Source organism: Phodopus roborovskii, unplaced genomic scaffold (assembly GCF_943737965.1).
Source record: "Phodopus roborovskii unplaced genomic scaffold, PHOROB, whole genome shotgun sequence".
NCBI lineage: Eukaryota > Metazoa > Chordata > Mammalia > Rodentia > Cricetidae > Phodopus > Phodopus roborovskii.
Window position 1 is genome coordinate 7,172,690 of NW_026126546.1, and position 141,511 is coordinate 7,314,200.

General features: G+C 51.4%; 3 protein-coding genes across 4 annotated transcripts; 2 read left to right on the forward strand and 1 right to left on the reverse strand.

The window, feature by feature from the left end:
• Positions 1-5,394: 5,394 nt before the first annotated feature.
• Acox3 (acyl-CoA oxidase 3, pristanoyl) lies at positions 5,395-34,236 on the reverse strand. Its single transcript, XM_051200206.1, has 18 exons — positions 34,124-34,236; positions 29,243-29,398; positions 28,810-29,043; positions 28,389-28,463; positions 27,895-27,984; positions 26,871-27,014; positions 24,548-24,636; positions 20,662-20,758; positions 18,706-18,888; positions 17,164-17,286; positions 15,732-15,852; positions 13,853-13,975; positions 13,091-13,204; positions 11,510-11,625; positions 10,121-10,295; positions 9,472-9,539; positions 8,727-8,813; positions 5,395-6,290 (listed from the first exon to the last, which is right to left on the reverse strand). Exons 2-18 carry the CDS (start codon positions 29,384-29,386, stop codon positions 6,171-6,173), a joined length of 2,103 nt encoding a protein of 700 aa, XP_051056163.1. The 5' UTR covers positions 29,387-29,398; positions 34,124-34,236; the 3' UTR covers positions 5,395-6,170.
• Positions 34,237-40,315: 6,079 nt separating this feature from the next.
• Positions 40,316-64,096, forward strand: Trmt44 (tRNA methyltransferase 44 homolog). Of its 2 annotated transcripts, none has more exons than XM_051200261.1 (11): positions 40,316-40,837; positions 42,894-43,008; positions 44,190-44,409; positions 46,144-46,212; positions 47,210-47,317; positions 48,040-48,111; positions 50,056-50,162; positions 55,604-55,787; positions 56,683-57,100; positions 58,936-59,052; positions 63,378-64,096. In XM_051200261.1, exons 1-11 carry the CDS (start codon positions 40,339-40,341, stop codon positions 63,605-63,607), a joined length of 2,139 nt encoding a protein of 712 aa, XP_051056218.1. In that variant the 5' UTR covers positions 40,316-40,338; the 3' UTR covers positions 63,608-64,096. The 2 variants fall into 2 exon arrangements, with proteins under 2 accessions (XP_051056218.1, XP_051056219.1); XM_051200262.1 differs by having other exon boundaries at positions 44,190-44,403.
• Positions 64,097-89,482: 25,386 nt separating this feature from the next.
• On the forward strand, positions 89,483-108,886 carry Cpz (carboxypeptidase Z). The gene is made up of 11 exons (XM_051200340.1): positions 89,483-89,734; positions 93,015-93,047; positions 94,750-95,124; positions 96,143-96,355; positions 98,704-98,900; positions 99,497-99,658; positions 100,222-100,380; positions 102,662-102,797; positions 104,128-104,267; positions 107,240-107,339; positions 108,424-108,886. The coding sequence occupies exons 1-11, from the start codon at positions 89,647-89,649 to the stop codon at positions 108,768-108,770; spliced, it is 1,950 nt and encodes a 649-aa protein (XP_051056297.1). The 5' UTR covers positions 89,483-89,646; the 3' UTR covers positions 108,771-108,886.
• The last annotated feature ends 32,625 nt before the right edge of the window (positions 108,887-141,511 follow it).

Consider the following 141,511-nt stretch of genomic DNA (forward strand, 5'->3'; position numbering starts at 1 on the left):
GCTCGCCCTGTCGCAGACTTTCTCCCAAGATTCAGGTCTGGAAGCCAGAACCGCCCAAGGATGTGGAAAGAACGGGCATTCCTCTGGCCCAAGATCAGTCCAGTGGTCCTTAGATCTTCCCTGTGTCCCAGATTGTGTTGGGGATGTTGACATAAACTGTCTCAATCAGTTCTTACAAGCCAGTGGGCAGGCCTTGGAAGCTTTAATATAGAGGAAGTTAAGTGTAGAAAGGATAACATGCCCATAGCAAGGTACCACACTTGGGTTTGGACCTGGGCCTCCTGTGCAAGCCACCTGCTCACTTCTCTGTAGCTATCTCTCTCGGGGGCCAAAAGGAAGGATGCTTACCTGGCCAGTGTGCTGTCATCAGAGAATCAGCTAAGTTTTAAATTTTGAATAAACATTAGGGCTTTTTGCTAACTGAATTCAAAGTTCTGCCGAGTAAAGTGGCCAGGGAGGAGGTGGTGAGCGGGGCTCATTCTGGGATTTTGTTTTCATACCCTGAAGCACCCAGCTTTGTAAGTCTATCCATGGTCTCCTCCTGCAAAGCAAACAGCTCACTGGTCCCTGCTTGACTGTGTTAAAACACCCTTGTGAGCCCCATCAGAAGGACAAACATACTCCACTCCAAGCCCAGCACCAGTGGCTCAGGACCAAGCCACCCAGGAAGGAGGGCCACCTTCAGTGTCACAAGCCCAAGCCTAGACAGAGGGGCCATCTCATGCTTCGACTTCCTTCATGCATGCCTGCCTTTCCTGCTGACCTTCCCTTGAGCACCGTACTGGAAACTGCTGTGAGAATCATGTGGCAAACTGACTCACTTTCCCGGCAGTTGCTAGGGTGAGGGCGAGGGGCGGTGGAGGGGGTGGTGATCTTCTCAGTCTTTGCCCTTGCCTGGGAACAGGACAGCTGAGCATTCCTGGGAAGCCACGGGGGACTCTGGGTGGGTTCTCCCACAGAGCCGTCCTGACCTCTTGGATTGAAGATCTAAGCCTTAAGCCTGAGGGGAATGCCCTGATGCAAGTTTCCATGACAGCAAGTGGCTGCAATGAAGGATCAGGACAAAGCAGAGACTGCCCCAGGGTCACTGGGTAGCTAGGGTGACTGAGAATAAGAATACATCTATCCCCAAGGAGCAGGGGCACCTCTGTGGGTGCCTGTGCGGACTCACCTTCTGAGCAGCTAGGTGCTGGTAGCCAGAAGGTAGTTGCCGAGGAGCTGGGTCCAGTGAGACACAGCACTCACAAGCAGGCAGAGAAGTTTTCCTACTCCCTGAAGGCAGTGAGCATAAGGGCACTGCTACCCAAGGCTCAGTAAGGCAGCCAGGGGAGATGGGTTCTCTCTCGGACATGACCACCTTGGATTACACAGGGGCTCTGAGGATGCTCGGCTCTGGCACCATGTAGCTTACTGAGTTTCAGAGTTGCAGAATGATATCTGGTGGAAGGACTACACAGCCTGGGGACTCTAGATTATCTCATCTCAGGACACTATTCTGTCTGCCTTTCACCTGAGACCTACGGGCAAAGGCAGACAGCTAAGCCAGTGAGGTCTTCCAGGAGCTACTGCTCGGAGCCTCGGCCTGCACCTGTCCTGCTCTCCCTGCTCTGGAACGCTCCCCAGCTAGTCTAGGTCTTTGCTCTCTGACCTCCCACAGACTGGCTCAAGTCTTGGGTTCGTAGAGGCCACACAGCTGAGGAGACAAGGAGCTCCTCAGAAGAATCGAGGCCACTTCCGTCCCCGCATTGGAGTTGGTCTTTAAGGATACCCAGAAGCCCTGGCTTCACCCTTACCTCTGAGACAGTCACCAGTGTCCCTTGAAATTGTTATCTTGTTTCTTACCATGTCACAGGAACCTACCAAATGGTGAAGCAAGAAGATGTTTCAGTATCTAATCCTAGATACTGAAGTTAGTCTATATACATGCCCCTCGCAAAGGCCAAAGAGCGTTCCAATGTCATGGGGTAACAGTGAAATTCCTGAACATAGCACAGAGAAACAGAAAGAGACATGGCTCCACAGTTTAAAGCCCTGGACATGGGCTTGGTTCTCAGTACCAGTATGGCAGCTCACAAGTAACTGCAATTTTAGTTTCTGGGCATCTGACACCCTCTTTTGACTTCTGTGGGCACCATATAGGCCTGTGGCACACAAATATGTATGCAGGCAAAACTCCCACATACATAAAATAAAAATAAATAAGATAGCCTAAAGAAATAGCCTTGGATGAAAAGACAACCCTCCTCTAAAGATAAGATTTTCTCCTGGTGTAGGCCTGACAGCTAAACAGAACCTCCAAATAAATTCCAAAGAACCCTTTGGATATGTGGGCTGGAGAAGTCAAGTTCAGTTGCCCAAGAGATTTCTGAAAAAGATGACAGTTGAGCATTTCCTTGCTGCACTGAAAACAGAAAGTTGAGAACCAGAATCTAGAAGCAAGAAATGCTAATATCGAGGCAGGCAGATCTCTGAGTTCCAGGCCAGCCAGGTCTACAGTGAGTTCCAGGCCAGCCAGCCAGGGATACACAGAGAAACTCTATCTAAAAAATAAAAACAACAAAACAACATCAGCAACAAAAAACAAACGAACAACAAAAGAGAAAGGGCTGCTAGTGTGAATGGGGCAACACAGAAGCACACAAACAAAAGAGTCTCACCTTCAACAGACGGAGAATCAGGCCAGTGCACAAGTCAACAAGCTAGCCAGCTGAGTCTATCTTGATCCCCACCTCACACCACGCCCCTGTCAATAAATCCCGAAATGTAACCGAAGGGAAATTAATGCAAATGCAAATGATCCTGGCCCGAGGTGAATTCCTAAGTGTGATTTCAAGCCTGGAGCACACATGCTTCTTGGGCTTTAAAGTTAGAAATAGTTCTGATTTTTTAAAGCTAAAGCTACTTTAAGTCCAAATGAGAAGGCTAATACATTACAAGGCAAATGACTAATAAAAGGAAAATAACTTACAGAGGATATCCAAGGCTTTCTACTTTCAATATGTAAGAATGTTTTACAGATAGCCAGGTGTGGTGGTTCATGCCTTTGATCTCAGCATTTGGGCAGAGGCAGGCAGATCTCTCAGTTTGAAGCCAGCCTGTTCTATGTAGCAAGTTCCAAAATAGCCAGGGCTATGCAGATAGCCCCTTTCTGGAAACAAACCAAACTAAAACAAACAAACAAACAAACACTTTACAGATACAACACTTGAGTTTAACTACTCCATGAGGCAAAAAACAAAACTGGGAGGGTAGGGGGATCGCTCAGTGGGAAAAGGGCTGGCCACACAAGCATGAGGATCTGGGTTCAGATCCCCAGAGCCCACATCAAGCTGTGTGTGGTAGTGTGTGTCTACAGTCACAGTGCCTCTACAGCAATGTGGCAGGGAGAGACATTTATTTACCTGCTGGTAACAGTGGAAAGCCAGGACTGACTCCAAAGGTCATCCTCTGACCTATACATGCTTACTGGGGCACGTATATACCTGCATTCTCTCCCTCCCATTCTCTCTCTCTCTCTCTCTCTCACACACACACACACACATGCATGCACGCAGCATGCACACGCACATGCACGCATGCACCCTTGCACACATGCATGTACCCATGCACACATGCACCTAAACATTTTTAAAAGGACAGGTGCCACCACAGGACAGCAAGAACAAATGAGGATGGGTTGTGAGATGAGACAGGACATATAGGTGACCCACTCAGGCAATATCAAAGGCAATTGGATGGTACCTCAGCTGCTATGAAATGCTTCCACCCTGAGGACATGGTTTCCTGCCTTCCTGGGAAGCAGCTGGGGAGGAGACTGACCAAGTGCATCTCTTTCCAGCCTCGGATTTATGTGCTGTCACAGATCTGCTGATGTTTGTGCTTACACAATGCGTGCAACAATGTGCCTCTCCATAAGTGAGACTGATGCACAGCTGGTAGGCTCAGCTGGCCACTGCCCTGCCTGTCTTTACTCTTCTATGGCAACTTGATACCCAAAGTCCTACGGCAGAGGGTACAGAGTGAGTCCTAGCAAGCCCCTTTTGATAGCTAGCCAGAGTAAGCCACATGCATGACGTACAGGTATGTATGTGCCACATTGAGATCAGAGTGCAATCATCTAGACTTGTCTCTCAGGAAGAGGCTGAGAACTTTGGAGGTCCATGAGGTTTGATGGGGGAAACAGCCATACCATCATTTCAAGTGGGAAAAGATGCCCCCTCCCCCATCCCTCCCCCCATGTGAAGAAAAGCATCCAATAGAATGCAGGCTAACACTGGTTGATGCAAAGCCAGGTGATGATGGAGATCCTTGGGAGAGGCAAGATGACCACACAACACAGGTCACTCCCACTGCGCAAACTTGTGGGTGGAGGCAACTTGGCAGGAGCCAAAAAACACAGTGAACAGGCTGTATGCCTTGTGACCAAAGTAAATGAGTAAAAGGTGTGAGGTCGCCAGAAACACTTTTCCTCTTTGAACTCTGCTATTGCCCAACAGCACCCATACACAGCAGGAGAAAGCAGGGCTTCAATTTCAAACTTTATTGCAATTATTCAGGTTTTTACTGCTGTTTACAAATGTTTCATTTTTAAGGGCCCTTTACAAGTGTGTCTTAATAACATGGCCCCGGCCCATAGGCCTGTCTCACATGCCACCAGCCTCACCCTCAGGACTGAGGAGTGAAGTGCATGCACACAGAGACTTGGGATATAGACTTCATCCCTGAACGTCATGTGATGCCTGCAAGCTAATAGCACAGCCATCAAATATGGTGTCCAGAGAGCTAGTCTCTGTGCCAGGGACAAAAACATACCCAATGGATGGATATGAAAATACACACACACACTTTTTTTAAAAAACCATCAAGACTGCTTTGTGACCACACATAAGCTCTTGAGTCCGTGAGCATGCAATGGAGCATGGCCAACCCACCAGTGGCCACTCTTAAAGGAAACTGACTCCCCCTCCCTCGGAAGCTACGGCTGCTGATAATTTTTCTATCACTTCAAATCTATTGGCACTGGCCATCGAAGGAAGACTGCCTGATCCTGGGAACCATGTGACTTATCTTAATGCAACACTCTAGTGACTGTGGCCATTTCTGTGATCTGCTGGTCAGTCTCCAATCAGACAGGATAGTAAATCAAGCCCCCACACAAAAATATGGTCAGGTGAGCAGGTGGCTGAGGCGACCACTGTGTGGCAGGACTAAGATGTCAGACTTAGTCATCACTGTTGGGGAAAGCCGCAGATCCGGGTGGAGGGGATCATCTGTGAACACACGGCCCCCATGTTCCACAAGGACTTCAGCTGGCGGTCCCCAGAGCCAACCCATGCCATTGGGCTGGGGTGGGACTCTAGGAGGGGTCTGAGTCACGATGGGGGCACGGCTTGCGGGCTCAGCAAGCACCTGGGGCTCAGAACACCCCTCAGGAAGGCTAAGGGTATAGATCCTCCCTACAGCTGAAGGGACGGCAGCATGCCCCATACCTCTCAGAAGCACACGTGTGAATTCGCTCAGGGACACTTGGTGGGGACAGATGGCACTGAGCATTTCTCCTGTTTTAGAAATAAAAGGACTGAAACCACTGCCAACCAGTCACTGACAAGGTGGGGACGTCGTGGTGAGTAGGCTACATGTCCCCACACCACACACTTCCTCAGCGGAAACTCCTGGTGCCACCAAAAGAAATAATAAGACATTTTCCCCAAGAAAATCTTGCAGTTCTGTCATTCCGATGGTCCATGGTACAGAGCCATAAATGGCAAGTAAAACCAAGGTATGGCCATACCACAAGAAGGGTTAAAGGATCAGAAGGCAGAATAGAGAAGAAAGCTTTGCAAAAACCTCCTATGGACCCCAAAGTTCACCTAAGCAGAAGCCTTCATTGTGAGCCCTGACTTTACCTTCCTATCTGTATTCCCAAGAGAGAATGGATAAAATTCTTTGTTAAAACCCCAAGGCCCTCGGGGAGACACACTGTGCAAACTCCCTGACCCTGTATGTGAAACATGATTTCCCCCCACTGGAGGATGGGTACAGCAGGCTGACTAGGGACAAGGGAACTATATGGTGTGTGTGGTTTTCGGCATGGATATCTTGGTGTCTCCTGGGTCCAGGCCTCTGGATCAGATGCTTCTGCTGTGGCCCACCTCTCCCACCACGTCTATCTAGAGCTGGGACTTCAGCCTGTTGGCCACAGGTTTGTTGGCAGTGAACTCAGGCCACCAGGTGGCACGCTCTAGCACACCGTTCTGCTGCAGGATGGCTGTCCACAGGTTTTTATAGAGCTGCAGGTAGAAGCAGAGGCCGTAATTAGCAGAGGGTAAGTGTGAGAGAGTGATCGCCTCTGGTTTGTGAGGACAGGAAATCCTTCATATCTCTTTGGGGGGGGGGAGATGTTAAGATGTATGTTTGATTTATATAAGCCTTTTATTTGTTAGTAGGAAGTAATTAGGAAAATTTAATTATGAAGTGCCATAAAAAGCCTTTCTGATGGGAAGCATCCTCCTGTGAAATGTTCCCTTCCTGGGAACTCTCTGTCGGCAGTGGCCACCCCTACATCCTCATAGGCTCCTTGCCCCACCCCTTCCCTCACCTCCCACATTTGCCAGGATATGTTCTGTCTTCTCTGAGACCTGCCCCCAGCTAGCCTACAGCTCAGGATGCACAATCCAGGAGACCGGGACAGTCCAATGACCCACTAGAGTCTTAGCCACAGTTCCTCAGTGGAAAACAGGGAGAGTGGATGCTGTCTGGGGGGAAGTTACAGACTGGGGGGATCCTACACAAGCTGCAGACATGGACACCTTGGGCAGTGTCAGCTAGGGCAGAGCGGGTAGCTTAGAGGGACCCAGGGCACACAGCTGGCTCTCGCCCTGTAGACCTGGCCTGCTCCCCATGGAGTGTAAACTTGGCCACATTTCACAGTGCTGCCCTCAATGCTGTCTCCCATCCTCAGCTGAGTTTGCACATCAGAAGCTGTGTCTACCTATGAGAGCTGGGCCAGAGCACCACTTACTTACGCTGGGGAGTGTGCAGTTAGTCACTCTGCCAGGCAGTGCCTGGGGGCCATAGACTGAGCTGCAGCACTCCGACCAGAAGTCCCTTTCCATCCAGGGACAGCGCCTCTCCACCTCCAGCTCCTGATCATGGGGCGCGTGCTGCAGTTCCTTCTTTAGGTGACAGGCCCCTCCCTGCACGTAGTGTCCTAGCGTGCAGGTCCTTCTTACAAATGCCTGAGAGGCCTGTGTGCCTGGGGGATTCAAGTGAGGCAAGCCCCACCCCTCAGTGCTCTGTCCATCAACTCTAACACCAGGGCCCAGATCTCTGCCCACGACTGGCTGTGCGTGGACCATCTGGCAGGCTTCTTTGCACACTGGGCTCTTATAAAAACGATGTGATAACACGGCGGGCCGTTGGCCCTGCCTGCACATGCTCCTGATGCATCTGGGAACTCTTTGCTCAGCCCTGGCTCACATCTGCTCCCTGGATGCCCATCCCAATGCACAAGCAGCCTGAGTGTGCCATCTCGGGGTTCAGAGGCACTGGATCCAAAGGTGCTTGGAGACAGTGGGCTCCATTCCCTCACTTTTGTTCTCCATCTCACAGAAGGCCACCATGGTCCGGGGATGAGCTGGGTCCCATCCCACAGCTCACAACCGTCAGACCTCAAGCACATGGCTGGAAGACCTTGAGATGTCATGCTGCCAGAGTAATGGAGGCATAGTCCTGGGGGTAGCAAGGTACTGTGGAAATGTCGGCTACGGGTATCTCCCTACAGGAGCATCACCTTGTGATAGGGCGTCATACAGGAAGTTACTTCTGAGCTAGCAGGGCCACCCGGCAGAGGAATGGGTGTTTGTGTGAGGGAGACAAAGACGTGAGGGGCTCAAGCCAGGCTGAGTGGACGCAAGGGTACGCCAGACGGTGGTGTGGCATATGCAAGGACCTTGTGGTGGGAACCAGCCCAACACACTAGCACAGAGGGCCGGATTGGGGCTGGGGTTGGAGGGCCAGAGCAGCACAGTATAACATGACAGGAGCAAGAGAGGTAGGCATGGCAGGGCAGGAGGGTGCAGCAGGGGCAGGAGAGCTCAGCTGCACCTTGGGTGCCCGGTTGCTGTCTCGTGGGACAAGGGACATGGTGCCTAACTGCTTCTGAAGAAACCATTCTAGAATTTAGCAACAAGTGGGGTAAGGAAGTGAAGTGAGGGGTGTGGGGCTGTACAGGTAGGCACAGAGGGGCAGTGGCCCCTCATTTGGGATGGCCAAGGGGTAATCAACTGTGGTTGAAGGGCAGGCTAGGGGAGAACCTGAAGATGTTCAAGGCTTTAAAGCGGAGAAATCAGATGGAGTCACATCTGACCTGGGGGGCCAGGGCCAGGGTGGCTAATGGTGTCTGTGACTGAGCTGCCAGGGCCCAAGTGGAAAGCAGGCGGGGAGGGGCAAGGAGGCTGACGCCCCAGTCCTCACAGAGGAACTGTATGCCACCCCAGGGCTGCAGTGCAACTTTCTTGTCCCACAGGGTGAAGGGCCATCAGGAATGGGTATGCAAGACTACAGAGGTGGAGGGGCAAAGGGCTGTGATACCACCTGGTTCTTCTCGTCCCCAGAAAGTCCCTCATGTGAGACAATTTCCAGGAAGGCACTCAAGACTGCTCACTGTCTTAGGACCCGCACAGACTCCAGTCAAACCTCCATGGCCCGAGGGGTCACCCCCTTACCTCACCATCAGCTCTGCCAATTGGAGAGCCCAGGACAAAGTCAGAAGGGGCTATCACATCCACCAGGGCCACCGCATCATCTTTCAGCTGTTGGGAAACAAAGTCCGTCCACTTGGCAACGCCCTCCAATCTCCAGGGCAACCGCGGAGTAACAGAGCCACTCAGCTGGTTGCTAACAGAGCCCTGGAAACCTGAGCAGGCGCACAGTGCTGGGAGGCCTCACGGGTCTGGGTTAGAGACTCCCTGGGTGTGTGTTTGCATATTTCTACCATGTCGCCATTCACTCGGGATGGCCGGCCAGCGTTTGCTATTGCAGCAAGGCTGGAAGCTGGCAGAGGTGATAGTGCAGGTGACTGTTAGCGTGTCCCCTGAGGCTCATCCCCAGTCTGGCAACTGCTGTTCTAAAGCAGGAGAGGAAGTCCAGAAGCCACAAGAGCAAGAAGTGATCCTGCGCTCCTGTGAAAGCTTGCAGCTGAGGCGGTGGCTCCCAGATCCCTGCTTCCTCACACAGACTAATATTAAACCCAAGAGCAATCTGCTGTGGAGACGCCCAAGGATTTTCTTGAAATGAAAACAATCTTCTTCTTCTTTTTTTTTTCTTCAAATAACTCCTGCCAAGCACACTGAAGTTTAAGTTAACATTTGGGTGGGGTGGTGGCAGAGTGCAAGCAGATAGCCTTGGGGGTAACGGTGAGGGCTGCCCAGTGTGGACCGAGAGGATCCCGACAAAGGCGACATGACTCACCTGCATACACAGTGCCAAGATGGCATCCTCCATGGCTCTTCCTGCTGGTTCACCAGAAATGTAGCCACCTGCAAACACAATCTTGTCACATACCCCTCAGGCCTGTGGCTACAAACCATAAGAAGTAGCTTTCCCACTCAGCTTTATTGGGCTGAGGTGTTGGTATCTCAGCAATGGCTGGCCTACTGTGTCACAGAAGAAATGTGCTGGCTCCGGGCCAGTTATGAGGTTCCTTGTCCCTGGGCATGTGTCAGTTCTGGCTAAGAAGCTGTGAGGGAGAGCAGGCCCCGAGGCTTGGGGCTGGGTGCAGTCCTACCATAGGAGGGACACAGAGTACACAAGTAGGCAGGTGTCAGCATCAGACTGCACAGGTGCCCAGATGCACTGCAGGTGGATGTGAGGAGCTGGCAGCCAAGAGGGGTTACGGGGTTGTGGTGTGGGGGGGCACATAGGCCTCTGAAGCCACCACCAGACAGAGTAGGAGACCCGGTCCACGGGTGTCACTTCAAGCCCACAGAAGCCTTCCTGTAGAACCTCAACAGTGATCTGTGTAGCTGGGAATGTACTGGAAGCAGGAAGGACTCTGTGATGACTAAAGAGAAAGGCACCTGGTCACTATTCTCAGCTGAGGTCTAAGTTGCAGCCTCACCTTGGTAGAGCAGGGCCATATGCTGGCTCAGGGACCACAGGCCGTAGAGTGTGCTGAGCCGCCTAAGCACAGCCTGCAGAGATGGAGGCACGCTGGGGCTGTGTGTGTGTACATGGAATCGTTGTGCCACAGTGAGCTCCAAGAAGACCAGAGCCAGGGGCCGGCAGTAATACACCTGCAAATACAACAAAGGCCTAGTGTGTGCTGGAGGTAGCCAGTCACCACGGCTGCACAACTCCTCTCATATGAGGAGGGACTACAGGGGACTGTAGACTGCATCCGTGTTCAAACATTCATTCTAGGTCAGTACTGTGAGGCTAAGCAGCACTGGGACACACACGCACACACACAAACGCATGCACACACGCACACATACACGCACACATACACACACGTGCACACACATGTGCATGCACACACACGTATGCACACATGTGTGCGTGCACACACACATAAACACGCGCGCACACATGTACACATGCGCGCGCACACACACAAACGCGTGTGCGGATCTCAGAGTGAAGCTAAGCCCTGTGAAGGGAACACTATAACATTTACACACTCCAAGACAGCCCACTGTCACTTGGCCCCACGCCCAACTCTCAAGAGAACCGAGGCCAAACAGGCTGTCACTACAGCACTGTGACACCAACAATAGGTCCAGGGCACAGGACCTGTCCTCCTGTGTCTAGGGTGGTAGAGGAACACAGGTTCTACTGGACAGGGCTAATGCTGCACTGTTCTCCAGGGCTTCTGAAATGCATGCACACACTCACACACACTCACTCACACACACCCACTACCCTGTTTCTATACTGCGTGTGAGACTAGCCCTGTGGGATCCCCTCTCCGGCCACAGACTGACTGCCTCCTTAGGTAGGCTAGCTAATAAAGACCCCTTGGGTGACCTTCTCTGGTAACCGTACCGGTGCATGATGGCTGCCGGCACATCTTTCCCTGCTCCTAATGCTCTGCCTCACCAGAACTTTAAAATCCACAGAGGATTTAAATCCAAACTGTGCAGCCAAGCACGGGCTGCTTCTGGAGTGGGGGTGGGGGATACCAAGCCAGGTGGCCAGGGAGTAGGGGGTACTGTGGTCTTTCCCGGCTGAAGATGGTGGCTGAGAATGACTGGACGGAGGGGTGAGAAGGGCTGAGGGGTGGGCCATGGAGGCGTTGCGTCACTGACAGCCCTTACGGTGGGTCCAAGTTCTTACAGCCCACACTCCTCCTCTCTAGCTGTTGCTGTTCATCTCTCCCACAGGCAGCAAGGCTGGGTATTAATACTTTACAGGGTGGAAGGGTAGGGCCTGCAGCTGCCAGGATGTCGACTTCTCATAATACACACCAGGGCAAGCAGAGCGGATGCAAACTGTAAAACAAACCTACCTGGCTGTTGTTTCTTGCTTCGAAGTCACTGCCGCTGGACTTTTTCTCTTGACAGCGTTTCTGATGACTCCTTTGGAGCAGGTAGCAGACAAGCCAGCGGTATGCCGCCAGGAGAGCTTTGTGGGGGACACAGGAAGCAACTGAGGGCACCTGCTACCATGCCAGGCAGCCTGGGCATACATGCAGCCATGCATACCCGGGTGGTCCTCATGAGGACAGTAGAGGATGGGCAGTTTTGCAGACAGAGGAACCCGGTCACTGAGGGTAGCTGCCCCCAGGTGGAGTTGACAGGTTGGTTGTGACTGACAGCAGTCCCACACTGTCATTGCAGCTTTGAGGCTGCAGATCACAGGGCCACTCAGTCAGCTAAGACGCAGTGACTGCTCCTTCAGAGGCACTGAGGTGCCCAGTTGCTACGGATGGCCAGGAGCTGAGAGGGTGGGCACCTCTATGCCCATCCTTAACCTCACTGGCCATCTAGGAGGCTATAGGTTGGCACTTGTCCTGCCAAGGCCTCAGACTGGCATGCTGCTCTCTACAAACTCCCACTGGCAAAGCCAGTTACAGAGGAAAGGGCCAGGGTTGGTTGCTGGGACCTGGCCAGGAAAATGGCAGAGAGGCAGAAAGGGGCCTGACTTCCCACACTACTCAGGACACAGGGCACGGGTGAGTGAAGACACACAGCCTCGAATGGGAAATAGGTTCTGACCGGCTTCATGGTGGAGTCCATGCTCTCCACACCCCACATCCTGCGTAAAAAGGCTCAGCGCCTGATCCAAAGGACCTGCGGGTTTCAGGGACCAAGGAGCAAGAGGACTTCTGCTAGGTAGCTGGTCATGGCTCAGAGCCACTGGCGAGGGAATAGGGTTCTGGCCACGTCAGGTTGGACCTATTTCCTCTGGTGTCGAGGAGCCTGTTCTCAGGAAAATGATGCCATAGAGTATCTGGCTGTGAGAGCCTCACAGCTCAACTGAAAAGCCCATTAAAAAGGCAAATCCTCACCTCCAAGAACAATGTACAGAGACAAAGGATATCCTGTGACAACAGAGGCAGAGAGAGGGTGGAGTGTCACAGCCACAAACCAAGAGTGTCTGGAGCCCTCAGGATCAGAGAGAGGCAAGGAAGGACAACTTGATTTTGGAAGTCTACTTTTACACTGTGAGACTGTGTGTGGATGTCTGCTCCTCTCAGTACCCTGTTATGCCCAGGACAGGATCCAGGGCTGCCTGGCGGTCATTTTTGATCCTTAAATATCATCCTTAGCATGCCAAAATTTGCATCCACTTCTGGAGGCCACAGCCAAGGCTGGGGCGATGCCCACCCATTCTTACTTCACGTGGCTCACTGTTCCCCAGCGCCTCCCAAAGGATCAAGTCACGGGCAGCAGGAAGGTGGGCACCGCAAAGACCTTTCCGAGATTTATGGACAGCAACAAAACCAAGGAAATACTGCAAGGCAGAAACGCACCTGCCCCTGTCAATGGCCACCCCAGTGTAAGTGCTACCATCCTTCCCTGGGGCCAGGCTCATTCCTGGGGCAATGACAGGAAAAGCAGGGCAATGGAGGAGAGAATGCCAGTACCTGCTGAGTCCAGCCAGTCAGCTTTGCTGGAGCCCATAAACTTCTGGCCCAAGATTCCAGGATAGGCTTCCAGAAAGTCCACTGTCTTGAGAGGGCTTGTGAAGGCAGCTCCATCTAGGACACACACTTCCGTGTCTCAGGAGAAAGACAAGGAGTCCCTACTCACAGAGCCTAGCCTGCTAGCTCATCATCTCTGGCTAGGCTCCTCTACTCTGCCTGCACCTAGGAACTCCTCTGTTGCCAGCTAAAGATCATCCATCTTTCTTTAGCTTTTTATTTTTGAGATAGTGTCCGTCCGTCCTTCCTTCCTTCCATCCCTCCCTCCCTCTCTCTCTCCAACCCCTCTTCTTTCTCCCTCCCTCCCTCTCTCCCTCCATCCCTCCCTCTCTCCCTCTCTCCCCTCCCTCCCTTCCTTTCTTTTTGTTGTTATTTTGGTTTTTTGGAGACAAGGTTTCTCTGTGTAGCCTTGGGTATCCTGGAACTTGTTCTGTAGTTCTATAGACCAGGCTGGCTTTGAACTCAGAGATCCACCTGCCTCTGCCTCCTGAGTGCTGGGATTAAATGCATGTGCCACCACCACCCGGTGAGACAGTGGTTTGCCTCTAACTTGAGATGCTCCCTCCTTGGCCCCCTGAGAACTCAGATTATGGGACTGTGCCACCATGCCTGGCTTGAGGACATACATTGATACAAGCATGGGATCCCCAGAGCCTGAGAGATTCCTGTGCCCTGCTGAGCGCGGCCTCCCACAGAGGTACCTACCTTGGAGCCGGTGCTCCAGGAGGCTGAGCAGGTGGCTGCTGGTCTGCTGTAGCAGGACGTTGTTGTCACCCTCATAGGTGCAGTTTGGATCACTGTCATTTCTGAGGTCACCAAGCCGATTTACTGCAAAAAAAAAAAAAAAAAATGCCACAGCATTACTCAAGGTGCCCTGAGAAGTGCCCCTCCCACAGACCCACCCATCCAGAGGCAGGAAGTGCTTGCCTCCCTGCCCCTTGGCCCACATCTGCTGGCTGTGTCCCAGCCGTTCCCCATCCTTAGGGACGAAAAAGTCGCCCCCCAGGATGGCATAAGAACAGTCAGCACAGGGTTGGTGGCAGTGAGGACCCAGAACTGTCACCTTCCTGCCTGTTGGTATTACCTGAAGAATCGCCTAGCAGAGCTTCCCCAGAGTGTGGGGACCACTCCAGAGGCAGGACACGGGCTACTCTGAAGCCTTAAAAAGCCTATTTCTAACCAGAGATTCTAACCATCTCCTGCGATGTGAACATCTGGGGCCCGCGTGCACTTCATGAGATGCCCTTTGCCCAGGGCCTGCCTGAGGCAAGCCATCCAGAACCAGCCTCTCAGCCCTTTCTCCAACATCCCCGTTGAGGCAGATGGAGAAGCCAGCCCAGCCTCCATGCTATAGCTAACCCACTGGGTAAAGGCCTGGGGTAGGCCTCCTGTGGGATCAGACAGCTGACATGTAACCTTGATATGGCTCTTTACATTTGACTTTGGCCCCTGCATCCTGACTGGTGAGTAATGAGCTGTGAGTCAGTCATGGTCGTGTCTGTAGTACTTCGACATGCAACTTCCTTATTCTATTTAAAACCAGACCAAAGATAAACTCTATGTGTTTGGGGGAGTTATAACAACAAATAAAAGCCCTACCAAGAACACTGCAGAAAGAACAAAAACAGGCAAAGGAATAACTCAGACATGGCCACCGCAAGCTAGTGCTAGTAAGAGACAGTGTGTGGGGAGTGGAGGCCACACCACAGCATGCCGAGTGGCAGGAGCATCAAATCCAGGCTGCTGCGGGAGCATCCACGGCGTCACAGCAGCCTTGATCATCTCTCTGGCCACTGAAGGGCTGGCAGTTCTGTGCTGTCCGCAGCAGCAGTGGCTGGCTTTGAGCAGCCAGCTATTGTTAGTCGCTTCTGATTCGTGGAGGTCAAAGTAAGCATTCTAAATTAATGGGAGGGAAGAATTACCTATCTACTTCTCTACTATGGTATAGTTACTACTGTATACTAACTATAGTGCTATAGGCCAGGTCCTCTAGTAAGTTATATGCACTGACTCCTTGGAAGAACCAACATGCTGTGTGCATAATTCCACCATCTTCTACTAGGAAAGCTGAGGCATAGTGAGGGTAACCTGTCCAGTTACCATGGAGACCACGGCAACCTGGGCCAGCTGGTTGTTCACCGCAGTCATGTACTAGCTGCTTGTGTGATTGGATGCTCGGCATCAGTAAGGCTTGTCTTGTCCAGGTTTCAGAACTACCAAGTCATTGGCCAAACGTCACACTGAAGTAACCTGCTAATTCCGCTCAGCTGCGTGCTGGGATCACACATACTTCACATTTCCTCAGTATCCCGACTTTTGACCAGGAAGCATGAAGCATCAGAAAGTGGCATCTGGGTGGGACAGGGGTTGGTGAACTTTCCCTGTGGTAGGCCAGAGGGTAAATATTTCAGGACTGTCGTGAGGACTCAGTACTGCCACGTCAGTGTGGAAACAGCCAGAGAAAATGTGTGCCTGAGTGGGTATGGCTGTATCCCAGTAAAATCTGCGCTCTGTGGAACCCTGACCTCGCAACCAATAGGAGGACTGAGGATGGAAAACTGCCCCCAAACTATCCCAAACTTACTGGCCAGATAGCCGTGTCCCCCACATGCTTCGCGGCACTCCTGGATCCCCCGTTGAGCTGTCCACGAGGCTAGGGGCTTGCCAGCCGATGCCAGTGCATGGATCTCACGTCCAAGCTCTGCCTGTGGGAGAGAGCCCAGTGAGAAGAGGTGAAGACAGACTCTGGCCATGCATGTCAGGCCCCAGCTTCAGCACTGGTGAAAAGGAAACCTGGCTATAATGAAAAGGGGTTAGGAAGCTCTTGAGGACAGAGATGAGATGGATGGTACTCCACGGCATAGGTTCATAGCATGAAAATAAATGCATCGCAACTCTATATGGAAAATACATCTCAAGGGCAGCATATCCTTTACAGACTGCTGGAGAATGCCTATTAGACGTGGCTCCTGCTAAGTTCGTGGATGTGTAGGGAACATGACCATCTGCAGAGAAGGCCACAAGATTAGCACAACGCTGGAGCCAGCGCAGCCTTCCGTTAGAGGGAGGTCTAGGACCATAGCCATGCAGATGTTTGGTTATGGCTTGGCAGAATGGGCACTCCAAGGCATTCTTCCTGAAGCTCATATCTGTTTCGTACACATCTCCCTTTCTGATTCATTAAATGCAATGCTTGCTACACAAAGTGATCCCTTTAACCAACAGTGTCCATCTCAACTAAGGAGAGTTTCAGTTACCACTGTGCCTGGCTTGGTTCAACCACAGGGTTTCAGATAGAAAAAACCTGGAGATCAGTGTCAGCAGGCAGGTTACAGACTCACTAGGTTTGGAAAGCATGTTTGGCACCTTTGTGTCAGCAGCACCCATGAGTAGTGGCCTGTTCCTACCCAGGGAACCATGCCAGCATGTGCAATACTCAAACCTCAGTCCAGATCGGTGTCAGTGCAGCTCATCTGACAGGCTCTTTAGGACAGAGTATGTACCGCGGTCTGCAGGACCTCTAATAATCAGCCTCTAGACCCATGTCTTTTGATTGACATCTGATTTCCACTGAGGGGGCAACACGAGGAGGGCCAAGCATCAACGCCATAGGCTACCAACAGAGCAGCCAGCAATGGACTCTGCTGTGCAGAACAGCAGAACAGCCCAGTGGGGCTACATGCTCACTTCTGACCCAAATCCTGGGCTGTCATCTCAGAGAGAGTGGATTCAGACCTCTGTGCAGTGGTTCACGAAAAGACAAGAGCTGAGACATCCTCTGAGTGTGGCAACGCGAGTGTGAAAACCACTGTGCTCTAAAGGAGCTGTGAGCTCTGCTCCGCCAGCACATCCCTAAGAAACGGGGTGATGCACGTAGTCCAAACTGCAAGTCCCTGGTGGGGCAGCTGAAGGAATTCACACAGGCTCTGTTCCCACAGCCAGCTGCTTCCGTTTGGCCACAGTGCTGAAACGGGGCTGCTCAACCTCGGCAACGGTAAAGCAGGCAGATGCCTCACCTGCCTGGCACTGTGGTCTCCCTTGATCAGGCCACTCTGTAGCTCTATCAGGTCCAAGAAGATTGTCTTAGAGAAGTGGTCCAAGGCATAGGCAGCTGCCAGGTATGGAAGTAGGCGCCATTGCTGAGGGAAACAAGACACATGACAGGTACTCAGGGGGCTGGCCCAGTCAGCCAGTCTACCACTGACCCTGGGCCTGGGGCCAGCTTTCTTGGGAATGAAGGAAGCCCACTGCTGGTGCCAATTCAGCTCAAGACAGGCACCAATTTTTTATGCTTATTTTATGCGTGTGCATGTTTTGCCCGCAAGCACTACATATATGCACTTCATGTGCATCTGGTACCCAGGGTCAGAAGAAGGTATCAGATTCCCCAGGAGCTGGAGCTACAGATGGTTGTGAGCCACCATGTGGGTGCTGAGAATCAAACCCAGGTCCTTTGGAAGAGCAGCCAGGGCTTTACACCACCAAGCTTTCTCTTCGGCCCCGGCATCATCCTTCGTGAACCCATGAAAGGCCATCAATCACCCTGGGGCCAGGGGGACTCACATACCAGCACTTGACACACACAGCATACACCCACTGCTGGATGGACAAATGGATGAGGAGATGAATGGATTGGAGGGGATGGGTGGGGCCTGACAGGGGCCCAATGGATGTTCCAAGTGTGCAAAGTGTCGGACACTATGTCAGTTGTTTCCACTGCCAACCCATAAGCCTTTTGTGACCCCGTGAAGTGGCAGCATCAAGGAGGACCTGGGTTAGAGCTCTTTCACCACTGGGCTTGTAGAATAGTCAATATGCCACTGGCCTTCCCTGGACACCAGAACAGTCAATATGCCGTTGCCATGGGAACAAGGATGTGGGCCACCCAGGCATGGTGGGGCATTTTTTTTTAAATATTCACTTCTTAAACAGCTCGTTGCCAACATAAGAGGAAAATGAAGAGAAAGGTCAATCCTGTCTCATTTCCTTATGACTGTCACTCAAATACCTACTTAATGTAGCACTCGGCACAAGACCTAAGCCAGATTTAGCAGCCCGCTCACCTACCTGACCCTTATCCCCATAGAGTGGTGTCGTGACTGCCCCTCTGGCTACGAAAGAGGTGGCTGCGATGTGCCCCTTTCCACCCATGGCCTCTGTGCTTTGCTCCATCGCTGCCTCTGATGATGCAAGGCTGGGTACCATCTCTATTGCTTTAAATGCCAGAGCACTTATTTAAAGGGCTGTGCTCAGCTGCTGCTTCCAGAATGACTTCCTCGGGGCCATTTCTTACAGATGGGGCAGGTGAGTCAAAAAGACTGTAGCTTGACCCAAAGCAGGGTGATCTCATCTGCACACTCAGCAGGCTCGCCCCTGCCTCCTGGTGCCTGGCTCTCCTCCGCCATGTGCCTCCTTTTGAACACACATTTGCCTTTTTAATTAAAAGCCACCCCAAGGCCCTGGTGCCTGGCAGGTGTGACTTGGCCCATTGTCCTACTCTCAGGGCATTCCCTGAAAAGTCTCAGCAACTCCCTCCCAGGAGCCAAGAAGAGCGGTACCTGCAGCGGATATTCAAGGACAGGAATTTCTTCCTCGTCTGTGGGTCCAAACTGACACCGCGTGGCTGAGAATCGGAGCGCTATGGACACTGCCAGCTTCAGGCTGACCACAGAGAAGCCGATGATGGAGATGCGTCCTGCGGACAGGCTGCCCAAGGATGCTCCCAAACGCTGCCGGACATCCTGGGGAAGAAAAGCAGGGTCACATGTCAGGCCAGCTGTTACGCAGCCTCAGAGAATGCCCCAAAGACAAAGGTGTGCCCTGGATGTATTGTGAGGAGAGGGCTCCCAGCTGCCCAAGGAGGGAGTTCTGAGTAGAGAAGCTCCTTCTCTTTGGTGGCCTGTGAACTGTCCACCCGAGGGCACTGCCTTTTCCTGGGTGGGCACCAGAATGAAGGGTGGTCCAGCACGGGGCTCACATCCACCTGGCCCCCTGCTGGCACGTGGCTCCTTGGACCCCAGCTGCCAAGCTCCCGTGTGCTCAGTGTTCCGGTCTTACTGTCAATGCCACTGTTCTTTACTATGTTTGGCACAAGCTGTGCTCAGGCCCCTCAGTGGCATTGTGGACAGCCTGGTGTCCTCGCTCCCTGTGCCCTACTGCTGCCCTGGGTTATGTGTTTGTTTGGGTCCTTCTTCCAAATTACTGTAGTATATATATGACAGTCTCCCAGACAGAGAACGTTTGTCACACTCTCAGGTAGAGAACACAGTTCTGTTGATGTTAAAAAAAAATGTGTATATTTCACGGGCGATGGTGTCATGTGCCTAGCGCTTGGCAGGCAGAGGCAGACAGGTAACGGTGGTGGTTATTCACTGGTCTCTGGCAGCATGATTTCTGAACCTTCTCTGTAATGGTCCTATTTCCCCGTGTGTCAGTCAATAGCTTTTCCTTGGTTTTCCTCTTTAGAACAACACAGATCGGCAGTGTTTCTTTCTCTAGCTGGGAACACTGGTCTGTCACTTCTCTGAACCCTGCCTGCTGTGCTAAGCAGGACACTCACCTAGCCAGGGCCTTCCGCTGCGTTCTTTCTCCCAAGTCTTTCACATCGCGGTAAACTTTACTCGGTTGTTTTCATATTATTCTGTGTCTTATGTGGCTTCTTGGCTCCCAGGACTAATTTCTCCCAGGTAACTTTGCTGCATTCATCCTTGCTTTCCCACCAGGCAAAAGGTGGAGGCTGTCTGAGGAGTGTCCTCCCTGGGAGTGTCCTTCTGGGACATCCCCTCCTGGAGCTCTGCTCTCAGAGTCAGCCACCTGCCAGTGTACTCACCACTCCCCAGAGCTGTGGGCCGCCCCGCCCGCGGTTCATCTCCACCCATAGTCTGAGCACTCTCAGTTAGCACCACAGCTGGTTACTCCATCTGTACACAGCTTTTCAAGAGACCCTCCTGGGGTGCTATTAGTGAAAACGGCTCCCATAGGCCCATATGTTTGAATGCTGTCAGTGGAACTGTTTGGGAAGGATGGCCTTGTTAGAAGAGGTATGTCACTGAAGGGGCAGGCTTTGGGTTTTCAAACACACCATTCCCGGTATGTCTGTCTCTGCCTTGTGAATCAGGATGTAAGCTCTCAGGAGTCCCTGCTGCCATGCCTCTGCTCTGCCTCCACAGACTTGATCGAACCTTTTGAGACTACATGTTCCAAATTAAGCCCTCATTTAAAAGCTGCCTTGGGCACAGTGTCTTATCACAGCAATAGTAACCGAGACAGCGAGATGCTCTGGGAGAGCAGCCCCTTATCCAAGGAGACATAGATACCTAACCAGAAAATGCTGCCAGATCTAGGCCACCCCTGCCCACAAAAACTGTGGCTAACTTCCTTCTCTGCTGATAGCACCAAACCCAACCGAGGCTGGAGTGTAGTACCTAGGGCCAGCTGCTCCTGGGGTAATCTCCAACACAGGAACAGACACCTGCGAAGTTCTGTCCACAGATACCCACAGTCCTTAGAGGTACCTTAAAAGGAGTGATGTAAGTGCCCTCAGAAGTGACATTCCCAGTCCGGTCCAGGAGGTTCTGGCGAGGAATTCGAACTTTGTGAAACATGGCGAATCTGTGCAGGAGAAAAGGTGGGCATCATGCAAGTCCTACAAGAGCCCGCCACATGGTTCCTGGACTTTCTTCCTCTCCCCAAGAGCAGCTGAAGGTAACATCATCTCCAAAGAAAAGAGGCATGTGTGATGGGGCCATGTGTGGACCATCATGGTCCAGCTCTTTATTCCCCAGGATGGAAGTGCTCCCATGTTACTAGCAAAGAGAAGCTCCACACCCGAAGAGCCTGCAGTCCAGTCTACTGCTTGCGAACAATGATCTGCTTCCCCCAAGCAGCTGGGAAAAGAGTCCAACAGGTGTTGCTAGGGATACTGGGCCCTGAAAATCCAAGGCATTTTGCAATGGTTTAAAGAAAAAGCTTGTACAAAGTTACAAATCTACATCAACTGAAAAATAAAACACACTCAGAAATCTCAGTGGTTCCTATGGTGGTGTGTCTGGTGGCTAAGATGCTATGCATACGCAGAGGACCTCATCAGTCACCAGCTACCATCTGTGATGATGGTAGGGCAGCCTGCTGCTCCTCACCCACATCTGACCTCTTCCAGTCCCTGGTTGGAGGCAGCCTCACTCCAGCTGAGTTGCCCTCATTAAACAGCAGGCAAAAGCAAAGTATTTCAAAAAGCACACATCCTATTCAAGACTACCATGCTGCAATTCTCCCACCTTGCCAAGCTCTCTGCTGACCTGCCTCTTCCCCGAGAACCCTGGGTCTCCCTCCGAGTGAAGCAAGCTGCCATCTCCTCCAGGAAGTCCACAAGATTGCCACCCTTTCTGCAAGGATCACAAGGCACACCCCTCTCCAGGACACCAGTGGGTGTCCTGTTCAGTGCTATCACTTGGTTGTCCCCATTGCCCGGTGAGCTACTTTCCCATCAGCAGATTCTTGGAGCTGCCCTGTTTTTCTTGCAAGTCTACAGTACCTGGTGAGAAGGAACAGAGGTGTTGGGACAGGAGGGACTCCTCCAAGGTGAAGGAGTCATCTACCCGAAACCACGTCCCGGGAAGACACAGCAGCCCTACCCAGTGCCCACATGACTACGCTAAGAAGAAGCCTGGGGTGGCAGACTTTAACACAGTACACCCAGCTAACACAGCACACTGTGTCTGGCAGCCACCTGGCCTACATCCAGCCTGCAGGCCACACACAATGCCCCATTTTTAAGGAAACACAGCCTCAGTGCCAAGCTGAGGTGCTCCAGCTGTTTACTTGAAGGCCAAGGAATGCTTTTCAAGTACAATGTTGTTAATGGGAAGCACTTTTTAAGGAGTGGAAAATCTTCACCCTTTTTGCCACAGAGGTAGAGTGAGTCTGAACACACTAGTTCTTGTCAAGTTTCCACTCCAGTTTAAGAGAGCAAATTTCACGAATGCTCTTTAAACAGTCAGATGGGTCATGGTGTGTGTGTGTGTGTGTGTGTGTGTGTGTGTGAGAGAGAGAGAGAGAGAGAGAGAGAGAGAGAGAGAGACTCGGGGTATGAGGAGGTTCAAGTAGGTGTGTGTATGGGGTACATAAATGCAGGGCTGAGGAGGCTTAGGTGTGTGTGTGTGTGTGTGTGTGTGTGTGTGTGTGTGTGTGTAAGTAAATAACAGGACGGTGACATGGGGTATCTGTATGTCATAAGACGTGGTATGGGGGAAGATGGAGGAGGGGGGCTAGGGATATGTGGACGACACAGGGCAGTGACGCAGTGAATGTGTGTAACATGGGACACATGGTATGAGTGTGGCAGGCATGTTGGAAGGGTGTAGAGTGTGCGTATCACATACTTCCACCCTGGGTGTCCTGCTGCAAATTCCAGCAACTTCCCTCTCTGGAGGCCCCCTCCAGAGCCACCAGTGCAGCCCCACCTGGGGCACACCCTCATCCCGAGGCCCTTCTCAGCCTCTTCAGGGAGGACTTCTCAGCCCCAAAGGCCTGGCCTCGTCATGAAAAGTACAGTGGGCACCTTGCAGGTTTGGCTCAGTGTCTCTGGAAAGATCCTTGTCTTTAGAATGTTTGACTGAACGTGCTTCACGCAGCTGACTCTGCTCTCGATTCCCAGATACTCCTGACAGTCTGGGGGAAATCTCATGGAAGGACAAAAGGTAACTTAGAGATGGACCCCTGTTTAAAAGCAGCATTAACTTATAGTGCTGCTCTTTGAGTTGAGGCCTAACACCAGCGAGCATCCACTCTGTTCTGGAGCTCTAGCGTCCTCTGCTGGTGGCCTGTGGTCACTGCAGGCAGGAAGCTTGGTTTATTAGTTTCTTCCAAGGACCCTGTCTGTGGCCAAGCACGACAGAGAGGGCATGACAGGCCACTGGACTGGCCTTCGCTTTGCTGGAACAGCTGCTCAGGTGACTCTCAGCCAAGCCTTTGTCACAACTATATTCTGAGGCTCCCGTAAACATCTCATTTGGTGCCTGTGAGATGTATCTTAGGAGACTACCCATTCTCTAAAAACGGGGGCTGCTGTGAAGGGGCCAAGTACAAGCTCTCTGTTATGTTCCAAAGTTACTCTAACTGCTCTAGTCTGTAGACCGGGAAGAGCAGCAGACAGAGGCACTGGCTACATGTTACAATCACCACCAGCACAAGCCAAGGTTAGTCGGGCTGCACACAGAGCCCTCAACAGAGGGAGTGACAGCTCTGTGACTGCTGAGCCCTGATCTTTCTCCTTAAGCTTGGTGCTTCTGGCCCCCCCCCCCCAATACTGTCTGCAGTCTCAGGAGGCCGAGGCCTTCCCTGGCCCTGCCCCAGCCTTCTGGTGACAGGTAGACAGGGGAGCATCCATGAGAGCCCTGGGAAGCACCTGGCCCAGGTCAGGATTCTCTTTGGAGGTGGCTAGTCTCAGTAGCCAGCCATAGCAGCTGCTTGGGGTGACTCTGGGAGCCCAAATACACAGAGGTAGGCAAACAGCGCAGGACACAATACTTGGGGGTACCCTAGTCTTCCAGAGTCATGGGTTACCTTGTGGGCAGAGAGGGGTCTAAGTGCATTGGGCCAGGAATCCTGGAGCTGGGTGGAGCCTGTATATACTGACCAGGGGAAGGCAACCTAGACTGCTCAGCAGGTCCCTTGAGGGCTAGGCAAAGAAGCTGGACTAGGAATGGTAGGGATGAATGAGCCCTACCCTGATGGATGCCACTCAGCTGCTGCCAACTTGGGTCTCAAAGACAGACGCTCAGAGTCATAGAGAACCCTCAGGAGCTGGCTTCACCACCTGGCACACTATAAACCTCAAGCCATCCAGCTGCCCTACTGACCACAGGCACTTGGTCAGTAGTTAGGGAAGGTCCTTCCAGGCTCAGTCCAGACCCTGGCATTCACTCCCATCTGAGTGCTCTATTTCCGAGCAGCCCTAGGATGGGAGTCAAAAGCACCTCGCTAACCATCATATGCCCAGCACTTGGCCAGTTACTGCCTCAGAGACTTGAAGTAAATATTCATGGCAGACTCCACAGTGCACAGTTAAGGCAAACCACCAAGACACCTCACAGAGGAAGGAAGGTCCTATGTAGTTGGTCACCCCCTCCCCAGCCCTGAGAGCTTGCGAGCTTGGAGAGTCACACTCTGAGAAGCTGACCCACAGGGTGCTAGGACAAGGCAGACCTCTGGGAATTAACTAAGACTATGAGCAGCCACGGCTGCTACTCAGAGAAGTGCAGGTTGGTGCCTACCGTAGGCCCTGAGAAGCCTACACTCCTGAGTGAGTGTGGTGCTGGCAGCCATCTCCAGCCTGTGGCTTAGAACGATCCTGGAGCCCTGGGGAGGCAGTGCGTGTCTGATGAGGCCAGCGGCACTCACCCGTTATCCAGGCCATTCTGCCCCAGTTTCTTCCCCATGTCACCGACCATCACCCCTGGCATGGGGAGCAGGGTCTTCGGATCCCGAATCTGTACAAAGCCATGAGGAATAATGGCCAGTTAGTCTTTTAGAAGACAAGGCTGCATGTCCAGACAAGCTGACCACTGACAGGGGTGACTGAAGAGCTCTGGATGGTGCTGGGTCCCTTGGAGTGATATGTCCAGGTCCGGGGATGGGCCTCTGCAGCTGCAATAAGGCAGAGACCTCGACACCTGGATTCCTAGATGGGACCTAAATCTGTGGTAAGTGTTCTTACAAAGGGAACAGATCCATAGGAAGGCAGTGTGGCGACGAGTCAGAAGTTGGTGCGACTGTGAAGAAAGCCAGAAGCTGGGGAAGGGAAGAGAGCTTCCTGAGCCATCAAGGAGTCCAGGGATTCCTGAATCCAGCTCTAGAGCCCAGTGGCTCTCCTGGCTTAGTCCTGGCTGTGATGTGTGTCACTACACCAGCCACAGGGTGGGCTGGGGACCCATAGTGTTTAGCGGATGTAGAGGGATCCTGTTCGTGCCTCAGACAGAAGACCTGCAGTGGGATTCCAGTATAATGACAAAATGTCTATGAACATATGTGCTGTGGAGAGGAAACCAGGACAGGCTATGACAATCCCATCTCCCCAGCGGTGTCCACTAAACATTCCTTTCAGGAAAGCAGACACGACTCGCTATAGACTCCTGACCTAGGGGCTCCGTGAAAAAGACAGATTTCATTACACACGAAGCAGGATTGCCAACCATAAAGCAGAGGCCCCCAGCACCTCCCTTCCCCGCAGAGGGATGGGGGCAATGTCTAGAGATGATGTTGTTCTAGATGACAGACATTGGCGGCCCCCAGAAAACACAGCTCTGGGAAGGGGACGTCCTGCTCTAAAGACATTTTGGAGGTGGAGAACATAGTCCAGGGCAGGGTATGGGCTTAGCATGTGGGAGACCTTGGGTCCAAACTCCAGAGCCAGGGGAAGAAAATAGGGGGAGAGGGAGGGAGGGTTGGTTGATTCTAGGCATTTAGAACTTAGCTATTTGTACAAGTCACTAGCTTTTTATTTTGTGGATCTGATTTTATTTAATAAGGAAGTGTTCTGGCCCTCAGAGGTAAATGGTCTGCGCTTCAGCCCATGGTGCTGTGGGGACGTGGGGCATGGCGAAAGGAAATCAGGCCATTGGGAGTGTGTCCTTTAAGAGGCTACTGAGACTCTTGGCCACTTCCTGTCTCTTCTCATTTTGTCCCCAGACACAGCTTACTCAGCCACATACTCCTGCCAGGATAGCTGGGCTCCCACAGGCCCATAGTAGCACCAGTGTGCCAGGAGACCATGGGCTGGTACTTCAAAGACTGGGCCAGGGTCATCCTTCCCTCCTCTGAAGTTATTGTGCTAGGGAATTTTGTTATAGCAGCAGAAAGCTAACATAGGAGGAGCAACTAGACACGCAAAAATAGTTGGCGGTTACCAAATAATCAAAAATGCCATGAGTGGGGGCTGGAGGGATGGCTCGCTCAACAGTTCTTGTAGAGCACAGGTTTGGCTCCCAGCACCCACATCAGGCAGCTCACAACCAACTGTAATTCCAGTTCCAGGGCATCTGATGCCCTCTTCCACAGGGACTGCATGGACAGCACCCCCCCCACACACACACACATTAAAAAAAAAAAAAATAAGCCTTTAAAAAATACATGACTACTGCCAGTTTCCAGTTTCTTCTGCAAAGAATTCCAAAGTGAAAATCAAAAATAGCTCAGGCCATGCTTAACTCACAAATATTAATTGTGCAAATTCACCTTCCATTTCCCATAATATGTACAAGACTGTCAACCCTGCAGGGAAGCATGGGCTGTGCCCGCTATACAGGCGCTCTGCTGGAGGGGATGGTGTGCTGTCTGTCACTAAGGTACCCCAGTACAGGCGCTCTGCTGGAGGGGAGGCTGAGGTATCGCTGAGCTTCTCTTACAGGAGTTGTTGGTTTTGACTTTTGAGACAGAATCTACTACAGAGGCCAAGATTTTCCTCAAAAGCCACAATCCTGCCTCAGCCTCCTGAGTGCGGGGCTTACAGATGTGTGCTATGGCGACAGGCCCTCTGGGTACTTTTAGCATCATTCACAGAGACTCCAGCAGCACTGCAGCCCTGTGGTCTGAGTGTGAGGCATGCTGCAGGAAGCCGAGTGCCAGCACAGTGTCTTCCCCAGCGGTGAACATCTGTGCTTGACAACACCGTGCCTGTGGCTGCAGGGGACTGTCTACCTGGGGGCCAGTCCCACCCACGTCTTACCTGCACCAGGAAGGAGTGCAGCCCACGGCACTCGCCATCGGGCATGTGGAGCTGAGCAAACACCACCGCGTGCGTTGCTGTCTTGCCCATGTTGCCCACCCAAAATTTGGCAGCCTCGAAATCCGGGGAGTGTATGATGAACTCCTGTGAAGGGAGATGCCAGGGCCAAGGAATCAGAAAGACCAACAGGAAAACCTTGGTGAAGAAGCAGGCAAGAAAGTATGGGGGCTTATGTGCTAGCAGGTGCGACAGCCTGCGTGGTGGTCCCTCCCCACTTGTCCTTGCCCTCTGCAGGGCTGCACATGGTATACAGCAGCTCAGGCCAGAGTTCACAGTCAGCCGTGTGGATGAATGGACCGTAAGCAAGTGCCAAAGCCTGAGCTTCATTTTCTGCACACGGACCAGGTAATGGGGAGGATGGGACTCCCAAAGCATATAAAGGAAGGAGGCGGCTGGGCACAAGCCTTAGACAAGTAGAGAAAGGGGCCTCCACACCCCGTCCAGCACCGACCATCCCTGACATCTGAGACCCATGTCTCTCCCACCCTGCACACTAGGAGCTTCTAGAGAACCAGCCGCCCGTCCCCACAGGGTCTCCCTGAAGAAGGCAGTGTCCAGGCAGAACAATGCCTAGCAATGCCCTAACAGTGGTCAGCGACATGGGTGTCACAAGGGGAAACGTGGCAAGGAGCAGAGATCTAGGCAGCGATGGGCAGAGCAGGCCTCTCAGCCGCCAAAAGGTCCATGGACATGTAAGCAAGGCAGGCCCCAGGACTGAGGTTGGGAAGAACTACCCTCCCTTGGAACACTTCATGTAGCATGAGGACCTGATCCTCTATGTGTCCCCATGCCCATCTGCTCAGCATGGAAGGCAAAGGCTTCATGCCTCAGCACAAGGCATGCTCTCAGAGGCATCTGACAGTGACCTCCAATGACTGTGTGTGAGGGGACAGCACTCTTGATTAGTTATTGTTCATTTACATTTCATGTGTTCCACCCAGGGTCTGGGGAATCCAGAACCTACCTGGGTGGCAGGATCGTAGTGAGCTGTTGTTCGCATGGCCTTGGTGTTACTCCCGTGACTCAGTTCGGTCAGAGCAAAACATCCAAAAATCTACACGTCAAAGTACAAAGTGACGCCAGGGTTACGATGTGTTCCTGTGTGTATTCCTGCAGTGACCATTCCACCATGAACCCCGCAGGACTAACGCCAGGAGCCCAGGCACACCTCTCCCTGCCCATGTAACCAGACTACGGCATGACTGAGTCATCCTACTGCACTGGGTACCACGCTCACCTACAGGCTGCAAAGACTTTTACAGTCAGAGGAGGCCATGGGGGCATTCAGTCAGACAGGAAAGCAAAGTCTACAGCCAAACTTGGTGGGCAAGCAAAGTGACAGCCTGCCAGCATGTAGAAAAGCAGGGCCTGGTCTCCCCAGGCTTCTCCTGTGACCTGCCTGTCCACGGCTAAGTATGGCAATGGTACTGGTCTCACAGCTCACCATGGACGACTCACCTCCAAGCTGTAGATCTTTTCAAGGTACTTGAGACGCTGCTCAGAACCAGAATTGAAAATTGCGGATCCAAAAACCTGAAATGTAACACAGATGGGGGGTGTGCGTGTGTATGTGCGTGCGTGTGCGTGTGCATGTGCGTGCGTGTGCATGTGCATGTGTGCTGCCACTCCTAGCTCAGGGCAGGCACACCTCACACCTACCCTGCATACTCTTCACCTCACCTCTTCCTACCGGATTGCACTACATTTTGAATACCTATATTTTATCCAAGAACCCATGGGTGCAAAAAATTTGCACTCAAAGCTGAAAATCTGGCCTTGTCACTTAACCTTAAATCCCGAATATTTTAGGAGCCATGTGGTTGTGGTTTGCACCTAATGTGTGTGGACATGGGCTCCCTGCTCTCTGCCTCACACTCACCAACATGTGGAGGCCACATTTGTAAGCCAGGGACCAGTCGTACATGCCCAGGCAGTGAATCAACGCTGGGATCCTCAGGGGTTCCTTCAACAGTTCTTCCACGCGGAAGAACCCATACTCAAAGACCCGCTTGCAGCGAAGGAAGTTCAGCTCTCGTTGCTTCTCTAGAGGCAGATCGGTCCCATATGAGCGGGCGAAGAGAGGGTCATTCTCCAAAGTCTCGAAGATGGTTTTCTGTAAACACAGGGCGCAGGGTGCCAACTTGAAGGCCAAAGGCGGAGTTTCCTGGGACCCATCTTGGGGTGAGAGGAAACAGACTCACGCTGTCCCAAGAGCTACCCATCTCTATTAGGGCCAGGAAAGCCACTGGGCTTTGGAATTTCAAAGTCACTTCTGTCAGGGAGTAAAGACACAGACCCCACGCGGACCTCACCTTGAAGTGGAGCATATCCTCACCATCCCAGAAGAGCAGCAGCTCCTTGGAGCTGAAGGAAGCTCTTGCTCGGTAGGCAGTAAGTGGGCCCTTGGGGATGTCTGGCCATGAAGCACTGTCTTTTCCTTCTGGGGTAGATGCCATGGTAGCGTTAACCTGCACAGAGAAGCAAACCTGCTGCGTGACACCACTGTGGACAGCCACACCATGTTAGAACAAGAGCAAAGCCAGTGTCCCCCAAGCAACAGCAGCAGAGGCAGCAAAGCATGAGCACGGAGGCACGGATGTCCAAAGAAGGATGAGGCAGCACTCCCCTCGAGGATGGCATTTCCCTCCTGGACTGCACTCCTGAACAGGCAGTGAGGACACAAGGCAGAGTGTGCCATCTGCGGAAGGAGCCAGAAGGGGGGCCAAGGTAAACAGGCGGTGACAAACCAGGTAGCTGTGAACAGTGCAGCTTGAGGGCACTGTGGTCTTTCGGGTATCAGGAAGTTCAGGTCCCTTATGGCTCACTAGGCCCAGAGCCAGGGAGCTTCCCCTCTGCAGTCTTGCTGCTAACAACACGTGATGCCCCGGCTCTCCAGCCACGGAACACAGAAGCTGTGACTACTGTTGGTCTGTACTCAACACTCAGACATCCCGTTCACTATACAGGTAGATGCTTTTCACTAAAGGACTGTTCTGGCATTCTCTGAATAAACGGGGTCCTCTTCCAGCGATCTGATTCATCGTAGCATGGAGGCAACAAGAATCTGAGAGCCAAATCCAGGCAAGGAGACCCAAACACCTTTGGGATCCTTTGAGGTAACTGTTCAAAATAAACGGGGTCCTCTTCCAGCGATCTGATTCATCGTAGCATGGAGGCAACAAGAATCTGAGAGCCAAATCCAGGCAAGGAGACCCAAACACCTTTGGGATCCTTTGAGGTAACTGTTCAAGTGGTCTAGGGCTGGACTCCAGTGTGGGGTCGCAGTGCAGGTAATGTTTTCCTATGTGACAGGGGAAGCAGGGGCATAGCATGGCTGAGCACCTGCCCTCACTCACAGACCAAGTCCTACAAGACCTTCCCCAAGTCTGGGCCAAGAAAGTTGTCCCCATGGAAACACGAGCCACCAGATCCAAGGCCAGGTGGAAGAAATACAAAGACAAGAGCAAGGGCCCAAAGGACAGGCAAGGGAGGACAACAGAATAAGATCCAGGAACAAAAACTATGTCGTTGCAAGGGCTGACAGGACGGGCAAACTTCCACCATCTGCTCCCAGGAAAGAGAAAGCTCAGGTTTGATCGGGGACATCAAAACCCATCACAAACTAGAGGTACGTAGGAATATCTAAGTGGGAGTTAGCTCACAGAGGCAGTAAGCAGAAACAGGTCACGAAGAAAACTACACTATCTACGCATGCAACAGTGGAAAAGGACACAAGGTAAAAAAGGGAATGTTAAGGTTAAAACAGTGGAGCCAAGGCTGGAGAAATGGCCCAGTGCTCAAAAGCACTTACTGTTCTTGCAGAGTACATGGGTTTGCTTTCCAGCACCTACATACTGGCTTACAAATGTCTCCAGTTCCAGGGCATCTAACACTTCTCTGACCTCCTTGGGCTCCTGCACACGTGTGGTTCTTAGACATATATGCAGGCACATGTGTGTACACAAAATTAAATATTAAAACAAACAGACAGTGAAGCTTGCAATATAAGGACAGGGACATGATGTCTCCTACTGGGTACAAGACAGCTACGTGACTGGTAAGAGGCATGAAGGCTCTGAGGAACAAGGCCAAGTTTCCTTGCGGCTAGTTTCCGCAAGACTTCTCCCTGTTAGGGGAACATGTGCTGGGCATTGCTGCTTGCTACATATTCTTGCTTCTAACACACTGCTTCTAGTGCAGACAATTATAACTGACTACACTTCAAGTAAGGACGGCTTCTAACAACCCTGCCCCAGTTTAGGGAAGATACTCAAGACCATCCTGTAGATCAGCATTTCTCCGTGGGCCGTGACCCCATAGGTATTTGCATTATGATTCATAGCAGTAATAGTGAGATTACAGTTATGAAGGAGCAATGAAAATCATTTTATGGTTGCAGGGTCACCATAGATAGCATGAGGAACTGTATTAAAGGGTCACAGCCATAGGAAGATCTGAGGACCACTGCTGTAGACAGATAGCCAAGATTCTGGCAGCTCTGATGAGAGAGATTAATTTAATTAATAGCACTTGGAACACCTCCAGAACCCAAATGAGCAACTTGAGCTAGCCAGCCTTCTGGCAACACCAGCCACTAATAGCTAGCAGCTAAGGTCGGCAACAAAGTCATCATCAGAGATAAGCAATGGGGGCTGTGGCCACCTAACTGTGTGCACAGCAGATGGACAGCCACTGGCGAGTCTAGTTCGACAAATCCAGTCTACATAAGTAGTCTTGAAGTAATATTTTGTTTATGGTCTAACAAATAAAGCTTGCCTGAAAATCAGAGAAGGAAAGCGGCCAGCCACTAGAGAGTTCTCACCTCCACCAATGACCAGAACAAAGGGGGGGTGGTGATCCTGTCCTCAGAATGCATCTCTCTTGTCTCCTCCTGCCTTACATTCCTCTCTCCACCCAGCCATATCCCTCCTGTCTCCAACTCCTTAGTTCTGGAACTAAAGGGGTGTCACCAAGACCCAGCAATACCACTCTTGGGCATATGTCCAAATGACTGCACACTCACACCACACGGACATTTGCACAATTATGCTCATAGCAGCATTATTTGTAAGAGCCAGAACCTGGAGACAACCTAGATGCCCCTCAGCTGAAGAAAGGATAAAGAAGATGTGGTCCATTCACACAATGGAGTACTACTCAGCAGTAAAAAACAATGACATCTTGACATTTGTAGGCAAATGGACAGAACTAGAAAAAAAAAAAAAAAAAAGTCCTGAGCGAGGTAACCCAGACCCAGAGTAACAAATATACTATGTACTCACTCACAGGTGGATATTAGACATAAAGGAAAGGATAATTAGCATACTGTCCACAACCCCAGAGAATCTAGGCAACAAAGAGGACCCTAAGAGAGACATCCATGGATCTCCCTATGAAGGGAAAAAGACGCCGTCTCCGGAGTAAATGGGGAGTGTGGAGGATATGGGAGGGGGGAGGAGGGAAGGAAAGTGGGGGAAATGCACAGCTCAATAAAAACAAGGTAAAAAAAATTTAAGGATTAATTTAACAAATGTATATTCAAAAGTCCAAATAAAATATAAATGACCATGACGCAGCCAGAGAACATTTTGTCAGCCAGTCCTCCCCTACCATGTGTGTAGATCAAACTCCCATCAGCCTTGAGGGCCAGCATTTTTGCCTACTAAGCCATCTTGCACCCTCACCCCTTAAATTTTTTTAAAATTCTGTTTTATGCATTTATTCATTTTATTCATTCCTCTGTGTCAGCCTTGGTTACCTAGTGAGTCCCTTGCACACATTGCCACAATAATTCAGGGAGAGGAAGCAGTTTTTTTCTTTTTTTCAACAACTATGGACAGTTAGTTCCACGTGAAAGGACAAGGCTCTCACAGACGCAAAAATTAGCTTCGCATGGCACATATCTACATGCACACAAACTAGACCCTATCAAATTCTTAGAGGATGATGGAGAAGCCAATCTCATGTGATGGCTAACCCTGAGGGCCAGCTTGCCTGCATCTACAATCAACTAAAACACAAGCCTTTGGTCATTCCTGCTAGGGGTATTCTTGTTCAGATTCTCTGAAGCAGGAAAACCCCTTCTGGTGGCACCTCCCAGACAGGGGGACACGGGAGGGAACTTTCCTTTTCGCCTGCTTGCTCTCGCTCTCACTGGCAAGTTCATCTATCCTGTTGCTGAGGCATTCCTTCCCTGGTATTAGAGCCAGCTTCTTCAGGGTTCCAACAAAGACTAAAGACCAGGAGGCCCCCAGGAACCTCCCAGGACTACAACCCCAAACTGGGACTTTTGAGCTATCCAGCCTTGTGGACAGAGCAGCTACTGGATTTTTTGGTGAGACAGCCATTGTTATATTATCCAGGCCATATCCTGTAACCCAATCTAATAAATTATATGTATATAGTTTACATATATATGAGAATATATATCGAAAGGACTAGAGTTAGCACAGGACACACTAAGACCAAGTTCTCAGCACAAAGGAGATTTGTTTGTCCCAGAGGGACAAAGACAGGGATAGGAGACAAAGGGGAGAGGATAAAGAGGGCAAGGGGGAGGGGGTAAAGGGGGCAAGGGGGAGGGGAAAGGGGTATTTGCCTCAGAGGGACAAAGGACATCTCTGGTTAGAGAGGAGACAGATGTGGCCCATAAGCAAATGGCAGTTTATAAAAGGAAAAGGGGAAACCCTGTGTTAGGTTGAGGTGTTTAATTTTAATTGGACAGGTTAACTAGCATAGTAAAAGACAGCCTTTTGTTGCTGGGCTTCGATACTTTGAGAGCTGAACCTTGGTGGTCAGCCTCAGGAGGATGAAGTAGCTAAATAAGGAAATAGACCTTGGTGGCCGGCTTTAGGAGTGTGAAACAATTTTTTTAGCAACGGGGAGAAGTATAAAAGGTAAAAACCTGTGAGCATCATGTTTGCCATGCTTGGGCCTGCAAAAGTCCTTCCATCAGTTATTTTCCTTTAGCGAACCCTAATACAGGCCATCATAGGCAACAAGAGAAAGTGGGTTTCATCTTAACTAAAAACATCTGTGCTCTAGATCCTAGGTCCTCACCAACCCCCAAAGGCCCCATGCCACCTGAGGTCACCAACATAGCTACACTATGGTACAGCTGTCACAAACACAGAGCCGCAGAGCCAGGTTGCCCTGGCTCCAACCCCAAGAGTTTACCAGTACAGTGGCCTTACCAAGTTGCTTTGCCACCCTGTTTCTCGGGAGCAAGGATGTGGGCACACAGGGCAATGTCTGCCTAGAAGGTTCCTGGGACACAAATCAGGCCCCTTGTTATGTTCTGACGTTTCCTCCAGTCTTTCTCTCTATTTAAAATAAAACATGAGGCCTTAGTTTTGGTGAAGTCCTCTATGTACAGCCCCAACAAACACTAACACACTGCACTATGAGACTAACTTTCAGGCCACCTGGGAGATTCCAGTCCTCCTGGCCTTCTGGGCAGATTTCCTCTCTGCCTCAGTCTCCAACAAAGTAGCTGAGTTTCCACCTTCAATCTGTCCCTTGTCTCGATCCCTCTAGTTTCCACTTTAAAAATCTAGTTTCATGCTGGGCATAATGGACTAGCCTACTGTCCTGGTTACTGCCGAGACTAATGAGCCAGGAGGACAGAGTTCAAGGTCAGCCTGGGCAACTGAGACCATTAGGGAGAATTAAGGTCCTTGGGTGTAGATCAATGGTAGCCAGCCTGCTTCCTAAGAATTCGCTATATTCAGAGTTCAGCGCACACGAGAAGTATGAATAGGATCCCACCTAGACCCGCTGGGGAGCAGCCCGTAAACACTACAAACAAATTCGATCAGCAGCTAACTTTGCTCAAATTCTGCCTTAAGATAACTCCCTGCGGAGAGGCAGCCTCTAAAAACTGCGGCCAGCTCTTTCTCTCACTACAGAGCATGACCTCGGGGCAGAGTGCAAACTCCAGCAGACCCCTGTCCTGTCTTGAACCTCCCGGGCCCCGCAAGTCCTCACTGCTCGGATCCAGTTCGGGGTCGGCGGGACTAGTCACCCTGGCGTCCTGCGCACAATGTTGATCAAGACTGTTCTGGTGTCTGAGGATGGGGCAGGCTGGCGAAACCTGTTTGACACCCACCCATCCTGGCGTGTGACGTCATCCCTCCGAGACGCTCTCCCCACCTACTGCCCCAAGTATCGGCTGGCTGCTTATGTCATCATTCCGTGCCAATCAGTAACCAGGGGAATACAGAAGCTTCCGAAGGCTCAGCTCAGACGCGGTTCTGGGTTGGGAGTTACAGGATTTCGTGCCGGTCGCCCTCGGCCCAGGTCACAGCTGTCCCGTTTTGATCCAGGCCTCTCGAGGCTCTGGGGGCACTTTCGGGGAGAGTGGGACCGCGGCTCCTTTAAGATGCACTTTACCCAAAATTGCTCCTAGTTTCCGAGAGGGGCTTACCTGAACAGGAACTCCTAGAACAGTGCTCCTGAAAGAGGTCCTCCAACCGCCAGGAGCATTCCCTGATACATTTGTGCCTGCACATATTACACAGTAACAACAACAATAGTGGCTGTGGCAGTGGAGTTGGATGGCTGGGCGGAGGAAACAGAGCTGTTGACTATCAGTTCTGTGGGAGAGAGGTGTCATTGCAGTAGGTAAGAATATAGAGAAAACTTACAAAGCATATTCAGTCTCCCCTCCCCTGTGTGCACCTCCTGCTCCCCCCATCCCCAATTTTCCAATTCTCCGACTCTGCCCAGCCCTTCTTCTCAGGGCTCGCTCAGCATGTTTAGATGCCATCATTTCAGTCTTTCTGTGATGATTGGGTTAAAGACTTGCCCAATCCAGTGCAATGGTGAAGTTTTCTTACAACCCTGGCACCAGGCGAACTGAGGTAGAGGATCACGAGTTTCAAGCCAGGCTGGCTGACAAAACAACATCCTTCAAGTAAATAAGTCAGTCTGTCATTCTCAGCTCTGACCTGGTTTACCTGTTCTCAATCTCCTCCCACCTCTATTGTCCCCTCCTGGTCTTAGGACACTGCCTAGCCTGTGTGTGACAGAATTGGTCACCTCTGTGTTGAACCCAGGGGACATTGAGACTTCAGAATGGTGGTAAGAGAAAGGACTGAACTGTGACTTCCTCCGGCTCAGACCGCGCTAAGGTCATCGGAAGGGTCTCATATTGCAGGAAAGAAAGGGTTTTGCCCTTGCCTCTTTACCTATTTCCTGATAAGACTACCAAAGGCTGCAGGTAGGATGGCTCTTTGGGTGGCCCAGCTGAGAGCAACCTGGCAGTGCCTGAAGGAACCCCACCAGCTGACCCCACCCCTGCTCCCTGGCTCCGAACTTTGCCTCCACCACATTCCACTGCCCTGTCATGCCATCCCCCACTTTTAGTCACTTGTTCTGCTGGCTGTCACTGGTACTCTTGAGTGTTTGCACAGTGTTTGTTTGTTGTTGGGAGTGGTGTTTGAGACAGTGTCATGTAGCCCGGACTGGCACCAAATTTGCCATGTATCTCGGGATGGCCTTGAACTCCTGATCCTTCTGTGGTGAGGATACAGGTATGTGCCAACACACTTGACTGCACATTGTTTTTGGTTTTTTTGGGTTTTTCCAGACAGGGTTTCTCTGTGTAGCTTTGTAGACCAGGCTGGCCTCAAACTCACAAAGATCCGCCTGTCTCTGCCTCCAAGTGCTGGGATTAAAGGCAGGCGCTGCCGCCCGCCGCCGCCGCCACCCCCCCCCCCACCTGGCCTTGACTGTACATTGCTAAAGTTTACTCCCGCACTCTGGTCCCTTGTCTCTCCCCGTACCTTCCCTATCACCACCACACCCCCATAAGTCCAAGACTCACAGGAAAGTGACGGGGAAACAGTCATCACAACGCTCAGCATAGAACATGGGTGGTGACAGCTCTGCCAGGACCATCCACACCAGGCCCCTTCTAGCTGTAAACTCATCTGAAAAGGGTGCTGTGTTGTAAGATGAACACACACATGTTGAGGTGTGTCATTGTGAATGTTCCCAGTGTGAACCAATGGAGGGAGGAATCCCACTGGAAACCTACCCATTCAAGCCCGTGGTTGTTGACCTGAAAAGAAAAGCAGGCTCATGCTCTCAGGAGTTAAAAGAACTTCCGTGGGATTAGGAGAGCATTGCACCCCAGCCATGCATGGTGTGATTGATCACAGCGTACCTAATGATGTAGGGACCAAAGGGACATTCTCACAAACCATCTGTAACCAGGGCTTGCTGCAGGCCTTGGCATTAGCTCACTGGTGAAGACGTACATATGTGTTTGTGCAGGCTGTCTGCCTGGATTGCTGCAATCTCAGGCAATCTTCTGAAGAGGAAGAGCCTTCCATTGCTGTAGGCTGGTGTTCTGGGAAGGGTTCTTGTGTGTAAGCTGAGTTTTCCCATCCCAGTGGCCACTTCCAAATAACCAACACATAGTCTTACATTAATTGTAAATGCTCAGCCAATAGCTAGAGTTACTACTAACTAGCTCTTACATTTTAAATTAACCCATGTCCCTTATTTACCCTCTGCCATGTCGGGTATCTTTATTAGCATGGGCATCTCCTCCTCCCTGTGTTTGCCTGCGACTGTTCTCATCCCGCCCTTCCTTATCCCATCGTTCTGTTTGGCTTTCCCGCCTAACTATATCCTGTTCAGCTATGGCCAGTCAGCTTACTTATTAAACCAGCCACGGTGACATCTGTTCACACAGTGTGAAGAAATACTTCATAGCAGTTGTGGGAAACTATCCCACTGGACACAGTGTCTGTTTACACTGCCCTGCGTACTCTCATCAACAGCACCACCCTTTGCTTTACTGTGAGGCATATATTATACAGTCTCTGCCCCATTTCCACTGACTTGAGCATCCACCAGTTTTGGTCGGTTTAATTTGTTTTGGTAGAGGTGGTAGGACATTCAGGCCCTAGTAGCATATCCTGTTGGGCTACTATATGCCTCAAAAACAGACAAACAAAACCACCAAATAACAAATAACCCCTTTATATTTTAATAGCAGCTACAATGAGGAGTAATGGCCAAGTCCCAAACCAGTGACACCTTCCTGGTAAACATTCATTCCCTTCGGAAAACTTTGCCCTTTACTTTTGGCAATAACAACAAATATGGGCATGAACTTGTGTTCCCCCTGTGAAAGCTGGGGTGACCTGGGAAAGCATTTTGTTGGGTTCTGGCCCCTTTATTTGGACAGTCGGGTATTCCAGAGTCCAGATTTTGGGAAAAGTCACAGATCATTTCTCTTTAAATTACTTGTCACTGAATGTTCTCTCGTGGCAACTTTTAGGTTAGAGGAGCCACACTGAGTCACTAGCGGCTCTCTCTCTCTCTCTCTCTCTCTCTCTCTCTCTCTCTCTCTCTGTCTCTGTCTCTCTGCCTCTCTCTCTCTCTCTCTCTCTCTCTCTCTCTCTCTCTCACACACACACACACACACACACACACACACCTTACTTTCCACGACCAATGGATACTGACTTGATGGTCAGCCCCCTGAATAGGTTGGTTTTGCCATTCATCAGGCTGAGGGGCCCTTTTATCTATCTGTATAGAGAACGTGAGGAGGCAAAAGGAAAGTTCTTCAAGGACTATTAGGTTTTGATGACTTTTGTATCCCTTGGCTTATGCTAACATTGAGTTCATGGCAGCACACAGCATGAACAGCAACAAGCTGTGCCCTCTAGTGTTGTATCTGTGTAGGCCTGGGACCCTGAGTCCTACAGTGTTATAGCTCTTACATATATGTCTAGAGTGTCCGAATTCCACAGCCTTTCATAGCACTAGTGTCACAGCTCCTGGGTGTAGGGTGTCTGAGACCCTTGGCTCTCAAGTCCTAACAGCTCTCTGGAATTCTTCACGGGGCCTATAGCTTTTCTCTGTTCTTTACAGCCTTCCATCCTTTAGCCTCCACGCTGCACACTCTATCCCCGATGTTCTACTCTCTGGCTTGGCTGCCCTCTGACTTCTCAGCTGCCTCTTTTGCTTATGGCTGCTGTCACGGTTGCTGCCACCGCAGTGTTTTCTCGTGCTGTCCTCATTGATGATGGTTAGCAGCTGCTACCGCCATCAGTTCCCTGCTACCACCCACTGCCAGCTCCTGCCACCCTTCTGTTGCTGCTCCCATGGCCCCTCCAGCCCACTCCTGCAGCTCCCCTGCTGCTGTCGCTGCTGCTGCTGCTGCTGCTGCACCGTCGCACTCAGGGGCTGCACTTTGCTTCAGCAGCAAGCACTTGTAATTGTTGTGTAGCTGCTCCAAAGTGCCTGCGGGTCAGCCTGGCTCCCCGGGAGTCACAGTGGAGCCCGGGAACAGCACCAAGGGGAAACTTGCCTACATGGATGTTGCCAGCAGCTCGGGAGGTGAGGATGAGGGGTGAGAGCTTAGCTCTTTGGAACACAGGACAAAGGCATGATGCCGAACGTGCTGAAACAAAAACACAGCTCTCATCTTAAAGGGAATAAGAGATAGCTTAGTCTGGAGTGCAAAATGAGTAGCTATGGTTTAAATACCATGTTCCAACATGGTAAGTTTCATGATGTTTTTATAATAACAGAATCCATTAAATGTTGTTAAGATACCCTTGTGGGTACCATCAGGTAGGTGAGTTAGAGAACTGTGGGGAAATTGATGACATTCTTATCCTTCATGTCCGAGGAAGGTAATAGTTTGTATTCCAAAGGGATTTAACGAATCTTTGTTGGGGACCTCAGGTAGCCAAATTATAGCAAAGTAGGGGCATCTTTGCTGTAGGTTTCTTATGTTTTCAGATGACAGCCTTAGCTTTGGGGTTGGCAGAAGCTAACATATTTCTGCCGAGCTAACATATTTCAGAGGTTTTACTTTTAGTCATAACATTTTGGATCAGACACAGACATAGGCAGTGCATGGCTATGAAAGGTCCAAATAATCACTCTAGGTAATGCTTTGGATCTGCATTCCAACTCTAAACTATCGCGAAGTTCTAGTCAACCAGCTTTGTAGAACACTCTACGTGTGTGTCTCTCTGCCAGGATTATCAGTTACACGTTATTTGCTAAAGTAACAACGCTTCTCTTCGTGTTATTAGCTTTGCCCAGGGAGAGACAGAATCTCCGGGGCCAGATTTCATTTGGGGGGCGAAGGATGGACGTACTGCTCGTAGGAAACTATTATTCCAGCGCAGGAAAGCAAGTCAGAGAGCAAGAAAAGAAGAGGACCAGTGCCGCATATTAACCGAGCGGGATCACTGGAGATTCTATCCACGGAGGACCACGCTCCACTCCGCTCCGCTCTCGTCACTGAGCCCCACCCGCGCCTCACTGGAGGGCACCGCCCACTCTACAAAGCGAAGGGCGGGCTTCCGGTTCTAGCTCCGTGACGTCACCGCGCTGCCGGGACACGTCATCCCTGCGCGCCGAGCCTGCAGACATGGTGGAGCTGGGCAGAGTGTCGTTGGGCGACCCCGGTGCTCTCCTACCCACGGGATTCTGGGCCGCCGTGGCCGTGTGGCTGGAGAGGCCGCAGGTAGCCAACAAGCGGCTATGTGGCGCCCGCACGGAGGCCCGCGGGAGCGCTTCCCTGCCCCGCGCCCACACTGAGAAAGGACCGCAGCGGGGACAGGGACCCGGGCTGGAGGGGCTTGACGCAGGGGAACCCGGACGAGCTTCTCCCGACACAGAGCCAGAGTTAGGACCTAGGGCAGGCCGTGAAGGCGACGCCCCCGCGGCTGGCCTGGACTCTCTGTGGGACCGAGTCTCCCAAAGCCTCGTCCACGACAATCCGGAAATGCTGGCCTTCCTCTCTGGCCCCGCGTTGGGTTCTCAGCCAGAAGCCCCGCAGAAGCTCGACCTGATTCTCAGAACCGTCATCCCGAAAGCGAGCCCCCACTGTCCGCTTACGGAGCCGAAGAAAGAACTGGTGGTGCAAGGTGGGAACGTAGTGTGCAGAACGCGGATTGGTTGAAAAGCGTTTGCTTTTTGAGACATGGTCACATACAGCCTGGGATTTGCTATGTAGACTAGGCCTGCCTTAAACTCACAGAGATCTGCCTGCGTCTGCCTCCCAAGTGCTTGGGTTAAAGACGTGTGCCAACGTGTCCGGTCTGGAGGGTGTCCACAAGGGACAGTTTTGCTCTCCAGGAGTTTGTCACTGTCAGACTGCTTGTAGATAGTTTAGCCTTCTACTTATTACTGTTGTGTATGTGTGCTCTCCTTGGCCTGCATGTGGAGGCCAGAGGACAACTTTGTGAGTCACTCCTCTCTTTCCACAATTATGTGGGTTCCTAGGACTGAACCCAGGTTTTCAGGCTTGTGCAGCAAACACCTGTACCTGCTGAGCCATCTCACCCGCTCTGTTGCAGGCATTTTTGATCACATGCAGGGATAATGGAGCCTGGGATAATGCTGGGCATCCTGCAGAGAAGTAGTCAGCTCCATAATCGATGTGTCCAGTCCCAAATGACAGGGGTGCCCAGGCTGCACAGCGCCAATCTGGACCCGCAGCAAAATGATTCTAGATCACAAAGTTGCTGTGCATTCTGAACGAGATGGTTCACATTCAGAGCATCAACCTGCTTACTTCTCATCTCTCCTGTCATGGTGGAGCTGCTTTTCTGCCAGCTGTGAGGCCCCTTGTGGTCTGCAGCCTGGTCCCGGTGCCCTACGAATTCTCTGGAGTCCTCACCATTCACCTGTTCTTTACACAGCCACACACACGCCTGAGGCCTTTGCAGAGGTTCCAGTGTCTGAACTCTGTTCCAGGGACCCCATCAATTACTCTGCTCAGAAACAATATTCCCGGGGAGGACTTTTGGCCGCCCTCAGTGTGTAGCACCCCAGAGTGTCTGTTTCCTGACCCTCAGCCTGCTGTAATTCTTTCTGTCCGGCAGGCTCCCCAGCTCCCGCTTCGTTTCAGCAGATCCCTCTAATAATTTGCATTCTTTGATATATTTTCATCCCCCATTTTGATTTGCTGGCTTTTGCTTTTTTTTTTTTTTTTTTTTTTTTTTTTTTTTTTGTAAATCTCAAAGGTAGGCACCATTGATTTTTGAGGAAGGCACTGCATACCCTCAGGCCTTGGTTTCCACATAGATGTATATAATGCAAGTGACTGTAGTTTACAGACATGTTGTTCTGCTTGTGTTTTAGTGGAAGAGTTGTACATTGTCCTTTCATGTGGGAGGGCCATGGAGCAACGCTTGCTGTCCAGAAGCAGCCTGGAGTGGTTGAGCGATGCTCTGTGCCACTTAGTCAGAAGGTCAAGATTTGTGTGGCAGACACTCAGAGCTGGGCCCTCCTTCACTGACCCATGTGGGGAGGCCATTCCTCCAGGCTCACTCTTCCTTGGCTGCTGAGGGTGGTTGTCATGAGCCTTGAACTTTCTTCATTTTTCCTTTTTTTCATTAAATGTGTTTGGTGTGTGTTTGAGCATGAGCAAATGCATGTGTGTGTCCCACACCACCCTTGTAGAGGTCAAATGACAACTTACAAGAGTCCCTTCCTTCCATTATGTGAGTCCCAATGGTAGAATTCAGGTCTTCAGGCTTGGCAGCAAATGCCTTCCTTACCTTCTGAACCATCTTTGGTCCTGGCCTTTTTCATTTATCCTTCCTGACCTCCTTTTTTTTTTTTTTTTTTAATTTTTAAAAATTTTTTATTTTATTAATTTTTTTGTCTTTTGGTTTTACAAGACAGGGTTTCTCTGTGTAACAGCCTGGATGTCCTAGAAATCACTTTGTAGACCAGGCTGGCCTCAAATTCACAGAGATCCACCTGCCTTTGCCTCCCAAGTGCTGGGATTAAAGGAGTGTACCACCACCACCACTTGTATTTTCTAAGTGCTGACTGTAATAGTACAAACTACAGAGCTCTGGGCAGCCACTGATGGTTGGAAAGTGTCCTCCTTATATTCATTGCTGCTCAGTTTTATTTCCAAGGGAGCTGTTTAGAGCAGCTGTGACCTGCTGCCTTTGCCTTTTCCCTCAGATGTCGCCAATGGGAGTGTTACCTTTTTACCCTTGGAAGAAGATGATGAGGGGAATTTGGATGTTAAGATGAGCAATGTGTATCAGCTGCAGCTCCATCACAGTGAAGGGGAATGGTAAGAGTTGGATACCACTCTGTTGCACTGCTGTGTGATGTCCTATCCCTGGGCAGCTGGAAGGTTCTTGGGTGCAGAAGAGCCAAGACCTTGTGTTGGTGGGATGTTCTCATTTGTATACTATAGTCACCACTCTACTGGTTTCCTGGTACAGGTCCTAGATTGGGGGTTGCAAGGTAGCTGGAGTCCCCAGTCCACATGGCCTTCATGGTCTGCAGCAACTAGTTGGGATATTCTGCTAATCCGCCCAAAATGCAAAGGAAGTCACCTTCAGGAGGTTTCAAGGCCAGTGAGATGACGCCACTCCCAAAGGTGCCTGCTTCAACCAACTCATGTTGGAAGGGAGAGCCAACATGTTCTGTGGGTTGTCCTCTGTCTTCTGCACACATGTGCACATGCAAACCACACACGCGCGCACACACACACACACACACACACACACACACAGAGAGAGAGAGAGAGAGATGCACGCGCGTATATAATTTTTAAAGGTCTCAGAGGTTTTAGTTTGTGCTCATTCCCCTCTTTATTTTTGGACCTGTAGTGAGGAGCTGGGAGCGGGTGCTTTAGTCAGGCACTCAGGGCAACCAGGAAGCTGACAGCAAGAAGGAGCCATGGGCACACTTTACTCTTCAGTAGTGGACCCCCAGCCCCCTACTGCCTCCAACAAAACCCCATCCTCTAAAGCTCCCACCACTCCCAGTAACCCATAAGCTGAGTCCATCGATGAGTTAGCCATTTGATGAGGTTGGCCGGCCTTCTCATGGTCCAGTCACCTCCCAAAGGCCCCACCTCTGAACTTGGGGACCAAGCCTTCAACATAGGAGGGCCTTTCACATCCAGACCAAGTTCATAGGAACTCTAATCCCATCGCCATGCTGCTGTTTATATAGCTTGGTCCAGAGGAGTGGGTGGCATATCCCGTCATTGTTTAGAGCCCTGCTTGTTATGGAGTGCAGGCTTGTCATTCAGTGGTGGGACACTTGCCCATTGTGTGCCTCAGCAGGCCCTGGGTTTGACTGCAGCAGTGCACACATGCACATGCAACACTCATGCGCACATGCACACCGAGAGAGAGAGAGGATGTTTTAGTTACTGCTCTCTTCTGGGAAATAAACATGTAACTTAAGAATAAGAATTGAAGCCAGCTTTTCTCACTAGTATTTCTCTTATTTTTGAAGGTTCATATCTGTTTTAATTTTCTGTCCAGAGAGGTGGCATTCCGATGGCATTGTCTATCCCAAACCTTCCTGGCTTGGAGAGGAACTGCTGGCCAAGCTGGCCAGGTGGGCCGTGGAGAACAGGAAGAGTGAATTTAAAAGCACGCTTTCCCTGGTGTCAATCCTGCGCTACAGCAAGATGTACCAGGAGCTCAAAGAGAAATACAGAGACATGGTAAAGGTAATGCTAGCGGAGCGTCAGAGGTCCCCTCATTTAGCAAGTGCCATGGTCAGTGCCTGCCAGGGAGACTCTTCCCTGTGGCTTCCTATCAAGGTCAGGTACCACACTGGAAACCCACTGTGGGCGCAGACAGTGTAAACCAAGTGGATGTTTCAGTACATTTTTAAACCCAGAAGGGGCAAACTTTTAAATATTTCTCAGGAACTCAAAGGGGAAATTTTAATCTAAAAATATCAAGCATTGAGTTACTATATTATAAAGTTTACGTTTGTTTAAATTTTAGTTTTGTTTTTTGAGACAGGGTCACTCTGTATCCCAGGTTAGTCTGAAACTCATGGTCCTGCTGCCTTATCCTCCCAAGTGCTGGGGTAACAAGCATATGGCACCATGTGGGCCTGGCTTGGTTTTTTGTTTTTTTTTTTTTTTTTTTTTTAATTATTTTAAATTTTTACAAATTATTTATTTGTGTGTCTGTCTGTGTGGGGATATATACACAGGCATGCAGTTGCCCACAGAGACATAATAGGGTGTCAGGTTCCCTGGAGCTCGAGTCACATGCAGTGGTGGTGAGCTGCCTGACTTGGGCACTAAGAACCAAACTCTGGTTCTTTGCAAGAGCAGTGAGCTCTCCTAACCATTGAGCTATCTCTACAGCCCTGGCCTCATTAACTGAAAGGTATTTCTAAGACAAGTGCTCCAGAAAAAAACAAAACAAAACAAAAACATGCTTCATGACAACATGACCTTGAGTTAGTCCTTGTGCTTACAAGGCAAAGTAGTCAAAACCATAGGCTTGGAGCCACAGTGATTCTTTACAGAGATGTGGTTCGGGTCTGTCTACACAGCTGGGCTCCCTTCTCCTGAAGACCCTGGCCAGGGGTGGGGTGGGGCTTTTGTCCTCCTGTTGACTCTCCATACCTTTAAGAAGGTGCTATTTTTCAGATTTTAAATTGTTGCCAGGACATGGTTATCCATTATGTCACTCACCGGACCTGTCGGTTCAGTACATGGTTGACTGTCAAGGTGCCTTGATTGTCCTGCCGGTCAGTCAGAGCCTGGCTGGCCCAGTGCAGCTGACGCAGTCTCCCGAGTCCCAGTCTGTGTCTGTCTGCACCACTCCCATTGTGTCTTTGTACGAGTGCAGGCATGTATCTGGGTGGTGATGCGTGCACCTATGCATGTGCATGCAGAGTCCAAGGAGAAGGTCATGTGACCTGCTCCATCACTAGGGTTTACACTGAACTTGGAGCTAGGCTGGCAGTCGGCAAGCCCCACTGATCCTCCTATTTCCAGTGTCCCAGGGCTGTGGCTATAGGGGTGTACATGGCCATACATGGCTTTTTATGAGGGTGCTGAGGATTTGAACTCTTACCCTCACTCAAGGGAAGCACTTTCCTGCCGAGCTTCCTCCCTAGCCCTGTCTTCCTCCTTCGTTTCATTAGTATTGTCTTTGTCCAGGTAGGCTGACTTTTTTTCTGTGTCAAACATCTTACATAAACTATATTGTTGTTGCTCTGGATCACTTTGTGTGATCACTTTCTGTCCTATACACACAGTGTAGTAACCGTGTTCTTGTATAAAGCACTAAATTGTAAGAAACAAACTGAGTTTGTGCCTTTGAAATGAAATGGTATGTTTACCATATAGTTATTTTGGTTTGACTTAGGCTGTTTAGAGATACTGTTGTTCAAGGTAATTTCACAGCTATTTACATATTCTCTGGAAACATTTTAGGTTTGGCCTGAAGTAACAGATCCTGAGAAGTTTGTGTATGAAGACGTGGCCATCGCTACATACCTGCTGGTAAGAACACTAGCAGTGTTCATACTCATATGGGATGTGTGGAGCTTACCTCTAGCAGATACTATGAGCTGGAGGTGGAGTCAGGACCTGAGGTTTGCCCTGCTATGAAATGATTTTACATCCTGCATAGAACGTGTGAATCAGGAAGGTGGGGCGCAAGAGGGCAGACGGGCAGGAGCCAGTGAGGCACAGTTGTCACTGCAGAGGCACCAACAATCCAGTCCATCCAACTGGGCTGGTCCTCTCTCCCCTAGTCTGTCCTTAACTTGCTGACTAGCCAGCTCAGTTGGACACTTCTTTAACTCAATATTCTAGATTTTCTTATGTATAAAGTGTTTAACCTAGAGCTTCCCAGTTTCCCTTTAGGTTGTAGTTCTTTAGTTTAAACAGGATTATTTTGGTTGTTAAGGCATGCAGACATTAAAGGATGAGGAGGAAGTGTGGAGAAACATCATCTTGGCATGCTGGTGCCTAGAGATGACCATGGGATGTTGATGCCATTTTTCTGGTGCTGGGGTGGAACCCAGGGCCTCATGTGCTGGGCTCACTCTTCCATGGGTACCTGAATTAATGCTGCATCAGGGGAGAAGACTGGGGTGGGGTTGAGTGGGGTGGGGTTGAGGGTCCCAGGATCCTCAGGCCAAAGACCCATCTGTTCTGCTCATTGTGTCACCTGCTGGAGCCCTGGGGCCTTGGGAGGAGTTTCTCCATCCTTCCCATCCCCCAGTGGCATTAGTGCTTGGGTCCTTTCTTTGTTTATAATACTTGTACTGGAATCCAGGGCCTCACACATGCCAGGCAAGGGCTCTTCCATTGAGCCACTCATCACCAACTCCTATTCTAAAATCTTGAGTCAGGATCCCACCAGGTTTCCCAGGCAACCTTGAGCTTGCAGTCTTCCTGCCTCATCTTCCCGAGTCACAGGTGTGTGCCTTTGCTCCACTAGGTTTGTTGTGGAACAGCATGTGAGTTGTCTTTACTTTGTCTCTTTCCTCAGATCCTATGGGAAGAGGAGAGGGCCGAGAGGGGAGTCACCACCAAGCAGTCCTTCGTGGACTTGGGCTGTGGAAATGGCCTCCTGGTCCACATCTTGAGCAACGAGGGGGTGAGCATGGCTCTACTGTCTTTTTTTTTTTTTTTAAGGTTCCTCTAGGTTGGGCAAAGGGTTTCCCATGTTTCTTGTTTTTAATTTTTTGAGGCAAGCTTTCACTGTGTAACTTGACTAGTCTAGAGCTAACTTACTGTGTTGTCCAGGTTAGCCTGAAACTCAGAGAAACACCTATCTCTGACTCCAGAGTATGCAACCACACCCAGCTGTAACAACATTTCTTGAAGCTACAGCCTGGACTCAGAGTCAGCCTGGCTCAAAGTGGTGCCCACAGCTTCAAGCTGGCGCTTTCCCGGGTGTTTATAAAGGAGGCATTTGTAGTAGTGCCCCTGTGAAGACCTGGATGCCAGATGTAGAGGTGACAGGAAGGTTCTGGAGCCCTCTACCCTAATGGGGGAATGAGTATTGCAGCCAGGGTGCAGGGACCTTGGTGCAGCTGATCACAACTCGCCTTCCCCTGTGTGTTCTCTGGTCACTGCCTTGGGATGCAGGCTGTGTGGTCCCTTGTGAAGATGTACGGTGATCACTGCTAGGTTCTCCCTAGCCATGCAGGTGTGTAGTCTTGCCAAGGGTTGAGAGCTGTGCCTCCCACAGATGCTAGGCACGTCCTGTGTGGCAGTGGCAGTGCCTGCAGATTTGTTTTTTTTTTTTTTTTTTTTTTTTCTGACTTACTGCAGTTGCTCAAATTTGACCCATGATTTTAAAAACACTCGTTTCAGCATCCAGGCAGAGGGATTGATGTCCGAAGAAGAAAGATCTGGGACATGTATGGACCCCAAACTCAGCTGGAGGTACTGTTCCCCCTCCACCCCAATGCAGCCTCTGTAGCTCTCTGAAGATTTTTCTCCTAGGGCCAGCTGTTGGCAGGAGTGCCTGTGGGTTCGGTCAGCTCCCACTGTAAGTGTTCACTTTAGTTGGAGTGCTCTGCCATAAGAAGGAGAGAGATAAGGGATGTTTTCAGCTCTGCACAGCTCTAGTTACAGTGACCTTGTCTGGAGGTCTCCTTCCCTGAGCTGCGTGTGCACGTGCGTTGCTCCGTGCTGTCTGCAGGGTGGAGATGTCTTTCTCCTCTCTCAAGGCCTGCTGCAAGGAGCCTGTTCAGACACCCTCTCTGAGTGATGACATGCAGCAGTTAAACCTCTCTGGAAATAATCTCATAGACCCAGAAGTTTGTTTCCTAGTGACTCTAAACCCTGTCAAGTTGGCAATCAAGATTAACCATCTCAACATGATGAGCACCAAGTATTTATTCACTAGCAGCTACCACTGTGCCTGCCTGTCTGCCCCCACTGTTCCAGACACTGCCCATGGCTGCTGCAATCATGTCTGGCCCACTGCTCCAGATACTGCCCACAGCTGTCACCTGACTGCCTGCCCCCTCCCTGCTCCAGACACTGTCCACAGCTGCTGCTGTAACTGTCTTCCCCCACTGCCCACAGCTGCCACAGTGGCTGTCTGCCACTGCTGCCCAGACACTGCCCACAGATGTTACTGCTTCATCTGCAGCAAAAAGTGCAACTTTAGAGACTGTTGCATTGTCTATCAGCTTGTCTCTGTTTCAGTAATGGGGAATGTCCTTCTGTGTGCTCTGAATATATGCTTCTCTTATTGGTTGATGACTAAAGCTGTTTCGGCCAATGGCCTGGCAGGATTTAGCCAGGTGGGAAGTCCAAGCAGGGATAGAGAAAGGTAATAGGCAGAGTCAAGAAGATGCCATGTAGCTGCCAAGGAAGCAAGAGGCTGGGTCATCATCAGTAAACCAAGATAACATGGAAATAGACAGAGTAATAGAAATGGGTTAATAATTAAGAGAGAGCTAGCCAGTAAGAAGCGTGAGCTACCAGCCAAACTGTGTGTTTATTTGGGACTAAACAGCTACAGGACTGGTAGGACAGAAATTATTAACAAGATACAATGACAAAGGCTTGTGGGCAGGGAGCTCACTCCCATTCTCTCAACTCATTCTTCTGTATTTATGGTTGCTTTCCCACGGATTCTTATCACTTGTAGATTCACATTATAGGAAATTTTGCCTAGCAAGAAGGCTAGCTTTTGTTGATTCTGACACTTGGGAGGTAGAGGCAGGAGGATCAGCTATATAGTGAGTTCAAGGCCAACCTGGGTTGCATGAGACCCTGACCTTAAAAATAGGAAAGAAAATAGAGAAATGTTTTTAGGACTAGGCATGGTGACATATGCCTTTAATCTCAGTTCTTGGGAGGCAGAGGCAGGCAGACTCTGAGTTCTAGGGCAGATAGTACTAAACAGTGAGACCTTTCATCCAAAAAGAAAGAGAAATGCTTTTAGTGTCTTGAGTGTGAGGACTGTTGATAAGTTGGCAGGTTCATAGCGAGTCATGCAGGTGGATATGAGTCCATAGATCCTCATGCTGGTGCCTAAGGCTCTGAATTGTGTGTGAGACTGACAGTTGCCAGGTGTAATTTAGCAGATGTCAGCTTCTCTGTACCCTTGGGTCATAACCCTCTACTTGGAATGAACTTCAAACTGCCCCGCTGGTTGAAGGAAGGGCTGGTTGGTGGTGTGAGGAGTATTGCGGTTTAATAAGGGTCTGGATAAACAATTAGGCCGAACAGGTGTTTATTCAGGGAGAAATAACTCACAACATAGACAGGTGAACACCACCAGGTTCCTGGTCCCAAGGATGCCACCGGAAGTCATGGCTCAGAGCTTCTGGTGCATGTACTGACTGGTTCATCTTGTGTGTCATTCTTAAGGAAGGTTCCATCATCCCGAGTGACAAGACCCTGTTCCCTGGTGTTGATTGGCTGATTGGTAACCATTCTGATGAGCTCACTCCCTGGATCCCTGTCATTGCAGCCAGGTGAGTAGGAAAGGCAGGCAGCTGTTTCTTCCTGTGCACCTGATGTCCACAATGGCAGCCCCTAGCCACTGTGGTATTTGACATGGTAACTCAGGGTATTGAGATGACAGTAGCATAGATATATTGAGTTAATTTAAATCCACCTGCTTTTCTTTTGAAATTGTGGCTATTAGAAAACCTAAGTCACACATGTGGTTCCTCTCATATTCTGTCAGCCAACACTGATCCCAATTATATTATCTTGGGTATTTCTTTTTTTTTTTAATTTTTATTTTGTATTGAGCTATACATTTTTCTCCGCTCCCCTTCTCTCCTTCCCTCTCCCCTTCCACTCTGCCTCCCATCCCCTATCCTCCCAATTTACTCAATAGGGTTTTGTCTTTTTCCCCTTCCTAGGCAGATGCATGGATGTCTCTCTTAGGGTCCTCTGTTTCTCAGCCTGTTTATCACCTGTATATAGGAGGACTACTGATTTTTTGGTTGTTATTGTTGTTAATCATGTATCCTGCTACATTACTGAAGGTATTCATCAGTTGTAGGAGTTCCCTGGTAGAATTTTTGGAGTCACTTAAGTAAACTATCATATCACCAGCAAATAGTGGAAGTTTGACTTCTTTTCCAGTTTGTATCCCCTTGGTCTCCTTTTGTTGCCTTACTGTTCAAACTAGAACTTTGAGTACAATATTGCATAGATATGGACAGAGTGGACAGCCTTGTCTTGTTCCTGATTCCAGTGGGATTGCTTTGAATTTCTCTCCATTTAGTTTGACGTTGACTGTTGGCTTGCTGTATATTGCCTTTATTATGTTTAAGTAAATTCCTTGTATCCCTGATCTCTCCAAGACCTTTATCATGAAGGGGTGTTGAATTTTGTTGAAGGCATTTTCAGCATCTAGTGAGATGATCATGTGGGTTTTTTTCTTTCAGTTTGTTTATATGGTGGATTACATTGACAGATTTTCATATGTTGAACCATCCCTGCATCTCTAGGATGAAGCCTACTTGGTCATGGTGGATGATTTTTTTTTTAATGTGTTCTTGGATTCAGTTTGCCAGTGTTTTATTGGGTATTTTTGCATCAATGTTCATGAGGGAAATTGGTCTGTAATTCTTTTCCTTAGTTGTGTCTTTGTGTGGTTTGGGTATCAGGGTAACTGTAGCCTCATAAAATGAGTTTGGCAATGTTCCTTCTGTTTCTATTGTGTGGAACACTTTGAGTTGTATTTATATTAGCTCTTCTGTGAAATTTTTGTAGAATTCTGAGCTAAAACTATCTGGGCCAGGGCTTTTTGTTGTTGTTGTTAGAACTATTTCTATTTCCATGGGGGTTATAGGTCTATTTAATTTGTTTATCTGGTCTTGATTTACTTTGGGTATGTGGTACATACCCAGAAAATTGTCCAGTTCCTTTAAATTTTCCAATGTTGTAGAGTACTGGTTTTTGAAAAATGATCTGATGATTCTCTGGATTTCTTCAGAAAAATCATTTCTGATTTTGTTACTGTGGATATTCTCTCTGTGTCTTTTGGTTAGTTTGGATAAAGGTTTGTCTATCATATTGATTTTCTCTAAGAATCAACTCTTGTCTCATTGATTCTTTGTATTGTTTTCTGTCTTTCTATTTTATTGATTTCAGCCCTAAATTTGATTATTTCCATCTGTCTACTCCTCCTGGGTGAGTTTGCTTCTTTTTGTTCTAGAGCTTTCAGCTCTGTTAATTCACTAGTGTGGGATTTCTCCAGCTTCTTCATGTAGGCATTTAGTGCTGTGAACTTTCTTCTTATCACTGCTTTCATTGTGTTCCATAGGTTTGGGTATGTTGTGTGGTTATTTTTATTGAATTTTAGGAAGTCTTTAATTTCTTTCTTGATTTCTTCCTTGGCACAGTGGTGATTCAGTTGAATATTGTTCAATTTTCATGAGTTTATGGGCTTTCTGCAGTTAGTGTTACTGTTGAATTCTAACTTTAAGCCAGTTTTGATAAGATAGAGGGGGTTATTTCAATTTTTTTTTCTTTGTATCTGTTGAGGTTTGCTTTGTTACCAAGTATGTGGTCAGTTTTTAGAAGGTTTCATGTGGTGCTGAGAAGAAGGTATATTCTTTTGTGTTCTGGTGGAATGTTCTATAGATGTTTGTTAGGCCCATTTGAGTTATAACATCTGTTAGTTCTTTTATTTCTCTGTTTAGCTTCTGTCTGGCAGACCTGTCCAGTGTGAACGTTGAGTGCTGAAGTCTCCCATTGTTAGTGTGTGGGGCTTCATGTCTGATTAAGGCTTTAGTAGTGTTTCTTTTACAAAAGAGGGTGCCCTTGTATTTAGGGTATAGATGTTCAGGATTTAAACTGCATCTTGATGGATTTTTCCTGTGACAAATATGAAATGGCCTCCGTCATCTCTTTTGACTAATTCTAGCTTTGTTAGATATTAGAATAGCTCCACACACTTGTTTCTTAGGTCCATTTCCTTGGAAAATCTTTGTCCAACCCTTTACTCTGAGGTAATGTCTGTCTTAGTAGTTGATGTGTGCTTCTTTTATTCCAGCAGAAGGATAGATTCTGTTTTCGTATTCAGTATGTTAGCCTGTGACTTTTTAAAGGTGAATTGAGTCCATTAATATTTAGGGATAATAATGACCAGTGATTGCTAGTTCTTATTTTTGTTTTTGTTGTTAGTGGTTGCATTGTATGTGTGTTTCTCTTCTTAGGGATTTGCTGGTGTGGGATTGATTACCTATTGCTTGTGTTTTTGTGGGTGTAGCTAACTTCCTTCGGTTGGAGTTTTTCCTCTAGTATTGCCGGGCTGGGTTTGTGTATTGTTTAAATCTGGTTTTGTCGTGGAATATCTTGTTTTCTCTGTGTGTGGTGATTGAAAGCTTTGCTGAATATAGTAGTCTGGACTGGCATCCATGCCCTCATAGTGTCTGCATAACAAACGCCTGACCAGGACCTTCTGCCTTTCATTGTTTCCACTGAGGAGTCATGTGTAATTCTTCCAGGTCTGCCTTTATATGTTTCTTGGTCTTTTTCCGTTACAGCTCTTAATAGTCTTTCTTTATTCTGTATGCTTAGTTTTTTGGTTATTATGTGGTGAGGGGACTTGTTTTTGTTTTTGTCCAGTCCATTTGGTGTTCTGTAAGCTTCTTGTACTTTCATAGGTATGTCCTATAGGTTGGGAAGGTTTTCTTCTATTATTTTGTTGAATGTATTTTCTACGCCTTTGAGCTGAACTTCTTTTTTCTATCGCTATAATTCACAGGTTCTGTCTTTTCATGGTGTGCCAGGTTTCCTGGATATTTTGTGTTAAGAATTTGTTGTAGTTAACATTTTCTTTGACTGATGAATCTATTTCCTCTATCGTATCTTCAAGGCCTGAGATTCTCTTCCATCTCTTGTTTTCTGTTTATGCTTGCATCTTTAGTTCCTGATTGTTTACCTAGATTTTCCATTTCCAGAGTTCCCAGTTTATGTTTTCTCTGTTGCCTCTATTTTAGCTTTCAAGTCTTGAACCGTTTCCTTTACCTGTTCTATTGCTTGTTTTCTTTAAGGGATTTGTTGATCTCCTCCAATTTTTTTGTTTGTCTTTTCCTCCATTTCTTTAAGAGAATTTTTCATTTCCTCTTTGAGGGCCTCAATCATCTTCACAAAGTTATTTTTAATGTTGCTTTCTTCTGCTTCATCTGTGTTGGGATGTTCTGGTCTTGCTGTTGTGGCACCGCTGGTTCTGGTATTGTTCTTTGTGTTAAGTATAATCTTGTTGACTGTCCATCTCTTCCTCCAATCGGTACAGGTAAGGCCTGTGTTTCCGGGGGTCCCTTTTCCTCCAGTTGTTGGGGGGCTGTGGTTCAGTTGAGCGCTCCTTCAGATGGAGGCAGGGCTGAGCCTGGTGCTCGCTCCCACTTCTCAGATGGTCGCTCCTCTCCCTGCAGGCAGACCCACCTTTCCGGAGGTCACTCCTCCAGGTATCAGTGGCGCCACTGGTCACTCTTGTGGGTGTGGTGTGGGCTGAGGATGAGGGTCCTGTTCTGGTGGTCGGATAGTTTCTGGAGGCTGCTGCTGTCACCATGGCACAGCTTTTGCTGTCTCTCCCGGCACAGGCTGGGCCCCATGGCACGCGCATTGGTATCGGCTCCATCACTGGAATTTCTATCCCATGTTGAAAGATGTGTACTTGGGGAGTAGATTCTGATTTTAGAGGGTGTGGTTTCAAGGGGAAAATCTTTCCTTAGGTCCTTTGCAGCAGTCTGCACCTTTAGGCAGCACTTTGAGGGGTCTGAGATACTACCTGTGCCTTCAGCCCCATCTCCCTTAGTCTTCTGTGAGGGCCTCTCCTGTATGTGTTCCTAGCTCCAAGTTAAGACTGAACTTACTTTGCTATGCTTGTCTTGGTTTCTGATTCCTACCTGAAGTTCTAGGTCCAGAAAGCTGATGTCACAGTGGGCCAGAGTAACTGCACAGGAAAATTATTTTTTATTATTTCAATTTCTATTTTATTGACAGATATAATGTGCTACATGGTTTTTAGACATCCATGGGAAACAATCCCATTGTGGTGATTATACCTGTAATCCCAATACATGAAGGTAGAGACAAGAAGTCAGGAATAAATAATGTATTTGAGTGCATTTGCCTCTGGGCCACATGAAAACCTGTGGCCTCAAAAAAGTAAACAAGAGGACCCATTGCTTTAGCTGTCAGGATATTCAGGAGCAGCTTAGGTACTCAGCCTTGGGCTGCTTGTGCATGTTGTGGTGCACCTGCCTATCTGGGTCTCTGCTGGGCTCCTCGGGTCTTCCTGGGTCTCTGCTGGGCTCTTCAGGTCTTCCTGGGTCTCTGCTGGGCTCCTCAGGTCTCCCTGGGTCTCTGCTGGGCTCCTCAGGTCTTCCTGGGTCTCTGCTGAGCTCCTCAGGTCTTCCTGGGTCTCTGCTGGGTCCCTTGGGTCTTCCTGGGTCTCTGCTGGGCTCCTCAGGTCTTCCTGGGTCTCTGCTGAGCTCCTCAGGTCTTCCTGGATCTCTGCTGGGCCCCTCGGGTCTTCCTGGGTCTCTGCTGGGCTCCTCAGGTCTTCCTGGGTCTCTGCTGGGCCCCTCGGGTCTTCCTGGGTCTCTGCTGGGCTCCTCGGGTCTTCCTGGGTCTCTGCTGGGCCCCTCGGGTCTTCCTGGGTCTCTGCTGGGCTCCTCGGGTCTTCCTGGGTCTCTGCTGGGCTCCTCGGGTCTTCCTGGGTCTCTGCTGGGCTCCTCGGGTCTTCCTGGGTCTCTGCTGGGCTCCTCGGGTCTTCCTGGGTCTCTGCTGGGCTCCTCGGGTCTTCCTGGGTCTCTGCTGGGCTCCTCGGGTCTTCCTGGGTCTCTGCTGGGCTCCTCGGGTCTTCCTGGGTCTCTGCTGGGCTCCTCGGGTCTTCCTGGGTCTCTGCTGGGCTCCTGAGGATTTCCTGGTTCTCTTCCTCCTCCAGGTCTTCCTATACCTGCCGGTTCTTCGTCCTTCCCTGCTGTTTCTTTGACTTTTTGGGGCGATACTGTAGGCGGCAGAGCAAGAAGACACAGTACCGGGAGTACCTGGACTTCGTGCTGGAGGTGGGGCTTTCCTGTGGCTTCCACATGCAGGAGGACTGCCTCAGGATTCCCTCTACCAAGCGGGTATGTGCCAGGGCAGGCGCAGGGCCAGGGAGTGTGCTCTGCTTGGGGCTCCTTCGAGAAGCTTCCTTCAGAGCTCAGCTTCAGACTACCACCTTTCTTCCAAATGGCAGTATGTTGGCAAGTCTTGCTCCTCTGGGTTGGCAAAAAAGGTTTAATCTGGAGTGTCATTGACCTGCATTTTGCATCTGCCATTCCATGCAGTCTCTGACCCAGTGTTACAGCTGGGTGGTATGAGGTGTCCAGTAAGTGCCAGACAAGCCACCCAGCTGGTGGGGACCAAACACATCTGATGCAGCTCTGCTCCAACCCCAGAGCACATGACAGGGCTGGGTGACCCAATGGAATTCCATTGACGGCCTCTGCTGGTGTGCACTGTGGAGTTGATGGTCAGAGGGAAAGTGTTCAGGGAGTTCCATAGATGCATTGGGCACCACATTGTTCCGAGTGTCCTGCTAGCAGGGTTACACACAGCCTCGTTCTCTCACAGATCCCCAGGAACTTGTAGAGGTAAACCGTGTCACCCTTGGGGCAAAGGCAGGCCTACCTTAGTAAAGACCATCCAGAGTGGAGCATTTAGACCCTCGGCTGACTTGCTCATTCCATAGATCTGCACCCACATTCCTCACTAGCTTTTATGTTAGCTTTTTAAATTTTTAAACCATTTCTGTTAGTATCTGTTTAAAATAAAAAGGATTTCAGGTCTTAGGGTAGACCTCAGAGGGGAATGTTTCCCAGCATGCACAAGGCCTTGGATTCTATCCTGAGTACAACCAAAAGGCTCAAGTAAGGATTTCTTTCTTCTTATGACAGGTTTCTAAAACTTTGGTGTGAATTGTTCTTTAGCACAGGAGTGCTCCATGAAGAATGTTGCAATACAATGTCTCTTCAAACCCAGGTCTGCCTTATTGGGAAATCCAGAACATATCTACCTTCTGCAGAGGTGTGGATGGATGAGCAGAGGACACGGTACATCCACAGCAGACAGAGTCACCCCCAGAGCCTGCCTGGTGAGGAAGATGCACCTACTACACCCCAGGCTGCTGATGACCACAATAGTCACGGGACCTTCGATGCTGGGGCTGAGTGCATGCCTGACAGCCTGGCTGCTGAAGGCAGAGCAGCCCCAGGCACAGGGCTCTGGATATCTGGGTTCTGCCCTAGAGAAAAGGCCGAGCGTGTGAGGAATTGTGCTGCCCTTCCTCGAGACTTCATTGACCAAGTGGTTTTACAAGTGGCAAATTTGTTGTTAGATGGAAAGAAGTTAAATACAAGGCGTTCTGAGGATGGGAGTCTGAAGACCTGGAATGAAGGAGGTGGGTCCCATCCTCCAGGGAAGGCTCGCTGGCCAGCATGGACTGTGGGTCTTTGGAGCTCAGCATACCCAGAGGCTGGGAGTTGCTGTTCACGGGAGGAAGGTGGAAGCCAGGGCTGCTGGTGTTTGATCCTTAGAAATGATACAACCAGAGAACAGGTCGCTGAGTGTCAAATGCCCCACTTCTTGAATGCAACTTCAATCCCTAAATACAAGACTGTGCCATGGAAGAGACAGTTGCATCTGATTGCTCATTAGCTGGAACCTACACATTAGAGAGAAACAGGCAAAGTAGGATTGTTCTTACATGCAAAGTTGAGGCTATCAAAGCTTTCTGCTGCACCCCTTTCCTTCCACCTGTGACCACCAGAGGGCACTATGGGGCTATCTGCTGACTAGAACTAGGGTTGCAGAAGCTGTAAATATTAGTTCTTACCCTGCACAGGAGCAAGTGACCCCCAGCATAGCTTAGAGCAGTGGCAACACTCTTATCTTCCATGCCACATCCTCATCTGTCACTTTGTGGTCCAGCTTTCTTCCCTTTACCCTCACGTCTCCCACATGTGACATGGCAGGACTTTCTTGTATGTTCCCCTTCAGAACTAAGCAATCCTGGCAGGCCCTCCGGGACACTGGCAAGAGTGGCCTTGGCTCGGGTGGCCTTGTAACTTGAAGACCCATCCCTGTGGTTTGGGGCTAACATCGCTGTTTAGATGCTAATATGGGGCCTTTGCAGAGGGAGGTAAGCAAGGTTTCCCAGCAAAGCTGGGAGGACACAGGGCAGCTCTGGGATGGTGCTCTGGGTGTGAAGGTTCCTGAGTGTGCTGTGCAGCAGGACCCTGATTTAACCAAGGAAGTGACGGGAACTGGGCTGTCGGGGCTGTGTCTGGGATGGAAGCTGTGAGCCAGCTGGACCCTCCCTCAGACCTCGGTCCAGAGACAGCTCTGGGGCCTGGGTCTCATCCTGGTGGAGCACCAGGGTACCATACCTTCGCTGACGGTGTCCAGATGCCTGGGCTTGTTGGAGGCTCCCAAGGTGGCCCTGGGTGAGAAGTGTCTCTGTGAGGAAGGCATGGTCCTAGACCTCTGAGCCCACAGACAGCCTCTCTCCACTCATGCCTGATGGAGGCCCAGCATCTTCCTCAGGAGGTCATTGCTGGACCCTTGGAAGGAGGCCCTCTGTCTGGGTCAGGTAGTGTTGTTATTGCCTGACTGATGAGGCCATGGAGACTGGGCTGTCTTTAGCCTCCAGCTCTACTGGGAGACACAGGTGAGCTGCGAGGTGCAGGGAGCTGATTCTTGGCGAAAGCCCCAGGGAGACCCATTGCCATCTTAGCTGGAATAGGCTTCATTGTCACTGGGTGTCTGAGAGAGTGTTTTTAAGTATGAACGAGGTCTTGAGCAGCACTGTAAATGGGAGAGGCCTCACTGTGATATCTGTGATCTGTGTCAGACCTCCCCCTTCAGCCCACCTGGCCCACAGTGCCTGCAAAGCTCCAGTGGCAGCTGTCGGCCCCGCCTCCTCAGCTCTGGGCTGCATCTCATTTGAATGGTACCAAGAATGTGGGGGCTGGGCCACCCTCCCAGTTGCTGGTAGACTTCCGTGATGCTCAGACTGAACAGTGGAAGCATGTGGTCCTGCCTGCTGGCACACTGTCACTGGCTGGGGTGACCACTGCCCCCATGTCCTACAGTTAGAAGGTGTGGGTTCATTAAAGTGTATGCGCAGGATCCTGCAGCTGAAGCACACAGGATTGGGTTTGACTTTGGGACCTGACGCCTGTGCTGGCTACAGGCTTGTAATCTGCGCTGTTTGTGACACCTGCTTTTCCACAGGGAGCCTTTCCCTGGCAGAAGTGGCTGCGGAACTGAAGCCAGAGACCCTGCAGCGGCTGAAGCGGGAGTGTGGAGGCCTCCAGACCCTGCTCAGGAATAGCCATCAGGTGTTCGAAGGTAAAAATCTAAGAGGTCACCATACACTGTCCCTCCTGCTTGTCCCCAGCAGTTCCTCCCTGTGCACTCTGTAGAACCCTGCTTTCTGCCCCAGTGGCTGTGATACTGGGGCTACCTAGATGTTCAGAAGAACCAAGTGGACAGTGTGGCGGCCCTGTGCCCACCCAGGCTACCAGCAGCTTGTATCTTAGAGTAAGGCCATAGCTGTCCTTCTGTGTAGGCACGCTTCAGACTCGGCTCCGGCTGGCTCCCTGTGCCTCGGTCCAGGTGGCTCCTGAGGATGCGCTCCTGAGCCTCCGTTGCTTCCGTGTTGCCTGTTCCTCACTCAGGGCTGGTGGTCAGCTGCTGGCTGTGTCTTGTGTCACCACAAGAAGCCAGAGCATGTGGCACTGTAGAGCCCATCAGGCAGGCTGGGGACAGACAGGTGGGGACATGAGCCTTCTCCTTGTCTTTGCTTTGACGCCTCTACCGTACGGTCCTGGCACAGAGACTCGGGACTCTTGAGTGGCCATCCTGGTAGACTGAGGCCAGGCTCTGCCCCAGCACTGGATCCCATAGCTCCAGAGATAAAAGGGGCCATTCTCCATGGATCATGGCTCCGTCCCCCATCCCTGCCCTGCGGGAATGTTCAGTCTAAGGACGTGGAGTGGAGTTTGATGGGGTTCACCCAGAGGCATGAGGTGTAGTCAGTCTTACACACTGAGCACAAGGCGGGAAGAGTCCTGTGACCAACCCTCCCCATGGGCCACTCCTGCTTCCTAGAATGTGTGTCTCCCTTTAAAGTACACTCCACACCTTAGTTAGGGTTACCACTGCTGTGTTAAACACCGTGACCAAAAAAACCTGGGGAGTAAAGCCAATGTCAGAACTCAAACCAGGCAGGAGGTAGCAGTTGATGCAGAGGCTGTGGGTGATCGCTGCTTACTGGCTTGCTCTCAATGGCTTGCTCAGCCTGTTCTCTTATATGGAATCCAGGACCACCAGCCCTGGGGCGGCACCACCCACAATGGACTGGACCCTCCCCATCAATCACGAGTTAGAAAGTGCCCTGCAGGCTTGCCTGCAGCCCAGTCTTCTGGAGGCCTTTTCTCAGTTGCTTGTGTCAGGTTGACATAAAACTAGCTAGCACACCCTGCCTGGAGTGCAGTCACTCAAGGCACTTCCTTGTACAGCATTAAACACAACAGGTATTGTCTTTTCTTGCTTGCCAGTGTGCCTTCAGCACAGGTAACCTCTTGGGCTCAGTTATTAGAAAGGCTTTTCTTAGGGGGTGGTGCTGTTGTTGGGACCAGGAGGAGAGGAGTCTGGGAAGTGAAGAGGACCAGGAGGAGAGGAGTCTGGGAAGTGAAGAGGACCAGGAGGAGAGGAGTCTGGGAAGTGAGGAGGATCAGGAGGAGAGGAGTATGGGGAGTGAGGAGGATCAGGAGGAGAGGAGTCTGGGAGGACCAGAAGGGGAGGAGTCTGGGAAGTGAGGAGGACCAGAAAAGGAGTCTGGGAAGTGAGGAGGACCAGGAGGAGAGGAATCTGGGAAGTGAGGAGGACCAGAAGGGGAGAAGTCTGGGAAGTGAGGAGGACCAGAAGGGGAGAAGTCTGGGAAGTGAGGGGACCCAGGAGAGTGTTAGTCAGTGGAATGGTGTCTGTGAGGGTCAGGGTTGGGTAGCAAGCTGCTATTGCAGTGGCCAGAGGACTATGGTTTCTATGCTAGCATAGAGGGTTGATTCCCAAGTGGCCTGGGAAGAAGCAGCCTGACTTCTAGCTCTGCTTCTGGGGCCTGTGGCACTCAGAAGCTGGTACTCAGACTGCAGCATTGAGTTCAGGGGGTCTAGGTGATGGCATGAGCTGCCTCAGTTCACCGCCACCAGAGGCCAAGAGGCCAGCACTGTGCTCCTCATCCTAACTGTGGGACTTGAGGCAGGTTGGGGTCCATGAAGGGCCACAGACGGATGGTGATGGGAAAGGGGGCTTTGATGGGGACACAGGTGTTGGAAACAGTTGTTCCCACCCCAGCCCACAAATCTTAAACATAAGGATTAGAGGGTCCCTTGTTCCTCCTTGACAGACATATGCTGTCCCATGTATGTTAACACACACACACACATGTGCGCGCGCTACAACATGGGTATCAGGTGCTCCTGAATAATGTATTTGAACATGTGTGTGTACACATGGGAATATGGATGTCAAGTGCTCTCCCATGCGAGGTCATGGCTGTGTAGTTCTACACACCTGCCCTTGGGTGGTCCAGTTGTCCTTGTGAAGTGGAATATGGTTCTCTACAGCTAACTGGCCTTCACTTGGGTGAGTTTTGTTCATGGGTGCAGGAATGGCCTGACATAGTCCCCTAGAGGTGTTGCTGAAACCAAGAGCCCCACGCACAGATGTCCATCAGATGAGCTGCCCTTGCCTGGAATCTGTGCTTCTTACACAACTTTAGTCAGTTAAAATGCTACAGCCTGAGGAGCCTCTCTGTCTCCCACATGTTTTCTTTGATTTCATGAGGACTGTCACTCCTGTCCAGTGTAAATATGTGTGCATGGGGCTAACTGCTTCTCTGTGCAGTTCTCTTTGGGGGGCAGTGAGTTTTGGAATCGTTTCTGAGTAGAAGACTTGGGGATCCAGAGCCACGTGAGCCTTTTCTTTGCAGTCATGCAGAAAGTATGTGCTGAAGCTGGGCTTATCTCTGGATGGGGTTTTGTTTTGTTTTGTTTTAAGCTGATGTGACTCTAGGTCATCTGGAGGAGCGTGTGCTCGAGGAAGCCAGCTTTCCGATGGCTGAGGTTAGCTCACGTGAACACTATGTGTCCATGCCACGTCAGACTGACTCCGCCTCGGCTCCGCCCCTTCCCAGGGCCTGCATGCTTGTCTCTTCCTGTGTGCTGGTGAAGTAGCTTCCCCATCTAGGGGACTTGGACAGAGCTCAGAGGAGTTGGTGACTTACACCCAGGCCAGGTGAGCCCCTGGCACGGCTGCTCCTGAAGACAGGGAGGGCATACATACCCCCAGTGCTCTTCCTGTTCCCTGGGTGTCAGAGGCTGCTGGTCCAGCACCAGATGAGTGGAGAGATCTCTGTTTCTCTGCAGTCCCACAAGCCCCCCAGCAGAAGGCAGGAGTTAGGGGACTGGGAATACAGCAGATTTGTTACTATGATTCCATTTCAAATTAGTAGCACATTTCCCAGAGGAGAGCTGTTGGTGGTCCGACTTGAATGGCTGGCATGTGCCCTTGGAGGGCTGTCCCTCTGGCTCCTGATGCTGTCTTTCCGAAGGTTATGGCTGTGGGGCAGATGGGGAGCTGATATAAGCTGGGCCCAGTGGCATGCTGTGCATACTAGATGCCTAACTACTGCCCTCTCCGGGCTCCTTGTGTTTTTAGGGCTCCCTTTTGGTCTTTATACCCATGACTGGGCAGCAACCAAAAGTGTGGCTAGGCATGCTGTTCGCTCATAGCCAGCTTGGGAGGTTCTCCTGCTGACCTGTGTCCATAGAGAAGGCCTAAGCCAGCGTCGAGGGCAGGCTTCATGTCCACTGTGGCTTGGCCTCAGATTGTTTAAAATGTCAAAACTTCCAACAGGGACAGAGATGGGCTCCTGGGCATTTATATATAGTCAGGTGTCCTCTAGCTTCTGGAAGAGGCCCTGAGGCCCTTCTGAGCACAGTTCAGAGAGTTCTGGGTCCGCAGTGACTTAAGTTGTGTCCTGTGCTACACCGAGTGTCCTGAAGTGACCTTAACCTGGACTTTAGTTCAGGGAAGCCAACCTCAGCCCAAGGGAGAGGGTTGCATGTGGTGTCACTTGACCCCGGGGGCTTCAAGCCATCCCTGAAGATGAAACCCTCACCGTGTCCTCGGTGCCATCGGGTCCTCTCAGGACTCACTGCTCAGGGTTCCAAGGGAAATATTTACTCCCGGGCTGCTGGTGGCAGCAGCCCGGCTCTCTGGGGCCATACCACAGGGGATCCCAGAGCCGACAGGAAGCTGCATTCACTCACACACTCGGTTCAGTTCAGTTCTGGAAGTTAGTGAGCCAGACTCCTTCAATGAGGCTCTTTTCTTCCTCTTGCCATGCTGGCTGCAGGTAGTTTGACAGTACTGGGGAGGCCAGAAAGTTTGGTTGCTCTGGCTGAGTTTCACATAGAGCTGTTGGCTCCTCAAAATGAAGCGGCAGAGGGCAGCGGGCCACCCTGGCCATTTCCTGATTATCATACAGATCCTGTGCAGCAGGACCCATGGCTGGAGCTCCTCACCTTGACCCTGTCAGGACTCCCCGCAAGGTGGGGCTTTCCAGTCTCTACACTAATGACATTCCTACCTTTTGTCCCTAACCTCAGTTCTGAATGGGCGAGTTCACATCCGTGACTGGCGGCGAGAGCTGCAGAAGGAAAAGCCTCCAGAAGCCAAGCGGAGCCTGTCTGCAGAGGTGTTCAAGACGCGCCTCTGCTGGTTCTTCGCTCACCACCCCGATGGCTGTGTGCTGCCTGCTGCCCGTTGCCCCTTTGCCCATGGGCCTGAGGAGCTGCGCCGGTCCCAGGCTCCAAAGAAACAGAGGCAGGCTCCCTGAGTCACTTCCTCAGGGCTTCCCAGCTGGTGGCTGTCCTGCCTGTCTCCCCTGTCCTGATGATGCCTGTTGGGGCTAAATTGGCGTCAGTGTGACCTGTCAGTGTGCACAGGCACTGTCAATCTCTGGCACACATCTCCAGGCTGCGGAGCCTGCTCAGCCCCTCCCGGACTGCCCTGACGTCAGAGCCATCATGTCAGCTTCTCATTTCCAGGGTTCTGCTGCGTACCCCAGGTTCCCTCTACCTGGGAGCTGGCTGCAGGGTGATCACAGGCTCCTGTAAGCAGAGACACAAGGCTTCCCATGAGGCCATCGTCGGTCCTAGAGAGAGCGGCTTCTAGAGTCACACCCCGCCACCATGTGTTCCGAGGCATGACTCAGAGGGAGCAACACCTCGGCCTCCCCCTTCTCTTTGGAACCCTATCTCCAGAAGTGCTGGACAGGTTTTCCTTTCAGAAAACAAGGGTTTCCATTTAAATTTATTCTTGGCCTCACTGCATCTCTGCTGAGTGTCCTGGGGACCAGCCTCTGAAACTTGATGTGGTAGAAGAATCCTGGTGTTATCTGAGGGAAGAGAATGAAGCCTGTTTATTCTGAGAGCTGAGGGCTCTGCAGCATCCTGGGGCAGGCGTCTTGGTCCCAGCTGATGAGGACCCACAGAGCTTACTCCTTCCTCTTTCTTTGCCAGTTTGGCAGCCACACTCCCAGGGCAGTGATGGTGATCTACACTCGGGCAATATCGCCACTGCTTTCTCAGATGGACTAGGCTGTGTGTCCTCAGGGACCCAGGGCTCACTCAAAGCAGGGCGGTCTCATTGACCCTGCCTGTAATTGCAAGGAGGGACCCTCAGATGATTTGTTGTCTTTGGATGTGCAGCAAATGGCAGTGAACTTGGGGACTTAGAGCAAGCAGTGCAGCAGGGACAAACAGCCTTGGTGGCCCTTCATGCTCAACTCACATCTCTCCTGGCTGCAGCCAAGTAATGGCCCAGGACTGAGGTCTCAGCAGAGCCTGGACCAGGGAAGGAAGGATCTGTGTCACATCACACGAAGGATGACCTGAGAGGCAGGCCACAGGCCCTGTCCACGTTCAGAACAGGCTGGGCACCAATGAGTAAAGATCTCAGCCCTGTGTCTGTCAACCACAACCCATGTCCACGCTGTTCCACATCTTCCCAAGCGCCATCACCAGCTGGTGACCAAGTGTCAAACACAAGCCTTGGGGGACTGCACATTTACATTAACAGCCTTGACTCCACCTCATTCCCAACTGGGTGAATCAGGTCCCTCCAAAGCTCACATGTCATAACTTCAAATACAGCCTGGTTTGGAAATGATGGGTTATGTGGGGTTAGGGTGGGTCCTAACAGTGTATTCCTCTCTAGGGACACGGGGGGGGGGGGGGGGGATTATACACAATAGTGAGTGATGGCCACAAGCCGGGAGCCCTAACTACTCCCCCCCCCCCCAGCTGGAGGAGGTGAGAGGGCACCCTTGGACCTGGCCTCAGAGATCACTTGGGGTCAGATGCTGGCTTTGAGCTGGCACAGGTGGGGGACTAAGGTACCGAGGACTATGGTCTTGTGGTCCATCTGCCCAGCATGAACAAGCATGGCCTCGGAGACCTCCAGTGCGGGAATATCCACTGTAAAGGCCTCAGATGGCCAGCAGAGTGTCAGTGGACCCAGGTCTTAGGCACAGGCTCCTTGGTGCTGAAAGGGAGGTGGGGAACAGACCTACCTTTGCCATTCCATACTCAATCCTGAGCCAGCTAGATGACCTAACAGATAGTGTCATTGCTGTTACCCTTCCATCTGATGAGAAGTTGGAGACACAGAGCTGGTCAATCATTTGCTCAAGGCTACACAGTAACCTATGTCACCAGAGCTGGAGCCCTTGCCTGCCTAGCCCATGCGCTCTGACACTCCAGTGAAGCAGGACCTGCCTGAGACTCATACGTGCAGGGGTTGTGAAGCCTCTGTGAGCAACCCCAACACTGCTGCAGGCACTGGGTGCAGACACGGCTTCAGAGCAGGCTTCAACCAGAGGCTCCTCAGGACATTCTAGTTTCGATTAGCCAGTATCCTGGCCAGGACTTGGGTCAGCTAAAACCAAAGTGCAAGCCAGGGCTGTTCCCCACACACTATGGTCAGGACCCCGCACTACTCAATGCCGACTGACCCAACTTAGCTTCCGTTCTGGGCTCTGAGGATCCCAGGGTCCTTATGTGGCCAGTCCCTTTGACTCCTTTGGCCAGGGCCAGGAACACAGCAGTTCTGTCAAAGTGCTGAGTGTGCACTTCTTCTATGTGGTCAGAGGCCAGGGCAGGAGAGGGCTGCAGCCTGGTTCTCAGCCTCTCCAACAGGAAGGCTCCAGTGGGCCCACGGCTGCAGACCTCAAGCCAATTTTTGGATGAGTGAAGCAGTTGGAGCTGCAAACGGAGAAGCTGCTTCTAGCCTGCTTGGGTGGGGCCCGCCGCCTACTGGCTCAGCCCCTTAGAGAACTCCCCTGCAGAGGGCAGCTGGGAGGAACAGGACAGCTCACTGGACTGGGACAGCTTCCACATCATGGCAACCAGTCAAGGAGTCAGCCTGTGGCCTGTAGGCCCATGACATACCAGCTTCTTGTCTGGCCTGTAAGACCAGCAGTCACCCACCTACCCTGGAGATACCTCCAGCACTGAGCCTGCCAGGAGCCAGAGGCTGTGCCTTCCCATGTGTGAGGGTGGCTTCTACCGTGCACTATGACCTTTCTACCAACCTGAGACAGAAGCGGTCCTTGACCACCAGCCGGCAGCATCTCCAGCGGGAAGTGAACGAGGAAGGACATTTCTTCTAGCTGCTTGGCACTCCAGAAATCCCAAGCCATATGGCAGTGATTTGTTCTGCCGTGGACCACTCCAGAGCAAACAAGGCGAAGCCCAAGAAGGAGTGTCAGAGGAGGAGGTCCAGAGGCAGAGAGCCACCCAGAGCCTCCCACTGAGTTCTGAAGCCCTCTCCTACTCCATATTTTGCCCCCTCCTTTTCTTTCTGCTCTTCCCTCCTTCCTCCCCTCCCTCCCTCTCTTCCCGCCTACTTGAAGTTGAAAGAGCACTGGAATGGACCTACTCAGGCCCATGTTCTCTGGGAAGCTGGGATCAGGTCTGTGTCCGTGGCGGCGCTGCCTTGACCCTGTCCTCTTAGTTGGATGAGCTGCAGCTCCAGACAGGACATGGAAGCATGTCTGTCTGTCAGGGAGCTCTAAGGATGTGAGCTGGGATTGCCAGCCTGGGTCCCCCACTCCCAGGGCTGGGGAGCCTGAGGCTGTGCCCCAGGGTGAAATGCATCTCCAGCTACAAGGAAGGGGGACAGGCTGGTTGTCACTCTAAATTGTCTGAGACCTCACTACTGGAGTATTCCTGCTTCCTGTGGGGTCCTAAGTATTACTAATTGTGCTGGTTAGTTTTATATCAACCGGACACAAGCAAAAGCTACTGAAAAGAGAGAACTCAATTGAGAAAACGCCTCCTTAGGATGGGGCTGTAAAACATTTTTCTGATTAGTGATTGATAGGGGGAGGGCCTAGCTTTGTGGGTGGTGATATTCGTGGGCTGGTGTTCCTGGGTTCTACAAGAAAGGTTTAGCAAGCCAGCAAACAGCATCCCTCTGTGGCCTCTGCCTCAGTTCCTGACTCCAGCCCTGTTTGAGTTCCTGCCTTGATTTCCCTCAGTGATGAACTATACCTGGAAGTGTAAATTGAAATAAACCCTTTCCTTCCCAAGTTGCCTTGGTGATAGTGTTTCATCACAGCAATAGAAACCCTAACTGAAGGGGAAAGGGACAAGATCTGAGCAAATTGGGAGCATGGGGGGAGTGGAGAGGGAGGTAGGGAGAGAGGAAGGGAGAGCATGAAGAATCAGGAAGATCAAGTTGGGGGGAAGAATGGAGAAGGAGATCAAGAAAAGAGATACCTTAATAGAGGGAGCCGTTATAGGTTTAAAGAGAAATCTGGCACTAGGGAAAATCTCCAGGATGATCCCAACTAAGAATCTAAGCAATAGTGGAGAGGCTACCTTAAATGCCCTTCCCCTATGCCACCATAGAGCCTTCATCCAGTAGCTGATGGAAGCAAAGCAGAATAAGAGATTCACAGCTAAGCACTGAGCCCAACTCCTGGAATCCAGTTGTAGAGAGGGAGGAGTGATGAGCAAAGAGTTCAAGACTATGCTGGAGAAACCCACAGAGACAGCTGACATACGCAAGTGAAAATTCAAGGACCCCAGTCTGACAGCTGGGGAACCAGCATAGGACCAACCCAGACCCCCCTGAATGTGGGTGTCAGTTGGGAGACCTGTGCAGTCTATGGGGCCTCTGGCAGTAGAATTAGTGTTTGGGAGCCCGTTCCCTATGGAGGGATGCTCTCTCAGCCTAGATACATGGGGGATGGCCTAGGTCCTGCCACAAATGATGTGTCAGACTTTGATGATTCCTCATGGGAAGTTTTCTTGAGAGTTAGCACATAAAAGTTGAGTTCTAGAAGCAGCCAACGGCCTGTTGTAGCTCACACTGGCAGGCGGACTTGGTATTGTGCGAGTCACCCGGGTGGTAATTTTGAAGGCATGGAGAGCAGCTGAGGCTTGGCACTGTGTGGCAGGGTTGGAGTCCCTGAAGAGAGCTCAGGACAGGCTATTGGTGAAAGTGCAGCCCAGCTGCAGTAGTTTGGGAGTTCCCAGTACCATAGAATGGCCATCAAGAGCAGCCGTGGGGGAGGAGTGGAGCCAGCTGGAGCCTGGAGGACGAGTTGTGTGTGTTGGCAAAGAGCAGAACCAGAAAAAATGACCCTTGAAGCCCTTAGAGGAATCCAGAAGATCTTGAGTGAATCCCAGGTATTGGGCATTGTGGCTGAAGAGCTGAGTGACAGAGGGATGGGACAGGATGGGAGAGCTGCTCTTGGGTGAATGTGCTGAGTGAGCTCAGGGGAATCCAGACCCCTTTGGGCTGAGAGCTGTCAGCCTGTCACTGTGACTGGCTGCCCTTCAGCTCCTCTTGGCAAAGAGGCTGTGGCCAGGGACTTGGACCAGCACCCACAGTGGAAGGCAGAATGGGAGTCCCTAAGCCACCCCATACTCTATTCCTGTGCCAGGACTGGACCTAGGAAGGACCCAAAGGAGCCTCAGAAAGCTAATGGCTACAGTATCAAAACTTTCCTGATGTGGCTCTAAGTCACACCCTGGGGTCCTATGCTGAGCCTGCCCAGTGTGATAGGCAGGTGGGTCCAAGGACACCAGGGCAGCCTTGCAGGAAGGTCTCTGCAGCCTGTGCCAAGTCTTCTACTTCCGGGCTCAGGGCTGCTGTAGTTAAGTCTGAGAAGGTATAGAATTCTCTTCTGTCTCACCAAAACCTTGTGCCTCTTGCAGGGGAGGAAACCTGGGCTTACTTCCCACTGTGAACAGGAAGCTCTGGAAGGAAGAGAGGTAGCCATGATAGGAGTCTGGTGTCCTTGCCAGCCCCAGGATGCTCCTATAGAAACCATCCTCACTCCATCTTGTGGCTACTCTGGTTAGCAAACACTGAATGTCCATGGCAGGCTGAGCCCAGGGAGTGGCCAGAATAATGAGGAAAGTTGGCAAGGCCATTACATGAGCCATGATTGCTCATGAGCCCTTCCCACAGGCCCAGAACACTGTAAGAGGCCCCTTAACATGTGCAATGAACTTTGATATATGTGCTGTTGCCTGTGATGCTGTTATGGACAAGGAAGGTGAATAGAGAAGTTAATGGTGAACTGAATTCCTCACACTGAACATTCTGTGACATTGAGTGACTCATTAGAACTCCTGTGGCTGTCAAAACTTGGAATGAGCAAGTCCAGGGCTGTATCTTAGGCAATCACTAGTCCATTTAATAGTCATCCATCGCCCACCTCTTCGCTGTGTGTGACTGTAAGGCAAGCCCTTGTGGAACGCACAAGCAGACCCGTAGCTTCCACCAACCCAAAGACGAAGGCATCTGAGGCCCGAACCAGGCTTTCCCACTTTACCGTAATCCCCACCTACCTGATGCTCTCAGTAGTATATTTGAAGCCTCTTCCTTCATTCTCCTGTTTCTAGAAAAACTTCATGAAGCTGTTACCACACTGGGATACAGTGTTGCGGGGCAACCTTAATTCATGTCCCTGTGCCACAGTCATTTGAATAAATTATCTCTCCTCACCTGGGCTTTTGTCCAAGGTCTCTTACAGTGATGAGGGAAGTGGCATTCAAGTTCTGCTGACCGTCCCCACTTTGTCTGTGGTTTTGTATCTGGTGTGGACAGAAGGAGATGGAGAGGCACTGGGAGACCGTAAGTACCAGTCATGGGCCTCCCTAGGAGCTGAGAGCAGACAGCAAGTTAGTTAGGGAGGGGAGGGGGGAGCCACATTCCAGGCTTCTAGTGAAATGACTGAGGCAATGACATCCCATTCTGACTCCACTGTGTGTTTGTTTAGACAGTTGTCTTTACCCTGCTGCCACAATGGTACACCTGCCTTAACAACACATTTGAGATTTTCTTGGCTTGACTATGGCCCCGGTGTATTAACCAAACTAATCACCAAATTATGTCCTAAAATTACTACTGTGCTCTAACAGAAACGAACATTCCAAGGTGACTCTGATCCTCATCTAACTTTGGTATAGCTGTGATTTGTTTTTCCTTTAAAATGCTATATCCTGGGCTGGAGAGATGGCTCAGCAGTTAAAGGGCACCTGGCTGCTTTCCCGGAGGTTCTGAGTTCAATTCCCAGCAACCACATGGTGGCTCACAACCATCTGTAATGAAATCTGATGCCCTCTTGTGGCCTGCAGGCATATACAAAGCCAGAACACTGTACACATAATAAATAAATTTAAAAACTGAAATGCTATATCCCTGAATTTAGAGACTAGGAGACTTTTCAGAGGCTCAAGCTCACTCTTGGTCTGGCCATCAATTAAATGGACTTAAAACTTGTTTGTTTGTTTTTTAAGGTTTCTCTATTTCACCCTGGCTGTCCTAGAACTCACTTTGTAGACCAGTCTGCCTCTGCCTCCCAAGTGCTGGGATTAAAGGTGTGCACCACCACTGCTCAGCAGAAAGTTCTTCCTTGTGATCAAAAGTCAGCTGATGAAAAGTGAAGAAATGCCCAGGCAAGTATGTGACACAGAGCTGATAATAGTCTTAGCTCTTGGGAGGCTGAGTCAGCAAGATTGTCAGCAAGTGCTGGGGATACACCACCACCCCTGGCTTAAAACTCTTAACTGGCTTAGTGGTCATGGTAGTCAATAACTATCTCGTGTGTATCATTATCCTAGTTACGTAGTTACTTGCCTTGGCTTCCTTGCTCATTCAGTATGCATGCTGGTGAATGGGCTGAATAATTGTTGTCCTAGGGACGGTGACAGTATCACAGCCATTTTTTACATGAGGCGCAAGAAATCAACTCTGAATGAATCAAAGTACCAATTGTATGAACAAAAGCCAAATGTTTAGAAAGAAAAATTGGGAGCTGGAGAAACAGCTCAGTGGTTAAGAACTCTTTCAGAGGACCTGAGTTCTGTTCCCAGCACCAACACTATGCTCACAACCACCTGTATCTCTAGTTTCAGGACATCTGACACTTTCCTCTGGCCTTCTTGGGCACTGCATACACATCTTGTGTATACATACATGCAGATAAACACTCATACACATAAAACTAAAGATAAATCTAGAAAGGTCCATTGGAGAAAGTTTTTTTCAGTCCTGGCTCAGAGCACGATTTCCCATCCAGGACCTGAATGTCATCTTCCAGCATTCCCCACACTGTGGTGAATCCTCCGAGCCAAGCACACAGGCAGACCTGGAGTGGAGAAGGCCTGCTACAGGCCTAGCTGGGGTCAGGTTCAAGCACAGAGCTACAGAGCACTTGGTTAGAGAGCCAGGAATGTGCCCTCCCCTGCCATGCTCCTCAGCAGCCCCCTTGCTGCAGAAGTCTGCCTGTAGGGAGATCAGGGCAGAGAGAGGCATGACTCTGGCACCGATGGTTCTGTCTGTGTAATGTCTGTCACGGGACCAAGAGAGGCAGAATTCGTGCAGTCGCTGACAGGACTCACCTTGTTGCACATTAGTTACTGGAAATCTTGTAATTACTGCACGCAACTACTGCACGCAGCCATTTGTGTGGGGAACCCCAACAAATGAGCACGCCTGTGTCCTAAGGAAACTTTATTCACAAAGCCACAGCTGGCTTTAGCTCACCAGCCCCTGCTTATTGCAGAGGAGCCCTTTGCTAATAAACAGTCACAAGCATACTCGCTTTGCTAAGAGAGAATGTGTTAGACTCACAGTGCCAGGGAAGGATATAGCAGGGCTGAGGAGGACATTGACCCAGGCCAGCTTACTGGGATGGAGGTTCCACGGAGGGATATTTCTAAGAGACATGCTTCCTGGTGAGCCTCTCCCCACCTCCAGCGTCCCTAGAGTAGAGCTAAGGAACCTTTGGGGCCCAGTTTGGAGGACCTCCAGTACCAGGGGTTCAGGCCAGTGGGAAAGATGCATTTCAAAGGAAGCTCAAGAATTTGCTGGGTAGGAAATTATTTTTTGCGAAGTTCAAGGGTGCCTGGTGGAATCCAAAACATTCCAGTGTGAGGAATGTGGACTTGGCCTTCTGAGGCAGCAGCTGGAAGCCGCTGAGATGGCTAGTCTGAACTGAATTGCTACAAGGCTCAGGATAAAAGGCAACAGGGCAGTCTGCAGCATCAGGCCGAATCAGGCAGGCAGGCCAGGGATGTGGAGCACCACATGGAAAATATCATTGAGGGTGGCTGATGCCCTCGATCCCCCTGGCTCTGTACCTCCTCCATCCCCCAAGAGCCACACGCTAGGCACAGCTGTCCCACCACAGGCTCTTAGACAGCTGGGAGCAAGTGCTTTCCTCTCTGACCTTGGGGCCAGCATGGTCTTGGGGAAAGCTCTCTGCTTTGTGGCTAGCCTTGACCTCCATTCTTCTCAAATGTTCCTTATTTCCGCACCACAGGGGCAAAAAAACTGCTGCCCAAGTCACTGTGACCCTGTGTGTGTCCCCTACTTTGTGAGCCACCTCACAGCCTTGACAAAGGCATTTTATTTAGTTTAAACATTTATCTATTTGTTTGTTTGTGTGAGTTTTACTGTGCATCGTTGTGTGCGGAAACACACAGTACATGTGTGAAAGTCAGAGGACGGCTTTTAGGATTTCATTCTCTCCTACTGTGACAGACTCACGCCGTCAGGCTTGGTGGCAAACACATTTACCCACTGAGCTCTCTCACTGCCACCAAAGGTGTTCTGAATGACCCCGAGGCTTCCTGTCTTGGCTGCGGATGGTGAGTAGAGCTCAGCAGTGTGAGGCAGACAGAAGAAAGACATGGAAAGTTAGGGTCCAGGAGAAAGAAGGGAGCCCCTCATCCCTGAGTCTGGCTGAAGTCTGTCAACGGCTGAGCCTCAAGAAAGACAACAGCAGCACCTTCTGCTGGCGAGGCTGCCAACATGAGGATGGTGTCTGTTTTCTAAGAATGTAAAACAGTGATAAGTCGGGCTTACAGCCATGTGGCCTTTCTCCATCCTAGCTGCCCTTGTCAAGGAATCATGCCGGAAACTCCATTTACAGAAAAAGATGAGTCTGAAGTCCCATGCAGGCTCTGGTGGCCCATGATTTCCTCTTACCAGACTGCAGCCCTCTCTAAGACACCCCCCAGAGCCATCTGGTGGTCTCGAAATTCTTAGCAACTTTTTGAGATGTAGCTCGAGAGCCACCATCATGGTGCACATGGCTAATACTGAGCCACTTAAACAGGACTGGCCTGAGAGAGGCTGATGCAGCTCAAGTTCTCTCCAAGTAAGCTCTGTGCCAAAAACCTAGGTTTTAAAATATCTTTTTTTACATTCATTTGTTCGTTCGTCCACCCATCCATACATCCATCCATCCATACATCCATCCATCCATTTTGGGTATGTGTGTGTGCTTGTGAGCAAGTGTACACATGCATGTGTGTGACAACTGAGTGTGTGTGTGTGTGTGTGTGCATGCGCGCGCCCTATCATGCATGTGTAGGCCAGAGGAAGTTGGTTCTTTTCTTCTACCATGTGAACAGAACTAGGTGGAGTATTGTAGCACATGCACGTTACCTCAGCACTAGGAGGCAGAGACAGGAAGACCTGTGGGGCTCACTAGTCACTTAACCTAGTCATTTTGGAAAAATCCAGACCAATGAGCCCCCTCTCAAAAGAACAAGGTCGGAGGCTCCTGGGGAATGACCCCTGAGGTTGTCTCCACTAGCAGCAAACACACATATGCATTTATACACCCAAACACACAAGCACCCATTCACATCACAAACACCAAAAAAAAAAAAAAAAAAAAAAAAAAAGGCAAGTAAGCAGGCATGATCGGGATAGAACCCCTTCTTTTGGGATCTACATGGAAAAATTACAAGCAAGATCAGAAATGCCGAGACTCCATTTTCCCTGTTTGTAGACTGAGTTGCTGGCCCTAGCCTTTCCACAACAGGGCTGTAGAGCTGGGTGTAGTCTAACTCTGGGCTGCAGAACAGGGGTGTGGAATTTGGTAGAGGGACAGAACCACTACCTGGCGTCTGGGCCAGGCTGCCCACGTGGCACAGGCTGCCACCTCAGCTATGCCCAGCATGGCTCAGTCTCCAGAATAGCTGCTTCCTGAGCTGACTGCTGCCCTCCCTCCCCTGGGAGAGCATCCAGCTCCTGAAGTTGGGGGCAGTTCCAGGCTGGCCCAGCAGCCACTGTGGCCATGGGCTGCGGGGTGGGGGGGTGATGTGAGGCTCTGGTAAGTCCTCATGGTGTGGTTTGGCCTCCCCTTGACTCCCTGGATTCCTGGGTCCCCACTGCAGGGCATTGACAGGCCTGGGGAAGCTCAGCATGGGCAGCAGTGGGCAGCTGTGCAGCAGCTGGGATCAGCCAAGGGAGATTGGCCACAGCCCTGCGAGTCACGGCAATGTGGCAGCAGACGCAGACTGGTCTCAGAGTCAGGTTGCTAAGTGCTGTGGGTGACATTTGACAGGGATTGAAAGTGGTGCTCGTGAGACATGAATGTAGAAGGAAGAATTGTCCTCTAGTGTGTGCCTGAGATTGCCAACTCCCTTGGACTGTGAGTGGGACCCATGGACCTGGTGGGTGGGATTCTCCTCCCATGCTATAACTGACTTTAAGAAAGGCGAGGGTCCACCCCGAGTGGGCCTGGCCTAATCAGGTGAGCCACTAAAGAGTCCAGGATCCTAGCCCAGCAGGGATGTACCTGAGGACTATTCTCTGTGCCCTGCTCTGAGGATGGATGGGGCCCATAGGCAGGATTTGGAAAGGGATTTTGCTGCTCAGGGAAAGATCTGGGCAACAAGCTTGAGAAACCAAATCCTGCCCATAGATCTGGGAGCCTGGAAGAGAACCAGACGATAGCTGTCCCTCCCTGACCTGGAGTCCTGGCTGAGTCCCACCCACACTTTGACCCAAGAGGTTGGAGCTGACCCAGTAGGCACTGGCTATGGTTGCCATGAGCTTCTCAGCTTGGAGAATGCTTCTGCCAGCCTAGGCTCTGACCTCTGCCAAGCTGAAGGGCAGAGGTGGGGATTCTCTAGACAAGTGTGTCATCTTGCAGGCTCCTGGCATACTGGTTGAAGGCTGGGCAGGGTGGTCTGTGGGCCATTTTCTTTCAGAAATAAGGTCACAGAGAATCCTCTGGCCGTGGAGCCCTGCTAGAAGCTAGTCATCTGTACCTTGTGCTGATCCTGGACCTCTGTGAAGGTGTGCAGGACACCACGGGGTAGCTCACTGTAGCTCTCAAGCAATGGGCAGAGCCACACCTGGCCTGGAGATCAGACTGCATTGGTGGGCCCTGGTGAAGGGACTGGAGGGCAGACACTGCAGACACCCAGGGCCACCTTGGTCTGAAGGGTGATGGGCTCAGGGTCAGTCAAGCCACAGTCCTTAGTCCTTGCTGGCTGTAGGTATGGGGACTCAGAAAGGGGCCACCAGCCCATATGTTCTGGGGCAGCTATGTGCCCTGGCATCTCCTTTTGTCCTGGGAAAAAAGGGAAGGACAGGTGGTAGACAGACAGATGGCTATCACACTTGTCCTGTAAAATGCCAGTGACACCATCCCTGGCTGAGCGTGGTGGCGGCTGTGATGGTGGCTTTTCTGTATCACTTTTGGCAGGCGGCAGGCACTGATCTTTCAGTAGAGGACTTTAGTTTCCATTGCATATGTCCATGCACAGGTGTATCGAGGCCTACAAATATCTGACATTAAGTAAAGGGTGTCACTCTGCGCCATTTAGAGAGAGGCCTATGGAGAGGCCTCAAGGATGTGACATCGTCTGAAGTCAGCTGCTTTACCTGCCCAAGCCACAGCCTTCCTTCAGGTTAGCGGCAAGGATGCCTCCCACAGCCAGATCCAGAGACTCCAATTGCCCCGCTCTCTCGTTGCCACCTGGCGCTAGCCCCTCCCCTCAGATAACCTCCGGTCTGTGTCTCTAGCTGAACTATGGTGTCAGCCCCTCACCTCAGGGAAGGATGGGTGCAGTCACAACTGTCAGAAGCTAGTGGTGAGGACACTAAAAACACTCTTTTGTTGGGTGTTTACCCTGTGTAGACTCTGGAGGGGCCCAGAATTTAACAGAGGTCAGAGCTCGTGGCCTTCACTGGCACTTCAGGGGACAGTCTAACGATTAAGCAAGCCGGCAGTGTTTGGATGAAGGGTAGGCAAGAGCCACTGTGTTGTCTGGGGGCTGAGATGATCGCTGGGTATGCACCGGGAGCCATGCATCAGGCCGTAGCCATGCAGTCCTGGGTATTCCCTATTTGTCTCGTGGCAAAAGCAGTTTAGGGAAGGGAGGGGCTGTTTTGGCTCACAGTCTGAGGGAGGTCTGTCGTGGCAGGGAGGACACAGCGGCAGGAGCCCAGGGCAGCTCCTCACACTGCGTTCATGATCAGAAAGCAGAGAGAGGCGATCGGCTCTCGGGTGACTTTCTCCCATTTTTTCAGTCTGAGACCGTAAAGTGGTACCACCCGCAGTCAGGGCCTTCCCGTCTCAGGAATCTACAGATTCCCTCACAGACACTCTCAGAGGCTATTTTCCGTGGTGAGTCTCTCAAGTTGTCAACCGAGACTCATTATTGCACCCTGCAAATCTCCTCCCTCTCTCCTACCTGTGTTACCCTGTAATGGGTGACCACCTCACTGAAGTGGACACTCAGCAGATGGTGAGTTTTGTGCTAGGGTGGACACACAGCCTCTCTCTGCCTTCCTGCCCACAGAGCTGAGCAGCTGAGCATCTGGTTTGCATCTGGTTTTACGACATTGTAGATGAGCTCTGGGCCAGTTTTCTTGTAGCTCGCTGGTGTTAGGGCTGCATGGGACTGCGGCATGAACTGACCACAGCTGGAGGGAGGGCCCGTGTGCTGGTTAGTGTTTTGTCAAGTTGGTATAAGCTGGAGTCATTTGGGAAGAGGGAATCACAGTGGAGAAAATTCCTAAGATTGGCCTGTGGGCAAGCCTGTGGTATATGTTCCTAATTAGTGGTTGATATGGGAGGGCCAGTCCATTGCGGGTGGTGCCATCCCTGGACATTGGTCATGGGTGCTCCAACAAGAAAGCAGGCTGGGCAAGCCACGAGGGTCAAGTCAGTAAGTGGCATGCCTGCGTGGTCTCTGCTTCAGGTCCTGTTTACAGGTTCTTACTTTATGTCCCTGTCCTGGCTTCCTTCAGTGATGGACTAGAAGCTATGAGTAAAATAAACCTCTCCCTCCCCAAATTGCTTTTAGTCATAGTGTTTTATCACAGCCAGCTGGGGACTGAGTTGCAATGGGCTTTGAGAATGTGCACTAGGGAACCTGGACAAATAACTCCCCCAGCCTATGTCGACTTACTAAAGTCACTGATCTCTGAGCTGTCGGGGACAGCTCTTCCCAAAAAGAGCTGGCACCTGGAGTCTGATGGGCAGAGTGCAGCGGGCCACCATGCCTGGGAGTCCATAGCCAGACCTGTTCACTGGCACAAACCAAGCTATGTCCCTAGGTGCCGCTACCCTGAGTTGCCCTCAGTAAATGCTCACAGTGTGATGAATGGAGGTCTGGCCCATGCTTGCTGCAGCTGTCCAGTCACCTCCCCGACCCCCCTCCTCTCTGGAGCTGTCATGTGTGGCCTGGGCTATCAACTGTGCTTAAGTGTGGCATGTACCTGTTCCTTCCCACCTAGCTCCGGACGTTCCTGTAACAACCCAAGGAAGAAAGAAACTTGTCTATCAGCTCTGATTACCTCAGGGCAGCCTTGGCTGAGTCTTTAGCCACTGTGGCCTAGTTTTCCAAACTTTAAAATAGAGATCAATGGGGCCTGGGCATGTGGAGTCCACATCTGCCTGGCTTCTGGGATGATGGACAGTGTGACATGTGGTAAGACAGCAGCCCAGGAGAGGCTGGCTGAGAATCACCATTAGAACAACCATTGACAAAATCAGAAGCAGGGGACCCATGTGGGTAATGTCCCCCTTAAATGCATGCATTCTAACACTCCATCACCAGTTATTGCGGTAAATAAGGATCAGGATAAACAAATAGGCCGAATAGATGTTTATTCAGGGAGAAATAACTTACAACCTAGACAGATGAACACCAGGAAATTCAACCCGATCCTCTCCTGTCTGAGTCATGCCAGAAAGAGAGAGCGCCTTCCTGGCCCCCTCCGACCTCCTTCCTCAGGTCACCTCCGCCCATCGCTCCACCCCCCAATGGGCGTGGTCAGTGCTACAGAAGGACTATCTCACTACAATTCCCCTTTTAGTCTAAAGAAAAGATTTAGGCTTAATACAAAACTATATACAAAACAGTGAATAACAAGTGTGCTCTAAGAAAAGGAAAATCGAGAACAAAATGACCTACATATCTAGTCCTAGGGTGAGGGCATAATGGAGTTTACAATAGAGTTGTCCTAAGCTGGAAAACGTAAGTCTAGTACCTAATATATCTAACTAGGAAGAGAGAATAATAGTTGTGATAGTTTAATCTTCAACCTCATTAAGACCTGAGAAGGAAATTAACAATACTAGAGTAGACAGGAAATGCGGATGGACAACTTCCAAAAGGTGCAGCAAGGACAGAAAAAGCAAGCCACCTGAACAGTCACCCTAGGTCTCACAGCAACGTTGGTACACCCAGATTTGGCTAAGGCCAAGAGAACTTGACAGACCACAACAACAGCAGGGAAATAGAATGGCTGTCTTACCCTGACTTGGCAAGGTCAAGCGGTGTTCTATATTTGTCTCCTGCAAGCACATAGGACTGCATGTCCAAATCAGTGGTCAAGGTGGGGGCAATTCTATGCCCAACAGGCCATTAGCTGAGGCGAGATTGAACTCCAGCAGGAGCAACAACAGTGTCCAACATATTTTCGGGAAAGTGCACGGTGCTGTCAGGAGCAACAGTGTCTCATGTCAATTAAATGTCAATTAAAACATTTAAATGCCATGTTCTGCATGTCTATGAAGTGATTGAAGATTAAGCATCTATATCTGACTAATCTCATAGGTACAGGAAATGTGAGTGAAGATAATCTGTAATACTGGGGAACTTAGCTAAAAAGACTGATTAAAACTTTCCTGAGTAAAGCAGGAACAAATACTTAAACAATATAACTATTTACATATACCTACATGTAAATCCCTAAAATAGAGGTAGAGTATAAGTGTCAAGACAAGAGGTAGAACTATAAAGGGCAGCAAGATAAATATCCCAAATTGTATCAATATACAAAATGTCTTGAATACAGGAAAAGTATACATACATAGAATATGGTAAAAAAATAATGTGCATAAAATATTATAAGTGGAAACATTTAACACAATATAACAAAATATAAACTTAATTTTACATAGCTTACCACATAAGAATACACAACAATGTAAGCTGTAAAATACTATCTCATTCTTACTCAAATTCTCAAGAAAATAAGCTAATCTACCTATATCCCATCTAAACCATACCTTTACCAACCATTCCCTATTCCTGTCTAAAAGATAAACCCGAGTGTAAGCACCACCCAATCCCAAATAACTAAAACCAACCCAAAGACGATGACTATTATCCCAAAATTCCAAGGGTAGGGAAAGGGGGCGTAGTCATATTAAGATTACTTTCTGCTGAAATGGGACGATGATTGCTCCAATGGATCCTGTAGGAAGAAAATTTTTAGCAACCAAATTTCTCAACAGAATTGGCTGTGACATATGTAGTTAGTCATTGTGTGGCAGAAAATTTTTGACTGTAGTTTTATTTGAAACTCTGGCCAGGGTGTAATAAAAAGGTGCACCATTACAGCTAGCTAGTCATGAGTTGTCTCGAGCAAAACAGTCTCAAACCGGTTTTAGGGTGATGTTTGTAGTTCCGATGCATCAGGTTGAGTCAAGTGGAAACGATGATGTGGGGCCCCATCTTCTTTCCGGAGAGTTCAAAGATTGCTGTTAGGAATCGTTATTATTCCTTGTGGAAAAGTTACACATCAATATTAAAGTAAAATTTTCAAGTTTTAAGGTATGCATTAGGGAAAGACAACAATAAGCATTAAAAGTATGTGAGGAAATTAGGATTTCAGAGAGAAAATTGCATATAAGAAATGAGTCCCCAGATTTTGTTTTCTTCTGCCTTACACCAATTGGCTTCTTGATTTAAGGCAGAAACCATGAATTTAATCTTAACAACATGCTTGAATTTAGAGAAGGAAAGCCAAATCCAACTCCAAAGCCAGCATTGGTTTACAAAATTTGGGACTTCAGGAATACTAGATAGTAGAGAGAAATAGATTTCTATATAGAAATAGTTTACTACAATTAAATATTTTTTTTTTTTTTTACCATATATCAGATTCTGCTTCCTTAAGTGATTGTTCTTGAAGAGCTGTCTTCTCTTCTGTAGGCACCTACATGTTCAGTGTCTTTTGGCTGCTACAACCAGTAGGTGGCGCTGTGTGGGGAGGTCATGTGTTTAAAGTTGTACTTCTAGGGAAACTGGGCTGGGGAGAGAATCTAAGAAATCCCATCCCACTAACCCTGCAGTTTTAGTTCCCCACAATGATACTCTGTGGGGTCTTTCTCCAAAGGGTTATACCCAGGAGGAAGGAAGTAGCAAGACAGTGTGGAGGGTCAGGACCGAAGGAGGTGCCCACCCCATTTCTGCTCCCTCCATGAACTCATTTCCATGGAAACAGACCTGCTTTCTGACATAGGATCAGGTTATATCACCATCTGACTCACACCCACTTTCCATCTGTGTTCAAGTTGTGCCACATAATACCATCATCAAGGCAGCCATCTTGGCAGCATCCAATGAAAGACATATGCCGAACTTCCTGCCAGCCTGGCCTCTGCAGGGGATAGACAGCAGCGTTCCATCCTTGCAGAGCCCCTTAGGACATGTGAGCAGGCCCAAGTTACCGCTAGCATTTGCCGCATGTGGTCCCATAGGGCCTCACCCCACAGCTTCAGCGTTGCCTCCCTCCCTGGTGGGCAGAAAGGGGGTGATGGCTGTCCCCACACACTGGCATGCACAGATGCTGCCACTGCAGAGGTTCACCTCAATCAGAACCATGATGTCCACATTTCCACAGTGGATCCTCAGGGTAACATACCCTATGAAGGTTGTACGCCCTCTACCTTCCTCCTGGCCCTCTGGAACACCTCTGTCCCCAGGACATCAGACACCCCCAAGTCCTGGAAGCAGATACTTATTGAAAAGGGAAGAGTCTGCTTTTTCCTGTGACCTCACTGCCCATGGTTGACAGTGTTGAGACAGGAACTGATACCCATGACCCCATTAGAGAAGGGTATACCATGGTTCCACTTATAGAAGAAGATGGCAAAGCTCAGAAAGGCAGAGAGCCTACACAGTGAGCAGGAAAGAGCTGTAAGCTTCATGCAGTGTCTTCTTATGGGCCCTGTCAGCCACCCCTCTCTGAAGGGTCAGTTCCAAGTGTCTCCTGCCCAACCCAGGCTTCTAAATCTCCCCCAGCCTCTTACTGCCGATGCTACCACTGGAGATACATTTGAAGATGGAGATCCACTACACTAAGACCCATATACCGCTCTGGCTAGCCCAGTACCTGATCTAGTTCCTGGTGTCTCATAGCCAGCATATGCTATGGCCTTCCTCTGGCCCAGCCCACACCCTGGAGATCTGTTCCATCCACCCCCATCCTTATTTAATTACCTCTTCTAGCCCCTCTAGAGCTAATTCTTCCATAATCCCTTGCTCCTGGGAGACTGGAATGGATTAGATGCCACCCTGGTCTCCCCTACCTCCACCCTCAAGATACCAATATGTTCAAAGTTACACAACTTGGGATGGGGAAGAGGCACACTCTCCCACAGTCAAGGGCATCAAGAGCCGTGCGTTGAAGGGCTCTATTTCCTGACGTGTTCTCCATGAGATATCCCTTTAAGAGTGTGTCTCCAAAGCCTCCCCCTTCATTCTCCTCCAACCACTGGGTAGCTAACCACTGGGTTACTGAGGTTTGGTGCCAACTGCCATTCCTACAAGCTTACATCTTACCAGCTTATATCTCAACCCCGTGTGATTCAGAACCCAGTAAGCTCAATGGTGGGGGAAGGAGTGACTGCTTCAGGGTTCCGGCCTGATGATTGACAGAAGAAGGGCACAGAGTTCTTTTCCCTGGGCTGTCAGAGGGGTCAAAAAGGCAGGTAGTAGCGAAGAGGCTCTCTAGCAGCCGTTCCTTTGATCCGCCCACTAGCTTACACTTTGGGATAGTGCCTCAGGCAAAGAGATGGGCAACCACATTCAGCACCCAGGACAGCACCAGCACCTGTGGCTATTCATAGCAGTGCCCTAACCCGACAGACACCGCAACCTGTCTGGGTGTCTAGACCCCACGCTTGTCCAATGTGAGCTGCTATGCACCCTGCCAGGCTCTGAGTCTCTGGGAAGGTGCAGTTCTGCTCCACGGCAAGGTTCTCCCCGGACAGCTCCCGGATTCCAGCGGGGAGCACAGTCCTGCTACCACTACCTGTGGGGTTCCTGGCAGCCTGGTGGTGGTGGTGTTGCCACTGTCCACAGCACTGATGCTGCTCTGCTGGGTCCACAGTGCAGAGCTGCAGGAGATGCTGCCTCTGAGCCACTTGCTGCTGGTTGCCTTGGACATTCCCTTCATGGTACTGGATGGGCTGTGTTCATTGGCTACCCCTCGTGCCAGACTTTTTGGACACTTGGCTGGCATCCAGTGCTGTACTGAACATTGGGGAGCTGACTGTGGGCTTCTCACTGTGCTCATGGTTGTCTGTTGTTGGACTATGCGTGGGGACAGCCTCGGCTCTTAGCGGTTCCACACTCACCTGCTCCTGTCTGCTTGCTGTGCCTGCTGTTGGAGCTGAGCCCCGTGTCTGGGCGTCCTTGCTGCTGTGCTTACTGTCACCTGATTTGTGTCATCACAGGTCCTGCTCTACTCCACGTCACTCAAGGTGTGATGGGTGGGGCCCAGCCACTGCCAGACACATTAGTGTTGTCACTGTGAAGGTGCTGGTAGTACTCATGGCCCAGCACCCAAGGTAGCACGTGGCTCGTCACCCAGGGTACCGTGCCTCTGTACTGAAACCTCTTGGTTGCCAGCTTGCAAGAATTGGTGGGCATTGTTCTGACAGTGTCACTGACTCCAGTCATTCAGCCTGAATTTCCACGCTGACTCTTTCCTGATCTCTGCTTGTGGCCATACACCAGATGAACAAGTGCTTCTCAACATCTGTATTGCCTCTTGTAGTATGTGACACGGGCAGCTTTAGCAGGAGCAGAGGCCTGGGTCTGTGGGAGTCCCCTGGGGGCTCAGGTACTCAGCCACTCCTTTCCCGGGGCATGTAGCTGTGGGTCTGAACACCCATCATTGCTGCCTGCTCCTCACCCACTGCCATTGCCAACCTGAGGTCGCAAGCTGTGAGATGGTCTGTGTGGGAGGTCTGCTCACCACGCGGCGGGCCCCGGTCTACAGGCTCTCCGGCAGGTGTTGTTCCCAGCTGTCTCCCTGGCTGTGTGCTGCTGCTGGCCCTGCCCTAGGGGGTGGTCTGACATGGCTTCTCCCACCCAGGAGATGGCAGCCCAGCATGTCCCTCTGCACAAAGCAAAGGGAGGAGTAAGAAGTTAGCGGTGGATCATAGAGAATGAGTAGAGAGCTGGCCAGCATGGAGAGAAGGGGGAGCTGGCCTTCCCCATGTGATCCTGTAACAAGAATAGAGTTAGTGCTTCCTTCCCGCTGCGCCTCCTCTCATCCTGGCCTCTGCCATCCTCAGACTCAGCCTGGGCATCTTCTCTAGCTCCTCATACTCTTGTCTCTGGGCTGCAAGTTCAGGCTTTGTCTAGACCCTTCCCATCACCCTGACCGCTGCCTCCTGTCCCTGCTGTGTTACAGCCACAATGTGAGCAGAAGAGGCGCCATTAACCAGTGCCTGGGAGATTAGCATCACTTCTGGGGCCTTCACATCTGCTTCCCCCTTCACTGTGACCAGGGGCATCCCAACTGAAAGGTCCCTGTTCTGGGAGCTCTCAGAGCAACAGAGGGCTCAGCATTAGATGACAGGCCTCACACATCTCCCATCCAGGGATCTGGGGGGAAGCTGGCACCCACAAGTCTCTCTCCATGGCTGAGGACATCATCTTGTACCTGTCATGGACAGAACTATCACCAACCACATATCCAAGCTTGTAAATGACCAACCTTCCCGTCCAGGGAAGTGGAGCTGAGCCCAGGCCAGTGTAGTCTGTGTAGACAAGCACTTGGCCCTTTGTAAGGCAGGATACTTCCAGAGTCAGAGACCCTGGAGCTACTCATGCTTCCTAGGCCACATCTCCCAATTGTGGATAGAAGGTACTGTGGCTAGAAGGCAGAGGCAAGCCGTGTTGAGGGGATACCAGCTTTGTTTCTCGGCTCCTTTCCCTGGAGCCCTTGACCTACATACCTTTCAGGCCAGGTCTGCATGAGAGTCAAAGGGGGTTGGAGACAAGCCTTTGTGAAGTGCCCGCCTGTGCTGTCGTCCCATGTCTACAAGGCAGCATGACTCTGCATTCTCCATGTAAGAATCGTGGGCGTCTCACTTGTGACCAGGCCCATGCAGCAGCCAGGCCCCTTGGTGGTTTCCCCCACATCTGGCCACAGCAGAAGGCTACTACCTAGCAGAAGTGGCTCCTGGGAAAGTGGGCAGGCCCCAGCCTGCAGAAGCTGGGTTGATGTGGCTCAAGAGGAAGGTGTCACAGGGCTCAGTTCCCATCTACCTCACATCCAGGACATGGCACCAGGCAGGCTCCAAGGTATCTTCATTCAGGGTTCTCTTGAGACCATTGAGTTCAGGATGGTACTGTCTCCTTAGGACACTGGTGTCTTACCTATGGAGGGGACATTTATCTCCTGTGGGCTCCCGAGTGAACGTGTCAGGACCTCCTCTCCCATTGGGCTCCCTCTGAACTCTACAATCAGCTTAGAGCCAGGGAGCAGAGTTCACAGATCGTGGGCATGTGTGTTCCTCACATGGAACCTGACAAGGCCTTTCTCAGGCTGGCTCGTCTTTTAACTTGAAAACCCCTTTTCGTGCTCACCTGTCCCAGCCAGGGTTTCTGTTGTTGTGATAAATATCATGGACCAAAAGCAACTTGAGAAGGAAAGGAAGGGTTTATGTCACTTACCCTTCCTTATCATCACCATCATCAAAAGATACCTTAGTTAGGGTCTCTGTTGCTGACACACCATGTCAGCAAGTTGGGGAGGAAAGGGTTTATTTCATTTTATAACTTTTAAGTACATCATCAAGGGGAGCCTGGGAAGGAACTCAAGGTAGGAATCCGGAGGCAAGAACTAAAGCAGAGGTCACAGAGGAGTGCTACTTACTGGCTTGCTCCTCGTGGCTTGTTCAGCCTGCTCTCTTATAGAACCCCATGTCAACCCGCCCAAAAATAACATCACCCACCACGAGCTGGGCACTCCGACATCAATCAGGACAAACCCCACATGCTCACCTACAGCAGTCCCGCAATGCTCACCCACAGGCCAATCTCACAGATGCATTTTCTCAATTGTGGTTCTTCTCAGATAATTCTAGCTTCTGTAAAGCTGACAAAAAAAGCAAGCAAGCAAAAGACAAGGCAAAAAAAACCCAACAAAACACCAACTAGGAAAATACCTATATGTGTTGCATAGCAGTGTTTATTCAGAGGGTCCCTGCTTTCCCTAAGCAGGGGCCCGAGCACCTCCACATCAGCCTGCAGCTGACCATTCTGTTTGGCTCATTGCCCTTCATGCTGGCCCCACTGGCTTCCAAGCCACATGGCCCAGGCCTTGCAGTGAGTCTGTGCCCAGGCAGGCCGGCTCCCATTGGTTGTTCTGACCCAATGGTGCTGGGAATGTCCGAGGCTTCCCTGTGTGGCAGTGAGGCAGGGCAGAATGACAACAGAATGACAAGGGGACTTAAGGGGTCTCAGAGGCCAGAGAGGGTGCGGGGTCTCCCAGAACTGGAGTTTACAGATGGCTGCGAGCCTCCGTGTGGATGCTGAGAACAAAACCCTGGCCCTCTGCAAGAACAGACAGTGCTTTTAACCTCTGAGCCATCTCTCCAGCCTTCCCACTTTTAATAAACCCCAGATTGCTTCACATTTGCTTATCCTGAAACTGTTTTGTGTGCCAAACCCAAGGATCCGTTTTTACCTGAGTTGAGGTCCCTAAAGAGATCAGGGGAACATTCCTCAGGCTGCTAAGGGCAACAGAACTGTGTCTCCCTCCCATCACTGCTGACAGCAGCAAACAGAGGCACACAGGCCCCTCAGAACTCCTTGCTCAGTTGTTCAGGGGTCAGGCGTTGTCATTGAATCTTCTTCTTGGGGCAGAAGGACCGAGGATCCAGAGGCACACTCTTCCTATGCAGGCAGTCTTGGCTTTCTGAGGCTGTCACTCCATATCTCTGAGTCTCCAGTGCTACCAGGGCCTATGACAAGCACACCTCACCCTGTCACCTGGTGTGCATCACTCCAGCCCTCCTTGGACCTCATCTGAGGTTTTCATGGATGGACACAGCCTCCATGGATGCTCAGCTAATATAGGATGACCCCCTGGAGACCTCCAAGCTCCTAGTTCTGTCCCCACTCCATTGCCCAGCCTGAAAGCCCTTCCTCTGTACCCAGTGAACTAAAGTTCCCAGGGAGAAAAGCCACATCTGTGTTAAAGGTTAAAGGTTAGAGGATGATTTGCAGATTAGCATTTAGTGATTTTTTTTTTTTTTGGAGAGATAGACTGTTGCAGGTACTGAGCCATATATTGGGCTATCTTTGGCTTCCTTAATGGTTATTCATTGCCTGATTGTGTCTGGTCTAGCAAATTTGTGACTACCAGTGAAACCTTCTAGAATGTATTAACAGACCACTAGCTTCCACCAGCCAAAGGCTAAAATGTTAATGTCCATAGACAGCATCTGAGACCTGCAGCAGAGACTTCCCCACCTAACCAAGACTTTCTGTAATTACAAAAACATCATCATGATCATTCAAGTTTGGTTCATGTGTAGTCTCCCTCTTGTTGCTTTTGGGGGGAGAGCAGTGTTGTGTATGGACAGACGGACGGACGGACACACACACACACACACACACACACACACACACACACACACACTCCTGTCCACCTGGCCCTTCTCTAAAGCTTTTGTGGTCAGGGTTTTTAGCCCTCCCCAGGGGCTCTGACTCTGGCCTCCTTCGAAGGATCCACCTCCTTCTTCCTGTGTGTACCAAGTCCCTTCCTAGTTGACCACACTCAGAGCCCCCAACCTAGGTATCAAGTGATTCTCATGGGCTCCTGTACCTCCCTTGCTGCCTAGTGGCTGTTGTTTAAGGGCTTTCTGGTCCCCAGGGTTTTGTTTGGTGCCTGCCCTGATATGGATACACTGGAGGCCACACATCCACATCAGCATCACTGGGAGCCAGGGAGTGACATGCCCGACCTGTGCTCCTACTGGCTGCTATGTACATCACTTTAAGTCAGAGAAGGCCTCTGATGCCATTGTCTGTGGAGAGTGTCCAGGCTGGCCAAGGAAGATTGGGGTCTCTCCACTGGGGATGTGACTAAGCTGGGAAAGCAGTGTTCTCTGTGAGAGCCTGTGGGATCTAACTCCCTGCTCCAGGCTTTGAGTCTTGTGTAGCATCTGACTACCCAAGCTCAAGCCTGGTGGTACAGTTGTGTGCCTTGAGGCCTCTGTTGTGATTGCCTGGTCTGGTTCAGGGCTTCTGGCAGATGGAGAGGATGCAGTCTTTTCCCTGTTGGGAAAGTGTAACCCTGTCTGTGACTTTCCCATGAAGAATCACCTAGTAGAGGACCAGGCTGTCCCTGCTGATGAGCCAAGGTTGGATTAGAGGGGAGAGCTTGGCCCCAGGACAACTGGAGTCGGAAGACTGCTGGTAGCTCAATGGAGCTTATTTCAAGTCTGAAGGGCTGTGAATGCTAAGCTTCGTGGGTTCCCATGCATGACTGAGGATGAAGAACCAGCCCCCACTGAGGGCTGCACAGCCAGGTCCCATAGCTGCATGCTTTGTGTGCATGAGAACCAAACCTTCTGGCAGAAGAAGACAGCAGCGGATCCACAGTTCCCATGGCACTTAGCCTGCATGCTGCCAGCTGGATTCAGAGATGAGAGGCTGAGCCAGGCGTCTCCAAAGGGAAGGTCAAAGGTGGGGTTTCAGGAGGCTGGTGGGCAGACCCAAGTGCCCTCGGAGGCCAACGCTAAGCTTAGGTGGACACAGGTGCTGCCTTGAAGGGCTCTGATCTGAACAGCTGTGGAACTGGTACATGCTCCCCTGGGGTGGGTCTGCTCCATAGAGGGACTGTAACCTCTCACCCAAGGCTAAGTGGTTTGTCCACAGCCTCCAGCTGCTCAGCACAATTGACGGAGGATGCCCACAAAGGCATGTGACCCCTAAAATTCATCTCATCCAAATATTGCAGCCGGGGACAGAGCTAAGAGCTACCTTGGTGTCTCACAGGTGCTGTTCCCAAGCTTGTGACATGTGCACACTGACTGGACCACAGCAGTAGGGCAGTGAGAAGTGGCTGGCAGGCAGATGTGCATATAGATACAGCTGTGTCAGGATCTGTCCTGCACCAAATGGTGAGGTCCAGAAGGAGAGCATATGGAACTCCAGGCCACCTTCCTTTCTTCCTCCCTCCCTCCCTCCCTCCCTCCCTCCCTCCCTCCCTCCCTCCCTCCCTCTCTCCCTCCCTCCCTTGCTTTTCTTTCTGTGTTGGCAGCCCTGGGGATTTACCTAGGAAGCTACAGGTGGGGAGGGCTAGGGGACCAGGTGTAAAGGAAGGGTGCTACAGTCCCCCAGAATATAACCTGGAGTTTGGTCACAAATGGGCTGCCTCCCCACCTAGTGACATTGCCTTCAGGGGGTAGACACACAGTCCTTCAGGAGGGTTCTGTGAGTTAAGTCCTTGCTGGGCCCTGCAAGTGATGGAAATCGCCTGGGCCACAGCACCACACAGAGGATCAGCGCGGTGCCAGCGCCCAGGCAGAGCGTGCCACAGTACCACCACCTTTGTTCCACAAACAGCTTCCCTGGGGGAGAATCCACACGGGATTGGCACTAGAGGCCTGACCGACCTCATTTCGCTGGCTCTGACCAAGGCCTGGCTCACTTCCAGCTGGGGTCAACTCTGGGCCAGGAACCATCTCCACTTCTGGTGCAGGCTCCATCCACCCACAAATCAAGGTTTTTAGGCCAAATCAGAGCCTCCCACACGAGGGCAAGTCCCTTTATGGAGGCGGGTCTCCCGAAGGGCTAGGAGGCAGGTTGGCTTTTATCTGTCTTTCCTCCTCCCCAGCATCCCTTCTCCAGTGTCTGGCGCTGCTGGTTGTAACCCGACTCCAGCACTGCCGGCTCCTCGCGCCCCCCTCCCCCGCCCGCAGCCGCCCGGCCCAGCAGCGCCACCCGCGCGCCCCAAGTGCCACATCACTGCACCCTTCAGCGCATCTGAGCGCCCACCATGCCTACACCGCTGCTGCTCTTGGCTGTGCTGGCCACACTGGCCGCTGCTGCGCACCCTAGCTGCTCTCCTGGATCTGACCCCTCCGGTAAGGTTCCAGCTGCCTCTCTGGGTAGATTTAGACAACCCGCCCCCCCTCAAATCACCTGGGATCTTTTCTTTCCCCGCGGGTCGCGGAGCTACTGCCTGGGTAGAATGTTCTAAGGGTGCCACCTTGTGACCTTTAGGCAGTACAGAGAACTTTGCTGGGGCACTGGACTTTCTCATCACCAGAGCCAGGGACCCCAGGGCGACAGCAGAGGTGAGGGGGACACAGCATGGGCCAGTGCAGAGCAGGCACCTGGACTGGAGGGATCTGCAAATGGGTCGGCGTGATCAGTGCCAGGACTGCAGGACAAGGCGGCCAGAGTCCTCTGTCCTTCCAGGAAAGGGGAGGAGCTGGCTACAGCAGATTCCCGACTCTTCCTTCGAAACTCCTGGCTGCAATGTGGATAACTCTTTGGAAGTGGCCCAAAGAAGGGAGGGGTGTTTCTGAGGGATAGGGCAGGAAGAAGGGAGGGGCCAGGGACACCCAGGAGTCTCAACGGAGGGTCCTGAGGATGGATCTGGAGTCCCCAATTCTGTTCTGGCGCCACTGCCCCTCCAGAAGCTGGGCTCCGGTTTCCTTCTTACTTGGGTGGGGGTGCATCTAGTCCACATTCTTGGGGTCTTTATCAACAGCAACCACCTGCATCTAGCTGGAGCCCCCAGGGTCTTCAGAGTCCTTGGTATCAGATGTAGAATTTTAAGAACTAGAATTTGTAGTCACCTGAGCTCTGGCCAGGTGGATGTTAGGAACACAATGTCCCTTTTCTTTGCCCTCAGCCTGGAGTTTTCTCCCCACCCTGGCCTCCCCTGGCCCTTGATCCATCCTGCTGCAGAATGGACAGTGCAGGCCAATTGGGCAAGTGTGTACGTGTGCAAGTCTGTGTGGACCGGTGTGCAGCACATGCCTGTCTAACTGCTATACCTTGCATAGAAGGGCCCTTCTCCAAACTCTTGCTGTCTCAGAACCCTGCTACAGGAAGACTTTCATGACCCCATGCCAGGAGCATCACACCCTCCCCGCTCCCCCAGACTCCAGGCAAAGGCTGCTTTACAGACACCCGCTACCTCACTGGGGCAGAACACACAGGAGGATTTCAGGGAGGGAGGAACTTCTTCAGGTCCAGTCTCCCTCCCTAAGGATAGGCATGGAAGGCTTTCAGATCATGGACACTTCTGGGTCAGCCTGATGGTTTCGGTCCAGCCTTCACATCTAAGGACAGCCACAACTCCCACCCTGTCTCCATGTTCCAGGGGCTTGGAGCAAGCCTGGCATACATCTCTCTGCCCAATCTTTTCATTGAGTTCTTCTCTGAGCCTGAGTTTGGGGTCTTACTCTGACTCCTTTACCCGGCTGTGTGACGGGGCAGCTGCCCTGATCCACCCCCAGGGCATTCTGACTTCTCTGTTAGAGGGGCTCTACCCAAGAGTCTGACCCGCAGTTAAAGAGGGAAGGCGGGACCCAGAGCAGCTTCCATCTCTGCCTTGAAGAAATGCTGCCACCTTGTGGTTTGTATAGGCTAGCCATGTGGACAGCAAGGACAGAAAGAAACGGGTGAGAGTGATTTTAAATAATACAAAACTTAATCCAATAATCTGGAATATTACTTCAACATGTCTTCATTGTCATTAAATATGAGTGGAGCATGGTCCAGTTTGCTTCCTTTCTATTGCTGTGATAAACACCACGACCAATAGCAACTTGGGGTTTATTTGGCTTATACCTCCTGGGGAAAGTCAGGACAGAAACTCAAGGCAGCTTAGAACGGGGAAGCAGGAGCTAATGCAGAGACCATGGAGGAGGGCTGCTTGCTGCTGGCTTGCTCCCCGTGGCTTGCTTAACTTGTTTCTTATACATTCTAGGCCCGCCTGCCCAAGAGTAAAGGGAGACTTGTCCAGGCTCCCACTGTGTGAGCAGGGAACCCAGAGCCTTCCAGGCCAGGAGGGGCCGGGCCTTCCTCTGTTCTCACTGCACTGACTCAAGTTCAGGGTTCCTTACAGCATGATTAGTGTGAGGAGGATAGTGTGTCCTGGGGTGCCGGGGCTTCTTGTGGCTTGAGTGCACGCCCAGATCCACATCCTAAAAGAGTCTGTGAGTCTCTCCCTGTTGGTTAAAAGGGAGGAAATTGGGCGTGATGTGAACTCCTGTCATCTCAGCATGCGTGAGGAAGGCAGGTGTGGCCCAGAGTTCAAGATCACCTGCAGCTACATGGAGAGCTCAGGGTCACCTGGGCAACGTGAGACCCTGTCTCAAACCACCAAGAACAACCCCCAAACTCAAAGAGGGTGGAATCCTGAGCTACCCTGTGAGTGCCAGCCGGGCAGAGGTATGGTGTCCCAGATGCTGCCTGTGTCTCGTGGCAGCCTGGGAATAGGATCGGAATTGAGGCAGCTGACTCATAGTAGGTCCGCTGAGCATGGTGGGTTCTGGTAACCACGGTGGGGCTGAGCCCCTCACTTTCTCTATAGGTGGCAGGCACAGGTGGCTTAGTTGTGTGTTTGCCTGCTGCATGACTCTATATCTGTGAGAAGTCTAGAGATGCTGTGCCCCTGCCAGGCTCCTGGTCATGCCAAGCTCCGCCTGAAGGGGACAGAGTTCAGGCATTTGCCACAGTTCTTATACTAGCAGAATCCTTCTTGGCACCTTCTCCTTGTGCACAGGGTACCCAACAGACCTTTGGCTGAACATGGCTGTTCAATAGGGCTCTATGGCCCTTCCTGGATGTTACTAGAGGAGTTCAGGAGGCCTGGCTCTTAGGAGGCCCTTGAGACACTACAGTTGCAAGGTTAGCTTTGGATGTTGAATATTTTTTCTGGAAAGGGGCTCCCCAACTCACACAGATCTGAGACCCAACACTCTTTCCGTGTCCTTGGGCCTGGGGAGTCTGGTTAGATGACTCTTTGAATAATGTTCAGTGTGAGTATGGTGGGGGCATGGGCACGGTCTGAGGCTGGTGCTCAGGATACTGTGGGAGCTGGTACATGGCTGGCTATGGGGATGTGGCCACAGGGCTCTCCAGGTTGATTTCAGGCTGGGCCAGAGCAATGCCAGTGCACCCACTTTCTTAGGCAAGTTGTACAGTTTGTCGGACTCAGGCCCCTGACCTGAGAGACAGGTGTCCCTGCTGCTTCAGGCTCAGATGTCAGCAGTGCAGACCAGTGATGTGAAGGTGACAGAGGATGGGACAGGGCTGGTTGGTGCCCAGTGAGTACTGCACAAAGGCTGTGGAGGGAGAGATGTGGGCCTGTGTCTGCTGCTAACTCAGGGTTGTCTCTCTTCCCAGGTAAATGTCAGAGGCTGGCCTCCACACACAGTGGTAGGTACCACCCCACCCCTGCTTTGTTTTGTAGGAACTCTACAGTCCCCTGACCTCCATGCTGTCAAAGCAGAGATGCTGGCTTCTGATGTGGGTAGCAGGACAGCTTCCACAGATCCAGTGAAAATAGCCCAAACAAGAGAATAGCCTGATCTGCCTGCCCAGCTCTGCCATGGGGCATGCTAGGGGTCCTTCCAAGGCTAGTTCTGCTTTGTCTCTTGCTATATGATTCTTTTTCTTTTCTTTGGGGGGTGTTATTCAGGACGGAGCCCGTGACCTCCTGCACATTAAGAACAGGCTGCTCTGATCCACATCCCAGCACAGAGATGCCATCCTTGGCTTCCAGCTCTGCAGGCCCAGATGGGCTTGTGAACTTGGACATGTCCTTTCCCACAACCCCCCGGGTCATGGTTTCAACTTTCCTGAGATGAGGAGGGAGAGCATCTCTTGTAGTGACTTCAAAGTCATGTATTTAAAACACTCGGGACACACAGCTGTTTCTCTGGAAGAGGAAAACCTCTCCATACTAGTTGTGTACATCAGGTGTATTCTATGTGGAGAAGATTTGCAAAACCCGGGAACATTTCTCCCATTGAACAACCAGTGCCATATCTGAGCTTGGTGGCTCATGCCTGTCATCTCAGCATTTAGGAGGCTAAGGCAGGAGGATTACCATGAATTTGGAGCCAACCCAGGCTACTTAGAAGGTCTGGATCAGCCTGGGCTATAGAGTGAAGGCTGTCTCAAAAAAAAAAAAAAAAAAAAAAAAAAAAAAATCAAGAAACTGGGCTGACAGTGTGGCTCAGTGGGTGCCTGCTGCCGAGACTGACCTTCTGGGTTAAATCTCCAGGGTAGGCACAATAGAAAGAAAGGCAAGTTGTTTTATGTCTTCCATATTCCTGCTGTGGTGTGAACCACCTATAAATAAATGAATTAAAAAGGCCTAAGGTCAGAATATAAGACAAAAATATCTCAAATGCTTTGAACAGAAAGAAGCTGAGCACAAACAGTGGGTCCTTTGCACATGATGACATTGTAGAGTGTCATGATCTTAGGTCTGTGCCACATGGTGTCTCTGATGGGGAGGGGGAGGATCAGGTGACAGGTAGCAGAAGGAGAGGCCAGAATGGGGGTAGAACTTTGTGCACAGCAGCTTCCTGGGCTCCTGGAGAAGTTTAGAAGGCCCTGCCTAGCAAATGATGGCTGCAGGAGGAAGGACATTTGGAGCCATCCATGCTGGTCCGGCACAAACTGTCCAATATCAGAGGAGCTATCACCCTTTAGCTTGCACTTCCAATGTCCTCGTAAGAGGAGGAACGGAACCAGGCCTGCCAGGTGCATTTCTGGGGACACTTAACCTTCACCCTAGAGGATGGGACACTCCATGTGTGGTACGTTCTCACGGACATCTCTTCTTTGAGGCTTTCTTGAGGCTTGTTTCTGCTTCTACCAGTCTTCTGGCCTCATCAAGCATGTCCAGGCAGGTCAGGCTGCCTGCTCCCATTCTGCTGGTGTCCTTGCCATCCTGGCCCATTTGCTGGTAGATAGCTGGGCACAGTCAGTTCTGGAACCCTGCTTCTTCCACAGTAGCCCCGTCCTTGCCTCTCCCCACAGAGTAGGTCTCATCATCGCAGGCCCTGGTCTTAGGTAGTATGTACGTGGGCATGGGCCATCCTGTGACCTGCTGACTCTCCTTCTGCAGCCACCTGCGTGGATCTGCATCTCAGGACCTGCAGCGATGCATCCTACAACCAGACATCATTCCCCACACCCCTAGAGCACCGGTCGTGGGAAGCCGTGGAGTCCAGTCCTGAGTACATTGTTCTGGGTGTGCTGCACTTCCTCCTGGAGGGCCAGTGCAACCCTGACCTGCGGCTGCTGGGGTGCTCCGTGCTGGTCCCCCGATGTGAGGGAGGCCATACCCGAAGGCCCTGCCGACATGTCTGTGAGGGTCTGCGGGAGGCCTGCCAGCCGGCTTTTGATGCCATCGACATGGCCTGGCCCTACTTCCTAGACTGTGCCCGATACTTCACACCAGAGGAGGAAGGTTGCTATGATCCTCTGGAACAGCTCCGGGGTAAGGCAAGGCTTTGGGGTGCTTCAGGCTGCACATTAGCTCTGGGGGCTCAAGTGCAGGTGCAGTAGGTGGTGGGAAGTGCTATCCTGTCAGGCAGGACGGTGTCCATGGTGGGTTCAGGCATGGAAGCCAGCCAACTCTGGCTGAGCCTGTTGCTTCAAGACATGCCAGGCACTGCCTGCTGGAGAGGGATTATTTTGGGCATGTCTGCCACCAAATTGCTGGTTTTAGCTGTTCCTTCTCCTCAGCAATCATTCTGAGAAAAAAAAACCCACGAGCGAGACACTGTGGGAATGGCATTAACCCTTGGCGGCCGGGTGTCCTGCAGGGACCTGTCTCAGGTTTCTGCAGCCAGCTGGGCTGAGGAGAGTCTCTAGAGCTGCTAGCCACTGGGCTTCTGCTCTGGAGAGGAACAGGGAAATGGTAGGGGGCAGGTGTGGTGGTGGGGGTCACACTATGACCTATGACCGTCCCAGCCCCATCTTCTTCCTGGTGGGAGCTCTCCCTGTTGAAGAAGCATTTGGGAGCAATGTCAGCAGACTGCAGATTGAGGAACCACTCTGAGCCATGCTCTCTGGTTCACATGGGTGTTAACACAGTATAGGCCATGGCGCCAGTACGGACAGGTGCAGAGCTGTGTCAGGGCCACCATCCTGGCAGGGTTATGACAGACAACCAAGACTTAGAGGCTGATGCCAGCCCCTCATGATTTCTGCAAGCTGAAGATTCCTGAATGCACATTCTCTTGAGATCTCCTTTTCACGTTTGAAAGCTCCTAGGCAGGCACCCACATCTTACTGTCATTTATACACTGGGAGTGTGTTTTGTATGATCCTGGGCACAATCACTGGTTGTCTTGTGGTGGCCCCGTCCAGGAGGCCTATTTATTATCTCCACATCCACCTGAATGGCAGTGAGGGATGAGGGTTGGGGATGAGGGTTGGGTGGCTAGGGGACCATCTGAGCCCTGAGCAAATATGCAGTGCACACCCCAGCTCCAGTTCCCTTTCTTCCCCAGGAGAGCTGGATGCTGAGGAAGCCCTGCCCTCAGGCCTGCCACCTACCTTCATTCGATTTGCCCACCACTCCTATACTCAGATGGTCAGGGTCCTGAAGAGGACAGCAGCCCGCTGTTCCCAGGTGGCCAAGACCTACAGCATTGGGCGCAGCTTTGAAGGCAAGGACCTGCTAGTCATCGAGTTCTCAAGCCGCCCAGGCCAGCACGAGCTGAGTGAGTGACCATGTGAGGCCTGGGTGTGATTCTGCCCCTGGGAGCAGGGTGCAAGCCCACTTAGCCTCAGGGAACACAAGCTGGGAGCGACCTGGGCAGGTGATGCTTTGGGGGCTGAGATTGGTGCATGACCACAGCCCAGCAGGACAGTATTAAAAAGGATTTCTCTACGCTGGGCATGGTCATGCACACCTTTAATCCCAGCACTCAGGAAGCAGAGGCAGGAGGATCTCTGTGAGTTGGAGGCCAGCCTGGTCTATATAGTGAGTTCTAGGAGCAATGGATTTCTCCGGACGGCCCATATAATTTGTGAGTTTGGGAGCATGGGAATGGAAATGAGTTGGTCTCATCCCAACAGAGTCAGTGGTCTGAGGAGACTGAGTAATATTAAGAAGTCACCCACACAGTTGACAGTATGAATACTCCATCTTCAGGGAGAGGGAAAGTCCTCTGAGAGGTTGAAGGCTGCAGGGACCAGGGCAGGTCCTGGAGGGGACATTGAGCAAACAGGGTCAGTGTAATGGTTTCCAGAGCTTCAGTCCTAGCCCCAAACGTGGAGTGTGTCACTGTCACCACAGCCCTACAGTCCACCGAGTCCTGGGTCCTGGTTGCTTTCCTTCTGCTCTGCTCCACATTGGAAGCACATTTTGCCAATGGTGTGGACACAGCGGGTTTTCCATTTCCAAACTGAGGTCCAGTGACACCAGGTGTGGAGACCTGTTCTCAGATGTAGAAAATGCTAGAGGGCTCAGGCCCTTTGATTCTTCCTTGCTGTGGTGCAAACTTTGTTACAGTGATGACTAGCGGCTATTAGTTGGAGGAGAGACACCCAGCTGACTGTATCTGGGGCTCTAGAATTTCCTAACAAAGATTGGACTCAGGGCTCCATCCCCTGTGTAATAGGACAAGGTGGCCTTAAAAGCACACCAAGAGCATCATCAAACCCAGGTCTTCCCTTGGTTCTACTGCCTATCCAAGCTGTCCTGTAGCCATGTTGGTGTAATAGGGCCCATCCTTCCCTCAGTTCCAGAAGTCCCTGAGTGTGTGGACTCAGGATTCTGCTGAGTTGTTCACCGCCACCCAGCTTTCTCCCTGTTGTACTAGGCAGTATGGACATTATAAGTTCATGGGCTCTGTCTCCCATAGGGTCTGGAGATTATCAGGTCACATCTGGCCTCTAAGACCACACCTAACCCCCACTCCTACAGACATGGAAAGTTCCTTGTCATTTTATACCTTGTGAAGGGCTTGGACATTCACACCTACAGCTGAATGAATCTGGTCCAAACAGGCAGGGTGGGGGAGTCTATTTTCCACAAGAGCAATGTTACTTTCAACAAACAGGAGTGACTTTCCCACAGCCACACTGAAGAAGGCTGCCAGGCCTAGTCTACTGTTTCTACAACAGAGCTATTGTCTATGCTTTCACTCATTCATCCACCCATTCACCCACCCATTCACCCACATCTGCCCTTTCGTCTACCCATCATTTGTTATTTTATTCATTCATCTATCCATTCACCATTCACTCATCCATTTTCCATCCACCCATTCACCAACCCATCTACCAATCACCTATCCAACTACCCATTAATTTATATCTTCATTCATTTGTTCTTCCATCTGTCTATTTAACTATTAACCTATATATCCATCCATCCATCCATCCACCCACCCATCCATCCATCCACCCATCCATCCACCCACCCATCCATCCATCCATCCACCCACCCACCCATCCACCCACCCATCCATCCATCCATCCACCCACCCACCCATCCATCCATCCACCCACCCACCCATCCATCCATCCACCCATCCATCCATCCATCCACCCACCCACCCACCCATCCATCCATCCATCCACCCACCCGCCCATCCATCCATCCACCCATCCATCCACCCACCCATCCATCCATCCACCCACCCACCCATCCATCCACCCACCCACCCACCCACCCACCCACCCACCCATCCACCCATCCATCCATCCATCCATCCACATCCATCCACACAGCCATCTCTCTAGGCACTCATCTGCTCATCCTTCCCTCCCAACCTAGCTGTTTTACCTATTAAGCACTGATATGTTTGACTTGTTGCACAAATATGAACAAAGGATGTCAATAAAAGTCACACAAATCAATGACACCAAAGCATTCTTTATTTATGCTAATAATTGTGGCTAAACATAAGAGATGAGCTCAAGAAACGAGTAACTAGATACCTCAACATGTCTAGAGACTCTTGAGTCAAAAACAAGTAGGAATTGGTCTGGGGAAAACCTGGCTACCCTTGCTGATCCCAGTCTGGGAGACATCACCCCACGTCACAGTTTCTCCCTGCAGTGGAGCCCGAGGTGAAGCTCATTGGCAACATCCATGGCAACGAGGTGGCGGGACGGGAGATGCTCATCTACCTGGCCCAGTATCTGTGCTCTGAGTACCTGCTGGGCAACCCCCGCATCCAGCGCCTGCTGAACACCACCCGCATCCACCTGCTGCCATCCATGAACCCTGATGGCTACGAGGTGGCGGCTGCAGAGGTGGGAGCTCCCGTTGCCTGGAGATGGGCTGCTTCCTCCAACACTCTTACCCTTTGACTTTATTCATCGTTGTTGAGGGCCTATTTGCAACCACCTCTCCAGGTGACCAGGACTAAGCAAGCAGCAATACTGCAACCTTCTGCTTGATGGGTGGGCAAGATGGGCACTGACAAAGCAGAGCTGTGGAGTATTGTTTTAGGATAGGGCTGAGGATATAGCTCAGTGGCAGAGTTCTAACATGCAAGATAAGGAAAAGGGTTGCAACAAGAAAGTGTGCTGGGGGGGGGGGGTTAGGGAAGCCCATAAGGAGGGACAGCGGGTCATGGATGAGAGCCAAGGGAGGCAAGGGGCCAGTGGCATGGGCTGCTATGGGGGGGTCCAGACATGGGAGAAGAGGGTAGGACCATGATGCTGAGGAGTGGTGGAAAGGCTGTGGGGGAGGGTAGGAGATGGGAGGGAGGGCAAAGGTGATTCACCTTGAGTTCATCACACGAAGCCACAGAAGCCACAGTCCTTTGACTCTCAGTCCAGCTGAATCCTGGGCTGGAAAATGTGGGGAGGGAGTTGCTGATCCTTGGCTGGGCCCATGTGTTCAGGGTGCTGGCTACAACGGCTGGATCAGCGGGAGACAGAATGCACAAAACCTGGATCTAAACCGCAACTTCCCGGACCTGACATCCGAGTACTACCGGCTGGCCTCCACTCGTGGTGTGCGCACAGACCACATCCCCATCTCACAGTACTACTGGTGGGGTAAGGTAGGAGCTGTGTGACCAGAGCCCCCTCTCTGAGCTAGGGACTCCAGGCGTCCCTCCCTTGGGCACTGACGCCTCTGAGCCTCAGTATTTAGCCTGTGAGGTAGGCTTATGCCTTGCTAGCCCAGGGAACAATGTATTGAGACCCCCAAGTCTACAGCAGGGCTGACACATGTCTGCATCCTGTTGAAGCACTCAGGGCCCAGGCACTTTCCCAGAGTCCCTGAGTTCTCCCTCCAGTGTAAACCAAGCTTGACCAGATCTCTCTCCTCTGTAGCTAGTATAACCTGCTTAATGTGAGAACAACTTCTGAAGGTACTGGGGCCTACTTAATGCAGGAATGGGGTGGTCAGGAGCTGAAGGGGTGGGATGCTCCTCAGATGCCTGGAGAGATGGTCCTGACCGGGTAGAGCGATGTGAGTTCCAAGCTGAAAGACCAGCATGAACTCCGCGGTGACTGGAGGGAACTGTGGTGGCTGGGCAGGAGTCTGGGCTTGGTGGGAAAGGCATGGATGATGGGTGGCCAGTGGAGCAGGAGAATCCTGAGCAGTCCTCCATCCTGGCAGGTGGCCCCTGAGACCAAGGCCATCATGAAGTGGATACAGACCATTCCTTTCGTCCTCTCAGCCAGCCTGCATGGGGGCGACCTGGTGGTGTCCTACCCCTTCGACTTCTCCAAGCACCCCCATGAGGAAAAGATGTTTTCTCCCACTCCTGATGAGAAGGTGAGAAGTGGACAGAGACAAACTGGGACAGGGGTTCTCTGCTAGCACAGTCACTTCTGTTCTAGCTCACGAAGGAAGACAAAGGTGTTGTTGAACTATTAGCAGCCTCTTTGCAGAGAGCAGCTCTTCTCTCTCATTGTCCCCAACCCCAGGGGGGAACTGGCCTCTCCATATGTGGATGTGTCTCATGTTGTTCCAGATCACACCAGCAGGGGGCAGTGTTACCACATGCATTATGCCCAGTGGGCTCTAAGCTGAGTGCTGAGGTTAGGGGTGGGGCTCTGGCCCTGCTGATGCTCACTGGGGTTCTTGGGTAGAAACCCTGGTTTCTTAGGCCTGTTTTCCTCATTGTGGGTGCTGTGCTACCCAGCCCTGCGTTTGCAGAGAAAGCATGTGAGATAGGGGTGAGGCTTATCTGTCCCTGGTGTCCCCCAGGTCTGGGGCTAGCCCTCCATTTCCTCCCGCATGCCTGGAGGCAGCAGACTCCTGCCCCAGGTGGGGCCTATGCAGTCAGGCAGGCCTCCTGGGAGTCAGATGGGTGCAGGGAGCCTGGCCCGCCCTCCAGAGCAGTTTTCTTGACAAGCTTAGGAGAAGGGACCTGGAGGTAGGGACCGTCTGGGACAGATGAGGGAGACGCCAGGCTCCCTGATCTTTGAGCCTCCTGGCCAGGGGAACAGCTGCCCTTACCCCTGTTGAACACATCCAGTCCCTTCTCTGTTCCTAGGCCACAATGGCAGAGGGGACTGCTCCTTCCTACTCTGAGGTTCCTCTGTTCATGGAGGAAGACAAAAAACAAAACAAAGAAACACCCCCCCCCCAAAAAAAGATCAAACAAGCAGGAACAGGATAGCCCAGCCTCCGTGAAGGGTTCCAGAGGCTGGGGCACAGTGTACGTAGACATGTGCGAACACAGGTGTTTGTGTTTTCATGCCATCGGGAGCATGTGCATGTACTGTGTTTACATGTGTGTCAGGCCTGGCCTAGACTTAGAAGGCTTCCCTGAGGTTGGAGCTTCTCCCAGGCGAGAAGAGGGGTAAGGGTGAGGTGGAGATGTCCAGGTTTGGAAGGATGCTTCGGGAACAGGCTGTCAGAAACCTCTGCGCAGCCAGAGCAGGCTCAATGCACTTGTGCTTGTAGGTTGCAAGGGCCGTGCCAGCAACACCTGTAACCGCTGGATTCTTGGTCGTGCTTCTGCTCATCAGCTCATTCATTCATTCACTCACTCAATTTACTCATTCATTTACCCTCACACATTCATTTGCACACTCATTCAGTAGAGGGGGGGGGTCTCAGATCTTGTGCCTCCATAGAGCAGGTGCATCTTCTGGGTGGGTAGGAGTGCTCTGAGGAGCAGGAGCCCCTCCATGTTAGGCCAGCCCCTCAGCGTCTGGGGATGTCCGTAGGGGGGAGGTTCACCTCAATGGGTCCCACTAGAGTCAGAGAAGTGAGCCTGCTCCTCAGCCATCAATCCTCAATCAATAACTATGCAGCCTGTAGCCGGCAGCAGGCTCTGTGGAAACCACAGTCTCAGGAGAGGTGGGGGAGTGTGAGGAAAGGAGCTGACTTGGTGTCCCTAGGTACCCCTTTGCCAGTGTTCCATCCTGCTAGAGAGAGCCAACCCGGGGCGCCATGCTCATGTCCTCAGCCCTTCCTACTTGCCACGGCCCTAAGAGTTGGCAGAGCTGCAGCTCACTGTGGTACTTGCTCAGGCAGCTGTAGAGAGGGCAGGTTGCTACGCCCAGTGACCTGTATCCCTGGGTCTCTGTGGTCTCTGTGCCCAGCATGTGGTTGCCTTGTTTCTTTCTTCCTTTTTGGTTTTTTGAGACACAGTTTCTTTATGCAGCCCTAGATGCCCTGAATGGCAATGTAGACTAGGCTGGCCTTGAACTTAAGAGATCTGCCTGTCTCTACCTCCTGATTGCTGGGATTAAAGGTGTGCGCCACCACACCTGGCTCTGGCTACCTTGTTTCATGTGCGGTCTTCATGTCTGTGCCCTGCCTGCCCAAATGGCCTGCAGACAGGCCACTTCTCTGTACCACATCCAGCTCTAAGCCTGGCCTGAGGCTCATGTGCCCAGGAGTTGGGGGATGATGGCTACAGTCTCCACCCACAGGACAGTGGAGGAGAGGAACATGGGATGGGCTTGCCCACGGCAAGGATGGGAATGAAGAGTGGGTGGGGTCAGATGGACCAGGTACTGGGCCTACCCCAAGAGCCAAATCCATGTGGGTAGATGGTGGAGGGATGTAGAGCTGCCATCTTCTCAATCCCCATCTCCAGATGTTCAAGCTGCTGGCCAGAGCCTATGCTGACGTCCACCCCATGATGATGGACAGGTCGGAGAACAGGTGTGGGGGCAACTTCCTGAAGCAGGGGAGCATCATCAACGGGGCGGACTGGTACAGCTTCACTGGAGGTGCGGCCTGCACAGGCGGGTGGGTGGGCCCCCCCCCTCAGCAGAGCCCTGGCATTCGGGCGGAGTCTGGCTTGAGTCTTAGTCCAGAGAGAGGTGGGACTGGAGTGAGCTGGTCCTGTGACTTTGGCAGCTACAGCCACGGTTAATTTTATTTTATAGTCACCCACGTGGTGATTCCACTCATGACCAAGCCCTTGCTGCTTGTTAGGGATCACAAAGGGCTGTCAGGTGTGGTGATAGAACCCCCAGAGAAGCCGACATTTCAGGGACAATGGAGTTTTGTTCTGTGTAACAGGTCTGAATGGTTGGGATTATTTACTGTGTAAGTACTTATACTCTAAGGCTTCCTGGTTTTCCCAAGCTCGGCACTCACTGGGCCTCTGAGTCCTCGCTGGCTGCTGTGTCCTGGGGGAAGGCATCACAGGTTCACTGTGGAGCATAGATGCTTTGCATATCCTAGGCACCCACTGAAGGGCCCACATGCACTGATACAGCCACCCTTCATCTGATTCCTGCTGTACCCAGCACATCTCCCCCCTGGACCGTTCTGCAGATGAGGGCAAGAGACACACTCACAAGGCCTTTGTTAGCACAGCTGGGGCTCACCCTGCCACTCTGCCTCCCGCCAATCCTACTCAGGTGGTGGAGAGCTACCCTTCTCATGTGTGCCAAAGCTATTATCTGGCTCTTCCACGCTGCCAGTGACCGACACATGACATCTTTTGTAACATGACGTTTCCATCTCCAAGGCTTCAGGTACATTGGTTCCCCAGATGCCAGACAAGGTCCTACTGTTGAGGCTTGCAGCTGTCCTATAAGGGCTGAACTGGAGAGGCCAGCAGGCTTCCTTCCTGGAGCTGGCAGGGCCACGGGGCAGATGGACTGTGGCAGCCTTGAGGACTGTGGACAGTGATGGCTGCAACAGCAGGGCTCTGAAACTCAAAGGACCTTAGATCAGACCGCAGGGGAGAGGACATTGTAGTCCTCTGACTTACTCTCCTGGGAAATGAAATGACCAGGTTTCCCAGGGCAGCTGGATGCTGTGGACATTGTCAGAACCTTTGGGGCTGCAGGCTCAATAGCTAGAACACAGAGGCCCGTGTGGTACCCTGGCTGGCTTCTCTGGGAGAACAAGATTCTAATCCCATGACTCTGCTACCCACCTGTCTAGAATCACAGTTTGCCTCTGTGGCCTTGCCAAGGCCTCTTACTCCTGTGCTCAGGGCTGTGCATGGGCAAGCAGTGGCAGAGTAAGTCATCTCTATGTGCAAAGCGGTGTTGTGCCTGCTCCAGGGTCCCTGCCCTTGACACCCAGCTGCCCACCCCACAGGGATGTCTGACTTCAACTACCTCCACACCAACTGCTTTGAGATCACAGTGGAGCTGGGCTGTGTGAAGTTCCCGCCAGAGGAGGCGCTCTACGGCCTGTGGCAACACAACAAAGAGCCCCTGTTGAACTTCCTGGAGATGGTGAGACCCGCCCACTGGAAGCTTCCCATGGTGGGGATGGGGTTCAGCCCCACCCTCAGGCTCCCTCATCCCTAGGCTCTGTCTGGTGCTCTGGGGAAGTGTCTGTTCATGACTTCTCTGACCATCCATTCAGACAGGCAGGCCCGAGAAGGAGCGAGGTCGGGAGGTTGAGGGGCAGGGCTTCCCACCCCCTTCTCCTCCCTGCACCCCGGGGGAATGCCAGGTAGATGCCCTTTGGGTAAGGATCTCATACACACAAAGCTGGATTGCCAGAGGGAGCACAGCAGCTAGGAGCTTGGGGTTGGGGGGCTGGCCAGCCTCCAGGCCCCGGGGGATTACCAGGGGACAGTAGTGAATCAAGCTGAATTGTGAGAGAAGGGGAACCAGGCAGGAAGAGGGTACACTCTGAGCAGGAGTGCAATGGGGGACTCAATGAAGCCTTGAGACTGCCAGGGTCCCTCCCTGTGACTGGAGTGATGTCTGGCTGCAGGAGCGATGGGGGACTGTGTGTGGGAGGGTCTCAGAGACGATGACTCTGGGCTACATCCTGTTCGTATATCAGGCCTAAGACTGAAGGATAGACTGTCTAAGAGTAACTGCCTATCTGTATCAAGGTGATCTGGACACAGGTGGGCCGGCAGGGATAGGAATAGTTGGAGATATACCCCCAGGAACTCCCATTGGATCCTTGAGCTAGGGTCTACTGAGTCAGGAGAAATGGGTTCCTAAGCCAGCACGGCTTACATGACAAGGCTCGGAGAGTCATAGGGAGATGGCACCTGAGGGAATCAAGCATGCTCAGGTGCAGGGTGGCTGTGGCAAGTGCACAGTATTTCACAGTTGGTCCCATCCCTAGTTTTCCCTGTCCTTGGCAGCCCCATCCTCAAGTGATGGGGCTTGAGAGAAGGACCACTGTGGCCTCAGGGGCCCGTGACTATGACAAAGGAAGAGGCAGAGGAAAAGGAGTGGCCGTGCAGTGTGGCCCGGCAGCTGCCTGGAGTTTAGTCTAGACTTTGTATCCCCAAGGTTCTGTCCTTGAGCCCCGTCCTTTCTAGAGAGATTGGGACCTTTCCCCTGGGTAAGAGCAGGCTGAATCTTGCTAGAATGGGAAGAACACAACCCCAGGTAGCACAGAATGTGGATGGGTGGCCAGGTGTGTCTTCCGTGGTAGCTGGCATGTCTGTCAGGCAGGGTGTGTCTCATCTCATCCGTAGCAGGACTTGGGGCAGAGCTTGGCACTCAGGCCGTCTGTGGTTGTCTGGGGAAAATGAGTTAGAAGGAGCTTTTTGTGGGGCTGAGATCGCTCCCTGGATATTGTACATGAAGTATCCGTGTATGAAGATTTAATGGCAAGCGAAGCGGTGGCCAGTTGGACAGCACTTGGCCTACTCTGAGACGGATGACCCCCAGGAAAGCGGGCACGGGTCCTGATAAGGATCGCGTCTGTCATGGCCAATTGAGGCCACTTTCACAGTGATCCTAGGCAGGCTCAGGGGTGGGGGTGGGAGAGACAAAACCGGTTCTTCCTGCCACACACCTCCAGGCCCAGGGGTGGCAGGAGAGGACCCCAGTTGAAGTGCAGATTGGAGACTAGCCAACTGGAGGGAGGGACTCCCATGCCCAGGCCCCCTGTTTCCTTGAGGGACAGAGGAATAGGACTCGACTCAGTAAGGCCCAGCTGGGAGAGACAAGCTGAGGCTGTGGGGTCAGCAGAGGGTTGAGAAGCATCCATGTCTGGAAGTGGGAGAAGGAGCCAGTTGTGGCTGATGGTCAGAACATTCTAAAAGGGAGAAGGTGAAAGACAGAGGTCTAGGTACACATGTGTGGGAGCCAGAGGTGAGCAGTGACCACTGACTCAAGGGCCAGCGTTAGCCAGGTCCGCTGAGCTGGTGCCACATGTAGAATTCAGCTGCATTCTGTGGATGAGGAGCTGGGTGGCGTGGTGAGTCTGCACCGCCAGTTTTCCCCGATTCCTCCCATGGCAGAAGCTTGCCATTTGAAACCCTCCTGTTGCTCCGCAGGGTATTGTTTCTGGGTTCAGCTCCACAGAATAGCGGTGATGCCCAGGGGCACCCTGGCCGTGGCCACCCATCCAGGTCACTTGTTCTGGTCAGGAGAGTTGAGCTCCTATCCTGTGCTTGCCCACATTCTGCGTGCCCCCTTTCCAAACATCCAACACTGGTTTATTGCTAAAAAGTAGGAGAGAAGTGACTTTATTATATCCTCCTTGCCACCACCGAGGGTCAGGAGCTGCCTCTGGCTCTGAGCAGAGAGGACTCCAGGGATAATTAAGCTCCTGCCTTTGCTGACCTCAGAGGCATTGTGAGCCCTAGGTGTTGCTGGCAATCTTGGCTCCACTTAGACCGGTTCTGTAGCTGAGGAGGCTGCATGTGACCAAACAAATGGTTTCCTGGGGTCAGGAGGCCCTGAGGCAGGAGCCATTGGGTGCAGAAGGCTCAGGGTGTGGCTGGGTAGCCACAGGGCTAGTTAACAGTAGGCCTGAGTGAGTCCAACTCTGTGGCTGTCCTCCATGGGTCCTGGGTTTTATTCTGAAGGTATGGGCAGGGTGTCTGGTACATAGGTAGATACATACAAGAGTCAGTAGTAGATTGGGGTCCAAGGCCCTTGTCTATGTCTTTACCAGGCTTCCTTCTAGAACCTCTTCTCAGAGGGAACTATGAGGCTAGGAAGGTATTGAAGCTCAGAAACACCTCAGGGTAGACAGCGAAAGTTGTCTTCAGTGTCTGATGTCAGGAAGGAAAGTGAACAGGATCCTTACGCAGAGGTCCACTGCCAGTCAAAAATCCCAGAATGTTCTAGAACAGGTTGCCCCAAATAGGAAATAAGGCCCAGAGAGTGACTTACTCAATTACGTAAGCAGAATCCCCACTCAGAGGAGCCTGATGGAGGAGTAGTGAAAGTGACCGTTGGAGGCAGGTGTCACCTCTGTACCTTCTCTCTGGTGCCTACAGGTGCACCGAGGCATCAAGGGCGTGGTGACAGACAAATACGGAAAGCCTGTCAAAAACGCGAGGATTCTAGTGAAAGGCATCCGCCATGATGTCACCACAGGTGAGCAACAGCCTTCATCCAGCTGTGAGTGAGGCCAGGGCAGGGTTTGAGTCTCACCAGCTGCTCCAACAACTCTCAGCCAGCGTGGTCAGGGAGGGTGGCAGCATGTGGGCCCCGGCCTGCCCTGCGCTGTGCTGCGTCTCCTGCTGTGTTTTCCTGGGAAGAGGTGGTTCTGCTATGGCTGCGGTGTTTCTGGAAACACAATTTTTGCAGAGGTGGCAGCCTGAAGCCACCTCCCTTCAGGATCCTTTTCATATCGGTCCCCCAGTTCACGCTGGGACACTGTGAGCAGGGTACTTAGTTATCTGGCTCGTTGATGTGACCTGGCAAGAAGCAACCTAAGGAAGGCAGGTTTATTTTTGCCTCAGAGCCCATCCTGGTGGAGAAAACATGGCAGTGGGCTCTACCTCCTAAAGCGTTCACAATCTTCCAAAATGCCACCACTAACCCGGGGCCGATTGTTCAAACACAGAGCACATGGAACCCATGGCACTCTGAAAAGCTGGTTTTGTCTGGCTGTCCTCAGGCCTTTCCCAGCTGCTGAATGTCATAGTCCATTGTCTGGAGAGGCAGCTAAGGAAGGACGTGTGTTGCTCTTGCAGAGGACACAGGTTCAATTCCCAGTATATATGGTGGTTCATAGCTACCCATAACTCCAGTTCCAGAGGATTCATGTCCTCTTCTGACCTCTGTGGGCACTGTGCTTGCATGTGATGCAAAAACATACGTGCAGGGAAAAGACTCACCCACGTAAAATAAAAATAACCTCATTTAAAAAAAAAATAGATACCTATAACATGGGACCTGGCAGCATCACTATCTAGTGGGAGGTAGACTTGCTGACTAAGTAACTGGGGACCGAGTAAAACTTGCCAGGACGAGGTAGCACTTAAGTAGGGTTTTGAGGGATGAATAGAAGTTTGACAGAAGAGGACACTGTGCGTGGAGGCAAATGCCTATCCCACCCTGTGCTAAGGCCTTCTTAGCCTCATCTATTATGCAGCCTCCCCCCCCCCCAACTATCACCCTTCTGCCTCAGCCTGGGACTGAAGCCCTCTGAGGGTTGTTTCTATTCTCTTTGAAGCCCCTGATGGTGACTATTGGAGACTCCTTCCCCCGGGTTCCCATATTGTCATTGCTCAGGCCCCTGGCTACTCCAAGGTTATGAAGAGAGTTACCATTCCCTTGCGCATGAGGAGGGCCGGCCGTGTGGACTTCATCCTCCAGCCTCTACGGGCAGGACCCAAGAACTTCCTTTCTGGACCTTCAAGAGCTTCACCCTGGACCCAAGACCCAAGAGGAGAGGCCGCACAGCTGGATTTCGAGCCCCCCAGGGCTCGTAGGCAACCAGCTAGTGGGAGCAAGCCGTGGTGGTGGTCTTACTTCACATCGCTGACCCCACACAAGCCACGCTGGCTGCTCAAGTACTAGCGGCCCCTCAGGCCCTGCCTTGATGTCCACCTCCAACCTAGACTGCTGCTTCTGGAGTCTCCCGGCCACGGACATTACACACGGCCCCCGCGGTTTATTAAAATGTGTTCACCCACTGTGATGCAAGGCTCCACGCAGAGAGGGGAGGAATGGGATCCTAGCTACTGAGGGCAGCTTGGACTGGTTCTGACACAAAGGCCCTGGGTGGTGCTCTCCCTGTCTTCTCCAGTAGCAGGACCCCGGAGCCTTGATGGCTGAGCTCTGGATGGAGCCTTGATGGCTGAGTTCTGGATGGTGCTGCTGTAGGCTGAGTGGCCAGGAGGCAGAAGACATGGTTAGCACTGGAACCCTGCAGCATGGAACCCTGGAACCCTGAAATCTGCCTTTGGGGGCTCACAGGCTCCATGGGGTTCTGATTCTGGGTTGCAGTATTCTTTGGCCCTTCCTTTATTCTTACAGGGCCACCAGCTCAGGCCCAGGGACCATCCATGGCCCCAAGCTCCCTCTGGGTGCCCTCTCTTGACCATCTCTCCCACTATAAGGGGGTTTGCCAGTCCTGGGGTTTACCAGATTAGCTTCCTAAGGGAGTGCTAACAAAGAGGCCACAGCCAGCTCGCACTGCGTGACAAAGTCAGACTGATGTTTTTAACAACAAAACTCGATCATGGCCCAGTCCTGAAGGGCTGCTGGCCTCTCTGCTTGGTTTATAGGTCTCTCTCTTCTCCCTGTGTTTTATGGGGTCATGACAACATGACTGTCACCAGCACTAATTTGTTCCATGGTCTCTGGGCAGCCTAGGCCCTGGCACAAGTTTTGTTTGTTGGTTTTTTTGAGACAGGGTTTCTTTGAATAGCCCTGGCTGTCCTGGAACTCAGTCTGTAAACCAGGCTGGCCTCAAAGTCACAGAGATCGCCTGCTTCTTCCTCCCAAGTGCTGGGATCAAAGGCGTGTGCCACCACTGCCCGGCTTTTGTTTTGTTTTGGTTTGTTTATTTGTTTTTTGCTTCCAAGTTTTCAAGGCCACAGTCTACATGCTTTCCTTACTGGCTTCTGATATGTGGTGGGGCCTAGAGCCATCAAAACATCACACTACAATTCACAGCTGCTGAGCGAGTGAGGTATGTGAGCCTCCAAGAATGATCCGGAGCCTTGTCAAGTTTGGAGTCCTTGTGTCCTGCATCTCTCCAGGTGTCTGAAGTTCAAAAGGTCAGCATTTATTTGGCCTCACTGAGCATAGGACACCATGCTGAAGTCACTGTACGCCTTGGAGTAGGGACCTCAACGGGAGACCATGTGGGTACAGTAGAGGGAGCTTGCCTAGAATGCCAGGATCGCGGTATATGCTAGGAAAAGCCAGGTCCTTCTGGCAGGGTATGTACAGAGCGCCCCCTGCAGCTCCCCTGAACTGTTCACACTACCTGGAAGAGAAGAACTCCATGCAGTTGGATCATGGAGCTGAAATGGCCAGCAACTCCAGTCATTCCTGGTCAGGGAGTCTCAGAAGGCAGGCAGGGTGGGCAGTGGCCCAGTAGGACGTGATGAGGCTGACATCCAGAGCAGCCTCCTCTCTTTTAGCAATGTTCATATCACTCTGCCATGTTCTTCCATGGCCCCTGGTTCTGCGGATGGGATCCCGGCCATCCTTGGTGACAGCTTGCCATCTTCTGGTACCCTGTCCTGGGAGCACTATGTGAGTGTGTATGCTTCTTGCTTCCAAGCTGCTCCCCACCCTGGGCCTTGTTGCCAGGCAGGTTACAGGGAAGCACCTGGAGCCAATGGTACATCTAGGCTGCAGATCCAAAGGACACAAAGTTCTAGGTGGGACACATGGGCATGTTCAGATTGAATTTCACACATTCTGTGTGAGCTACAAAATGCCTGAGGCAGTCTGATAAAACCTAGGACTTCAAACACACAAGAGGAAGAGATTCAGGGAGAGTCGCCCTTGAGGGACGGAGTTCAAAGGAAGGAAGACTGAATTCAGAGGCTAGCCTGAAAAGTCCCGAAAGGTCCCTGCTGGGCGTTCAAGGATGCTGAGATGGGTCACTGGGGAGCAAGCAGTTATTAGAAGTTATTAATGCTGGAGTTAGACAGAGACAGGCAACAGCATGGTGGGGGCTTTGAGGAGAGTTCAGGCCCTAGGATCAGAGACAGAAACACGAAGAGAGGAAATCAGGGCCCACTTGGAAGTGGGGTCTGTTTATCAGGTGCATTCTAAGAATGGTTTTACAGCACATGCCTGCAGCCAGGCTTGCTAATTCCCAGAGAGGAGGCAGGAAAAGGGGGTACGGAAGAGGGTGTTGGCCGCCAATATCCTCTTGGATGTAAACTCCCTCCCTAGGTGACAGACAGATCCAGCGACCTGGGGATCTGTTAGTTAGGAACTCACAGACAATGTCTCAGTTGGGCACGTGGCCAGTACCTACGAGACGGGAAGGGCTTCAGCAGGTTTTGTGGCCTGAGCAACAACTGGATCCTAACTGGGAAGCCTCAAACACATGATATACATGAAGCCCAAGACTCAATGTAAAGGCATTCGTCACTATGATGAGAGAGCCTAGTGTGGGACCGCACCTGTTACACCATCACTTGGGGGTGACACCCCAGCCCTCTAGAGGGCCAGGGCTTCCAGTTTATCCTCAGCTATCGAGTGATCCGGAATCAAGTGCATCCCAAGGGGAAGGGAGATCACGAGAGTGCTGCAGGGAGGAGTCTACTCTGCAGACTTGGGCAGGGAGGTCCCCTGGATGCTGCAGAGCACCAGAGATGGGAAGGAGGGTGGGACATGGAGCTCCTGGTGGCCACACTCAGTCGGTTTGCTTACGGAGTGGGAACAGCCTTTGCTGGTATGGAGGAAGAGCTGAGGGCCGTAGGTGTCCCTTGGGAATGGGTGGGGACTGAGCCACATCAATAGCAAGAGGGCTCTGGATGATGGGCATTGCCATGGTAATGGGTGCTGTCCATCATTATTTACTACCCGTCTGGCTGCCTTTGGTGATGACTTGGGGGCTGGGGAGAATCCTGGAAGCACCTAGAAGGTCACTTATAGACACCTCTGCTAAATGTGATCTTCTCTTCTACCCACTGATAGCTGGTCCAGCTCCGCTTATGACCTAGGGACGGAATGGAGGTCATGCCTCTGAAATGAAGCTGTCATTGTTGTCTGGCACACTCTTCCTCCCCCAACTCTCTGGCTTTATGATGTTTTACGGACATCTTAGGAAATAAATGACCCACATTTGACATGAACAGTTCCAGACACGCTAGGATATTTCCCAGTGCAAGTCAAGACTGATTACACTACTGGGCAGCTACAGGCCATGCATGTTTCCTGCTGTTCCCATGATGTACTGATTGTACGGTGCTTTTCCATGCAAGAAACGCTTTCTTCAAGGCCTCTTAGCCCCTTTAAACCTTCTGTAGAGTACCCCACCCAAGGTGGCTTGGCCGGCCCTCTCCCCTCCCTTGGGCTATCCTGCCATCCCGGGCTGATCCTGCGACCTCACAGTGGTCTGCAGAGGTCCACGTTCCCTGTCCCTCAGATACACCATGCACAGGCAGAGAACAGCAGCCACAAGACCTCACTCCACCCGGGCACGAGATCATAAACCACTCTCCAAAGACTTTATGAAGGTCATTTTTTTCCCTTCCATTTTCGTATACAAATCTAATCTTTTGAGAGCCCACTCCCTTCTAACTCATTCTAACTCACAATATTACAGGCTTTCATCAATAATAATATACGATCAATTACTCAAATGTAATTGATTAGTCGAGAGAACCACATTTCCCCTCTTAGCCTGTGTCTGATTGGATGTAAAGCACAGCAATTGCCCCCAGAGGGTGGCCTTGCCCTTGGCTGTGGACTGTCTTGGCTTTTTAGCTGAGATTGAATTTATATACAATTTACTAATGTTAGCTTAAGAAAAACCCAAAAGGGCACTTTATGTCCCAGCCCTACCGATGACACCATCCCAGGGTGCGATAAGCTGCCCGTGAGGGGGATTAGTGGCCGAGATTGCCTCCTAAGCTGGCTCTGAGCTCCGTTTGTCTTTATTTGGTTGTACAGATAATTTTTTTGTCATCAGAAAGTTGAGTTCCATAAATACAATATCGTCCAATTTAATAACGAGAATCAGAGCTGTCTTTGTCCAGTCTGCATCTTTCTTGGCTAAAACAAACCCAGGATGTTTCTCCAAGATGGCAGCAACACACAGATGATTTCTAGCAAGGGCAGGGACAGGCTACTGCCTCCTGAGCTGGACCCCCCATATGCTGACCTACCTGCAAACCGCAGCATGATAGCTGGGTGCCTCGGAGGCTGGGTGCAGCGGAGGCTGGGTGTGGTGGCTGGACACTGTGATCCCATTCAGTAGGTGCCTGACTTGCTAAAAGCATTGTGGGAGTGGAAGACATGATGGGAATTTAGGGGCTTCTCGTCCTGCCCGAAGCCGGAGAGACTCTGCAGCTAGAGCGGCTGAGGTGATATCAGACCTAGGGGCTCTCGGTCACCATCCTTTCTGTGAAGCCAGCCTACAGGAAGCTGGTTCCAGGCCCTCCCTGCAGGCAGAGTGAAAACTCTTCTATTTTCTGAGCCCTTTTCTAGACACCTTTCTCAGCGAGACCCCTCACAAACGACACCTGACGGAGACAGGGATGGGTTGGGTATGATGTCGCAGGGCCTGGGTGACGGTGACTTAGTAGAGCCTCCATCACATTCTTCCACACCCTAACCTTGTGGTATTTAGAAATGGAGCTTTGGGGGGGATGATTAGGACCAGATGAGGTGATGGGGGGGTCCTGATAAGGGGGATTAGGATTTCATCAAAACACACTGGAGGACCTGCTCTTTCTGTCCCCACCGCTTAAGGATCATGAATGAAGGCTGGGTGGGAACGGAACCTGTTCAGCCCTGTGGCCTCATGAAGCTGCTAGGTGCACAGGTGTCCTTTGTTCCAGCCACCATCCGGGGACCTTGGTGACTGCAGCCCTTGGGGACTGTGGCCCGTTGACTGAGGCTCCTGGAACCCTGAGAGCTGATGGCTCTCTGAACAGTATCCAGTGCTGGACTTCTCTGCTGTACCGCTGTCCTGTGAGGGCAGGGCAGGTCAGGCTGAGACATCCACAGTAGACTGGTGGATGTCACCAGAGGACCCAGAGTGGCCACATGATAAATCCCAGAACCCGGCTGCCTCCACACTGGCTCGGCAGAAGGGGCTCAGCAGAAGGGGCCCTGTCATGACAGTTGTGCTGAGCCTCAGCTCTGTGGCCCCCAGAGACTGTGATCGGTTGGTGGCAGGAGTGTGCAGGCCCTAGCTCCTCAGCTCTGCTTTAGAAAGTGCCCTGCCTGGCCAGACCACAGTCTACCATCTCTGTGCAGACTTGAGGCAACAGGGTCCACAGCCAGCCTGAGAAGGGAAGCCTCTTTAGAACTCTGACACTGTAGCTTCAGTTTTGAGCTGCACAGTCTGACGGTGCTGTGAGGCTCACCCTTTAGCCATCCCTCTGCTTCCGTTCCATTCTGCCTAGAGGCCGCTCTGCTCTCTGCTTCTACGGGTATCTTAACATATTGCCCGCATCCTCCTGGGCTGTAGCTGAGAAAACCTGAGACAGGCAAAGGGCAGGGGATGCTTTTCTTCTGCCCTGGACAGGACTTGTGCAGAAACAGTGGGCTCCTGTCAGGCACTGCACTCCTGTGGAGGAGCCCAAGGGTCACAGGACCCCACACTGTGACTTGAGCAGGGCTTCTGAGAGTCTCCCCTGCAGACAGCACTGTCTGTGGACTTTGCTGGGGTGGGATTTGTCCTCATAAAATCAGATTGACTCCCCAGCCCCAGGACTCAGGAATGTGGCCTTACCTGCAGAGCTGAGCAGGGATTTCCTGCCTCTGGCCTTCCTGGGGCTGAGCCTGAAGGTGAGTGACAAGTGCTCATCATTCAACTTCCTTTTTTTTTTTTTTTTTTTTTTCTAAGTAGCTCTGGCTGTCTTAGAGGCTATGTAGAAGCTGGTCTTAAACTCCCATCTCTGCCTCCCAAGGTCTGGGATTAAAAGTATACACCACCACACCTGGCCAACTTCTTTTTAATGGTGGCAACTTCTGTGTTCCAGGGCTCATTTAAATGTCACCACAGACATTATCATCTAAACATAATGTTCACCCTCACAACCCAGGGAGGAGGCAGAGGTGACAGAGGCTTAGAAAAGAGCTACACGTTCACAGGAAGATAGCTGTTCTGTGTTATCCTTGCAGTCAAAACTGAGAGTGTTATTTGATTGACTGACTCTTGATGTTGTTTGGTGACTGGGGTGCCATCCTTGAGTCCCTGCTTCTTCACTGGACTGCAGGAGGCCACTGCTTAAGGCAGGAGGCCCCTCTTCCTCATCGCTAGGGCAGCATCACTAGGTACATAATGGGAAGTGCTTAAGCAGACCTCCAAGGACATTGCTATCTCTGCAGGAGAGGCTCTGAGCGGCTGCCTGCTAGGACCACTGTTGTGTGCTAGGACCGCCCCCCCCCCCAAGCTGCCTCTGAGGAGCCAGCCGCCTCTCAGCAGCAGCCCATTTCCACAGTTAAGTCAATTTGTCTCCACTGAGTAGAGAGAATTGCAAAGCAAACAGATTATGCTCACACCATTGAGCCGCCGGCACTTGGCCTCGAGGCTGGAGGGATGCTCTGGCTCTGCCTTCCTACCCATTGTGCTGCCAGCTTGCCCAGAACGGGTGGGGATGCTCCTGGGATCTGAGGCTCTAAACCCATTCTCCTTTTATCCTCTGAGGAGGTGACACCTAGCCCTTTGTCCCTTAGATGTTCCTGGGAACCAGGAACTTAGAAGAGATTACTCGAGTGCCTGGCATATCATAGGTTCATGAAATCTGGCAACTACTGTTGGCTTCTAACTCGTGGGACCCCAGAAGCATCCTTGGCCATGCCAGGTGGATTCTGATGTCACTTACTGGCAGCAAGGGGCACCATGGGGCCAACGTGCAATGCCACACTTCCACAGCTTTGGTTTTGTGTCTCTCTTATCACTTACCCCAGATTTACCATCCATGGGATCTTGGTACTCAAGTTTTTAGGAATGTCCGAGCCTGCAGTCCCAACAGCTTGAGCCAGCTTACAGCCAGATATAATTAATAAATGAGAGGACTTAGGCAAAGGGAAAATACGAGCAGAAAAACAAGCTAAAGTCGGGGTAAGGAAAACACACAAAAACACCAGTCAGAGCTCCATGTAGGCTTGAGACGGGGCTGAGCTTCAAACTGAGGGGTGGTAGATATAGCACAGTTGCTGGCTGCAGGAGCTGAGCACCGCTCACTCAGAGGAAGGCAATAATACCCTTATCCTGGGCAGGGAAGCAGTAAGGCAGCAAATGGCACCTCGCCACTGTGTTTGGTAAATACTTACTGTGTGTCCACTATTTGCCCTGCATTGGCCTGCGTGGTAAGCCGGAGATGGGCTGGGAATGGCGGACGTAGCCTATGGATGGATCATGTAGGCTATGGGTAAGGGAATGTGGGTTATGGATGGGGACATGGGCTGTGGATAGAGCTTTGGGTCCACATGTTGCTCATGTTCATCTGTTGTCCTAAGCCTGACAACGGTCCTTCCAGTTGGGGACCCCTAGCCTTGCCTACAGTCGACAAGTACAAGTGTGGTGTTAGTTAGGCTAAACCCACGAAGATGGTGTAGACAGAGAAAAGAGAGTTCTGAGCCCAAAACCCAGCCTCTGTGCACACAAAGCCTTCGGCTGCAGAAGCCCTAGCCAGGCCAGGATCTCAGGGTCGAGCCCATGCTGCAGAATTAATGTACAAGATAAACAGAGCCCTGCAGGCTGCATCACAGTCTCTGGCAGGTCAGAGGTCTGCTCTTAAGGTGTGAGAAAAGGTTCAGAGGGATAAGGTCAGTTGTCTGCAGCCCACACTGGCCTAGAGAGGGCCTCTCCCAGCAGGTCCCTGGCTGCGTGGGGGCAGGGAGCAGCCAGGGTGGACTGATTACTCGGAAAGGCCAGGAAAGCAGCTGCCACTCTCGGCTGCCTGAGTCCATCAACATCAGCACACCCCTCCTCCCGGCCTGAGCTGCCCTGGTCCTGCATCTCCAGCCCCCAACCCGCTGTGGCCCGGGGGGAGAGGGTAGGGGCACTGGAGAGTATAAGGGATTGAATGATAGGGCAGGAGACCTGGAGTCTCCAGGGCCACAATCCTAAACAGGAACCCCTCCCAGCACACTCTGGGGGCCCTCAGCTATGTACGAGCTATTATGGTTTGATGGACTTTAGTTCCTACTAGAGTATCATCAAGTCAAGACAGGAGCTGGATGTCTATCCTCATCCTATGGCCAGGACCTTGGGGTCCTGTTTCTCAGCCAGGAAGCTAATGAAGAAGGGCAGGGCAGGCAGGATTGAGTTGGGGGAGAGCCTGGCTTTGCTCTTGGGCCTGGACTTCAGTTGGAGCCCCAGAGCTGCTCCCAGCCTCAGTTGCACGAACATGGGCCACTGGTCCCCATCTTCCTGGATCAGCTTTGCTATGTGGGAGAGAGACGGGGGTACATTGATGAGGTTGTGCAATGCCAGCCTTCCCTGGTCTGCAGAGAACCCAGGGCAGGAAGGGAAGGAGGGCGACAGGGAATTGTGTTCCTGTGACACATGACTCTTGGTCATCTTGTCCATTTCCGGTGCACATTGTCACTTGAGAGGCACATTGTCATTGAGAAGGAAGGAAGCAGCCCCTGGCCCAGACCCTCCTCTAGGGAGCCCAAGGAGCTGCACCCCTTATGCCTGTTCGAGCTGGTCACCGACCTCAAAGGCACAGCAGGCATACACTGTGTTCCTCACTGCCCAGCCCCCTAAGCTCCTGCCACAGTGGAGTCTAATGCCAGAACAGAGATGAGTGTCCATGCCAGCCCTTCCTGGCCAAGGCTGGACTCTGCCTTGTGGGGCCCCAGGCACTGGCCTCTCCCAGTTTCTCCAGCTGACTCCCCAGAGAAAGAGCGGTGTGACGATCTTGGAGCAGGACTGGTGTGAGGTAGTAGAGACAGGAGACAGATCAGGCTCTCTCTGTCTAAGATAGTTGTGGAGTTCAGCCTGGTGAAGCTGGGGAGGGCAGGAGGCATGTTTCACAGCTGGATGTCCACTCCAAGGGCCATGCTTAGAATCCTGGCCTTGGGGTCCCTGCTCTGCTGGAGCCTGCCCTCTTGCCTACCCTGACACATCAAAGCATCTGCCTGTAGGGCTGAGCAAATACCTCCTGCCCACTGACCAGAATGGCCCTCTGCTTCTGACCCTTCTCACAAGGCCCGATGGGAAGCAGATTCCACACTCCCAAACCAGGGACTCCAACCTAAGAAGTTGAGGAAAGAAGCTGCTCCCTGAGACAAGGGCAGAGAAGTATCTGGCTTCTTTCCTGCAAGGGCATCTGGGAAAGGGAGGCTGTCCAGACAGAGGCTGGGGATGTCAGCCTCCTTCTGTCTCCATGATTATACTCAGCATGGTGAGACATGGACCCCAAGACCCCAAGAAAAAAACTCTTCCGATTCTTGGGGCCCTGTGGGGCATAGAGTATGGCTGGCAAGGACAGCTGCACCTTCCTCTTTGACTGTGCATGGCCTCTAGGGCACTCAGGAGCTAAGGGATGCAGCTGCAAGCCAACGGAAATCAGCAGCTCCGAGAAGCTGAAAGAGGGAAGGAATAGATGCCATTAGAGTCCCCATCAAGAGCCAGACCTTCTGATTCTTTGACTTCAGCTCCATGAAAGTCGTTTCAGATGTCTGATCGGGACTATAGAGCCCGAATTGTGTCTATGCTATTTGAGCCTGTTTGTGGCAGCAGCCATGAGAACTTGGAGGGGAGGCCATGCCATTCCCTGTCGACGTTCGTTCGTTTCTCCCTAAACCAGCAGTTTAATGAACTTCTGTAAACCCTCCAGTGCCCCATGGAGCAACATTTCTAGCCAGGATCCATCAGCTTTCCGTGTGGATTGATGTTCCCTTCTCCGCTGTGTCCTACCATTTGGAAGCAGGCAGCTCGTCCTTGCTTCCATTTGTACTTGCAAACAGGCAAACTTCACCCTAACGTGCCCTCTTACTTCTCCAGTCAGACCTTCTGTTTAATACATACACATCCAACTCTAGCCAAGTGATCGATGGCCTGAAGATGCGAGGTCCACCCAGCGGAGTCTCCCCTCACTCTCATAATGAGCATTTACAGGGTGAGATTTATGGATATGGGGAAGATTTATTGGTGAGCCTCAGATCAGCAGGACCGGAGTCTGCTGTGTAGACTATGCCCTGAGCACCTCAGGGGAGAGCTAGGGAGGGGCGAGCTGGAGCCTGCAGGCCTGGCGGAGGTGTCCCCAGTTGCCCAGACTCCAGGCCTTCCAGCTGGTGTGGTGTGAACACGTCTTGCAGGGCCATCTCCTTCCACATGAGGTTGAGTTTGAGGTCCTTGCGGTCCCTGAGGCTGATTCTTATATGAGGGACAGCACTCTGCAATGCATGGTTAGTCAAGCTGCAGGTTCCATGTGCAACCAGACAGTGCTGGCTTCTTCCCTGCATCAGGGTGGACTAGTCCAGGGTCAATTTCACCCACAGCATCACCCCCATCCCACCATTCCCACCCCACGGAGATCACAGCAGGTGCTTTGGGACCCTGGTGGCCAAGGGGGGGGGAAGCTGTGTGTGCTTGCCTGTAGGGCCACACTCAGATGACCTAGGCAGCAGTTGGGGCTGGGTAAGCTGAGAGGAGGAAACTGAGGCACAAAGGAGCTGCCACTGAAGGAAGCACCCCATCCCAGAGCCTTCTGGATGCTCTCTGCACTGAGAGGCCAGTCTGGAGAGTTCCCTGTCCCATCCCAATGCACCTTCAAGGGTGTCTGGGCCACCCATGGGTCTGCTCCTCTCTGATACTTTACAATCATTGTTAAACTTTACTTTTTCCAATCCTGGCGGCTGAGCTGAGGGTCTGGTGGGCTGGGCAGGCTCTCCATCCCTGAGCCACATCCAGTTCAGTATCATCTTATTAAGTTACTGAGCTGGAGGGAAGTGCTGTGTTGTACATGGAGGAGCCATCCATCAACTTGAGGAGGACAGGCGTCGCTACACTCAGGAGCCTTGTCTCCCAGGATTATTGGGGTCCCTGGTGCCTGCTATGCTCCCCAGGCCCTTCCCACAGGGACTGTCTTGAGATTTATGTCTGGATGTTTTGACTTTGCTGTTGCCATTGCGCTGATTAGATTTTCCGTCTGTGAAGCTTAATCAGCTTGTCTTTATTTCTTTAATTGCATTTATTTATTTACTGTGTATGTGGGGAGGGAGAATGTATGTATCAGATGACAAGTTGCGGGAGTTGGTTTTCTTTTTCTACCATGTGGGTCCTGGGAATTGAACACAGGCCCTTAGGCTTGGCAGCAAGCACCCTCTCACCTGTACTGATCTGCTTTTGGGAATCTGCTGATGGACTGTTGCAATCTGCTCACCCCTCATTTGTCTCAGCATGGCTCTGCAGTTTGATATCAAGGGCAAAGAGGTCTCGCTCTGAGTCTTCACAGCCTCCCTTTCTCCTGCTGAGCCAACTGGGTCCTGTCCAGCTCACCTGGGAGGGTTGAGGAGGAGGCACTCTAGCCTGTGCCTAGAACCAAAGAGCAAACTTTAGTAGGTAGGTCACCTTCTAGCAGGTTGGGTTGCCCAGGGTTGGGGGATTCTTGTAGTTAGCTAAAGAAATCTGTCCTAGGCACATTGGTTTAAATGCTTGGAGTGTCAGCTACTCTACCTACACGGATGTTCCTTTTCATGTGATCTGTGAAACGGGACTGTTCTCACTAGCACACAGAGGTCAAGTACAGTTGAGCAGTTTTTACCTGTAGGTTGTCTTAGGTCCTAATAAATCTGTTACCAATTGTGGGTGTGGGTGTCCTGGCTTCCCCACAGAAAGTGACCGTCCCACTGTAGGGAGCCCACTGTTAGGTCCCCTCACCCTGGTACTCAGCATCAAAAGGTAAGATTACACTCAGACTGGAGAGATTGCTCAGTGGTTAACAGCACTGGCTGTTCTCGCAGAGGACCCAGGTTCAGTTCCCAGTACCCACATGGAGGCTCATACATGTCTGTAACTCCAGTTCCAAGGGATCAAATTGTCTCTTTCTGATCTCCAGGCACCAGACACACAGACATGGAACATGCCTATGCATACAGGCAAAAATACTCACACACATAAATCAAAAAATAAGTAAATCTTTTATATGTATAAAAAACAAAAACCCTTACCTTGTGTTCTTGCCTGGGAAGATGTTGGGATTCCTAACTCAGAGTGCAGTTTCTCCTGACTGCCCGGTCACTTTTGTGGCCGCCATTGTAAGCCAGGAGAGAGCTGCCATTACTGTCTGGCCTGTCTCACCACAATGAGAATAAAACAAAAGAAAGGGAATCAGTCAAATCCAGCTCTGATCCTATGTAGCGCCCATGTTACAGTCTGTTCCACTAATCCGGTGAAGGTCTAGAGATTTAAATAAAAGACAAGACAGTGGGTCATTCTTTCAACAGGAATGCCGAATGCTGTTTATTGAGGGGAAGGAGCGGGCTTATATACTGACTCACAGCACAGGGGAAAACAATCAAGGGTCAAGCATGCACATTCTCCGGCTTAGTTCTTCCCCAGCAGATGTGTGTTAGAAAATCAGGAAGAGAACCAAGACCTACTCTGGTGCAAGATGTTCCAGCCAATAGCTTCAGGCTTGCTCAAGGGGCCTCGGGGTCCATGCAGAACCCTACAATCCTAGAAAATAGTCAGACTCCACACGGACTGCTTGAGAAGAAAGGGTGAGGATGAGTAACACCGGAAATAGGAAGCTACTGGATGCCACAACGCCTGGGAAAGTGTTGGAGACCACCCTCAGCTCCATGCTGTTGCTGTTGGAAAATTTGGAGGAAAAGGTTGTCTTTCTATTTTTAGGAAAAACATGTCACCAGATTGATTATGTATTTCTGCACTGGGTCATCAAACACAGGGCCTTGTGTATGCTAAGAAGGGCTCCCTCCATGCCCAAGTCTGCCTCAATCCTTATCAGGAAGGAGTAGAAAAGCCCACTGCTATGTGGCTCTGAGGCTCAATGGATAGCGCATTGGACTCCTAGTGACGAAAAGCCCACTGCTGTCATAGGTGAGGTATATATGAAAGGCATTGCCCTAGAAGCAAGAGGGGTCTCTGCGAGGAGCAAGCAGAGCATGAACTCTTGGTGCCCCCGGAAGTGTGTGCAGCGACAGGGAAAAGCACGCATGGGCACTATGCAAAGCTTTGGTTTTGAGTCAGGGTTTCCGCATGTAGCCCATGCTGGCCTTGAACTCACATCCTCCTGCTTTGTAAATGCTGTGGTTACAGGTGGAGCCCTCTCATCCCTAGCACAGACATAGAATCTTAGATTAATAATTAGCATGTTAAGTCTAGCGTCTGATCAAAAATACCCACTGTGGGAAAACAAAGATTTGCCTAAGAACGTGGAGCTGTTTCTGCCTTAGAATGCTTCTAGGCATAGCAAAGCTCTGTATGGAGAAAATGAAACGGTAAGAAGACGAGACCCAAGGCCAGCTCTGAAACGTTGAGTTTGGGACACTTTGGGGTAATCGCTGAAGATATCATCAGTATAACCTGTGGGAAAGATGCTCAGGTGCAGACAGTTGCTGAAGGCTGGACAGAGGCACCACACACAGAGGCTGGACTCACAGGCTGGAGAGGTCAGAGGGGCCACAGCAACGAGAAAGGGCTGAGATGGGCAGACTAAAGGAGCAGGGGGAGCAGTGTGGCCTTGCTTGCTCTGTGGCTTCTCCACTGGACTCAGCCACACCCAGGGGCTGCCTGGTCACCCATGGGGATGGCAACACCCTGACTTGTGCAGCTATGCTGGGCGTGACAGGAAATTAGAAACAACCTATAGGTCTGACAGGCAGAGTCAAGGAAGGACGTTCAGAGTTCAACATCAGTGACTTCACTTTGCACAAGGTTTTAGACATGCATCTTGGGACTGCAGTGGGAGGACAGGTTCTTTACCATGCAGTGTGTGTAGACGGGGAGAGGGACTACTGTGGGGCTCACGGGGGGGGGGGTAGGTGTGGCTTCAGGGTGCAAATGGGGAAACAGTAGAGCCCGTGACCAGACTGCCCTCATCACAATCATCCCAAAACGTGTGTGTGTGTGTGTGTGTGTGTGTGTGTGTGTGTGTGTGCGTGCGCGTGCGCGCTCCAGGAGCCGGCACCCTGGGTGGATTTTTTTTCTGTGCTTTTTCATGTCGAGAAACCTACTCCGTTCCCCTCCCCCCCCCCCCCCCCCGCAAAAGCAGCATGGGACAGTAAGATGCAGTACAGACAAGGTCAGATGTAGAAGCGGGAAGGTACGGCGCTGCTTCCGTCACCCTCTCAGACCGAGATTCATCACGCTGTCAGCATGTCTCTTCATAGTTCTCTGGGATTGGTCAGAGTTTTTTGGACACAAGCTCCTGGGGTGGGTGCTGAGGGTGGGGATAGTGCCTGCAGTGGAACAGGAATCGCTGAATTGCCACTGCCTAGTGTAAGCCAGGGTGTAGAGGGCATAGGAGGGTTGGGCGGGGAACTCTACAGCCTCCTCACACACTCAATAGTCATTCAGGCTAGCTGGTGAACTTGAGCAGGTCACATGACCCTTTCCAGCTACATCCTGGTCAGGTGCAGTCTGGCTGACTGAATGGTTCTGAGACACCCCCCCCCCCCGTGTCTTCATCTCCCTATCATTTTTGGAAGGCAGAGGATGACATAAGAAATGATTGCACAGGGTCTGGAGGGATGAGTAGGAGATTGCAAAAGGGAGGTAAGAAGACAATATGAAACAAGGAGCTAGCATTGACAAATTGTAGAGGCATGAAGGGACCTGGCCAGGCTACTAGACTGCAAACAAGAGAAAGGTGGGGTGTAACCTCTTCTGGTCCCCAGGTGACTTTACACTGGGACCCAACACTGGAAAACAAGAAAGCAGCACGCATTAGAGACGCCCATTGTTGCCCAGGACAGCAGCCTTGCTCCTCGGGCGCTGTCCAAATCGATACCCAAACTGCGGAGTCTAGACACATAAATGCCAGGCAATTTAACAGAGGCAGTCAGTGCAGAGAAAACACTTAACTGGGGATGCAGGGTTCTGCCGAGCCTCAGAGCCGCTCATGAGGATTTATGGGAGATAAAAACAGTTTAACTAAGCTGGAGCCGGCCCACAGGGCCATTGGCTTTCTCTCCCTCCTGTAGCAGTTGCTGGTGGGAGGCAGGGAGGTCCCAGTTCTTTGACTCTTTCCGCCTCGATTCTACTAATCGTGGCCGGTAACCACCGTCCTCTGATGTAGCAGCCTTACCGCAGCCAGCTCTGGGTTCCCGGGCACTTGCCCACCATTATCTATCAGTCTAACAATAAGCAGGATGTATACAGGTGGTCTCTGTGGTTGGGGCACACACATTACCTCACACGGCCTCCCCAGCCAGCCCCGCCAGGAATCACATTTCTGTGGCAAGGACAGGAGCCCGTGCTCAAGGTCAACTCCAAGTAGTTGCTCGAGGTTGGTACTGGGTTGGTACACAAATCCCCAAAGCATAGACCTGTTTTCTGCCCACTGTATGCTTCCATATCATTCCATGCTGAGCATCCAACCCTGCAGTACTGGTTCTAGACTGTTGCCAAAAAAAAAAAAAAAAAAAAAAAAAAAGCTAAGATCCCATGAGGTCCCAAGTGCCTAAACTGCCCACCTGCTGCTCAATGGGATCAGAGGTGGCTTTTTAACTATTGGCCATGACCTTAGGCCCATCCAGTGACAGCAGTTCTTAACAAGGAACCATAACTCACTTTAAGTAGAAGGCTGGAATTGGAGAGCAACTCACAGGGATCACGGGGCCACAGTCTGTTTCCCTTTTAGAGAAGTCAGCTACCTTTCCACTCAAGACCTTAAAATTGGCAACACACACACCCTCAGGACAGACAGGGAAACTGTGCCATGGGGCATGAGCCTTGCTTCGCTTGCAAAGGTTAAGGTCCCCAGGAGCCCTATCAAGGGCCTCATGGCAGCCAGTGGCTTTGACTGCCTGAAGTGGGGCTGGAGTGGTGTGGGCTTCCTGGCTCCCTTAGCCTTGGGTTGCAATGCAGATGGCAGCCTATACATCTCATGCAGCCCATGACTCTGCCAAGGGGCAAAGACCCCTCAAAGTGCCCATATAGGAAGTGTGTCCAACTGAAGGCCATAGGTGTACTGGATAGTTTTTATGTCAACTGGACACAAGTTAGGGTCCTCTGGGAAAGGATCAAAATCAAGAAAATGCCTCCCTAGGATTGGCAAATCTGTAGGGCATCATTTCAGTTAGTGATGTAGGAGGGCTCAGCTCACTGGTGGTCCGTGAATATTTAAGAAAGCAGGCTGAGTAAGCCATGGCAAACAAGGCAGTATGCAGTGTCCTCCGCGGCTTCTGGTCCATGATCGGGTTTTTGCCCTGACTTCCCTGCATGGTGGATTACAAGATATAAGATGAAATAAACCCTTTGTCCCCATGTTGATTTTAGTTATGGTGTTTGTCGCTCTGATAGAAACACTGGCTGAGTCAACAGCAAACTGGCCCTTAAAGTGTCTCACACAGCAACTCATGATTATCTCTATACCATCGCTAGATATCATGGGATTAGACTCCAAAGATGGCAGTGGTGGAAGTATCCAGTGATGCATAAATGTGCCGCGTGGCCTTATGGAATTGAAAGATGACACAGTATCTCAAGAAAAAGGAGCTATCAATATTGACCACATGATCTGAGAACCAGAACAAAATTCTAGATGTGAAATATGTAGCAACCAACCACAGATGCTTGCCAGCAGAGTGAAGGCAGATAGAGAGAGAATCAGGAGAGAGAGAGAGAGAGAGAGAGAGAGAGAGAGAGAGAGAGAGGTCTCATGAGGGAATTTCATGGAAAAGTCTTACAGGAGCCACAAGCAGGAGCAGTGGCCCAGAACACAGGGAGAGGAGGCAAGGGAAACATGCCTGCCATGAGGGGTGTGTGACAGAAATGATTGGGCCAGTGGAAAATCCCAGATTGAAGAATGGAGAGGAAATGGGATTAAACACAATGTCTTCTGTTGTCTGTGAACGAGGTTTATAACGGACAGAGAGGACAGACCTTAAGAGAATGGTAAAGACACCCTGGGAAACACTGGCCTAAAACCAAACCAAGTAACAGCACTCCATTGCTGGGATGACCTTGACCAATGGAGTTCGAGAGAAAGCTTGACCACAGACCTAGAGCAGAGAAATTGGAACAGAAGCATCTACTGTACTGTTCACACCCAATAACAATTTCAAAATCCATAAAACAAACTTTCTCAGGCTGCAAAGAGAACCACAAAGAAATCTGGGCACCTCTTATCCTGCAGCGATATTTAAAAACACATTTTGTAGTGATGGATGGAGGAAGGAGACAAAAAAACCCTACCCTGCTGGCATACAGAACATCCCCGATACAATTAACAAGCTTTGCCTAACAAGCACACAGAGAAAGCTACCCTCAACAGCCAGAGGGCTCGCATCATTTTCAAACATCCAATGAGCCTGTATTAAAAGTCATACCAAGTCATAAATAACATAAGCTTCAATAAATGTCAAGAGTGGCTATCAGAGAGACCACACACTCTCTAGCCACAGTGCAAGTAAATTAACATCAATAAAACATCAGACGTGGACTGATAATTAGCTCAGAAGTCAGACAAGGTATTAGGAAACTTAGAGTGTGGTGGAAAAGAATGGCACACAGAGTCTTCATGTGAGGGTAACCATGCAGGGAGCTGGAAAGAAGGGGACAGCAAACCCTAAGACGTGTGTCATGCAATGAGAGCAAAAGGAGTGTGTGAGCTGCTCTCAGCCCAAAACTGAAAAGGAAAGGCGAGCTGTGTGGGTTTCCAAAGAAATGCCAAATGTCACCATTTAGGATGCGGTGGGAATCTCGATGGAGCCAGTGCCTCAGCCAGTCAGACACTCGAAGAGCCAACAACTCCAACCTTTTAAAGGTGTTTTGAGAGGAAAGTAAAACAGGGACCTAATCCAGATAGTATTAGTATGAAAGTCAGCCAATCCAGGCAGCTCCCCCAGGGACACCAGAGGGGAAGTGACAGGGTGTCCTCATTTCATCTCCGTTGCTGTGATCAAATATCCCTACAACACACAACTTGGGGTAGAGGGTTTATTTCGCCATACAGTTCCAGGTTATAATCCATCACTGTGAGAAAGAGAAGGAGGTGGGTGCCTGAGAGAGATGGTCACAGCACACCCACAGCCAAGGGAGGGGGAAATGAATGTATGCATGTGTGCTTGCTTGCTTGCTTGCTTGTGTTCAGCTCAGTTGCTTTACTCTTCTTATACAGTACAAGGCCCCCTTGATTAGGAAATGCTACCACCCACTGTGGGCACGGTCTTCCCAAACAATTAACTTAATTAAGACATACCCCCCCACAGATATACCCACAGGACAATCCAATGTAGACCATCCTTCATTGAGACTCTAGCCAGGTAACAAGTTGACAGTGAAATCTAAGCCTTATTCCACCATATTGGCAATGAGGCTTCAGACGAAACGTTTATAACCCAGCAGACTAGTCACAAAACCAAATCAGTGCAGACATTCTGCTTGCAATCTTCACATAGAATGAGGAACTGTCAAAGAAATCCCTTTGAAATGAGGTCAGGACAGATGCCTGCCATCACAACCTCATTCTCTTTGAACTAGAGAAACTGACCACTTTGATAAGACATGACGAAACAAGCAGTAGAGTGGTTGCAAAGGGAGAGACACAGCCTACCCGGATCCATAGCTCTCCTGTGTGAACCCCCTGACTGCTCTCTGCAGCCCCGAGACCTCTACAGGCTTCTGACCCAGCCCATGCTTGCAAAAAACAGAGCAAAGCTCCAGCCTTGGGACTCAGCAGACCTGGATGAACCTGGCTCTGCCAGACCCAGGGGACTTTTTCCTCCACCTCCCGAGAGCGTCAGTGGCATCAACAGCAACAGTGTGTCTTTCCAGGACTTTGTGAGGATAAAAGCATCACCTGACACAAAGCCCCATAGATGAAAGCTTTCCTTGAAAGCAAGGGGCATCTTGGAACCTGGGTAGACAGGCCAGGAACAGGCTTCAGACTCCAAAGTCCCTGCCCGATGGTGGTGGGCTGTGAGGGAGACTTGGACTCTGTCTCTTTGTGAGAGCTGTGGGAGGATCTAATTTAAAAGAATCCTTTGCTCTCCTCCCCACCCCATTCCAGGAACAAGCTACTAGTGATCAATGGACTGCAAGGGCTGGAGCAGCCACACTTGGCTGCTACCTGAGTGCTCGCTCACCGCCTGCACTGAATGCCTCTTACTGGCAGTCCCTGGCCTGTCACTGAGAAGAGGCATCACTTAAATTTAGAGGCTTTTCTGGGAAAAGAACAGAGCATGGCAGTCAGGGGGCTGTGAAGAGCACATGATTCAAGCCAAGACTCCTTGGGGACACAGAGCAGACCCCTGGGGACAAATGCTGAGGCCTGTGCTAGGTTGCACGAGGATGGAGGCAGGTATTATTCATTTTCTGCTGGGGATTTCTGGGGAAACAGCCAAGAGGCAGAGCTGAGGGTCTTAGGGGAAGAGAGTAGCCCCTAAGGGGACAGGGTGATTTGAGTGTGATGGGCTTGCCTTGTGGCTGAATACACCTGGCTCAGAGAGGTGGAACCTATCCATCCCCATCTTTGGGTCCTCATCTGCTTCTGGAGGTGGTTGGCCAGGGGAGGAAAGCAGAAAACATGACCGGGCCACTGCTGCAGGGAGCCAGTGTTGCATGGAGACGTGGCATGATTTCCGGCAATTAGGCCTCCAGGAGGAGCCCTGTTCGGTCGTGTGTATCCTCCCTGTCCTGTGTCCTGCAGTGTCCATCCCTACCCCAATCCCACCCCCCAACCCCTACTCCCCCCACCCACCCCCAACCTGAGTCACCTCTGGGTCGGTAAGCTCTTTTCTCTGCTCAGCTAGAGTTTGGGCCTCCGTGGTCTCCACTGAGGGACGGGAGCTGTCCTGGGTGCTGAGCCATCTATGCACCTCCTACGAGGCCCTACCCTGCCTGTCCTCAAGGGTCCTTGCTCTTGTGGAGCCTCTGCCAGCTCCACCCTTCGCTGCAGATGCCATCCTCACTAGTCTGTACAGCAGCCACGGCCGTGGCTTGTAGAGAGTATAAAGAGTAGACGTTAACGAGGTTTGTCCCACCTTTCAGGAACTCCTGTCACCAGGCCCCACTCACGGGGGCAGAGTTCAGAGCTCAGGTGTGACAGTCCCCTGACTCTACCCTCCCTTCATTCTCTTTCCTATATCCATTGTGTCCTGGGCAGCTCTTTCTACTGGGTCACTTTAGAGCAGGGTGGCCTTACTGGCTGATACCTGGGGTTGGGTTTGTATGGGTAGGCTGACCTAGAACTTACAATATCCTCCTGCCTCAGCTTCCTGAGCGCTGAGAATACAGGTTTGTGCCACCATGACTGGCTGCTATTGTTTTTTGTTTTGTTAGTGGTGTGTGCGATGTACCCGTGTGTATGAATATTCAAATGTGTGTGAGCACACGAGTACATGCAGGTGTGTGTGTGTGTGTTGGGGGTGGGTGGGTAGAGGACTGAGGTTGATGTCAGATGTCTTCCTAAGTTGTTTTCCATTCTTACTTATTGAGACAGGCTTGCCGAATCCAGAGATTGCAAATTCCAGCTGGTCTAGCTAGCCAGCTTGCCCTAGAGGTTCTTTATATATCTCCAGAGGGCTGGAATTACAGGCAGCCACCACACAGGTTTCTGTGTGAGTCCTGAGGATCCAAATTCTGGTTCCCAATGCTTGCATGGCAAGCACTTTATCCGCTGAGCCCCTTCCTTGGCTACTTTGTAAAGTGTGACTCTAGTGTCTGGCCACAGGACTTTCTCCACTACCAGCCGCAACCAGTCCTGAGAAGCAGCCGTATCTGTACGTGGAAGGACCACAGAAAAGCAGGATGCCTTTGGATCCCCACAAATCATAGTGAACACACACATTGCCTTGTAAGGATCCTCATGCCTTCTTCAGGAGTTTGATCTGGTCTTAGCAATGACTTCCAGGTGGTCATGTCCCCAGTCAACCTAGCTATGACCCTGAGAAGACAGTATTTACCCAACAGAGGTTCCATGGGGACCACACTTGGCACTGCCCAGTCTCTGTGAGCAGAAGGTCTCCTCTGCCAGGTAGAGATCTTCCTGGGACCACTGCCACATACTCCTACCTTGCCTCCCTACCCTTGCCCTCACCCTGCACACCCACTCTGCAGAATGGCAAAGGAACTCTGTAACTCAAGCCAAATGATGTCCCATGTCCCTACTGCTTAGCTCCCAGTGGCTCCCACCAGATCCAGGGCAAGACATAGTCTAGGCCTGTTCCCTTCAAGTCCTGGTTCCAGCAGCTGCACTCTGCCCCTTCTGCACAGGATGCTGTGCACACATGGTGCACATATATACATACAGACAGGCAAAACACTCACACGTGTAATAAAATAAATACATGAAACGGAAAAGGGGAAAGAATTGTCACTTTCTAGTAGTGGCCAGCTGGGGACCACACCTTTAATATGTGGGACTTTGGGAACATTCCAGATTCAGAGACCAGCCCTCCCTTCTCTAGTGAGTCAGAGACACTGTCCCTACCCAGATCCTGCCTTGGTGCCTTAGACAGGGTTAGTGGCTGGCCTTGGTTTCCTCGGCCTGTTGGGCCCTGACTAATGATACCAGATGTCACCAGCAATGGGTATCTGTGTCTCAAATCACCCACAGGGGCCAGGAGTGGGGTCCTGCAAGCCAAAGGCAGCCCATCCCAAGGTTCAAGTAGGACTAGAGAGGTTATGGGGTTAGGAAACCAGACTGGAAGCCAGGTGTAAACACAAACACCCTGCCATGGGACCCAGGCCATGAAAGACCCAGCCACCTCTGCAGAACAGTAGCCTCCAGTCCTTTTAGTGACCAATAGTATTTAAGGAGCTGAAAGGAGAAGTGGGTAGTTGCTAGGCAACATCAATTCCTGTGATGCCCAAATGAGCATGGGCCTCATCAGAGACACGAGGAAGCTGCTGGGGTGTAGACTGACACTACTGGACCCAGTGGGGGGAGCCCTCCACTGACATAGTCAAGAATTTGGGGGCCCGCGGATGCTCGGAAACCATTTCAAAATGTCTGAAGGGCTACAAAGACACGTGGCTTCGCTTAGGCCTGACCGGAGCTGGCTTTCTTGTGGGATCCGGCCCTGTCCGCCCCTGGAACGCAAGGAGCCAGGAGGGAAAATGAAAACCAAAGTTTCTAGAATCATCAGGCCCCACTCCTCCCTTGCCGCCTCTCCTTCCCTTTCAAGTTGACCTGGCAGGACTCTGCCCCCAGCCCCCAGCTTTTGTGCAGAGGCAAAGAGGAGGGCTTTGCCACGCAGGCGCCACATTTGATTCCGATTTGCGCCTGGCGTGTGATGACAAGAGCCCGAAGCCGATAATGGACGAGGCCAGCCCTGGGAGGGCGAAGCCCCGGCGCCGCCATCGCTCTTGCTGCTGCAGCTGTCACTGAGTTGGTCCGGCAGACACTCGCCGAGCCTCAGCCAGCCACGGGAGCTGGGTCACTAGGTCACAGGTTCCGACCCACAGCTCTGCAAGGCCAGTCACCAGGAGCCAGAATGGCAAGTGACCACCCTACCATGTAAGGGCAGGGTGGCTGTGCCAGGACACCTGTGCAGGTAGACAGGATGGTGTCAGGTGACCCTGCAGGAGAGTAGGTAGTGGAGTTAGAGCGTGTCTCACTGTGGTAGGCTAGCCTGCAGCAGGCCTGGAGCCTTGCAGTGGCCTCTGCCCCAGGAGATGGGATAATTCTGTAGGTTTATAGACATAGGCTGATGCTCATTCTTCTGCCCCCAGCCTCTCCAGGGTCCAGGTACCACCTCTTGCCTCTCCATGTAAGTACTGCGACTATTCCCCAACAGCTCAGGAATTAGTGACACAGAGCCCATTCTGCAGGTGTCAGGCTCTGGGGCCTCATTTGCATGTTCATTCTTTCTCTGTGAGCATGTGCCCAAGCTGGCTGGCTAGAGGATCACAACCACGTGGTGCAGAGCCCATGCCCCCAGCTGTCTCAACAACAGCCAGCAGAGCCCCAGGCTGACACCATGTGAGCAATGAACCATTGCTACTGTGTGCCACAGGATCTCCTAGCCAGCAGAAACTTCCTGAAGCAGACAGAGCCAGCTGTGGGCCTTTCTCTGATGGCCTGCCTACCTATCTTTCTCAGTTTCTCTGTGGTGGAAAGACCCTACTTGAGTCCTGGTCCTTTCATTCTTAGAGCCTCCAGATAATAATAATATCTTCTCTTGAATCTAGCCTGCTCCCAACACAGAGCACTAGAGGTTACAACAAAGAGCAGCACCAAATACCCAATGGGATTATGTTCATTTCTCCCCATGCCAACTCTGTGGCCAGTCACTGGATCTTTATGAAGTCCACTATTACCTGTTCCTGCTGGCCAGGCTCTTCTTCAGACACCTACAGCTGGAGACCAAAAGTGTGCAGCAGATACTTGGCACTTAGAGTTGGGACTCTCTGCAGTACTACCAAGAAAGCACAGATGGCAGGTGTCATGTTAGGTGGGGTCAAGTCCCCATCCCTCCATGATGGACTGGGTTACCTGTACTTGACTGGATTCTTCCTTCCAGGAGAGTGAGCTGCAGCATCTCTGCCAAGTGCAAATTTGATAACCAGACACCGTGCTGAGGCCCCGGACAGCCCAGCCTGCCTTTGATCCAGGCTGTCTGGGCCAGCCGCTCTCTAGCCGCCGAGAGTCTGTTTTCCATTTTGAGTTTGGCTGGGCTGTCCGTTAAGGAAGATCGGTTTTCAGGCTCCAGCAGACAGAACTATGGGAAGGAAGCAAAAAATCCTCTCTGTGGATCTCCAGCCTCCAGCAGCATGCAGAGGTCCTGGGACGGTATGGGATCTTGTGGACTGGAGACAGTGGTACTCTAGGGTGAGAGGTTTCCAAGGCACCTCTGCATGGAAACTGTTACCTGGTGTCAAAACTCTGAGGTCTCTTGTCCCTTCAACAGTGCAGTAAATGGGAGTTCTAAGAATGGGAGTCAACTTGGTAAAGGAAGGATCTTGACCTTGGTGGTTGCTCAGATGTTAAACAAACCCATGGACGGACAAATGGATAGATGGATGGGTGGATAAATAGATTGGTGGGTGAATGAGTAGGTGGCAGGTGAATAGCACTGATGGATAGATGGGATGATGTGTGAATAGGTGGATGGGTATGTGAATGAGAGATGAATAGATGGATAGATACATGAACAGGCAGATTTGTGGATGGATGGGTATGTGGGTGGATGAGATGAATAAGTGGATGGGTTAGTATATAGATAAGCGGGTGGGTGGGTAAACAGATGGATGACTTGTATGTGGGTGTAGGAGTTAATGGATAGATGATTGGATGGATGGATGGATGGATGGATGGATCGGTGGGTATATGGGTGGGTAGGTAGACAGATGGAAGGGTAACTGGGAGGATAGGTGAGGGTGTTGTTGAATGGATGAAACATACCCTTCTTTGGATCTAAATCAAGGATAGCCCATCTTCTCAAGGCTAATGATAAGGCTTCCTTCACTAAGGAGAAATAAGGTCATAACCTGAGGATCATGTAGTGTAACAATGTGGTGTCATAAAAACCAGGAGCAAGGATCAGAGGTAGGGTCCCAGCCAAGGCTGCTTTGAAAACTTATTGTCTGTAGCATGCCAGCATCGTGGGCGAGGGGCCCTGCCTTCTAGGACCCCTCTTCATTACTGTTGGGGATTGAATTTTGTCCCCAAATGCACATGCTTAATTAAGCCTAAAGCCCCTGGGGTGTCTCTGAAGCTGGACCATGGGAGGACCTGGGTTTTTATGTAGTCCTGAGCTGAGCCCCCCGGTGGGACTTCTTGTGAGGAGAGGCTCCAGCCAGGCCACGGTAAGAAGGCAGCTTCTGCAAACCAGGGGTAGTGCAAACCAGGAACCATGCTTTGGCCTCACGCTTCTGTCCTCCTCAACAGTAGGGTGGGTGATAATGACTTCTTTACCTGCAGTATTTCTTATGTCAAACTCAGCTCAAGTGTTCTGCACACAAAGCAGAAGGCACTGGGATGAAGCTTCCACTATCCGTCTCCTAGAAGACTGTCAAGAGTTTGATGCACTAAGGACAGGCCTTTATGGCAGCTATATGGTCCTCAAGGACCCTGAGTGATGTGCTGTCAGTTTCAGCACTCCCAACCCATGATGGGCAGTGCCCACAAATGAAGCCTTCTTACTTCACGGGACTCTAGCTTGACCAAGTGGGTGACACAGTGACTATTCCTGTTCCATCCTTCTCATTACCTGGAGTGATCACTCAGAAAGCAGAGATGATGCTGCTGTTGGCAAGGGGCCCTGACTCTCACTCATCAGTAAAGAAACAATTTTCAGAGCTCCTCCATCCCCTTCTCACTGCCTTGAATTGGGCCACAGGTACTTCCAGATGGGATGGATTAGCCCCATCTTCGTTCCAGAGTGGGCAGCTTCTCTCTGACAGCATTATCTTTGGGGACCACATTCTCAATAAAGAGGCTATAGCATGAAAGTAGATGCAGCTGATTCATGAATGGGAACGGCTGTGTTTTGATAAAGCTTTATTTACAAACTAAGAGAACAGTTTAATTTGGCTCACAAAGGTGCAGCTTGCTGAGCTCTCTACCATAAGCTAAAACCCCCGGGGGCTGACCAGTTGCAGCCCCACAGAGTCCTAGTTAGGAGCAGTGGCCTGGGTTACACATCTGGCTGAAACCTTTAGACCCAGCTATGGAAACCTTCATTCATCTGGGGATGGCCTGAGGGGATGATACTGAAGAGAGACCAACAGTACTCTTGCTGCTTAGAACGGTGTGTAACTTCTCCAAAACTACAGCCTTTTTTTTTTTTCTGGAATTTTCCTTAATATATACAGTCTGTGGGGGGGGGGACAGTATTGAGTGAAATGCAGAAAGCAAGACCCCCCGGATGAGGCCAGACAGCTGAACATGAGAGCTGAAAACCTTGGTTTGTATGTGGATATCTCCCTAAGAGACATGAAGAACAGAGCATGCCGGCATGCTGCACACATCCTGCTGGGATTAAAGCACAGGGAACACTTGCTAATGAGGGAGGGGCCTGCCCTTCTATCAGGGAGATCCTTAGGCCCCAGAGGAACCAGAGCTGCATGCGGGCTAGGCAAGCACTCTGCTGCTGAGCCCACCCCACGCCATTTGAAGATTTTGAAGCTGCAGAGTTATTTCCTTTTGACAGCCCGGGAAACAGAGGCCTGGAGCTATGGAGGGTCTGCTGGGTCCACACTCCCACAAATGCAGATTAGCCCGCAGGTGCGGACACGTGAGCCACCAACGTGAGGTGGTCCACCTTGCAGTGGGTGCCCTGCACTCGGGTCTACTGAGCAGTGTCTAGTGAGACATGGAATGGATGCTGAGCACTAGCCAGGGACTCCTCATGACAGTGTAGCTTTTATATTTCCATTTGGGCCTCCTGCTGGGATGAGCGCAGAGGGCGGAAGTGATTTGAGAGGCCCCACAGGCCCTACCCTTCTCTCCCTGTGGGGATAGTTGATAGTGTTGGGGAACGTGGCAGGTGCAGGCACCTCTCGCTCCCTATTGTCCAGTTTCGGTGGCAGCAGAGTGTGTGAATTTGTGCTGTGCAAATTCCCACATGTGAGGATCCAGACCTTCACCCACAGCAAGGACACAGGGCCTGCAGTTTGAAAGCAACCGGGACACTGGCTTCAGTGTCGTCCGGGGACTTTTCCTCAGAGGTTGCAATGTGTGGTCACTATCCCTGCTCTCCCTGGGTCAACCCTTACAACCGCATCGTAAGGTGATACATCCACAGTCACCGGCCCATGGAGAAAGGCTCACAGGTGGAGACTTATCCCATCTTACTGAGGGAGAACCCCAGGCTCAGGGACCCAATGCCATTCTCTTCCCACTGTGCTGTCTTCCAAGGACGCTGGGAACCAAATGGAATGGCTCTCCATGCTGGGAAGGAGGAAAGGCCACACTGCTCAGCTCTACCCCTACCTCACCTCAACCCCTACTCTGCCTGGCTCATAGGCAGCTAACATGTGTTTCTATGACGTGTGGAAACTCAGGAGAAGCCAAGTGAGGGAGAATGGAGGAGAGCGGAAAGGTTAGAGACAATTGCTCTACACATATCTGAATTTCCAAGGCCATCTCAGATACACACTGACCACACTTCTGGGTTGCAGTTCTCTTTTTGGCCACCATGGGGCACACCTTCCCCCCCCACCAATGAGCAGGAGACATGACAGAAAATCCAAGCTGGCCTTTCCTTCCCTGCATGGACTCTCTGGGCCTCATTCCTAGAACATTCCTAGAACAGTCCATAATTTCTGTACTAAAACATCATTAACTATGGAAAGTCACCCAACATAGATGCACGTGTGCATTTCTGTTCCAATATTCACCTCCATCTTTACCGCCACATGAGAGGGTGTTTACAGAAGGGCGCTGGGCTGGCAGAAGTCTAGTGCAGGGATGTTCATTTCCAACCCTCTGTGGCCCAGGGCAAGTCTCTGTCTTAGTGTGAGTCCCCCAGAGATGTGTCAGAGGCTAGACACCCCCACCCCGGGGGTTCCCACAAGGGAGGGCCTTTGTTGCAGCCTCTGATTTAGGGTCCCCAGTTGAACCCAAGGGCAATGAACCCAAACTCACTGGTCCTATCAGAAAGGAAACACTGACACTTCTCACACAAGGGTGTGTGTGATTGCATGCCTGCTCAGTGTGCTCATGTGTGCAAAGGGGTAGGAGAAGATCCTTCACTTACCTGAGGAACAGGAGAGCTAAAGCATGCCGGCCCAAGCCGGGCCTGGTGCTGAGCTCCTGTAATCTCAGTACTCTGGCAGCTGAGGGAGGAGGGTCAGAAGTTCAAGTCATCTTCAGCTATGTAGTGAGTTAGAGATTGGCCTGGACTAAAAATCCTATCTGAAAACAATACCCACCATGTGCTGTGTGGGCCTGCTGAGCGGGCTCGCCTCCAATGAGCTCACAGTGACATGCAAGAGACGAGACGGACAGATGAATCCAGGTGGCAGTCCAAGATGTATACAGGAAGCCCCCAAGGGAGCCAAGGCTGAAGAAATGAAGTGGGGCATTTGGGCTCTTAGGTCACCAGGATGCAGGTCTGGGGAGCCTCCCTCAAGGACTCCACTCCATCCTGACTCAGCCAAAGCTTCCTTAAGCCTCAGTTTCCCCATCAATGAGATGAGGCATTTGTCTTCAGCTCTGGAGTCCAGAGTGATGTACACTCCAGTGTGCTGACTGTAGTGTTAGAGGACCATGGCAGGGATGAGCCACCATGCCTCCCCTGCCCAGGTCAGTGTCCCACCCATGGGATCCCCTCCTTTGCACAAAGCAGCTGCTTTGTGAGCATGCCTTCCCCATGGCGCTGAAAAGCTGATCACTCTCCTGCCCTGAGATCTCCCTGAGCCACGACCCTCTCAGCTTGCAGGATCCCCTGCAGCCTAGACTCTCACCAGGACACTTGGACATTCACACCCACTGGAGGCCATCTGTTAATTCCCAGTTCCTGGCTTCTTGTCAGTGTTTGGGATGGGTTATGGAGCGAGACAGACAGATAGGCAGAAGCCCAATGTTCATGTTCTCAGTCACTGAAATGAAAACCTGACATGTCTTAAAAGCGGGAAATCTGGATGGGAGTCCACTGTGGGGACGATACCACCTCTGCCTGGACACCACGGTCCCCAGTGTTCCTAGTAAGGTAGCTGTGCCCTGCTGGGTTGAGCACCTTCCAGGCATGAGGAAGGTCTAGAGATGGGATTTCCAAGAAGCCTAGAGCCCACTTGCATGGCTATTTTTATGGGTCAGGGCATGTGCTAATATCTAGGTATTGCACTGACGTAAAGGCTCTTGGGTTGGATGATGCCCTGGGTCCCTGACACATAGCTGGATATGTGTGGCTGTCATCAGAGAGTGGAGCCTACACAGTAGCCTGTGAGTCTGGTGGGACCGGAGGAGTGCAAAGGGAGAGGGAAGGCTGATGCACAGTCTGCGGGTAGGGCAGGGACATCATGGCAGGGAGACTGTGGGGTTGGCTCAACATGCTTCACAGCCAGGGGTCAGGAAATGGCGTGGGGTACACAGTCTTAAGACCTACCCACACTGCCTCCTCCACCCAAGGTTACACCTCCCGAAGATACCACAACCTTCCCTGGAACAGCACTGCCAGCTGGGGTCCAAGTGCTTGGCCCAGGAGCCTGTGGGGGACATCCCACATTCAAGCCACAGCCCAGCCTTTTTAAATGAAAAGGCTGACAGGCTTTAAGCAGGAGGGGATCGGATCGGGTGGGGTCACATCCCTGTGAACTGCACAGATGATGGCTGAATTGATTGAAGAGGGCTATGTGCACCCAGAAAGAACAGTGATGCTATTTGATGAGTGCTCCCCACAAAAGATCCTCATCCCAGCCCGCGGCACTATCGGTGGGTAATGGAACCTTCAAGAGGGTTCCAGTGGGAGGCCTTTAGGTGTGGAGGGTGACAACCCAGTCTCTCCTCTGTTTCCCTGTCCAGCTATGAGGTAGGTTTTGCTTCCCTCATTCTCCTGCCTTGCCACAGGCCCAACGCAACCAGGGACCCCAGCTCTCTCTCTCTCCAGGGACTCTGACTGTGGGCTAGGGTGTCTCCTGAGTTCCTGGTCTTGGTGGGATTTGAGCATCCAGTTGTCTCTTCAGGACAGTGACACCAACTCCCCTCGGGTTTCAGTAGCCTCTTTTTCCATCCCTCCTTGAGAACACACCACAAAAGTGGACTGAAGTAGGGCGTCCCCGGCTGCAATGTGTCTGGGAGGGGCAACCGGGTCAGAGTAGAGTACCTCTGGAATGACTCCGAGGACAGCTTTTGGTGGCTCTCAGATCAAGCACTGCTGGGCTACCAGCTTCTCCGGTTCTTCAGTTTCCAAGTGCCACTGAAGCCAGCGTGGGGTGACTGCCAGGTGGCCTGGCCTGTAGCAAGGCAAGGGGATGGGAGAGGGAAGCCAGAGCTATGGAGGGGCAGAGTGCAAAAGCTGTGGTGACCAGTGGGGAGGAGTGGGGACAAGATGAGGCTGGATGTGCCAGTTAGGGAGGGGGAGAATAATGCTGCTGTTAAAAACCCGAAGAGTAAGGATAGTGGCATAGGAATGGGCACTTCAGGGAGACACACCTGGAAGCGGAGGCCAGTGATGCTTCTAGAGAGAAATGAAGTAAAGTGCTTTGCTGTTCAGAAAAATAATCCTGGCTGGGGTCCACAGAGAGGGCATTGGCCCAAGGCAGCCTGCCCAGAGGTGAGTCACTGCACGGGGCCATGGTGGCTCCTGGGGGCAGGCAATCTGGGCTTTGGTGGCCTTTTGTGACAGTCCCAGTTGTCAGGCACACAGGAGAACCCCCTCCCCTTCACAACCTCTTAGCTAAATGTTGACTTTTCTGTAAGATTGGCACCATTTGGTCCTCACAGCATTATTACTGTTTGAGCGTATTGAGCTGGAGAGGCCGATGGGTCATTCAAGAAGGAACCAGAACATAGCGGAGAGAGAGAGAGGATGGGGGAGGAAGGGAGGGACTTGCTGACCTGCCACCTACCTCAACAGGGAGGAGGAAGAGCCAGGAGCAACTGGAGAGGAGGGGACAGGTCATGGTGGTGCTTCCAAAGAAGAAGAGGTCCCTACCTAAGTGTTCCAGGGGGTGTCCCAGGATGAAGCACCCAACGGTACAGCAGTGCTGGCCAAGGGCAGCTTCAGCTGAGGTGATGGTAGAGGCATTTGAGAGGGAAGGGGTGATGGTGTGTGCATCTGTGTAGGGAGGAACAGGAGCGGCAGCCATGACCAATCCTGCCAGGAGCCAGGTACTTAGAAGGAACAGAGCCCTGGGTATACTGGAATGGATACAGACAGCGCTGGGATTCTGGGATTCCAGGATTCTGCCCTCAACACTGGACTGCTGTGGGCCTTTCCCTGCAGGCAGAGGCCTGAGGCGGGGAGGAGAGGTGGGTCAGACGCCTCAGATTTCAAGAGCCAACTTCAAAGGGGCCAGGCTTGGAGGACCAGCCCAGGAATGCATGGGGCAGGCAGGATGGTTGGGGAGCCCCTCCCATGGGATGCCGTCCTGACCCCCAGCTGGGGTTGGGAGGCTAAGGCCAAGGGCACATTGACAGGGTGGGGCCCAGCCCAGCATCTGCTACCATGTGGCTCCAACCATCTTTTACCTGTGACCCAGGACAAGAGGGTCACCTGCCCTCCTCAGGTCCTGGCTTTTTTCTTAGTGAAGCTGTGAGCGGGAGTAATAGATACACAACTTCCCAGGGAGGGCTGGGAGCTGTGGGAGGAGTGGATGCAAGGCGTATACACCTAGTGGGTGGAGGGCTGTATACACCTAGGGCTCAGCAGGCTCAGAACACGAAGGGGCAATGCCCAGCGGTAGCGAGTCCCCGTGTCCTGGAATCCCCACAACACACACACACACAAACAAACTACACAGATACATGAACCCTCATGCACAGGATCACAGACACATGTGCACACAAAAGCACAAGAGCACTTACTCTATACACATGTGGGAACAGGTGCTCAGACACCCATGTATGTGTGTCCCCCAACCCATGTATACACATCTGCACGTGAAGCCTCATGCACGCATGTGCACCTAGGTACATGACCATGCGTGCATAACCCCCATTCGCACATGTGTACACATGTTGACATATGCCCACTATTTGAACACTTGCACAGGCATGCACACTCACACACATGTATGCTCATTCGTGGAGGACTCTTTCCTTCCTTCAGCGTCTGAAACTCTAAATCTATTGATACTAATACTTTGTAAGAGAAAGGAGCAAAATGCTTTCTCCCTACGCCATTTAATTCAATGTTAGAAAAACCAGTGGCAGACTTTACCAGCTACAACTCCGGGGTGTCAGAGGAGCCTGTGTATGGCATCCTGTAGCCCACCCCAAGCCAAGCTCTCCTTAGGCTACATTTGGACACCTCTCTTCCAGTGAGGTGGGACACATCAAGCCACCAAAGACAGCAAGAGAAGAGGGTTTCCAGTGATTTTTCCAAACACACCTCTTACCCCCCCATGGAATTTTCAGGAAGCCCAGAGCCCAGTGCCTCCCCTCTCAGGGAGCCCTTGAGGGCTGCCCCATACTGAACCCCAGTTACACTCCCTCCCAGTGCTCTTCTCAGGAACTGGGTGTTCCCACACTGCAGTTAGGGCAGCCATATTATCTACAGTGCCCCTCTTTCTTATCAGGAGCCCCCAGAGAGGTTTCCAGAGCCAGGAACATTCTAGTTCTCCCTATCTTTGTGTCCTTCACTCTCTGGGTCAGGCAGGGTGATGAACTTGAGCTATGAAGAGCTGCAAAGCCATGTCCTGGACACTGAGTAGTGGTTGCCAGCTCTGGAGGGCACCATGGTTCAGAAGACTGCCCAAGTGTGCATGTACACGAGGCCTACCTGCTTTCCAGCTCCACATGGCCTCCCTGGCCAGGCTCCAGTTCCAGCATCCAGCCTATGCCTTTCACTCCAAGGAGAGTTTCCATCCCCCATCTCTCCTGACCAAGCCATTGTCAAATTTCCTTGGCCAGGACTCT

What these genes read in the sequence shown, in the direction of transcription:
- Acox3 (XM_051200206.1), bottom strand. Translation starts at nt 29,386, where the DNA reads ATGGCATCTACCCCAGAAGGAAAAGACAGTGCTTCATGGCCAGACATC. An exon ending in CCTGGAGCACCGGCTCCAAG is followed by an intron (nt 13,205 to 13,852) that starts GTAGGTACCTCT and finishes TGTGTGTCCTAG; the next exon opens with ATGGAGCTGCCTTCACAAGC. An exon ending in TCTTGGCACTGTGTATGCAG is followed by an intron (nt 8,814 to 9,471) that starts GTGAGTCATGTC and finishes GTTTCCCAACAG; the next exon opens with CTGAAAGATGATGCGGTGGC.
- Trmt44 (XM_051200261.1), top strand. Translation starts at nt 40,339, where the DNA reads ATGGTGGAGCTGGGCAGAGTGTCGTTGGGCGACCCCGGTGCTCTCCTA. An exon ending in AATACAGAGACATGGTAAAG is followed by an intron (nt 44,410 to 46,143) that starts GTAATGCTAGCG and finishes GAAACATTTTAG; the next exon opens with GTTTGGCCTGAAGTAACAGA. An exon ending in GACCCCAAACTCAGCTGGAG is followed by an intron (nt 48,112 to 50,055) that starts GTACTGTTCCCC and finishes GTCATTCTTAAG; the next exon opens with GAAGGTTCCATCATCCCGAG.
- Cpz (XM_051200340.1), top strand. Translation starts at nt 89,647, where the DNA reads ATGCCTACACCGCTGCTGCTCTTGGCTGTGCTGGCCACACTGGCCGCT. An exon ending in CCCAGGCCAGCACGAGCTGA is followed by an intron (nt 96,356 to 98,703) that starts GTGAGTGACCAT and finishes TTCTCCCTGCAG; the next exon opens with TGGAGCCCGAGGTGAAGCTC. An exon ending in CCGCCATGATGTCACCACAG is followed by an intron (nt 107,340 to 108,423) that starts GTGAGCAACAGC and finishes TTCTCTTTGAAG; the next exon opens with CCCCTGATGGTGACTATTGG.